Source organism: Myodes glareolus, chromosome 5 (assembly GCF_982192425.1).
Source record: "Myodes glareolus chromosome 5, mMyoGla1.1, whole genome shotgun sequence".
Taxonomy (NCBI): domain Eukaryota; kingdom Metazoa; phylum Chordata; class Mammalia; order Rodentia; family Cricetidae; genus Myodes; species Myodes glareolus.
Window position 1 is genome coordinate 38493701 of NC_142030.1, and position 144179 is coordinate 38637879.

Consider the following 144179-nt stretch of genomic DNA (forward strand, 5'->3'; position numbering starts at 1 on the left):
CGACGTCTTAATGGAAGGCATCATAATAAATTTGTGGCCATTCTTAATTCACCACAGAAATGGATTTAAAAAGTTTAAAACATCCAGAAATATTTATATGGAGAGTATGCTATTGCAGCCCAGGGAAGGCAAGAACCAACTCTACCTGGAGTAATAGCTGAGGAGAGGGGGAGGAGTTTGTCGGGCATCTAAGAAGGAGGAACATGTACCACAGAGGAGCTGGGCATATTTAGTGCATCAGAAGTGGGATATGCTAGAGGGGGGAGTGCATGAGAGGGGAGGAAGGGAGACACATGGTGGTGTCACTGTGGTGAAGACTGATGAGGGTGAAAAGGTGTAGAGATGGTAGTAGAGACACTCACATGTTCTCAAGTTCCTGTCTCAAACTCTTCACTGTGAGGGTCACACCAGAGAGGTGGTCTTCTAGATTCCATCCTGAAAATACACTGTGTAGTTTACACTAAAACAACTAGAGCTATGGGAAGAACATATTTCCATGAAGGTAGGTCTGGCCTACATGGGATCACACAGGAGTTTTAGCCAAAATGTTTAGGAACCATTCAGTAAAAGAATAAGGGTGGATGGGTTACTGTGGTACAGAGCCTATGGGACATTCAAGAAAGTCTAGGATCTGGATCTGGGCAAATGGGTTGGGTTCTGAGAAAGAGTAGAGTGGGGAAGACAGGATAAATGATGGAACATACAGTCATGGCCTTCTAGGCCATAGATAGAGGACAGGAGGGAAGAGGAGTGCCTAATCATTTGATATCAGGGCTACCCCTCTAGAAACTAGATCTGTACTTAGTATAGAAACAAAGGGGAAAGGGGTAGAGGCAGCTCAGCAAGGTTCTAGGGAGAGGGTGGGGTAGACATGTCTTTCTCAGCATCAGAAGGGGTAGGGAATGTAAGTTAAATTCTCTTTCCCACTCGCTTTCTCCCCCTCAAAGTCATCTCAAGTTATCAGGACAATGTTTTGAAAAGGACATCTTCAAAGAAAACCCTGAACAACATTTTTTTTAAACAAGAAGATAAAGCAAATCCAATTTGTTGAGATGTTGCTACTGTTCTCAGAGATAAATCACATTATTGTGTTTTATCAGCAGATTGGTGGACAGTGTAACAATTTAAAACTGAAACTGAAATGGAAAGGGCTTCTGGTGTCTCCGAAGGATCCATTATTTCAGGTGGGTTCCTGGACAGTGTCTCACAGTGTCACACAGGTCTGTGTGAGAAACACAAAGAGATTATATAAATTGGGGCAGCTTTGGGAGGCATGCGAGGAGAGTAGATGGTTTGACAGCGGTGGGTGTGCGGGAGCTTCTCTCATTGAGTGGATACTGTGTAGGATGTAAGGGTTGCATACAATGGGACCCAAAGCCACTATGGAGTCCAAGGTTATAGTGGTGCCTCTCACCAAAGGGTCCCATAGGAGTTCACAGTCCTGGTCTATTACTAGGACACTGAGTAATTTTAGTTATTTGATTATTATCCAAATGAGGATAATAATTACTTGTCTCAACTGATTATTGTGAGTATAAAGGAGGACAATTTATACAAAGAATTTTGGTGAGGCAGGAGGATTGCTGTGAGTTTGATGCCAGTCTGGGTTATATAATATGTTCCTGTTTCAAAAACCAAAACACAAAAACCAAAACAAACCAAGCAAACAAGTACTCAAAAAAGTTTCTGATGTGGAGCATAGACAGTGTTGTAGCTACCAATATTTTATGGTTTTTTTTGTATTAGTATTAAATACAGACATATGCATGAACTCCTACAGTTACATCCCACCCTGACTGCTGTAACGAGACAGAATTAAGCCATAGATTTTTTCACTGCTAAGATTAGGTCATACAGATACACCATGTCAGTGGGAAAAGACATACTGAATTACTAAACAGAAATTCTTGTCATTGAAATAGCCTCAAGGCTGCCTGGGTCTTCACAATTCCTGCAGATGCGAAGGCCAGGTATAGCAAAGTCACTGGGACACTGAAGCCCTTGTGACGGAGTTCCAGCATCATCTCGGCCACAGAATGACTAGTTGTCCTAATTACAGTGTAAAGGACTAGTAGTCCCTTGTCATGGGACATACATGAACCCACAAAGCTTTTGTTGCCTCTACTTTAATGTCCTGTATAGTCTCCAAGGCTACATTCATATTTTATGTGTTTATCTCCTCTATTAGGTGATTAACTCCTCAAATACAAATGGCATTTAATTAGCATTTATTCTTTTCTAGTTATAGAATTAATATTGGTGTCTTTTAGTTCTCACAGTGTATAATGGCACTTAAAAAATATGCTCTCAGCATGAGCAGATAAACCCTGTCTGAACTGAATATGTACTCATCTTGGGAAATTGGAACCATTTTCCTGGCCTCCTCAAGTCTTAACTTGTCTATTATTCCTAGCATATATCAGACCATATTCATGAGACATGATTATTATATTTCTGATTACTCCCAAATCTGTATGCTGGCTTCAGTGCAGCTATATGGATTAAGGTACATCATTTCTGCTTAGATACACAGTGGACATCCAGACACTAATGCTCCGACATGGCAGTTCTTTCTTCTGAACTTTTCTTCCTTGCTTCCCCATCTATTCAAATGGTACTGCCACCCACCCAGTAGCTTAAAACAAAAGTGTGGGAGCTGTCATTCCATGTCTCTTTTGGTCAGTGTGCAGTCCATCAGCAAATGCTCTCATGGCATGGACTGCTCCTCACCCTTTCCACTATCTCACCCAGGCTTAACTCCTTTGCTCATGTTATTTTCCTTTTTTTGCACAAATATTAAACTTCCTAAAGAACTTCTGTGCTTTTACTATCTTTTATTTTATGTCTACAGTGTTTGCCTTCATTTATGCATGTGCATACTATATACCTCCCTGGTACCCAAAAAGAAGAGAAGAGGGCATCAGACTCCCTGGAGCCAGAGTTAGAGATGGTTGTGAATTCCCTGAATGGTTGCTGGGAACCAAGTACAGTTTTTCTTCTCTTCTTTTCTTTTTTACATTAACTATAAACTGATTGGCCCATTAGCTCAGGCTTCTTATTAACTTTTATAACTTATATTAGTGCATTATTCTTGTCTGTGTTAGCCACGTGGCTTGGTATCTTTTTAACGGAACAGTCACATCTTGCTTGCTCTGTGATCGGGTCAGGACTGCAGACCAAGGGGCTGCAGACCAAGCTTTCCTCTTCCCAGAATTCTCCTGTTCTCTTTGACCTGTCTCTACTTCCTGTCTTGTTATCCTGCATATACCTGCCTGGCTATTGGCCAATCAGCATTTGTTTAAAATATAATTGACAGAATACAGACCATTGTCCCACACCACTTCCCCTCTTTTCTCTTTTTAAAACAAGGACTCTGAATCTAATATCCTTTGTTTAGCTTTTCTCCTTACCATTAGCCATAAAAACTTGTAACAAACATTCTAAACAAAGGAAAATATCCAAAGTCTATTTGGATATGGGGGAATGTGGATGTAGTTTTCCAGACTACTTTCTGCTGGTTGGGGGCACTGATAATCTTATGGGGACCTAAAGAAAATTCAGAATTATGATCAAGTCGTGACTGGAGTATCCTTATGAGGCTTGATCATCTCAGGTAACAGTCTTGCATCTGTTCTGGCAAATCCATTTTCTTTACAAGAGCAGCGAGTGCTCTTAAATGTTTTCACTCCTTACCTCTTTGCTTTTGGCCTTCAGGATCTCAGCCACTCTCAGATCCTTCCAGAGAAATGATGGACACACTGGGAGTGGGGTAACTTCTGTAGTAGAAAGCCTGGGGGAAAGGAAAGACAGTGTATGAAGACTATGCATGTATATCTGTGATGGTTAATCTCAGTTTTCAACTTGATGGGAGCTAGAATCACCATGGAAGACTGTTCTCTCAGCATGCTTCTGTGAGAGGAGCCTGGGAGGACCTGCCCACTGTGAGTGGCATCATTCCTTGGGCTGGGTACTTGGACTGTATAAGAAGGAGAAAGTGAGTGCTCATCACTTCAAGATTGCAGATGCAAAGTGACCAGCAGTCTCCTCAGGCTCCTGCTGTGTGATCTGCACCCTTGAACTGTGAGCCAAAATAACCCCTTCCCCCTCCCCCCATAGGTTATTTTTAACAGATATCTTCTTTCTGCTGCAACAGAAAGAATAACAAAGACAATAGGTGTGTGCATATTTCTCTCTTAGAAACTCAGAGTGCTGGGGAAACAAGGAAGTTTAAGAGAGAACACAGAGGTCTTACAACAGGGGATATGAGAAGAAGTTCCTTGTAAAAGGAGCAACCACTTAGTTGGTGAAAAGGAGCTCATCTTGGAGGTGGGCTGGGTAAGGTGATAGCCATGACTGTTTGCCCTGAATCAGCCAGCAGGGCAGTTGGAACAACTTGTCCATTCATTAGGCCTATAATGTGTTACTAAACAACAAACACTGACCATTTCCTTCACGTAAGTTCAACCGTCCTACCCTTTCAGTGGTGTTAAAGATAGGCTAGCAGGTAAAACCATGAGACCTCAAAAAGCAACACGTTCAGGTATCTGACTTATTCTTTCACTCTGCCTGCCTTCCAGAAAACCCCAAATTTCTGGCTGTGGGGGTTGGGGAGAATTTTTTGAATTGCGTTCTTGAGTCTTATAAAGACTGATTACGGAACACCCAAAGGCAGGGCTCTAGTGAGTATTTCAGAGGCTAAAGAGTATCAGAGACAGCTGGCTCTTCTTATACTGAGGATGGGTAGGCTTTGGGATCCTGAGAAGCATCATATTGTCTCTTTATTTGCAGCACCATACCTGCATGATGGAGACTCCTAAATTCCTACAGCTTCTCACTGTGCCCTGTGTACACAGATCCCCAAACCCTTCCAATTGGAGGTAATGTGACAGTCTGATCCTCTTAGAGGAAAGATAAAATGCAGACAGCCTCAGAATTCTTGGCTGCAGCCCTCAGCTTAATGTGGATAAACCCCAGGCCAAACATGAACTTCCTGTTTTCACAGTATATTTAATTGAGAACTGTGGCTTGTTTTGTTCCCTGAGCTAAACTGGCATCGGTACAAGTGAAAATTGTGCAAAACGAGAGCTGCAGGCTTAGGTGAGTGCCGAAAGGAGAGGGTGAAATTGGGTTATGAAACCACAGGATTGAGCTATTTTTCTTTCTTATGATTATTCTCCCATTTCTTGGTCTTTCCTGGTTGCAGCGCCACAGTCAATGAATGCCCTTTCTAAGCCATCTGCATGGAGCTAGGAGACCAGGAACTCATCCCTTCTGGGTGAAATTACCAGCTTTAAGTTGGTGTACACAACGTGTCCTGCGCTATGAAAAAGGTGGTCACTCATCCTTTCTCCTTTAGGTGACAGTTGCACCTGCTATTTCTTTTCTTTGGACCCTTGCTAGAACTTGCAGCTAAACGTGTAATACCTCTTTAACACAAGCATGTGTAACACAGACCAGGCCAAGCTGTTTAGGTGAAAGACTTAAGGATCCACAAATAATTGTAGGCATTAAGTAAAAATATCTTCTAGAATTTTGTGGAGTTGAATCCCAGTCTTAAGACTTTTTTCCTTCCTTCCTTCCTTCCTTCCTTCCTTCCTTCCTTCCTTCCTTCCTTCCTTCCTTCCTTCCTTCCTCCCTCCCTCCCTCCCTCCCTCCCTCCCTTCCTTTTCATTTATATATATATAATTCTGGCAAACCAGATTGCTGGGAAGCTTGAGTTTCAGAAATGGGAGGGGTTTAGAGGTCATCTTTGTTGAATATATCTTTGATAAATGAGTAATATTTTCCCCAGTATTTGTTTACATATCTGTTTCTTTCTTGATTTATTATACAGTCCTGAGGTTCAGATGCAGGGCCTTGTGCATGCTAGGGAGGAGCTCTACAACTGAGCTGCTCCTCAAATCTTTTCACCAGCCTTTTGGCTTGAAAAGTCAAACCCACAACAAGGAAGTTTTCTTGTTGAAAAAGAAAATTGTTAGCACCATAATAAAGGTGGTAAGGGAGATCTGTGAACTTGCTTCTATCTGGGATGCTTAAGATTGCTAGGGAAATCTGCTGGATCCACCCCAGCTGTGCTCTCTTACGTTTTTCAAATTCATCCACGTCTTTGTAGCCATCAGCTTCAAAGGCCAACCGGAAGTCCAGGAGATGAGACCGCACTGTGACAGTCCACCTGCAGAGGGAGGATTCTTTGATATTCATGTGCTGTGACCACTGACAGCCTTTCCCTAGGGGTTCAGGGATGCTTGAATGTGCTGCACGCTTTTGTTCTATAAGCAGACAAGGCACAAGCGAGCCGCTTGCCTGCATCTGAATGACACCGCTTCCTCTGCTTCCTCCCTCCGAGAGTGTACAAGGCTCTGTGACCTCGTGGTGCCTTTTCTGACCAGCAGAGAAAAACCCCTGAGGAAGCCAAGCTAAGACATAGGGAGGAAGTCTGTAGGTCTTGGATAAATGATCTAGCTCTCTTCTTATTTCTCTCCCTCTTTCCCCTCATTCCTCTTCCTAAACTAGAGCAAGAGCACTTGAAAAAATGATGCAGAGAGAAACAGCCACGCTAGACATCTTTGATGCTTGCCCTTTGTAAACCACCACCATCTGTAGTCACAATCCAGGGAGGACACAGGGCACCAGCTTCTGCCTTCTCTCAGAGCTCAGTCTTAGGAGGCTGCAGGCAGAGGCGAGAAGAGGCTCTCTAGAATGCTAGCAAAGGCAGACAAATGGCTGACGGATTTGCTGAGATGTGGACTGAGCCCGGCAGCTGTTCAGGCCTTCAGAGGGTTGTTGAGAAAGTGCTGGACTTTCCCGTCAAGCTGTTCTGCTGCTGCTGCCGCTGGCATTCTGAAAGCTGCCGGAGTGACTTGTGGGTTCTATGGCATTTTCACAGTTCTGGAGGCCTTCTGTACACACGCCTGCATTTCATGCTCATCAGAGCCCATATGAGGTATGGACTATCATTATTCACTGCTTTGTAGGCAGGAAAAAAAAAGCCACAAGAAGGATAAATAGCATGCCCCTAAACAAACCCGGTCAGCAACAGGAGACCACGCCACCCCGTGAGCTTGCCGGCATTTTACTTTAGTCACGCAGCTTGGTGTCTGATGCTTGTCTAGTGCATGGATCAGTAGTTCTCAAACTTGAGTGTGCGTCAGAATCACCGGGAACTCTTGAAGCACCACAGGCAACTGTTTACCACCCGCAGGCTTTCTGAGATCTTGGTGCGCATACAGGCACGCGCGCGGATAATTTATCTCTTCTCCTGGTCTCTCTAAGTCATTGTAAGCCAATGTGTTATTTAGTATTCAGTTTAAAAGAGGAAGGAACACATTCCAAGTCTTGTGAGTACATATGTGAGGGTGAGGGTGTGGGGAGCCGTGATGCCAGTGGGATTCAAAGCAGGCACAGGTCGGGCAGATTACAGAAAGATGGATTCATGGTTGAGACAAATACTGGGGAGGTAAATAAACAACTGCCCTCCAACCTGCCTCATCATTTAGATGAGGTAGGAGCCCTGTGGATTGAGGGAAAGAGCTGTAGGTATGAAGGAGGTTGGCACTAGTGGAACCTGAAGAGATAACAGGAAGTTAGGGCTAGATATGGCCCTGGAATGGTGGACAGACCCTGAGAAGAAATGGCAGTAAGTTACTAGCATTTACTGGCAGCGGATTGTCAGAGCTAGTAGCAGCAGAAACAAGCCTTGAACTTGACTGAAGACCATGGGACAAGGGCGAACGTGCATGAGGCAATAAGGGTACTGGGCGTCTCCACTTATCTAGATGATATCGAGAACCTAGAATTCTCTCTTTGTTGTGACTTTGATACCGTATAAGCCCCTTGGAGTTATTATCTATATTAAGTTAAAACTGAATCATAGGAAGTTAAAGTATTTCAGTTAAATACTGCCCCCCTCCCACAGACTCGTGGAACTTCTTAATCCATAGCACTGTTTTGAAACTTGCGAAACCTTTGTGATGTGGGCCTAACGGATAAAAGCAGGTTTCAAGGGGGAGGCATTTGAAGGTCTCACCTGCCTCTGGTTCTGGCTGTACACTCTGACCCCTGGTTTGTGTCATGTGAAGAAGTCCTGTCAAGTGTTCCAGCCACCATGTGGGCCTCCTCCTGCAGAAGTCCCTCTGCCACCCTGCCCTGCTTCCTCCACTGTGATGGACTCTCCCATCCAAAGCTGTAAGTCGAAACCAATCCTTCCTCCCACAGCTCTTTCTGATAGGTATATCGGACAATATGAAAAGTAACTAATATAGATAGTTGTATTCATTTTGACACCTCAAGCTGATTATACCGATAAATTTCAGTCTAGGGTGTGAGGGCCATGTGGAAATGAAAGCAGAGCAGGTGGTGACGAATTCTCTGCCAAGGTCACCTTGCAGAGGTGTAAGACTTGAGCTAGAAGATGGTAGATAAATGTGTGTTTACCATGTTATAGATAAAAACATTAGATTAACTACATTTCCATTTCAACACATGATCTTGCTAATCCCTTCTTCCAATTACAGGATTTTCAAGGACTATAAGGACTACCGAGAAATTCCAAAATATTCCTTTTGTATATAACACCTTTCTCCTCTTTGAAACAATTTTATGTGTTGCTAGTGCCAAGATCAAGTTTCCTTCTTCCTTTTTTTTCTTTTGGTTTTTCGAGACAGGGTTTTTCTGTACCTTTGAAGCCTGTCTTGGAATTAGCTCTTATAGACCAGGCTGACCTCGAACTCATAGAGATCTGCCTGCCTCTGCCTCCCAAGTGCCGCCGTTAAAGGCGTGCACTGCCACTGCCCAGCTTTAAGTCTCCTTCCTGAACACTGGGACTGGCAAGCCCAGTCCAAACTCTTCCTTCCTTCCCTTCGCATTATTTAGAAAGATTGTCAGACTTGAACATTTTCAATTATCCTTCATGTGAGCAGATCCCCTGACTGGCGTGTTTCAGTTCTGTATACCCTCCTGGATTGATGGTTACTCTGAAGGTTTTGTTGACCAGATGCCCTGGACAGGCCAGGAGCAGGCAGGGTTCCACTACTTTTAAAATTCATGTGCGAGGGTGTTTTATCACATGGATGTCTGGGTGCCACATGTGTGCAGTGCCCGCATAGGACAGAGATGGAATTAGAGTCCAGGTGATTGTGAGCCACCATGTAGGTGCTGGAATCAAACTCAGGTCCTCTGGAAGAGCAGCAAGTGCTCCTAACCACTGAACTACCTTTAAAGCTCCAGACTACTTTCTTATTTTAAATTTACTCAAAGCTTTTAAAAATAATTTGTATATGTTGAAACTGACATTGCTGCAAGCATATACAATAGAAATTAGTTTTATTTCCATTGTGCAGATGAATGCAGTTAGGATGGGTGAATCAAGAGACCATTGAAGAGCATCCCCAGAACTGGAGAAGTGATAAGAGAGGAAAGGCATATAGCAGCACTTGGAGTAGAGTCAATAGTCCTGGTTTCATTTGGCTGAACACCCTTTTGTTTATTTATTTATTTAGTGTGTGTATGCATGTTAATATGTGTGTGGTCGCACATGTCTGTAGCGTGAACGTGGAGGTCAGAAGACATCTTGCAGGCCATTAACTGTTCTGCCTTTCTAAACCGGGTTGTAGAGATTGAACTCGGTTCCTCAGGCTTGGAGGCAAGCACATTTACCCCTGCTATCCCCTGAGCTGTCTTACCTCCTCAACTCCCATTATAAGATTCTCTCTCATCTATAAATATGGGGATGGATATGGGTATGCGTATGGGTGTGGGTATAGTTATAGGTCTGTGTGAAACAAGGTCTCTCATATAGCTCAGCGTGCTGCCTAGTTTTACATCAGATTGACATAGGCCAGAATCATGTGAAAGGAGAAAAATCTCAATTGAGGAAACGCCTCCAAAAGATCCAGTCGTAGGCATTTTCTTCACTAGAAATTGATAAGAGAGAACTCTGTTCACTGTGCCTGGTGCTACTCCTGGGCAGGTTCTTCTGGGTTCTGCAAGAAAGCAGACTGAGCAAGCCATGATGAGCAAGCCAGTAAGCAGCACCCCTCCTTGGACTTTGCATCAGTTACTGCTTCCAGGTTCCTTCCCTGATTGGGTTCCTGTCCTGACTCTCTTCAGTGGTGGATAATGTTGTGGAAATGTAAGCCAGATGAACCTTTCCTCCCCAACTGGCTTTTGATCATGATGTTACATCATAGCAATAGGAACCTTATGTAAGACTCCAAGAATGAGTCCACATTCACTCTATAGTCAAGGATGACTTCGAACTCCTTATTCTCTTGCTTCTGCTTCCTAAGCAGTGGGATTATAGCCTGTATCACCAGGCTCAGCCTTGAAGAGTTGTTTTTGAATAAAGATTGCAAGTTAACATTGAAATCTCAGTGTGGATTTGTTTTCCTTTCTCAGTGTGGGATATTCTGAAGTTAATGGTCTATAAACAATTTGCTGGTTAGACCGTGCCATTCTCAGTGAATCATTGTGAGCATAGCCCCAGCAGGTGGTGTTAAAACTGGGAGGCAGTTTCAACATTGCCTTGCTGCTCTTCCAGTGAAATTTCGTGGGCCTCACAGGCGGTTGGAGGGAGCATTTCCTTGCTGAGAAGGCTCTTAGGGGGCTCTATCCCCATCTGCATAGGTACAGCATTGGTGAGCACAGTCCCTGCTGGCTGATATCTCTACACTGTGTTTGAACAGCTTCCTGTTTACTGCAGGGGAGTTAAAGGAGTGGGTGAACACATGATACCAAACAGTAGAGATACGATCCAAAAGCCATATATTATCAATCACACATTCTGAGAGGCTGAGGGAGGAAGACCCAGTGGCACATGAGGCAAAAGAGGGTTGAACTTGAGAGCAGAGGGAACATCTGGGGTCCTGGAACGTTACAAACCGGGCTTTGTAGTATCAAGGGAATAGGATAGTCCCTGGTTTCCTTGGGGAAACATATTTGAGTTATTTAAATGAGTCCATGCATTGTTACAGAACTGAGCCCTCGACTAGGAATGAAAAGGAACTTGATCTGGTCTACTAGGTAAGGAAGGTTAGGTTGCTTGCCCATTGTTCTTAACCCATGAGGAGAAGGAGAGGACGCTGTGGCTAGGCCTTCAAAGCTTGCCTGGTTTTAGTGAATTTTACTATGAGGTCTTCAGCCGCATGCTGACGGATGACTTACATGAAGGCTTTTACTATGTCAGACTACCTTAAATCATCGCTTCAAGAACATGATCTCCTACCTCTTTGTGACTGGCAGCTCCAGTGCATGAATATTCTTCAGCCCGAAGACAGGATGCCAACTGTATCAGCTGGGCCTTCTGTCTCTGGGACAAAAATGGGAGAAAAACAAGTAAAGGTGGTGATTGATTATGGGTCTATGGTGAGGTAGAACACCCTAGCATTGGGAGTGCACATGGTAGAGGTACAAGCCTCACGCAGGACTGGAAGTAGACTAGGTATAACCTTCAAAGACATGCCCGTAGGAGGTGCCTCCTCCACCTAGGCCTGCCTCTTAAAGTTTCAGCAGCACATGAAATGGGATCACATGTTCAGCACAGGAGCATGTGGGGACATCGCATAATCAAACAATGCTAGGTTCCAGAGTCTTGCTAACGATCTAGTGTGCAACAGTATTCTAGTTTCTTTCCGACTGATGTCAGGTATCACTGGTGCTAGGGAGGGGACACATGAGGACTACGCTCATTAGTTTTCAGCCTTCGATGTCTCCAGGCTCCTGTCATAATTTTCACACTAGGCTGCTAGGACGCTCTGCTTGCTTTAACCAGATTTCCATGAGTAGTTTAGGTCTGTCTGTGGAGAAAGAGTAGGCAGAATTCACCAAGAGCACAGAAAAGGATTTGTGAAAAGCACACGGATTGATTTCAGAGAGCACAGGCCAGAGAGCTGTGTGGTCTTCAGGAGTGGAGAGGGACGCAGAAGCTGGTTGTCACTCACACTCCAGATCTCACCCTCCTCACGTTTGACCAAGGCACCCCATTTCATGGCATTTGTACTCAGGCTTTATCCCTTCCAGGCCACATGGTGGAAACCACAGTAGGTCCATGGCCTGCACCCAAATTGTATTCTCTTCTTTTCCTCAGAGTCCGCTAGACTGGCTTCCTTTAATCTCAGCTTGAGACTTCCTGGGCAGGAACATGTGATTTGTTTATCTTGGATCACTCACACACCAACAGTTTGGAATCAGGAAGCACTAGCATTCTCCAGAGAACCAGAACAAAGAGGCACAGATGTTTACAGAAGTCCTGTTACTGTATCCGAGCAGCAGCTCCTGGCAGCAGAGCTTTGGTCCATGCCTGAAACCTGAAGAACCGCTAGAGCCATTAGCAGAAAGTCTAGTATACAGGCAAGAGATCGATAGTCCAGATCGGGCAGTGGGAGATACACAGGGAGAGAGAGTTCACTGTCCATGCCGTGTTGTCCATGCCTCAGTTGAGTGGGTAAGGTCATTAGGGAAGGCTGCTTTTCCTACTTGGTCTGCTAACTGACATGGCAGCTCTGCAGACAACCTCACAGACACACCTACAAGTAATGTGTAGTCAGATAACCATGACCCAGCCATACTGATGAATAAAATGGGAAGGCTAGATTACCTCAGTCAAAGCTGGTCAGTAGCCCTTGCTGTGTACATGTGGGTTGAGTGAGTCTCATAGGAAGTTCTCATAGGAAGATGAGTTGCCTTATGAACCACATTGCCTTTGTTTTTGAAAACACTTTAATTTTATTTATTGTTCGACTACATTTTATTTAACATCTATGTGTGTTTTCCCTGCGTGCATGCCTGTGCACTGTATAATACTTGGTGCCCACAGAAGCCATTCGAGAGTGTTATATCCCCTGGAATTGGAGTTACAGATAATTATTGGTGCTGGAAATCAAATCTCGGTCCTCTGGAAGAATTGCCAGTGCCCTTAACCACTGAGACATCTTTCTAGCCCATATTCTTGCTTTAAAACAATGTTTTTGATAGTTCTTTGAGAATTCCATACAATGTGTTTTGATCATCTTCTTTCCCCTCCTTCAACTCTTAAGAATAAGTTTTATAAAATAAAAGCTCATTGTTAGGGCACTGGTGGAACGGTCTCCATTGCTCTGCTGTGTGCTGATTTTTGTGGTGGTTACATTTCCCCTGGGGATTTTATTTTTCATGTTCTACACCCTACATAGAATGAGATTCCGTGTAGCTTTGAATTTTATCTGGCAACTAGCCTGAATTAGGGAAGTAATTTAGTCTCTTTCAACTTTCTTCTCATTAATAAAACAGAGATCAGATACAGGAGCTTTCTAAGTATTAAATAACATATTGTATGCAAAGTCCTTGTCGTTTGAAGGCTAACTATTATTACCACTAATTTACTACTAATCATTATGTCATGTTGGCATGTTCTCAGGCTAACGCTGACAAAGGCCATTCAATAAACTGAAGCTTTCCTTTTGACGGATGGTGACAGCAAGATCGCAAACCGTAGGTGTTCTGAAAGGCACGATCTCTGCTTTCCATACACATAAAACACATAATTATGTTTTCATGCTAGCGAGGACTGAGAAGCAATAATCTTTAATTTTTTCATTTGTTTGTGGTGACATCCACTAACCCGGACCAGCGTTCTGTGGTGGGGAGACCACATAGCGACAATCCAGTCTTACAGTAGCTGTAAATCTGTGGGCCAACTGAAGTCTGTCATTTCTGTCACATAAATATAATGGGGGAAATTACCAATTTGAATCTCTTGTGCTTTTTGTTTTTAAAATACAGCTTCAGGAGGATATATGGTTAGAACAAAGGTTGCGTTAGAGTTTGTGATTCAGTAAAGCGAACAAATGGGTGTTTTAATGGAGACCTGAACAAGCTAGTTTTCATTAATTATAAGGACAGTTCTTTAAAGCCAGCAAGATGACTTGGTGAGTAAAGGCACTTACCTGAAGAGGCAAACCTGAGGACCCACGTACAACCCCAGAATCATGTCAAGGTGGAAGGTGAGATTCACTTCACAGAACTGTCCCCTGGCCTCCGCTCTGTAGCACCATAGGCTGGCGTGACTTCAGTGGGCTTGTCAGAACTCTTTCTTCAGGCCTCTGGTTAAATTTAACTGGATGTTTTATTTACTTTTGGATATTTTAAAAGTTCTTTTATAGTCTAAAAATGGTCAGTTTCCTGAGTGTTTTTCTGGCACAGTTTTTAAGATTTCTTGTTCTGTTATGAAGACAGCTTTAGCTTGGATGAGGTTTTTTTTTTTTGGGGGGGGTGTTTTTCTCTCAGTGATTGAATCTACCTTTTCACTGTTTGTGAGCTTGCAGCGTTTGTGCTGGGAGCCTGAAGGCAGGCTCTCGGGGAGTCCCTGGCATAGGAAATATGATGCTTTGGAAGTTACTCTCTGTGACATCTGACGGTTTGATGACATCTTGGTGAAAACTTCACTATGGCCATTTTTTTGTTAATATTTGAGATTTTATGGATCCAGATTTTCAGATCTTCCATAGGATCGCTTTCCCATTCCATCTTCCCCCTTCTGATTTTCTAATTGGACAGCTTCCAAGGGCCTGGCCTTTCATTTGCTGACTTTTCCCGCTGACTGAGCTCTCCATGGACGCCCTCTCTTTAGGTTTTCAGCTCAGACATGGCTTTATTTGGCTACGAGATTTGTTTTGTCCAGTTCTTTGGTGTCTGTGTGTGCTGAACTTCTCACTTTATCTGGCACCTTTTTGCCGATTTTGTTTATTTGTTCACAACTATTTCTTTGTAGCCATCCCAGTTTCTTTAACACAACCGCGATGATTATTTTCAGGCCATTCTTCCATTTCTATTTCTTTGGGGCCAGCCATTGGGGCTTTACTGTATTCCTCTGACTGTGCAATAGTTCCTTGGTTCTTTGTGTTCCTTGAAGACTCTATTGCCTTTTTCTTTTGAACTCAGTCGTTTCTTCCAGTTTTACTGGCTTCAGAATAGAAACCCTTCACTAATGTAGAGTGGGACAGTCCATGGGTCGCTTAGACATTTGACACTTTAGATTTTTTATTGTCCTGATTATTCCGCTCTTATTTCTTTTAGATGGGAAGTCTTACAGTTGCGGGCTGTGTTGCCACAGATAATAATATAATAAGTGACAACCTGGGCTCAGTGAATAGGATTGCTGGTGAATACACAAATACCAAAGTCCAGCATTTCTCAGAAATCTTGTGAGGTGGATTTCTGTTTGTCACAAAAAGCTGTTACCTCTCTAGATTGCACCAGGAGTCAAGGTCTGTCTTCCAGCTTAACTCTCCTGGGAACTCCTCTGAGTGTCACAGAGCGCTGATCACCTTCATTTTATTTTATTGAAACAAATTCTCATTATTATAGGCCTGGGCTCTCCCAGAACTCATAATAAAGACCAGACTGACCTTGAACTCACAGACATCTGCCTGTTTCTGCCTCCCAAGTCGTGGGATCAAAGTCCTATGCCACCACACCGAGCCTGGTGGTCATTTTTTTCAAGCACTTAGCTCATGAGAAAGCAGCGAACTCAGCTTGTGTCTGGGTTAGCTAGAGCATGCATCTGTTAGAGTATGAATTAGTTGAAAGGGAGATCTTAAGACGTTTTTGCTTTCTAAGCCCGAATATTGACAAATGCTCAGCTTAGAATGGGTACCCATGAGATGGTGATCAGGATTAGTTAGGTTGAGTTCCCCCAGCATCATCTTTAGGTGCATTTGCTGCTGGTATGGGGGTGACGAATAAACACGCACAGTGCCGAGCATTTAATGGAACCGCACTGTGCAGCTGTCAGGTCTTCTTGCCTAAGGCATCTAATTCCAGGATGCTGTCGCTAAGGCTTTCCATGGCTTCTCAGTTTGCTTATTATTCTAATAAGAATGTTTACTGCTCTTGGTAGCAGCTGGGAAGCTGTATTTTTCTTGGCCGCCGCTGACCTTTTAACCTCATTTGGGAATGAGGCCTGTGGTTGTGCAGACCGAATAGCTGGGTTATAACCAGGTCAGCCTTTGTCTTGAAATAGCCGTGAAAAGGAAGTACTAAGTAAGCTGACTGTGGAGAACGTTTCAGGGCCCAGAGGAATAAACAAAGGAGAGAAATGAATTCAGAGCGCTAAGCAGAGGAAAAAGAAGGGCAAAGCTGTGTTCTCAGTGGAATGACACTTATGACTTAATTGAAAAGGAGAAGGTTCAGAGTGTGTCAGTGTGCAATCACTGCTAGCCTTTCTGGTGTCCTTCTTGGTGAAATTGGGGTCAATGCATCTCTGTCTAGGGTGAGCCTTTGAGGGTGGCATCGTTGCCTCATACTTCGAGACATCAGGAAGTTTCTTTGTTGGCTTACTTGAAGGTTGCCCTGAGTCAGTTACTTCTCTACCATTGTCTAGTAAATGATATTACTCAGTGTGTTAGAGGAGGTAACTAACACAGTGGTTAGAACCAGGGGCCGCGGAGCCTGAGTGGATGAGTGTTTTGATGTCTGAGTAAACAGATACTTTCATATTAAAGAGAAATCACCAGGCCGCATGAGACATCTTTGTCAGGTGGAAACTTATGTGTTCGATGTCACGACAAACATTGTTCATAAGCAATCTACTTCCTAGGGTCACATTTTAGGTTTGTGAACTTCTGTAAGTTTCTTAGATTTTTGTGTGTACCCACTTCCCAGACCATAAAATAAATAAATTGATGCTGTTCTCTAGGTTATTGTGGGGTCCAATGAGTACTAAGAATCCTTCATACTAGCACCCCAATAAAGAGTTGTGGGGATGAGGGTCTCACAGGCCTTCTAATTATATTTTCAATTTTATCCTTTTCCTTTGGGATGGGTGCTCTGGGACAGATCAGGGTGACAACATGTTTAGACAAGATGAGTAGACAATGTCGCCAGTCTTTTTTGCATCTAGCTTGAACATATTAGTATCTCTGGCTACATGGTGAGCTGAAGGTAATGGGTAGAAAACTTAGAAATGCTTTTTCATTTAATTTTATTTTCATACAACAAAAGCAATATAGCTCACATGTTCTTTGCGTCCTTCTTCCTGTTGCCTGGCCCTCAGAGGTCATGGTTAGTGTACTGGCAGCCATTTTAGCCATGATGGGACTTTACAAATGGAAGACACCATTTCAGAACAACAGACTAGAAAGATAGCTGGACACAGTGGGGCACACCTTTAGTTCTAACACTCAGGAGGTAGAGGCAGGCAGATCTTTGTGAGTTCAAGACCAGTCTAGTCTACATAGCAAGTTCCAGGACAGCCAGAGCTACACAGAAAACCTTGTCTCAAAAACAAAAGAAAAACTCAAAGCCAAACAAATCAAAAGAACCCCAAACCAAACAAAATAAGAGAAAGACAGAGTAACAAAGTAGGTAACTAGATAAAGAATGGAAACTCAGATCTTCATGGTGCAATGCTTCCCCAGCATTTCTTTGAGGTGAGAGAATTATCTTTTTTTTCAACTCATAAAGTATTTTCCTTTTTCTTTTTGAGTGGGAAGGAACTCATTCTGTTGCCTAGGCTGGCATTAAACTAATCTTGACTCCTGGAATAATTGGGACTACATTAATGTTATTTCATCCGGCTATAGGATTAAAAAATGAGTTTTACATAAATTATTAGCTAATTTGGTTTGCGTGTGTGTATAGTGTGCATGTAAGTATATTTACGTTCACATATATGTGACGCCGTGTATACAAATATATATGCGAAGGTCAGAGGTTAATATCAAGTGTTTCCTTTTATTGCTTTCTGCTGTATTTAACTGAGTCAGGGTCCCTCTCTGAACCTAGTGCTTTCAGATTTGACCTGTCTATCTAGCAAGCTTGTCTCCTGGGCATGCCCTTGTCTCCTTGATACTAAGATGGCAGGCATGCTGCCATGCTCATTCAGGTTTTACATGGCTGGTGGGGTCTCTCAGTTCCATTCCTCGTGCTTATGCTGTAAGCATTTTATCCAATGATCACCTCCCCGGCCCCTGGGCTTTTCATTTTACACAGAAACAATGTTTTCTTTTTTTTTTTTTTTTAATGGGAAATGACGTGAGTATTTTGCAAGTGGCAGGTCTTAATTTGAAGAAAATGTCCAAGTGTTACCTTGCTGTGGGTTGATTCCCACCTGGGTCAGTCAGCTAGACCAGTGTGCTAAGGGAGCAGGCTATAATACAAACACCTAAGGGTGGTGCTTGTAAGGATGATGTTGCCGGAAGCAGTCAAGGAAAAGCATCTTCAGGGCAGTATTTATCAGCGGCGCCACCTTGAGCATGTGAAATAGCAGGCAGCTCTGAGTTCAGGCTTTTTATCCCCCAAGGACTGCAGCAGAGATTAAGTGAGATAATTATAAAAGGATCTGGCTCGTTGTAATTATCTAAGTGCTGTTTATTTCTACTGATTTATTAAAATAGGTCCTTGCTAATCTAAAAGTTCATGGGAATTTTTTTCTTCTATACGTTTGCATGGTTTGAAAAGCACAAGATTCACTGTTTCTTAACTAGACTTGTTTCCACACTCCTACTCTGATGTGGTTTGTCGTTCCTGACAGGCCCTGGCTTGCCTGAGCTTGCCGTGAAGGAGGCAGCAAGAGAGAGTGGACAGCAGACCTAACCCCATTTGCTGAGCCCCTGGCCTGTGTTGGTCCATTGCAGACTGGATGACTTTTCTTTTTCCCTGGGGATGTGTGGCTGAACACAATTACATGCAGCATTTGACAACAGAGCTGGTAATTTATGTGCTGCTGAAATGGAGAAGGAAGGGAATTGGGATGAATATCAATGCGCTCTGAGAGGATGGTGCATTTTTTTTCATCACTTTTAGGGACTGGAGCTGGTTATAGAAGGGAGGATGCTAATTGGTCGCTTGGTGAATTGACCGGAACACATTTCCCTTTAGAATGATGTGTAAGGGGGATGCCTTACCCCTCCACAACTGTGTGGTGATTCAGGGAGAGGAGGGAAGGCAGGGTTCAATTGCCATACTTGCAAACATTTGATGAAATTTCTGACTTGCTACTAAAAATCCTTGCTACACCTTTCCTCAGATCTGTTCTGTTATTAGTGAGAGGCAACACTATCTGGTTGCGCTGTTCTGAAGGCCACATGAGATAAATTATATATAACACTTGATAGGTGGCCGACAAATCAAAAAGAATATCCCCTTTGTGGAACACAGAGATGGCTCACTGAGTAAGATGCCTGCTGCCAAGACAGAAGACCTGAGTGCGATTCTGAAGTCTAGGCGGTGGAAGGAGCTGATTCCTTCACGTGGTCCTCTGCTCCCCACATACAAGCCACGGTATAAACACCACACACACACAGACACACACACACACACACACACAGACACACACACACACACACACACACACACATACACAATGTAAAAATGTTTTTTAAAAACTATGTTCCTTTTGTCTCTTATCATCCAAAGGCAGCAATTTATTCTCTTTGTGAAAACAATTTTATTTGAAAACTTTTAGCCAGGAAAGGAATCCTTTGATTGCACTACTGAGCGCTTTTTAGCTTCATTACAAAAGTTCACTTTGAGGAATACATGTTTATATCTATAAATTCAAACATCTTGCAACGTCTGTTTCTGTTTTTTCTGCTTCAATCATTAAAAATACTATTACTATGTAATTTCTTTCAGTGAGGTTCCCTCTTCATCTAAGACTGGGTTTCTTTTTCCACATGTTACCTTAATAGAAACTGAGGCAAAAAAAGAAATCTATATTTAAGTACATATAAAGCCCTGGATTCAATCTTTAAAACTGGGAGAAAAATTCTCATCTCTTAGATAATAGAGAAGTAGAGATCTCAAATTGTCTTCTCCTGAGAAGGAAAAGCATGTCATCACATAGATTCATAGAAACTGATCTTGGCTGTGGCTCATGTCTGGGTGCATGAGCGGTCTTTTCCTGTGGCCTACATGTAAGCGCTCCTTGGGCAGACCCTAAGCTACTCAAAGTCTTCTGGGAATGTGAGGGCATCGTTGGTATCACCAGGATAAACTTAGACCTCTAGGAAAAAGTAATCTTCCCTGTTTTGAAGAAAACCTGTGATGCTTAGTGTTATCAAATAGACATGACCTGAACACGGAGAGGGACTTTCGAGATTGGCTCAATTTAGGGGATTGTTTTGATGACGTTTTTTGGATGTGGGAGGAGCCATCTCAACTAAAGGTTAGACTATTCTTAGGGTATCCCGACAGTGGAGACATGAACGGAGTGCTGGCTTACACTTGTCACTCTGTTTCTGACCCTGGATGCAGTGTGACCACTGATCTCAGGCTCCTGCGACTGTGGCTTCCCTAAGATGGCAGGTTGCAGTCTGGAACCATGAGAGAAATAAAACCTTCCTCTTGTGAGTTGCTTTCATGGGGTCATTTTACCATAGCAACAGGCAAAGCAGCTAGGAAATTCACCTAGAAGAGAGGGTCTTTCCTCCCAGTTGCTTTCTCACCTGCCTCTCAGACCCTGGATCCCTCTCTTGCCATGGCATTGGGATTGGTTCTCCCTTTCTGTCTTTTCTCTCCTTACTCTCCACTGAGGTCCTGCTCAGATCTCCAGCTGATTTCTCCCTGCATCCCAACGTGTAGGGTATTCAGTTTGTCTTTGTGAGGCCACAGTTCTTGGAATTCCCAGAAGAATTTGAACAGATCCAGCCACAACTAAAGCCAAGAAGACCTCCGTTGCACACAGTGATGGAGGGTTTTGTCTTCTTAAACCTGGGCCAGGCCCTGTCTAAAGGAGGTGGCCGGAAGACATAGGCAATTGCTCCTCAGCTTTCTTCCAACCAGAGTAAAGTTGGTGCCCCCTTGCATTTCTTTCTGTGGCTGTTGTGTCCCGGTTCACCCACCGTCGTTGCTTAGTCTCTTTGTTGCAAAATTTAGAGTTGAAAATCCCTGTACTCCATTCCAGTGGCTCCCATCCATGTTTTATCACTGGAACCAAAGCCTCCCCACACTTGCGCTCCAGGGGTTTGGGTTCTAGCCAAGGCATTTGGACCCAGGAGTGTTGCTGGCTCTAACTGCTTTTTCTGGCTTATGTGGTGTGGCTCTCATGCCTCTGTTAGTGCTGATTTTAGTTTTGACAGCTCTGGATCCAGTTCTCGCCTATCCCACTTGTGTGAGTGGGAGAACATCCTACCTCAATCCCTCCGTTGCTCTGGAGGCTCTTCCTGTGACTCCGTATTTCCTGTCATTGTATATCTTACTCCTTTCCCCTTCCCAGCCTCAGCATGATTATTGTTCTAAAGTGTCCTGTGCTATGCCTAGGCAACCATGAAAGTCAGCCTTTAATACATGACTTTCCTCTCCCTTTTGGTCAGACTCACTTTTAAAGCTCCTTACCTGATTTCTGGATATTTCTGGGGCAGGTGGACAGAATGAGAACACTTCTCCAGATTGTGGTACAGTTTTTAAGAAGACACAGTTATTTCCAGATGTAGGATATTGTGCAATTGCAGTGTGCATGCTCACTGCTTAGCTTGCACTTCTTCTAGTCAGCCCAGACCCAATCAATCAACAGGCTTACCAGTCAATCACTTGAGTAACAGACTCGTGGAGCTTTGGTTGTGAGCTCAGCCTCATATTAAGGACCTCGAGGAACAGGTAACAGGAGAAATGCATGACTCCTGGTGTGAGGCAGTTTGTCAGCTGCTTAAGGAAAGTAATGAATGTTTATCCTTCTTAAAGCTCCTCAGCCGATTAGTTGCTGTGTTCCAGACCCCTCGTCTTGTCTTTCTGTAGTGTGTGTGTGTGTGTGTGTGTGTGTGTGTGTGTGTGTATGTTTGTGTTTGATGAGGTATAAATACCTGCCCTGAGGAGAGGTAGAGCAATAACACAATCTAGTTTGATTTTGGGAGCAGAAAGGAACAGACGTCCTCAGTCTGGTTGTGTGGCTGTGAATTCTGAATCCCTAGCAGGGATCATGTCTTGAGAAGCTTTTCAGTGTCTATCCTCAACAGCAGTGGGATTGCAGGGGAAGGCAAGGCTAGCAACCTACTTTCAAGTTGAGACCAAATGGCAGATGGCAGCATCATCCTTATGTGCTGGCCTCGGAATGACTGAAGGGAAATCTATGATTGTGAGCATATGCCTTGCCGGATTGATAGGGGGCTAATACTCCTGGTACGTTGTGTACAATTTGAATTAAAAACTGCCCCCTGGCATATTTCAGGAAGCAAGCCAGGGCCTGTTCTCCAGTGTCTGCTCCAAGGTAGCACCTTCAATCCAATGCCTTGGTAGTTTTTTTTCCTTCATGAGCAGACGTGACTATGCATTGCCATTTTCCAATAAGAAAAATAGCTGTCCAAATAAGGAAAATTAATTGCTCCAGAGAAAATGGTGGTAGGTTTATGAAGCTCAGATGCCAACCCCCTACTGTGCAGGCGTCCTCTGTCAAGTTGCATAGTTTGTCCCTATATTTTCTTCCTGTTTGCAGATTAGACAGTTGAGACCCTACAAAGTGATTTCTAGTGGCCCTGTCTAATGCTGGATCCCAAATCTGATCTGCTAACTCTGAAGTCTAATATGCTTTCCTGTCCACAGTGTCTAGGGGTGAATGCTAAATGTAAAAGAAATGGTCGCTGAGAAAAACCCAGTCTCAGTTAAGATTGGCGGTGCCTCCTGTTGTAAAATGAAGCCTTTGTAGGATCTGGACTAGTGTTTAGATGTGTGTAAGAATCAACTTGGGATCTGGTGAAAATGTAAATTTGAATCCAGTGGGTCTGGAGAAGGAGCCCGAGGCTTCTGATTTTAGTGGACTGATACTATGGGCATCAAGTTCCTCAGTCAGACTTGCTACTTGTACCATACAGTTTTGAGCCAGGTCGTTCTTTGTTGTAGGGATGCTTAGCAGCCTTCCTGGCTTCCTCCCACTAGATGTCAGTAGTACCATCCTGCACCATCCCTCTTCGGGCACCAAAAGTGTCTTTGGATACTGCCAATGTTTCCTAGAGGGGCATAGATCAACCCCTGCTAAGAACCGTGGCTCCAAATCAGAAGTTTTCAAATTTACTAGCACATGGTAATCATCCAGGGAGTTTTCCAAGCCTTGGTACATATGTCCCACTGGGCAGACTGGGGTTTACTTGACCCAGAAAACAGCTGGGGCTTGGGATGCTTAAAAGCTCCCCCAGGAGGTCCTACTGGGCAAGCAACTTTGGCAATGAACAGGCTAAGTTCAGATTCTGGAGAGAGCTTGTGCCTCTCCCTCAGCTTCCTAGAAGCTGCCAAATCTAATATTAAGGGTTGCCCATGACTGACCAGACACCTGGTTCTGAGAAGGGAAAGGAGGCACCGGCCTTCAGTCATCATACCGAGAGCTCAGTCCTGAGCTGGTTCAGATCCTCCAATGAGAAAGAGCTGAAAGAATGTCAGGGCTGGAATATATCCAGCTCTCATCCATCCTGCCATCCAGGTCTGCTGTGCACGCAGAAGCACCGTTTGCTTTAATCTCTTAGAATCCCATGTTGAGCTGTTGATCTCTGATGGGAAGCTTCTGTCTTGTTTTGGCTCCCTTTCCTCTTCCAAATGCTTTCTAAGAGCATCCTTTATTTTTTCACACTTAAGTAACTAGAATAGCAGTGCAGTGATTGTTTGAAGTTCAGACTAAATGGTACTTGGAGGGAGAGAATCCTTGATAGATTTCAATTTATCCAGTGAAGCCTGCAGAAGGTGTCTGTTGGTAGCCTTCATCTTAGCTGGGGTGGAGGTGGGGCAAAATGCTATTATCTATCTATCTATCTATCTATCTATCTATCTATCTATCTATCTATCTATCTATCTATAATAGTACTTGCGGGACCATGTCAGTGTAGACCAAACAACTTGTAGCCTTGGGTAAGAACTGCCCGAAATGATTTGACTATCAGTTAAGAGTCTGCTTTTTGGAAAATGAAGATAGCAGAAAAACAGTCAACTCCTAGGATACTTATTTCCATTACTTATTGCTGATACCTATTTTGATTTCTTTTACTTGGTATAAGAAAGCAAGAATTGAGCTGCAAAGGTTAGAACCCTGGATGAAACAGGAATTTACTCTACTTGGTGGTTGGAGAAGTTGTTCAGCCCTTAAGAGCTCTAACTGCTCTTGCAGAGGACCTGGGTCCAATTCCAAGTACCCGCATGGTGGTTCACAACCATCTGTAACTGCAGTTTTAGAAGCTCTAATACCATCCCCTAGACTCCTTGAGCATCAGGCATGCATGTGGTACACAGATATACCTGCAGGAAAACCACTCACACCAAAAATAAATTTAAAAAACATACACACTCTCCTGAAAGCAGACCGTCCTGCTGCAGGAGTACCTTCCGCTCCTTCAGCCAGTAGCCACTGAAATACCAGCCCACTGGGGCATGGTATATTTCTCTTTAAAAAAGAGCGGCAAGCCTTGGCTCAGCCTCTTGGTTCCGGCCCTTGGTTCTGGCTCCTGCTCCAGCGACTAGGCTCCTTTCCTGACGTTTTGTGTGTATGTAAGTTTTACCCCCCAAAATAAATACCCCTTTTAAAACCTAACTGGTGTGGAATTTATTCGCCATTACCCTCCAGGTTGCACGCTGGTGCCACAATGCAGAGATGTTATAACTGGTTATCTGGACTATGATCCTAGGTCTACTTTCTTCACAGTGACTCCAGGTTACTTAAGTACACTAAGCCTCAAGTTGTTTTTTGTTTTGGTCAGGAAGAAGAAGGAACACATGCAGTATTTTGCACTAGGTAGTAATAAGTCCAGTTTACCAAGCATGGTAAAGTGTTAGGGATGTGTATCAGCTTACTTAATACTCCAGCATAACTCTGGGAGGATGTCTCACTGCATCCTTCCATTTTACAGATGGAAAAATGAAGGTTCAGAGAGGTTGAGTAGTTTCTGAGTTGAGAACTTGAGTACAGCCTTGGGAGATGGCTCAGTGGCTTACACGCTTGCTGCATAAGTGTAAGGCTGCACTTACGATCCCCAGAGGCCATGTAAACTGTCAGGTAGGTACAGAGGCCCACCTGTAATTCTAGCCTCCAAAGATGGCTACAGTGGATCCCCAGAGCAAGCTGGTTATTGGAACTAGACACAATGGTGTGCTCTAGGTTTGACTGAGAGGCCTTGCCTCTGTGAACAAGGTGGAGGGGCAATAGAAGATGATTAACATTAGCCCCAGCCCTCCACATGCATGAGCATACATGTGTACTCACACACATGTGCTTGTATACCTGCAGGCATAACTTACAAATGCACACCATATATACATTAATATGAAAAATGAACAAAAAAGAATTTTAACTCTACTGCTTGCTAATAAATGTAACATGTTGAGGAAAATTGCAGTATCCTCAAAATTCTTTGGTTCCCATTTCTTATTCTGGGTGACATGTTACATTCTCAGTATTATCAGTGACTTCATAAAGATGAAAGAGGAAGATTCAGTGGAAGAAGTGATATTTTTGTATGGTAGATTCAAACACCTACAGATCTGTGGGGCTGCAGTGAAGGGCTGACTCTGGGTTGATGTAGGTAGATGTCAAAGGTCAACTCTTGAAACAGTCAGACAGGGTTCTGTTTTGCTTCCCTCTTATGGATGAATACATAGAGCCCAGAGAATCTATATAATATATTAAAGATAGCCTGCTCAGTAGAAAGATTTAGGATCTAAAACCAGTCCAACTCAGGAAGCATTTCATGAAGAAATGGCTAACTGAGGACCTTGAATAGCTCTTGCAGAGTTGTTAATGGGTTGCTTGCCACCCATGGCCAAGGCCCTAAGGACTGTTTTACAGAGTGGTTCTGACTGGGTCTCAGTAGATCTTGGCATGTTCATCACTGCTTGGAGATAGATTTTCCAGCCCCAAATATGATAGCTTCTCTCAAGTGTAACTGTCATTGGCCCCATGATGAAAAGTACAATTTCCAGAGTTTTCCCAGCATGTAGAAGATGAACTGGTGTCACATATAATAAAATTCTGAAAGACCATAATCCTCTGAGGTTCTGCCTTATCATTCTTCAGCTATCTAAGCAAGTCCAGATCTGCTTCCATTTTGCATCCATCACAACATGGTGTGGAGGTGAAAATTTGGCAGCTGTAGTTCAGCAGGCGGTTTTACATCTTGTCAATAGCATTTAAGGACACTGGCGAGTCTCAGCATCCTGGGTCTTTCCCTGTTTACTCAAATATTAAAGTCATTTTTTTTCTCTGATCAGACCATAAAAGTAGTACATTCTTTACTCTGTTCAGTGACACTTGCCTGTGATCTCAGTACTGGGAGGCTGAGGGAGTAGAGCCACACATTTGAATGCCTTAGCTGCATGGTGAGATATTGGCATTCCCTACTCCCCTGTATGTTGTTGGAGCCCCCTTGTTGGTTTCCCAGCCTCACAGATTCCTGAAATACGCGAAAACTGTATTAATTAAGTTGCTGCTTGGCCAATTACTTAAGCATATTGCTAGCTAGCTCTTATATCTAGAATTAACCCATCTCTATTATTTTATATTTTACCACAAGGCTTGTGGTCTACCAGCAAAGTTTCAGTATGTCTGTCTCTGGCAGCGGCTCCATGACTTCTCTGCTGACTTCGGCTTCCTTCTCCCAACAGTCAGTTTAGTTTTTCCCACCTATCTTTACTCTACCCTATCAGGCCAAGCCAGTTTTCTTTATTAACCAATGATATTCACAACATACAGAGGGGAATCCCACATCACCTCCCCTTTTCTGTTTAAATAAAAGGAAGGCTTTTACTTTAACATATTAAAATTACATATAATAAAACAGTTATCAAGGAAGAATTATAGTTACAATATTTATATCTACTATAACTTTAATCATAACTAATGAAAACTATATTAAAACTTAATGCTGGAAGGAAGGAGGTGGAGTCGATGAGAAGCCATGGAGTGGTCACCAGGACAGTCGTGCTGAAACTTTGTTGGTAGGTCACAACCTTGGGGTGATGCACAGATTAGTGGAGATGGGTTAAATTAAGATGTAAGAGTTAGCAAATAAGAAGCTAGAGATAATGGGCTAAGCAGTGATTTAAATAATACAGTTCTGTGTGATTATTTCGGGGGTCTGGGCAGCCGAGAAATGAACAAGTGACCTCCATTAATAGCAGTATGTTTTTGTTCTGAGTTCTGAGGCGTTTGTGTAGTTTTTCTTTTTCAATGTGAGTTTTTGGTAGCAGGAACCCCCCTTCCCATTCTGGGGAATCTGAGGGTGCACTCTGACCCTGCCTGGTTCATAAGTGGGCAAGTAGGGATTCATTCACACCAGTCCTTCATTACACAGGGCTCTGCCTCACCAGGGCTGAGTGAAGGGCTGTGTGGGGGCTCTGCTGAGAGCAGAGAGAGAAAAACGTCTCCGGTACGGCACGGGCCTTGGTTTCCTACTCTGCAGCAAACATTTGCCTGCTACTTATTTACCTAGAGAGTAGGATTTACTGTCTTTCACCATTTGCCATTCCACCCCTACGCAAACTCCTAGTTTAAGAGAAAATAAAGCTAAGAGCCGGAAACAATGCTGCATATGAAGGTATGGACTGTGCTCTGAATGAAAGCCTTTAGAATCTTAGTTTGTCAGGCTACAAGGCTTTACTGAGCTCCACAGCTGTTGGCAGACATGGCCAAGCATTTGCTTCATTTAATTGTGCAGTCCAGGTTACTTACTGCCCATTGACAGCCCATTAAAGGAAGTTGTACCTGCACTTATTGAAAGAGACAGAAGGAAAATTCCAGGTTCCAGTGCCTTAGCAGCCACGTGGAGGGGCTAGACTCTCAGCAACAATTGAGGAAGATAGGCTGACAGACAGAAGTGCTCACAAACTCATGAGCGGAGGACTGTGAACAGGGAGGGATTTTACCAAATGCCTCCAAGAGATGTAGAAGTTGTGGTATTTCTATACATCCTTCCTTTGGCTGTTTTAATCATCGCAGCCACAACTGAAGATGGACATAGCCAGTAATGTTTTGCAGATCTCAAATAAAGATGCAAAGTATAGGGTGAGCTGCCTTTGGAAACATTGCTTTAGAGCCCACATTCCAAGGTCAATGTGACGTCACCATGGCGCACCTCACATAAATACAGAGGGAAACAGTTGTAGTTCAAGATTTCAGAGATTTCAACTCATGGTGCTTGGTTTTGTTGAGTTTGGTTCTATGGTGGTAGGTGCTGTAATTTATAAAACACCGTGAAGAGAAGTCAGGCCATACAACAGGACTCACGGGGGAGGTTTTATTGAAAGAGTAGAGAGAAGGGCCAGAGAAAGGGGCAGAGAGGGAGGCAGAGAATGGTCCTTGGGGACAAGAGTGATGAAAGAGAAAAATAGAGAGAATGAGAAAAAGGGAGGGAGGGAGGGAGAGAGAGAGAGAGAGAGAGAGAGAGAGAGAGAGAGAGAGAGAGGAAGAGAGAAGATGGGAGGTGGGCAAGGTCTACCTTTTAAAAGGGAACATAGTGAATGTGCACAGGAAGTGCTGTTAGTGGCTGCAACTGAGGATGTGTCCTGTCAGGACCCTAAGGGCAGGCCAGTACAGATGTATGAATACTAACAGTAGGAACATGTGGAGGAGGAGGCTGTTTCCCCGTGGTGGACAGGAGGTAGTGAATAAAGAAAGGATATGGAGACCAGGTCTATATTAGTTAAGATTCTCTAGGGTAACAGAACTTTTTGACTGAGTATCTCTCTATATATAGAAAGTGAATCCATTGGAATGACTTACAAGCTGCAGTCCAGCTAATCCAACAATGACTAGCTGTGAGAAGAAAGTCCAAGAATCCAACAGTTGCTTAGTGCACAAGGCTGGATGTCTCAGCTGCTCTTCAGTATACAATAGCATCCTGGAGAAGTAGGCTCTAACGCCAGTGAGGGCATACACTTGCATAGCAAGGCAAGGACAAACAGGCAAAGAGCAAAAGCTTTCTTCTTCCATTTCGATATATAGCAGTGGTTCTCAATTTTCCTAATACTGAGACTCTTTAATACAATTCCTCATGTTGTGATGACTCCAAACTATGAAATTATTTTTGTTGCTACTTCATAACTGATGTTGCTACTGCTGTGAATCATATTGTAATTTCTTTGTTTTTTAGTTGTCTTAGGTGACCCCCGTGTAAAGGTCATTTGACTCCCAAAGGGCTAGCGACCCATAGGTTGAGAACCACTGTTATAAAAACTTCTAGCAGAAGGTATGGTTCAGATTAAAAGTGTGTCCTCCCACAACAATATCCAGATAAAAGGCATATGTCTCTTCCTACTTCAAAGATCTTGGTTGGAAGTTTATCTACCCACTTCAAATTAAGCAAAAATCTCTCACAGGTGTGTCCTCTATTTTTGGATTTTACTTAATTACAGATGAAGTCAAGTTGACAATCAAGAAGAGCAATTATAAGGCCTAAACTTGAAATTCTTTTCCTCTGGGACCCACTTACTCCAGACTGAATCTCCCAAAGTTTCTAAAACATTCTAAAATAGCACATGAACTGGGGACCAAGTATTGAACACATGAGCCTATGGGGACATTTCATATTCAAATTACTTCAGCTGGCTTGTACAATTCCAAGCCCAGTATCTCCTATGTGTAGACTGTGTACTGTGTGTGGGTATAGGAAGATCAGAGACCCTTTCCTGGCCTCTGGGATTTCCAGACTAGAGAAAACAATCCCAGGATTCAGAGGGGCATTATGTTGTGGGGTTTGGTTTTGTAGGGAGATGAAAATTTAAAGACCCACAGCTGGCTGCTGAGTAGATATGTATCTGTCAATGTTCACCACCAGAAAGGTAATGGAAGTTTCAGATCTATAGGCAAGGTTATAGAGGCATGTAACTTAATGTGGCTTTGGTGGGGATCATATTCAGAATTCATGGAGCATAGAAAGAGCTAATATACACACAGTGCTTCTAATCGCAGGTTCTTCTTTTCCCAGAGTTGTTCCCTGAAGCCTCACAGGTACCTCTTCTCCTTTGTACTCATGGTGATGAGGAGCAGAAAAACTTCATTTTGAGAAAGAACTCCATTTTAGACACAACAGAACTGGGGAGGAGGGTGTATACAGCCCAACAAAGTCATAAACATTCCCAAGAAACTGTGCCTGCCTTCATCAAAGTGACCCACCAGGGTGTCTATAACCAAGTCTGCTAGCTTCAAACATCCTTGTGGGTATCTGATTAACTGCTGTTTTAAAATTCTTGTCTGCTGACAGTAACTGTTTTGAAATTCCCCTATACCCCAACCAATGAATTCCCATACCCAATTCCCAAATGCCACAGCTTGTGCCACCCTGCTTGCAAGTTTTGCCTTTAAAAACCCCTTACCCTGAAGCCTTGGGGCTGTTCTTCTCCTCCTGCTGTGTCCGAGTGTGGGAGTTATGGCTCAAGTTAGCTAGTTTGTAATCAGTAAACCCCAGTGTGTTTGCATCGGATACCAGCTCTGTGGTGGTCTTGTTTGGGAGTTCTGTGGAATGCAGGCACAGCAGGGACATTCAGGTAGGGAGATGATATCATATTATTTTTGGTGACACTGTTAGGAATAGGGGGAGTCATACTTGATGGCCAATGGTGTGCTGGCGGCTAAGTATGCTTCACCCCATGCAGAGTGGAGGAACAGAGCCAGGCATAGGAAGCTGACCTGGGCTGGCCATGGGCTTTACTTCTGCTCTTGGTCACCCATTGTTAACTCACCGATCATTGTCCAATCTCATGTGATGAATCTGTACAAAGGGAAGTAAGTTAAAAATACTATATTTTCTAGAGCAGCGATCATGTGAGAAAGACTCCCAGAGTTTCATTTCTAGCCCGAGAGGGCTGGAGGAAGCATTTTCTTAGGTCTTTGCATACATTAGAATTCCTTTTTGTCTTTTAGTGGGGCACAGGGGCAAGGCAGGGTCTCACTCGGTGTTGAAAACTGGCTTTAAAATCCTGATTCTCCTGCCACAGCTTCCTGATTGCTGGTTTCTTCACTCCCAATTCCTGATATGTTCCATTTATAACTCTTTGCCTTTTTAACAGAATTCTATGCTTCTATTCTTCAAAGCTTGATATAATGCTTGATGCCAGAACAGTTCTTAATAATATATCCTTCATGGGCACCTCTTTTTCATGAAAGTTATTTTATTTTATAAAATTCACAAAAAGGGGAAACCCACTCCTCTATGACCCCTGTTCTAATTTCTATTACCGTCTGCTGAGTCAAACAAACTGGCCAGCTCCCTTTCACACGACATTTCTTCAGAAATGTGGAGAAGCACCATTCTGTCTGGCTACTCTACAGTGAACAGAATTTTCTTCCCTTGCAGTGTGACTTGATCTCATCTGCGGAGCCCAATCCCTTTTTAAATGTTTTCTTTTTATCTCTTTTGGCCACTCCATCTAGTCTCTTTGACTGACTTGTTTGCTTCTCCTTAGCCCCCTCCTTCTACCGTGTGGATTGGGGAGATTGAACTCAGGTCGCCAGGCTCAGTGGCAACAGTGGCAAAACTGCATTCTGTTGCTGAACCCTCTTGCCAACTCTATATGAATATTCTTTAGAATCCTTCCCTTTTTCCTGTAGGCATTATGCCCATTTAACAACGATACAAGCAAACAAAGGAAGACAGTAATACACTTCCCCCAGTGCCTGTAACCTCCCCAGCTTTTGACTCCCAAACAACCCCATGTATACTTCACATTGAAGAATATATTTGTCATTTGAAAAGCCACAATGAGTTAAGTACACAGTGAAAAGCTTGATATTTTCCTTAGAATTACAGTTTCTTATATGTCCTCCCAAAGATGACTGTTCATTATTCAGGACATGCATAGATAGTGAATGACTCTCAGTTAAAAAAATATGAATACACTTCTTCTAAAAATACACTGTCTTAGCTTTCTATTGCTGTGACAAACTCCATGACTCCAATATGGGGAAGAGAGGATTAATTTCAGCTTACAGTTGTCTATGAAGGGAAGTTAGGGCAGGAACCCAAGGCAGGAACCTTGAGCAAGGAATTCTGAAGTAGGAAATGAAGAAGAAGTCATGGCTTCTACTTATCGGCTTGCTTTCCATGGCTTGCTGAGCCTGCTTTCCTCTATAACACAGGATCACAAGCCCAGGGGATGCACACCCCACAATTTTCTGGGCCATCCCACATCAATCATTAATCAGGTCAATCTAGGAGGAACATTTCTCAATCGATGTTCCATCTTCCCAGATGACCCTAACTTCTGCCAAATTAGTAAGAACTAACAAGCACACATCTCTACTTATTATTTAATTTTTCAATGTATTGAATCTAAAATCTTAGGTATGATGGGTAAGTGTTTTACTACTGAGCTATATCTTCAGTTCTAAGAGTACTTCAGATGTGCCTACACTGGCTGGAGATAGAACTCATTGGAAGTACTCTCAGAGCATGTGCAAGGTTCTGGGTTCAAGTACCACTGACCAACCAAAAACAATACAAACAAACAACCCACAAGGCACTTTTACCTTTGTAACACTGAATGCATGATAATGCTCACACCCTTTACAAACATCATATGGCCCCTTGTCCTTTGCTTTTCTTAGATGTCAGAGCTTGTTGCATACTATGTCCTAGGCTTATGACCCCTCTTTTGTTTAGTAAGACACTCTCACCTGTTGCAGTAACTTTGTACATGATTTTCTCTCTGTCTGGAATATTCCTTTCCTTGTCCCATCTTTTGCTACATACTTTAGGCAGAGAACATTTGACTTCCCGTGTCTAAATCTGCTTGGGTTCCTTATAACAAAACTCCATAGCCTGCATGGCCTCAAAACAGAGCAGTTATTTCTGAGGGTTTTGAGGCTGGAAGTCAGGAATAAAGGTGCTAGAAATAAAGGTGTGATAGTTAAAGACTATATATTTGATTAGATTGAAAGATATCTAGGTGGTTAGCAAATCTCAGCCTGGGTGTGTTTGTGGGGGTATTTGCTGAGAAAATTAGATCAGGAAGGTTTTGCTCTAATCAGGAGTATAGCCCATTGATGGATCCAAATTTTGAATGCCCTTTTAGACAACGCTGGAAGCGGTGACTTGGGTAGAGCAGGTGGGTCACACGTGGCATCTCTTTGAAGGGCATATCTTTTCTTAAAATAATTTTTATTTATGTAATTTATGTATATGAGTGCTCTGTCTGCATGTATGCCTGCACTCCAGAGGATGGCATCAAATCACATTTATAGGTGATTGTGAGCCACCATGTGGTTATTGGGAATTGAAGTCAGAACCTCTGGAAGAGAAGCCACTACACTTACCTGTTGAGCCATCTCTCCAGCCCTGAAGGCCATAACTTTCCATGGCTTCTTTATGGTTCTTCTCTGCTTTTAGTCAGGCATGATGTGAGATTTGCTTCTCTATAGTGCTTTCTTTACCTGTGAATGAAAACCTTTGAGACCATAAGCAAAATGAATCATGCATCTTTTTATGTTGTTCTGTCAGTCACAAGAAGGCTGGCACCAGAGGTAGATACCTCTTTTCCATGTCGCAGCTCTTGTCCTGTAGGGTGCAGGACGAAGACTAGAAAGCTCTAATTTTCCTTTAGTACCAGCATCATTCATGAAGACTTTACCTCTCACGACCTAATCACCTGAAAGTCCATCTTTGTATAGCACCACACTGAGGGTAAATATTTCAATTTACAATTCTTGGGGAGAGGCACTCATTCAAGCCATAACATGTCCTTTGTAAGTACATTCCCAAGGAGGCTTGAACTCTTTTCCCATTCCTTGAACCTGGTTGACTTTCAAAGCTTCAGTCACCATGGTGACTTTTGGCTCCTCAAAGGTGCCTGCTATTTTTACTGTTACTGACTTTTGTTGGCTGGTTCACCTGATTTTGGGAGTCCTTCCTGTGCCCTGTTTGCTGGTGTTACTGAGATTTCAATTGAACTGTCTCAGAGAGACCTTTCAATGCCGTGTTATCCAAAGTGGCCACACAATCTCTTTGTCTCAGAGCTCTCTGGAAGAGTTTCCTCTGATTGATCTCACTCACTCTAAGACATAAGTGGAGAGCAGGGAGAAAATCATCTCCTTCATCCGACATGCCTCGTGCTCCTGGCATGTGTGTGGGAATGTCTGGAGGCGAGTAAAGGCATTATGTATCCATAAGCAGGGAAGCATGAGATGAGAGAGGCGCTTTTGAAGGACTCCCGGATCAATAGCATTTGAGGATTGAGGGGTGCCTGGATGTGGAAATGATAGCAAAAGGAAGCAAATGAGAGATGATGCTTCTGCTGGCTACATCCCTCCAGCAGCTGAGCCCCCCCACAACACGTGTGCTACACAAGGGCCTCAGGAGTTTTTGAGGTAAAACAGGAGAATCAGACTGACCGTAAGACTCCATCAGCTCAACTGGAATACCAGCCTCAATATAATTTTACTTTCTATTCTTTTCAATAAGAATATCAAAATGACAGAAAAAAATCAGTTTTATTATTTCCTCTAACCTGCTATAGTAAAACTATTACTCCAGTATATTACAAATACAAAACTAAAAAAACCCAAAAAACAAAAAACAAAACCCAACTTGTCTTGTTGTTTTTGTTTGAGATTGTTTTTGTGAGATAAGGTCTTAATGTGTACCCCAGGTTGGCCTCAAGGTCCTATCTCTGCCTCCCAAGTGTTAGGATTATAGACAAATGCCACTATGTCAGGCCTCAAACTAATGTCTCCAAAACCACTGCGGAGCTTAAATTGGCAAACCCTGGAATCTTGGCTAGCTCCACTATAGGAACTCAGAATCCATGTATGGCTAGGGACCTACACCACATGGCACAGACCACAGCCCCCTTCTGGCCCGGTCTTCAGACAGCTGCACACTAAGAGCAGACCACAGCCATTCTGAAACCCAGAGCAACCCGTCCTGAGGATTGCATTTCTTTCCTGTCTGATGAACATCTGTGTCCTGCTTTTTCTTGGCTCTGGATTCCTTTCCTCCAGCTGTCTTTAGAGACCTGAAGCCCCTGCCTGGATCAAAGTTATTGTGTGAGCCTTCTTTTCTTTAGGAAGACTGGCACTGGGTCTGAGCTGGTGTCACTGTTTACACAAGGAGGGTCCTTGGAGGAGGCAGAGGAATCTCAGGAAGAAGGCAAAGACAGCAGTCAGTGGTGCCCCTCCCTCTCTTAGTATTTCTCATATAATTTGGAGGAATGTCAGGTTTTTAAGAAATGAACTGCCAGAGAGCAGCGGGATGAGTGATCCGTGCCATCTGCAGAATTCATTGGTCTTAGAGAGTTGAAGTTCCACTAATAAAAGGCATCATCTAAAATTAAAAGACAATTGCCAAAACATTTTACTGTGGCAAAAAGTATTCCTGAATTTCTGTTTTTAAAAAAAACACCTTTTGACTCGGGGTAGCTCAGCAGTCCAGTGCTTCTGTGGCTTGCACAAAGTTCTGGGTTCAAGTTCCAGTAACACACACACTACTCTAAAGCTTAGGTCACGAATAGTCTGCATCTGAGTCTGTCTCACTACTGTGCTTAAAAAGTAACTGCAGTAACATTTGTTTTGCAGGAGATTTGATATCAGCAATAGGATTTCTGGTTTCACCTGTGATATGAGAACATGGAGGCCTTAAATCCACCAAAACCACATCTGAATGAGACTTGGGACCCTTCCTCACGAACTTTCTTCTCATCTCATCAGTTCATGTCACCCACTCATGGTGACAGATCAATTAATCTCTATTGGCATTTATCCTTTTGGCCTCCATTTCTTGGAGTCAACGTGTGCACTGAAGCACAGACCACTTTTGTGAACATCCAGAGGATGGGGGACTTGGAAGGACAATCAGCAGAAACTGCTTCTGTAAGGGAGCTCTCCAGCTTTGACTGGGGGTCTGGAGTTACTATTAACTCTAGGTCAGATAAAGTCCCAAAGGTAGCAATAGTGGAGAATATGGAAAGAGAATTGTTAGGGTCGTAGAATCTTTGACACCATTGTTAGGGCATGGGATAGAGACTGACCCTAGTGACCCCTTCTGATTGTTACCCCAAGTGAGCTTATCATAAGTTGTGGCTCTACCTTCACCTTAATCTAAGATGGCTGTCTTAGGGTTGCTATTTCTATGAAGAGACACCATGACCACGGCATCTCTTATAAAGGAACGTCATTCAGTTGGGAGGCTTACAGTTCAGAGGTTTAGTCCATTGTCATCACGGAGGGACATGGCAGCATGCAGGCAGACATGGATCTGGAGAAAGGACTGAGAATTCTACATCTTGACCTGCAAGCAATAGGAAGCAGTCTGAGGGAAACCTGAGCAGAAAAGGCCCACCCCCACAGCGACACACTTCCTCCACCAGTGCCACACCAACACTAACAAAGCCTCAACTCCTAATACTGCGAGTTCCTTTAGGGGTCATTTTCTTTCAAACCACAATAGTGGTATTAGTGGTTGGATATGGAATGCCCCCAAAAGACTCACACATTGAAGACTTGGTCTTTGTTGGTGGTTCCATGGAGATGTGATTGGATTATGGGATGTGGAAAACTCTTTATGGATTAAAGAGCTACTAGTAGGTAGAGCCAGGCTGGAGGAAATGGATTACTGAGGTGTCACTGAAGGGTACACCTCTTTGTGGCCTTTCCCTGCTCCTCTCTTTCCTTCCCGGTTTCCTTGAGGCAAGAAGCTTCTTTGGCCACCATCCCACCATGATATTTCTGTTCACCATGGCCGAGAATTCTTGGAGCTAGATGGCCATGCCCTCCTGACAAGTCATGATAAATTTCTCCTGTTTAATTATCTGAGAATTCATTTTGTTTCAAGAAAATCTCAGGTTCTCTCATACAGTTTCTGTGGCCCCACTCTGAGATCCTCTGTCTAAGGTTTCAAGGCCAAAGTGAAATTACTTAGAAAGAACTGCGTGGGCATAATGACACACTGAAAATAAGCCCATGAGTTCTGCTCCAGGGAAAGTGCATGGCAGAAGAGTCGACATATTTCACACATTGTGGAGAAGGTCCTGGCTTTTTCCTTATCGCCGTGTAAGACACTTCTCAAGAAAAAGGACAAAATACCATGGGGTGACCTGTAACTCTGGAACTGGTTTTCTGTCAGTGGAGAAGTGACCTTTTTCTTTACTCCTTCTGACAGCAGTGTGCAGAGAGGCATGAGAGGAGCTTGGCAACAGGGGGAGTTGACATTTACTGAGCTCCTACTGTCTAGCAGGAGCTGAATCGTCCAGTTGCCTATGACACCCCCAATCCATTCTCAAGTTACTCTAGGAGCTGCTGCCTTGTGTGTTCATATTTTATAGTTAAGGGGAACCACACAGAACTGGTAAATCACTTCCCTACAGCCACACAGTCGAGCACACTGGATTCCAGCTCGGTTCGTCTGAATCTACATCTGGAGCTGCTAGTCACTGCTTCTCAAACTAAGAGGGGTGTGAAGTGTGGGAGTGTCACTAAGAAGCTGTGGACAAAATAAGTTATGTTGCTTGCGTCTGGAGCTTCTGCCACAAAATGGAAACAGTAATTTCACTTGCTGCATTGTCCCAAGAATTAATATGATGAAGTCATCAAAGCATGGACTAGTAAAAACACAAGCTGATCTATTTCCATCTCTATCAATGTTCACAAACTTCTTCCTTACCACCCAGAACCTCTTAGGTGACTTTCCATATGTCCTAAAGCCTTAATTTATGCAGCATTTGTAGGGAGCTTATTCTGTGGTCCTTGTAGTGCAGCGGTGGGAAGGGGCTACAGTGATTGGTAAGCCAGATACCAACTCTACATCCCCAAATCCAACCCTGAATCCAGCTTGCCTCATTGGCTGTGACTCTTCTGGGATGCTTCTACTCTCTGTCACTCACCATTGTCATGTGCTTTGGAGTCAACAGTCTGACTGATCTCCTCCTCGTACCTCTTCTAAATATCCAAGTCCTTATAGAAGCATGCTCTAGGTTCTGGGGATTCTGCATGCAAAATCTCTTGTATCCCTATGAAGCTTGTTTAACTTAGTTCGGTAGCACCTCTGTCTCACAAAGGGGTTTTCTTTTTTACTAATCTTGATTTTTCCAACACAGTCTCTATCTGACTTCCGGATTGAGTATTTGAATACTCTTCTGAGTCTGTGACCACAACCTTCATGTCCTGTGGTGGACCTTCCTGGCCTTCAAGTCAATGCCTTGCCTCCAAGATGTTCAACCACTAGGACATCCAGAATACTTCCTGCTATCTTGGATGCTGTCATCCTATCATCATTTCCCAGTAACCTTTGCTTCTTAGCATCTGCTTCCTCTAATGACTCACATTTCTAGGGAAGTGTTCAGGATACCCTTCCTTCCTTCCTCCCTCCCTCCCTCCCTCCCTCCCTCCCTCCCTTCCTTCCTTCCTTCCTTCCTTCCTTTCTTCCTTTTTTCCTTCCTTCCTTCCTTCCTTCTTTCCTTCCTTTCTTTCTGTCAGAAACACCCACTACCCTCCATTTGGTTGGCTCCTACTCATCCTTCCCCACTCAACTCTAAAAAGAGTCTTGTCAGAAAGCTTTTTCTGCTCCCTAGTGTGAGACAAGGCTGCCTCCTGTGATTTGCCTTTTTTTTTTTTAAAAATTACTTCATCAGTTTTGATAGCAAGCAGCCCTTCTACGCTAGTCACATTAGATAGGCCAGGAAAGGAGTGGCTGGGTAGAGGCCTCTGGGCTCTGAGGAGGTCCAAGGCTTTCAGAGATATTGTCTCACGTGAGCACAAAGCCCAGTAGGCAAAAGCCTCTGGAGTGATCTTTGGAGCCTTAGGGCTCAGGGCCTTCAATAGCTATGATAATTCAGCACCTTTTCAAGACTTTTCCCTCTGACATTTTTCCCCTGGAATGACACTTCTTCTGAGTCATAAGGAAACATATGTCCAAAGGGGCTTGACCTATTCAAAACTTGATCAGAAACAGTTGAGCTTCTCATGAATCCCAGTTGAGGGCTTCTGGATAGACAACAGCAAATGTCACCGCCTGTCCCAGTCTGACCCACCCTGCCTCTTCCTGTCTGTTTGCTGGCCTTTCCTTTGTCCCAGAATTCTCTGCTGTGCAGATACAAGCTGTTAATTAAACCAGAACTACAAGTGAGGCTCTTGATTCAAATCTTAAAAGGAAAAAAAGAAAAGAAAAGAAAAGAGTTCCTAAGTTTCCTGAGCCCTTCCTTGCCTGTCCTCTACCAGGCGTGTGAGTCCTCCCTCTAGAGCTCCAGGAGGGCTCTGGTAAGGGTACCAGACAGAGCTGACACCAAGGATGGGGTGTCATGTAATGGGTCCTAAGCAGGATCTCTTAAGTCCTTACTGATGTTGTGGGTTCTGAGAAAGAGAGAGAGAGAGAGAGAGAGAGAGAGAGAGAGAGAGAGAGAGAGAGAGAGAAAAGCCAAAGAGGCAGAGAGAGAGAGAGAGAGAGACAGAGAGAGAGAGACAGAGAGAGACAGAGAGACAGAGAGAGAAACACAGAGAGACAGAGACACACAAAACAAGCTGAGGGTTTTCTTATTTGTTGATGCTTGGGAACTAGAATTAGTAGGAGGAAGCTGGAGATGAGCATGGAAGTAACTGCCTTGACAGTCTGAGAAGGGAAGTTCTCCTCCCAATGCCATTCCCCACTGGTTTGTATTCTGTTAACAGAAGGAAAACGATGCCACTGGTGGAGTAGAGCAGCTTATAACCCGTTTCCAGTCTTTCCTGTAATCTGATTTGGTACCAACCCTGGGAAGATAAGCAGTACAGTCCTTGCTTCGTAGATGAGGAAACAGGCATAGAACAGCATGTAAGTTATTATGTTTGATTGATTTTTGTTTCTTTGCTTTTTCTTCAGGAGCAGGTGTAACATGAGGGGCCTGCTTGTTTGTGTTTTCTGTCCTGCCCGGTTCCCACAGCTGTTTAGCCTCAAAGAAAATCACACAGAGATCTCTATAAGTTATAAAGCTAATTGGCCCATTTGGTCAGGCTTATTAGTTCTTGTAACTTATATTAACCCATTATTCTGATCTATTTTAGCCATGTGGTTCAGTACTTTTTTCAGTAGCGCAGATCACATCCTGCTGCTTCAGTGGTCTGGGCAGAAGTGGGAGGAATCAACTTCCTCCTTCCCAGAATTGTCCTGTTCTCATTGCATCATTTCTTCCTCCTGTCTGGTTTTCCCACCTATACATCCTGCCAGGCCAATCAGTGTTTATTTAAAACATGATTGACAGATTACAGACAATTCTTCCCATCAAGCAGGAAAGAAAAGCCAGGGTCTGAACTGCTAGCTGAGGCTCTCCCACAAAGCTGCATCCCTAGCCATTGGTTTATCTGCTCCAGCTGCACTGGCCTGGTTAACTCCAAAGTCACATTTTTTTCTGTCTCAACTTTCAAGTACTGGGGTTCAGTTCTGTGCCACCATATTAAGGGCTGATTCTTATAACACCAATAACATTTAAATGAGAGATATGTAAATAAAAACTTTCTTTTTTTAAAACAAAACTCTTTTATTGTGTGTTTGTGTGAGTTGCAGTACTGAGATAATGTAATTATCTTGGGCAATTGTAGGAAGCATTCTCCCAGCTTTTTTTCTAGACTTGAGTCTTAAATAAGAAAGAGAAAATATTCTCTGTCTGTGACACGGTCAGTTTCAGAAAAGAGACAATGACGGTCTTCAGCATAGAGTTCTACACTACCGCTACCAGGCTGTGTGTCCAGCCCCTATTTACAACCCTCCCTGGAGTGTTCTTGCCCTCTGAACATGAGCTTGACTCTGTTACTGAAGCAGATGGATCCTCATACCTATGGCAGGCAGGGAAGAAGGCAGGTTGATGACCTTGGGTGAGAGACTTTGTGTCCACTCCTGTGTGGGAAGATGTCAGTCCTGGGCACACTTCTTAAAGCAGCAGCTGACCATTGGCTACCAACTGTTTTGTTCTGGGGAAGACTTTATTTTTCTCCCAGAACATTTTTGCTTCTGATCTATTTCCAGGAATTAATAATTTGCTAAGCACTTAAGCCCATCCTGTTTATAGAGGCAGTTTCACTTAGTTTTAACTCAAGTTTCAGAATTTCCCACCGAGACCTATAATATTATCCGAAATTTATAAATGAAGACTTTTGTAGAGGAGGTGAAGAACATTTGTTCCAGTCTCACAATATCTTAAGTCTGTAACTGGCATGGCAGGGATTTGAGTCCCAGCCTGGTTGTCCCCAAAGCTCTCCAAATTTTCTAGTTTAGTATCTTATGGAGAAGCTGAAAACCCCAAAAGGTTATCCCATACAGTGTCATTGAGTATACTGGGGGCATCCTTGGGCAAGAAATAAGGAAAAGGTACAAATTCTTGGTGGATCAAGCCTGGTGAGAGCAGAGCTGCCCTGCTCAGGGTGAGAGAACCGAGAGTCACTTCGCAGCGTGTGCCTTCGTGCACCGCACTGCCTGTGTGCTTGGGATCCATCTGGAGCACAAACTTGTGATGGGCAGATGGACACTGCTTCTGAGTGGGCTGGTCTCACATATGAGTGACCAGGGTTGCTGATCAAGCAGAGGAATCCAAGTACTATGTCACTGGATCGCCTGGGTTTGAACTCTTGGCTCTTGTCCTTTAAAAGCCTTGTAGTTGGAATAAGCTAGGAGTATTAGTTAGTTTTACTTCACTGCAGCAAAAGACCTGAAGCACTTAATTTTGAAAGATAAAAAGGTTATTTTGGCTATTGGTTCTGAGGATTCCGGTTCAAGACAAGGTGGTCACATAGACTTGGACCCCTGGCTAGAGATGGGCATTGTGGGCCAGAGAAACCCATTTACAACACAAGGTATGAAGCAGAGTGAAAGAGGAAGACACCAGTTTCTTGTCACCCAAACTCCCAGTGGCATACCCCCAATGACCCAAAGGCCTTCCAATAGTCTCTTGAAGGTCCCCAACTGCCTCCTGATAATTCCTCCCCAGAAACTAAGCTTTCAACCCATAGGCCATGGGAGATCAGCTGCTCAAACATGGAATTACCTGACCCCCATGCTTATTTCTTTCCAAAATTCTTACATGGATTTAATATGGAAGGCCTTGTCATGTGAATAGAGAGTACTGGTCTGTGTGGCTCTCAGGACCGTGTTACCATAGAGAGTGCTGCCTGGGGCTCCTCTTTAGCTAGCTCTAAAGGAGAGCCCGCTTTCCACTCTTCCCATCAGCTGCTTTGCTATGGCAGTTAGCGGCCCATGAGGATCCAATTAGAGGTGGGTAAACAGCAGGAAGAGAACAAGATATTTCTCATTGCTGAGTGAACTCAAGGGAAAGTCATCACAAGTTCAGCTTTTCTCTACAGGTACAGCAAATAGGCAGACATGTAGACAGAAGTGAGTTCTGTTGTCTCTTATGCCCATAGGAAGTTCCTATTCATCTTTCAAAGCCCTAACTTGGATGTTCTATCCTCTATCTTTTTTTAATTGATTCTTTGGGAATTTCACATCAAGCTCTCTAATCCCACTCATCTCCCAGTCCCTCCGTATCCACCTCTACCTCTTGTAGTGCCCCCCCCAAGAAAGCAAAAAAAAAAAACCCAATAAGATAAAACCAACCAAACAAAACACTCTGCTCCTCCATCTTTCTGCCTCTCAATCGCCTCTTCATTCATGTCAGTGGCACCGGGAGCTTCTGTGCGTCATACAGTCTACCCCTTTGTCCCAATAGTTCTACTTGGAAATGTTCATTGTGCAATGAACTGTTGGCCAGGTTCAAGGCCTCTGGCTTCCAGGATAGCATCAACGCTGGAGCCGTACCCAAATTCCTCCCAGGAAGCCTACTGTTGCACCGAGTCATGGAGATCCTGCAGCTATGGCTCCCCAGTACCAGATCCATCACATGCTCCAGCAGGTTATAGATGGGGTATATTTTGGGGTGTGTCAACTCAAAGCCCTGGGTGTGTGCCTAGGTGGCAGTTGAGTTGGTTGGTTGGGCTCAGGTGAGGGGTGGAGCCAGCTCTCCTAGGCCTGTGGTGAAGGGTAGGGCAAGTTTTCCTGTTCTGGGGTCATCAGCATCAATTATGTTTTCCGAGCATAAGGAACCTGAGGAGGTTCAGGGTCAGCTCTCCTGTGTGTGTATGTGTGGGCGGGGGGGGGGGGAAGCAAATAGGGGACAGGTCACTCCCAGTCAGTGAAGGGTACGGACAGCTCAGCATGATTCTCCTGCTTCTACACATGGTTTGCAAGGGCCCTGTGATAACACAAGCAATCGACATTCACACAGACCCTAGCTACTTCAGGACCCAGGACAGTTGTGGTCATCAGCAGCAGTTTTGGGTGTGAATGTCTCCATGGCTTTGAGTGACAGCACAGGCTTTTCAGATCTGGGTGGGCCCAGTAGCAGCATGGTCTCCGGACTCTAACCTGACCAGTGTGGCTGTTCAGAACCTAGGCAGTTGCATGGTTCCTGGTGGCAACCAGTGCCACAGACCTCAACATAGACTGGCTGTGGCAAGGCCGCATATCCAGAAATGACTTCTGGCCACAGTCTGGGCCCAGGCATAAATATGGCCCCAGGTGTCAGTGCAGGGCACTCTGATCTATGTGATCCCTGTGGCAACATGACCCTCAGGCCCCAAGATGGTGTCAGGTGTTGGTTCAGACATTGGGCATCTGCATTGCCTTAGGCAGTAACTAGAGCCTCAGACATCAATGCGAACCCTGCCTGTGGTTGGGCCATCAACCCAGAAAGAAGCAGTTCAGGTCAATGGTATCATAGCCACAGATAGCAGTGCAGGCCACTGAGTTTAGCATGGTCCCATCAGCGACACATCCCTCAGACTCCAACATGGCTACAGGGTGGCAGCTCAGAGGCTGGGGGTTCTTGTAGTTTTGGGTGGCAATCACCACAGAGTCAGGTTGCTGTAGAACCATGAATCAGATATGGTCCTTGGTGGCATCCTGGGCTTGGATGTCAACAAGGCCCCAGGTGATTGCATAGGCTATTCAGATTGTCATTGCCCTGGGCTGCAAGATGGCCCTTGGACTACAGCCTGAGCCCAGGTTGTGGCCTAGATTTTTGGCATACGATCAGCCTTTCATGGTACAAAGGGCCATGGATATCAACACAGACTACAGCTGTAGCAGAACAATGGATTCATATATGGCCCCAGTCTGCAGTTCAGGCCCCGGTATCACCATAATTCTGGATATCATCATGGCTCTGGGTTGTGCCCAGGGTACTCATATCTGTAAGGCAGCTGCATGCTTTGGACGCCAACATGGTTTCAGGTTTCAGTCCAGATCCTGGGTTTCTGTGCTGCCTTCAGTGGTAACAGGAGCTACATATGTTAACACAGTCCCCGCCTGTGGTAGGACCATAGACCTGGATGTGGCCTTCGACTGAAGCCCAGGATGAATACCTGCAGGGCCGTGGGTGGCAACACAGTCTCCCCCATTTCATCTTTTCTTACTCAGATTAAATTTCTACTTCATTTGGTCATTTACTTGCTACTTACTTAACTGAATTCTTCATGCAACCAGTAGTACTCATTAAGTGCAAACCATGGTAACAGAACATTTGTGGCTAGGGCTTTGTTCTGTTTTATTTTCGTATCATTTTGGGTCCTTGCCAGTTTTAGAAGGACCATTCAATTTCTACACCATCTCAAACCTGAGCTCCATCGCCCTGTGTTTCTCCCCACAATAGCTCCTGCGACCTGACTGAGGATAGCCAAAAGGAACCCTGCAGGGAGAGTGACCACTCACTAGCTGAATTCACGTGTCGGAAGCAGCAGAGGCCTCACGGTAAGATGGTGGGTGGCAGTGACTGAGCTGCGATTGGAGAACTGGGAGAGCAAGGAATGGCCCCAGAGCTGAGTCTTTCCGGATTGGTAGGTGTGAGTAGAAAGCACATGGCTGACACACACATACCGTAAATATTCATACTCAGTCTGGCTGGAGCGGCGTTAGTGAGCTGCTCTTCAGTTCTGCATGCAGGTGTCTGGGTGAGGAGAAAAGGGCAGATCCTCACAAAAAACGGAAGTGGCCATCTCAGCCATAAGGGCATCTTGGCGTGATGTCAATAGATTTGACCTATAAGCAGCATTGAGCCGTCTTGACAGTAATCACTCTGTACCACAGACTACTGAGATTCCTTAGAGTAGTGGTTCTCAACCTATGGCTTTCTGGGGGCCAAATCACAGGGACCGCGTATTAGATATCCTCCACGCCAGATATTTACATTATGATTCACAACTGAACCAAAATTGCAGTTGTATAATAGCAACAAAAATAATTTTATCATAGAGGGGGGGTCACCATAGCATGAGGAACTGTATTAAAGGGTTGCGGCATTAGGAAGGTTGAGAACCACTGGGCTAGACAGATGGAGAGGGTGGGGAAACCATCAGGGTTTTTGAGCTCAAGTACCAAGAATAGAAGCAGGTGGAGAAAAGCCTTCCAAAACAGCAGGAGAGTGTGGGAACATGAACCCCCACTTTTTTTGCATGCAAAGTTCCTGAAACTTTTCTCTTGTTCATAGGAAAGCACAGTGACATGGGGTTAGGACCCTAAGTTCATGGCAAGGGAGGGGGCTTGATTTGGGGCCATCAGGGGATACCCAATCTGTGGATACTGCAGTAGGTCAAATGGCATGGTATTAGCGTATAATCTACCCACATCTTTCTATGTACTTTAACTAATCTCATGATTATTTAGAATCCCCAAGGCAGTCTGAAGGCTAGAACAATGGCTATCACAGTATAGTGTTGAGGTAATAATGATAAGAAGTCTATATGTATTCAATACAGATGCAACTTTTGAAATATTTACATCTGTTGCTGGTTAAATCTGTGGTGTTCTGGATCTGAGGATGTGGCCATCACTGCTATGGATGGCTGAATATATTTAATCTTCCTAGGCTTTTAGTTTCTACATCTGCATAATGAGTTTCTTGATAGCTGTGGGAGTTTAGAAACAATGCATACAAAACAGTTTGCGCAGTGCCCGGCAAGGAGTAGCTGTGGCTAACGAAAATGTAGTTATCATAATTTTAGGGAGAGCTTAGTGCCTTTTCTGGAATTGAGTAATGATACTGCAGGTATCAGAACAGTGAAATCCCAGAGTTTCAGCTGCACGAGAGTCCGTTTTAGTATATGTAATCATCCAATGCAGGGGGGGGAGGTCTCAGGGCGATTTTCTCCCATATGCTGCCTCCGAGGCCCGCATTACTCCCATCTGTTCTGCCATCCGCTGGGATCTTAGAGTCGGCAGCCGGCAGAGGGAAGAGTGAAGATGCCCTGCATCCAGAAAGTACTGATTTGGACGTGTGCCCACAAAGATGAGGACCAGTTGCACGGCCACTCTAGGAGATGGATGAGGGGCGGATAGTTGGGTGGGATTCTTTCATGGTGACTGAATGGGAGCTCTTTCCTTGAAACCAGTACAGAGGGTTAAAGGAGGTAAGTATCTTTGGTGGCCTGTTGGCAGGCTCTGCTCCAATGTTCTCGGGAACTGAGCTCATTTAGCCAGGCTGGTCCTCCGCATGGGCACGTGGAGGTGCTAACCAGGGCAGCAGAGCCTGACCGCTATAAGCCTGCTCTATGGTCCAGCTGCACCAGTGTCATTCCGTAGCCGGTTATAAACCCACCATTCCAGACCCAGGAGGCCTGACATGAAGAATCTCTGTGCAGATTCTGATTGTGGAGGGTTGAAATAGACCTGGAATTTTCTGTAGTTTGCAGCAGCTTCTCCAGTTGTTGGGATGAGGCTGGTCCACAAACCACACTTTAAATAGGAAGCATGAAAAGATTCCGTTAAAAACTCATTTTTTCCCTGAATGACCTTAGATTCTGCAGTATGTATGAGGAACTGGGGTGGGGTCCTCATTTTTGCTTCCTTCATTTACCTGGCAAGGGTGGACGACATTTCATTTGGAAGAGGATCCCTCCCCAGCCCTCCTTTCATCTGGGGAAGGCCGGACTCTGGAGATCATCCAGAGAAGCCCGCAGATAGGTCTTCCCTGACAGCAGGTGGCTGAGCACACTTTTCACATTTCCGGACTCGGTCCAGCTGAGATTCACATGCAGCTGTCTGCAGTGGGCAATGCTAATAAAGCCTGTGCTTTATTGACATAGGAACACATGTAGAAACTCATCCTGGTTCATCTTCTCAGTCCCCCTCCCCCACTCTGCTTCAGTCTTTTGTAACCAAGAGCAACACCTTCCAATGATGGCCGTTCCAAACCAAAGCATGCTGGTGTTCCTGGTTTTTCACAGACAATTCTCTCAGCTTCTGTGAAGCACATACATTAAAAACAAAATACACCTTGGCTTTGGAACAGTGGCCCCCCTCCCACCCCGTGAAAGCTACTGAGACATGTTCTACTCCTCATTAACAAGGTGATCGCACAGAATTCACAGAAGTTAAATGGCTGGGACGAGGGATTGTGCATTTAAAACACGCTGAGTCCCTTTTCTGCAGTTGGAGCCCTACCACTCCTTAATTTTCTATACCTTTTTGGTAAGAAGAGGAATGGACCCAATTTGGCTGAAATTTGCTAATTGCTCTTCTTTGAACTCTTCTGTCTTTGTCACCTTGGCCTTGGACCTGTTTGAAACCTGAGGACTGTCGCTCTTGCCTGTGTGCCCCGGCACTACAGTTGAAGAAGGCGAGGGTTGTATGAAGCGTAAGCAAACTGTGCAGGCCGAGTTTAAACCCAAATAGGAATTCACCGATGCTCACAGCTTCATTGCAATGCTCCGAGAAATGAGGACCAATCAGCTGACTTCACTCTGAGTGAGGTAACACTTCACAGTTTGCAGACCTATGAGAGGGTGTCAAGGAGAAGGTGAATACGGCAGCTGAGAGGACAGACTCAGGGGCAGCCCATTTCTGCAGTACTACTGCTTCAGCTGGTAGTTCAGAGCCTCAGCTTCCTTGACAGAAAAGCATGGGCCACAGTAGTACTGTTGCCGTGGGCCTAATTCAAGAAATAAAGAGACCTAAATGGGAGAGTTTTAGTATAATGCCAGATACAAAATTAGTGTTGGTCAGTATTGATCATTACTGATAACGTTAATACAATTGACTCAAGACCATTTTGGCTGGCTGGATAGACAGCAGTCAACTTAGGTCACATGCATTGGTTAGGGTCGTTGCAAAGTTGGGAGGGGCAGTCTGCATGCCCAGCAAAGCATCGAGCTCCTCTTCTCGCCTCCCCAGGTTCCACACGCTATCCTCACACCTGCTTCTCGTGCCGGATCTTTGACAAGCTACTGTTCCTGAGTAGTGTCCTAGGTTTACTTCCCAGTGTCAGGTCCAATGTGATCGCCTCCTGCATGAGTCCCACACCCTTGTATCCCCCGGGTTTAATTCAAAATTAGGGAAAAGGCACCTGCTTAGCTCAGTTAGCCAGTGAGCAGACCTTTTGGTTTGGGATCCTTTGACTGGTTCTGGATGGGGGTTACTCTGGACTGTAGGAATCAGCCATGGCCGGAAGAGCTAAGGGCGAGGCAAGCAATAAAGTATCTGTAACAAGGATAAGGGCTCTTTCTTTCAGCGTGTTTCTGAACCTCCTATTTCTGTCTTACGGTCTCCGATTCATTCTTCAATTGGGCACAAGTAATTAATCATGCTATTGAGGGATAAGGATTTCAGATAGTGTCTGGGTTGATGAAAACTAGTTCCCCGAAATGGTAGATCTGTGAAAACAAGATATGTTTGGACCCTTGCTAGAGTGGCTGCACCTGAAGCCTTAATCAACCTCTTAGGGACTTTTGACTTCGCACTGCTGTCGAGGCAGACCTTGATAGGCGTTTCTTTGTATTTGTCTGTCTCTCCTGCCTTTAGACATAATTGCTGCTATTTTTCATTAAAGAAGAGTTTTCTTGGAGAAAATTACTTTCTCAACCTTTTGCCTTCTCATGGCCCAAAAGTTACCGCAAGTTCTGTGGCCAGAGCTTTATAGTTTTGTTTCTGGATCTAATTCCGTGATCGAACTTGGATGGCAGGACATCAGAGGACACACCAGGGAAGTTAGCTGGTGTCGCCAAAATCCAGGGGTGGCTGATTGAGAAGTTCTGGTTCTCATTTAAGGAGAGGAGTCAATCACTCATCTATGTTGGATCTTAAAATGGGGTTTCTTAGTTTTTTCCACAGCAGGACACTAGGATATTATAAAATGGTTATAAGAATCCATATCTTTAGGATTCTGCTCTTTCAGGATATTGAAATCTCCCAATCATCTTCAGTTGTTTAGCTTGCTCCACACAGTGGTCAAGGGACTGGATTTTTCAGACTGGGTGTGGAAGATTGCAAACCCTGTAATTGCTAGCTCTGCTTCTTGGGGTAGCACTGTGTCTTCGGTGTGTCTTGTTTTTCTTACTTGTGGCAGCAGAGTGGCAATAGGCCGTTGGTACTTGGTATCATGCATATGGCACATTCTCAAGGCGTAGCTCCTGCCCGGCATGAAGGAAGTGGTCAGCCATGAGCTACTCTTTGTTATTCTGAGCAGTGCTGACTACTTGGAATGAGTACCAACCCAATGAGTTTGCACTGCTGTTGAAGATGGTCTGTTATTTCATTCGTTCTCACATCTGTGGCTTTGGGTGCAAGAGGGCACCTGCTGTCTACCCTCCTGTCCCCACTTCATCCTAGCATCGGGGTGCAGAGTACTGTGGTCTCTGAGGAACTTCCTTCAGAGTTAAGGAAAGCATCCTCTAGTGTCCCTTCCCGGTATTTGTTACTCCCTGAAAATAGGAGGCCAAAATGTATTCTCTCCCATGCGGTTTTGATTGCTGATTTCAAACTCTGCTACAGCAACTAATTAGTACATAGAGTCAATTTGCTTTGTCCTTTTTTTCTTCCAATTGAGTGTTCCTTGTTTATTTTTCATTAAACTTTATTTAAGAAAAACAGGCATATGAGTAGCTAACATTTACTGAACATTTGCTATGAACCAGTCACTGGGGTAAGTGTGTGTGGGGTCTTATCTCATTTAATTATCACCAGAACATTGCACCAGGAATTAGGATCATCCTGCTTCAGAAGTGCAGAAACTAAAGCTCGGAGTGATTTAGTATCAGATGATTTGGATCTTGGTCAAAGTAAACAATGCACGTTTTAGCTGCAGTCAATACTCCATCCTAATGGCATACCGGCCCCTTCTGTGCATTTGCCCTTTTGGGAAAATAGTAACTTAAAAAAAGCTTTTCACCATAATAACCGAAAACATTCATTGATTTTACTATCTCTGCTTCTCTCAGCTTCTCTGCTCTTTCTCTTTTTTCCTTATTTACTTTCTTCTCTTTCTTTATACTTTCTCTTACTCTGGGGTCTTGGAAGGAAGTTTTCCACAACACAGGCATGGAAGAAAGCACACTGTTTCCTCCTTTCCTGTCCTCCCCTCTCCCCACTACTCTCTGACAACTTGGGGACTTGTGTTGTTCCACCCTTAGGCTCCTCACAGAAGTCTTTAGCCAGTGTGCTCCAACAAGCCCAGTTGCCTGGAAAAGTAGAAGCCATAGTATTTATACAGTCCTATGAGGGGAAGTGTGGAAAGACTTAAAAGTCAAGGAGAGATGAGAAGTCATCATTAAAGTTTGCCATGTTTGGAGGCCATGTGGACACTCAAATCAACCAGAGTTTAACCCAGGGAGTTCCTAGCTTCCTTGCTGTGGACCAAGATTCTTCCTTTGAGCGATGGGGATGGAGGAAGCCTGTCTGAAGCCTTGGGGAGTTGCAATGAGATGATGGTCTGCAGAGCCCAGGACAGGGCCTGGTTGTTAGTAATCACAAATATACTGTCCTCTGCACCCTTGATGTGCTGAGACACATGTTTTCTGGTCAGCAAAATTCAGCTCTCTCTTTGTTGTGAGAATTCGGACATTAAATGAAAGGTGCTTGGTCAAGCAGAGCTCCAGCATTGCCAACTGCATGAACCTGGTCAAATTACTTTGTGCATTGAGCTTTTGTTTCTTCATCTATTGTGTCTGGGATAAAATATTGCATAGCTTGCTCGGACGAGGTATTTTGAAAAGTCTTTTGGACTTGGTCAAAATGTAATATTTCTCTTTTGTGCTACCAACCGTGTTTTTCTATCACTTCTTCTCATCATTCATCCTGTCTTAGACTTTTATGTGTACTGCTGGGAAGAAAAGTAAAGGTAACAGCCTATGAAATAAGGCAGAGGAACACAGAGAAAATGCCTATTTTCACACAATTTGATAATTAAACAAAATTTCGCAGCAAAGAGCTTTTCAGTTTCATGTGGTCCCACTTATCTGATTTTACTTTTCATATTTGTACTTTTGGCACCAACCAAGAAATCATTGCCAAGGCCAATGCAGAGTAAATCATCATCAGAGCAAAACAAAATTACAGAATGAACGAAGTCTTTGCACACCAAATATTTGACAAGGGGTTAATATCTAAAATACAAAAGAAACAAACTCTTACAACTTGATGTCAAATTCCCAAATAATCCAACTTAAAAATTGGCAAAGTACTTGAATAGGTTTTTCTCTCTAGCAGATGTACAAGTGACCAATGTGTATATGAAAATAAACACCAGTTATCAGAGGAATGCAAATGAAGGGCACAATGAGATGTCATCTCGTATCTGTTAGGATCGCTATTATGATTGAAACGTGTGTTGAGAAGAAAAGGGGACCATTATACACAGATGAGGGAGTTGTAAATTGGGATACTCAATAATAAAATAACATATATACTCTTCAGAAAAATTCACTACGATATACTCCAGCCCATCCTACTTTTGAGTATCGCAAAGGAAATAAAATCAGGTTCTCGCAGACAGTGCTGCCCTTCTGTTATTGTGGCATGTTGATGACAGCAAAGGCACTGAAGTAACTCACATGCCTACTGGTACGTGAATGGAGAAAGAAAATATGGTATGTATATGCAATGGAACACTACAGATCCTTGAAAATGTGGAAATCTTGTTATTCGCATCAATATGGATGCATGTGGTGAGTGTATTATTTGGTGAAATACATCATAAGTTTGAGGGTAAATAGTGTGGGCTTCCATAGAATCTACAATTTTAGGGTGAGATGGCTCAGCAGTTAAGAGCTGGTATTGTTCTTATGGAGTTGTGTTCCCAGCTCCACCTCCAGACATTCACAGCTGCCTATAATTCTAGCTTCAGTGTTTCCTGACTGCCACAGGTACCTGCTCCTGCTTTCTCTCTCTCTCTCTCTCTCTCTCTCTCTCTCTCTCTCTCTCTCTCACACACACACACACACACACACACACACACTTTAAAAAAAATCTTTGGAAAGGAATGTACAGTACTTTAACTCCTAGAAACAGAATAGAATGATAATTGCCAGGGACTGGAAGGGAGTTAAATATACAGATATTCAGTTAATGTGAAGCTGTATATTGGCAAGACAAATAAATCCTGTACTACACAATGTTCATATACAACAACAGAGTATTGTGTACTTAGAAGTTAGTTGAGAGGGTAGTTTCTATGTTAAATGCTTTGCCACAATAAAAAATAATGAAAGCATGTGGATACTAGTAATTTGTGCAGAAAACATTTATATACACACTTCCTTATTAAGACGGTGCCTTTGAAGATGCCACCATCCAGGTCATAATATGTGTTGCAGTCACAGAGTGTCTCATAGGTTACATTAGCATAAGGAGGAAGGACAAAACTTTGCTGCGTATGTGCCGAGTGATTTTGATGGAAGCATACAGCATGTGGGACAGCTGTGCACTATCCCAACCTTTCTAACTTACCCAGCACATTGATTCTGTAAGGAAGGCCTGACAAAGCATTGGGAAAGTTATTATTCTGATGAGCATGGCTTCGGCCAGGTATCCAGCTAGTCATCCCTATCCACTTGCTATCCACTTGCAGATCCGAGCATGCCAAGTGTTTAGTGAGCTGGAGGTGAGACCTGGCAAGCTGGTGACAGGGCCCAGGAGTCAGATCCATGAACTCTTCCGGGCTGACAGGGATGTCTTTTACTTTTTATGAGAGAATAGGAATGAACTCTATTAGCTCAGCTATGCGGGAAGAGCTCTTCTTGAAATATCAATTCCAATGCTGTCAGCAGGCAACTGAGATGTTTGAAGCTGAGGCACAGCCAGCCTCGCTTCCTCTCCCCTCCTCGCCTCAACCGTTTTAGTCAGGAGTGGAAGGAGTCGCCCTTCCATAAATCACCAACCTGGCCACACCCACTTGGGGGAGAAGGCAGCTTTATCTCCTTCCGTTGTCCCGTAAGCTACTCACACTATCATGCTCTGTAAGCACCCTTAGGTTTCAGTGAGTAAGTCATTAATATCCAATTTGAGGAAGCCAGTGGTACGTAACTGCAGCATTGGCAAAGCAAATGGAAAGTAGAAGGCTTATGAACATGGCATTAATTACCCCGTGCTGCAGACAGAACATGGGCATGTGTTTATGGGTTTCATTTTGCTGGCTGCCCTGGTTGTTATCAGAGAGAGTCATACCCAGGGTGCATCTTCCTGTTCCACGCTGAGCAGCCCTATAGCCTAAGTAATATTCTTGCTTTGAATTAAAAATATAATATCTGTCAATAATGTTATATGAGGGAGATAGTGTCGTATGTTATATGAGGTGGATAGCCTCATCTATTCCCCCAGGCAAGTTTTGATAGAATAATAATTTTGAAGACCCTTCAAACACACACTTAAGGGAAAATGAGAATGGATCGCACCTTATGGAATTAAAGCATATGGCTCTGGGATGTAAGTCTCTCTCACTTATGTGACGATTGAAAAATGTAACCTTGAGATAAATATTAATCTGTATATGAAATGATATGTTAAACACATCAACCACAAGGCAGTTATTCTCATACTTTTCCTCCTGTCTGTCTGTCTGTCTGTCTGTCTCTCTCTCTCTCTTTCTTTAACACATCTTTTGTCCACTAGGCGCCACACGACCCTCTATCTGCTTCCCTTCTTTCATTTACTTCCCCAGAAGTCTCCATTATCGTTTCAAACAGTTGCCACTGTTTTAAGGGTGCTGGATGTAGCTCTAATCTGCTACTATCTGAAAGGCCTCTTTACTGAAAGTCCTCTTCCCCCCATGATGGAGTGAGAGCAGACTTGGCCCAGGGCAGCTGAGGTGAGCTTGCCATTCTGTGTGTGTGTCTTGGGCTGAGGGAGGGGAAGCCATGGAATCCTTCTCAGGGCTGGTGCTAAGGCTGGCTCTGAGGCTCATGCTGAGGCTGATGCTGAGGCTGGTGTGCTACTGGGTGAGTGGAATATGAGCAGAATTCTGTGTAAGATACCCCATGTGTGGGCTGGAGTGATAGCTCAGAGGTTAAGAGCACTGACTGCTGTTTTAGAGGTCCTGAGTTCAATTTCCAGCAACCACATGGTGCCTCAGAAACATCTATAATGAGATCCCGGGCCCTCTTTGGCTTACAGGAATACATGCAGGCAGAATGTTGCATACATAAAAAAAAATGATACCCCATGTCTACATGTCCTGACTCTTGTCTTACCTTACCTTGAAGGAAGAGCTTTCAGGCTTGGGGTGTGGAGACGGGGACCAGCTCTTATTTTAACGGGGTCTGCTCTGTTTTGGGATAAGTGCTCTAAAATTACAAAGCCCATTCCTGTTTGCTGTGTAGGTGGGCGACCATGTAGACATGCGTGTTCACAGGCTGCCTCATTGTACCACTCATGGTGACTCCATGCAGATAGAAAAACAAATCAAACAAAACAAGAATTTCTTGGCCAAATAGAATGTACGCTGTGTTGCTCTTTGAATCTACAATATCCCCACAGGCTTCTAGTACCAAATGCTGAGTCTATAGGTGGTGGTGCTATTGTACCAGGTTCTCAGAAGCTGCATCTGCCTGAAATCAGGAGATCACTAAGGCTGGGTTCTTTGTCTTGTTAACTTCTTCTCTTGCTCCTGGTTAGTTGTGTAATTTAAGGTAAAGAAATTCCTCTGCCACATGCCACTGTGACATGCAACCATAGACTCGACTATTTAAAAACAGTCAAAATACATCTTTCCCCTCAATGGGTTCAAAGCCAGTTGGGTCCATAGGGTACATTACAGGATAGGTTCCAAAGCTACCCAGAGAAAACCAACCAACCAATCAACCAACCAACCAAATAAACAAACGGAATTACATATTTCCTTCTTTAGGCTTTATCAGATACTTGTTAGACTTACCAATTTAAGTCTAACTAGTACATACTTCTAGAATAAGGACCATACTCTTAAACAAAACAAGATATACATGCATGCATACCTGACATGTTGGTTACTAAAGTTGTGACAGAATACCTGAGTAACCTGAACCTGCAAGAATAAGGATCCCAAATGGCAAGGTGTTGAGCGAGAGAACCAGGGATGAGAAATAGAGGGTCCTGGGGTCTCGCATAAGCTGATGACTTATGCCAAGCATGTTTATTAAGAAGTACAGCATCGTATATACTAATTGCAGGGAGAAGCAGTCAATCAGCAGAGAGTTAAGTTAGACAAGTTGGCAAAGAGAATTCAGGATACCTGAGACATAGTTGCCTAAGAACTGATAACCACAGCTTGGGGGCAGGAGGGAAGGGAAGAAGTCACAACTTCAACTCCTATAAGGCACCGGCTCCAGTGCTGAACCAGTCTTGTCAAATCTGCTTCTGGATGCAACATAACAAAAGTTCCCTTTACTGTTTTCTCAGGGTCCCAGAGAAAGTCTTGAGTCAGTCTGGCTCCCCACACCTGAGAAACAGCTTAAAGGGAAAATGACTTATTTAGGCTCATCGTGTAGGAGCATACTGTTCACCATGACAATAATCGTGGAGGATTTCATGGCTGAAAGAGTATGTGGCTAGGACACACGTTTTGGAGATCAGAAGTCAAAGGAGCCCAGGCTGGAAGTGGAGTCAGTCTATAATGTTGCACCATGCCAGCTGGGGACCAAGCGATCAAACACATGAGCCTGTAGGGGCTATTTCACAATCAAATCACATGCACACCAATACGACATCTACTGTTAGCTTCAAGAATGAAGCAATATTTTTCTTCATCTGATATAGGATAAATTTTAATAAGATTTTTAATTCCTCCCTTCACATATTTTCCTTCCATCCTTTGTACACCATATTTCCTTAACTTTGTTCATGTGATGTGGTGGTTTTCATGAACACGGCTTCCTTAGGTTTGTATGTTTGACTGCTTGATCTTATTGTTCTTTTAAAAGAATATGATGTTGGGATGATGGGAGCAGCTTCTAGTTCAACAAGGATGGCTGTGGGTCCCTGTAAGATCTCCAGGATGGCAGCACCATGTGGCCGGCTGGGGGAGTCAGGTGGGCGGTTACAGCGGATAAAAGGCTCACAGGACATAGTATTATTTAAAAAAGAGGGAGACATTTATTGCTTAAAGAAGAGAAAAACAGAGAGACATAAGAAAAACATAGAGAGAACAAAGACACACGTACACACAACACAAGACAAACACACAAGAGAGAGAAAGATGGCGGTGAGGGAGGTCAGAGGTGGCTGGGGTGGGCGTGGTTAGTTCTTAAAGTGATCGCAAAAGAATAACAGATCTCCCAGTAGGTGGAACTGTTTGGGGGAGATTAGGAGGCATGGCCATGTTTGATGAAGTGTGTCATGGGGGCCAGTTTTGCGGTTTCTCTGCTGCTGTGGGAGTTCCTTCAGCTCCTTCAGCCAACCGCCGCTGAGTTACCAGCCCATTGGGGCGTGGTCTCTCCCTTTAAAAAAAGCAGCGGCTGTCCTCCACTCTCCTTTTGTCTTCCGGCTCCGTTTCCGGCCCCTGGACTCCTTTCCTGTTCGCGCGGAGGGGCTGTTGTCTGGGACGGTAATCTGTAAGTTTTTTCCCCTTTGAATAAATAACCATTCTATTAATCATAATTCCAAACTGGTGTGGGATTGTCTGTGACTTACGCCTTCATCTGGCGCCCCACGTTTGGTTGTAGAACCCCCCCTTCCCCCCCACTCAACTGCTTGCTACCAGCTCGGCTAGTCACGAGACCTCCCTCAGCTGCGGCCTGTGCCCTGTGTGTGGAGCCAGCAGTTCAGTTAAACCCCACGCCTCCCAAACTCCACAGGCTCGGGACAGTCTCTGCCTGCCTGGTTTGCTCTTTTCTGAGTTGTTTTAAATTTCCCTTGTAAGTGCGGTGCTTTAGTGGCGTGAATCAGAACGACTCAGTCACGTGGAGGCATACGCGGCTTCCGGGTTGCTCTTTTCTACCCCTGGATTCTGGGTTTCTGGTTCCGTGTATGGAATTGATTTAATTAAACTTTCTTTCTTGAGCAACTTATATTTCCTAGTTTTTAACAAATACTAAGGCAGACACTGAAACAGGACCTGTTTAAGTCACCTTTGCAGTGGTTCTAGTCGCAACTTGGCAACAGCGCCGCCAACTAGACAAGAGGTAATATGGCAGTTTTTGTTTCCAACGCCAATTTTACTGTTTTCTTTATTAATACAATGGATTATGTCATGCAAGGTTTATATGACTATGGGAATATATTAATTTACTTGTTGCTAGGTTTCAGTTTTCTTTTCAATATTTTATCATTAAGAAAGATACGATTTTTACGGACTAATATTGAACAACTAGTTGAAAGGATTAAAATTATTGAAAATCAGGGGTTATCTGAACAAGTGGATACTATGAGAGACAAAATTGACTCCATGTCCAAGGGTACTAGGAAGTTACCTGAAAGGGTACAGGCTGTTGAATTTGACGTTCAGATGTTACCACAAAGTTTTGATAAGGTAACAGATAGAATGAACCTCCAGAATGGGAACCAAAAAACTGATACCTTAGTGAAATTACTAGAAACACGGGTAGGTCAGGAGATTCAGGATTTAAGGGATACAATGATAAAAAGATTAGAAATGATTGAAGAAACTATTGGAGCTGGTGAACAGAGTAAGAAGGCACAAGGACAGGATACAATGCCACCACCAGCTGTTAGAACTGGCTTACCCAGGGTCCTAACAACATACCCTGTAATTTATTCTGACAAAGGGTTAACTTCCAAAGGCTCAAAGGGAGTTAAAGAAGCTAGATGGACACCAATAGCAATGAATGATTTAAAAGAAATTAAGCAAGCTGTCGTTAACTTTGGCTTGCACTCTGCATTTGTTAAGGAAATGATAAGGACTTGGGCTTCTAATGTCAGAGCTACCCCCCATGATTTCTCTCAGCTAGTGTCTGCAGTTTTAGATGATGGGCCTTCCTTGATGTTTGGAATTTATTTCAGAGAAGAATCCAAACATATGGAACAGCAAGGAAGAGCAAAAGGTGTGGAGGTTTCCCAAGATCAAATTCTTGGTGTAGGAGCATATGCTGATCCACAGGTCCAAGCTCTTTATGATGAAGAAGTGCTGTCCTTATGTCACAAAGCAGCCTTGAATGCTTTGAATAGAATACAAGATCCAGCAAAAAGGGTCGAATCATATACCAGGGTTAGGCAGGGACAGAGAGAACCCTTTACTGACTTTGTGCAAAGATTAATTAAGGCTCTGGACATAGGGGTAACAGACCCAGAAGCTAGACGAATACTTCTTGAATCTCTAGCTTTTGAAAATGCAAATACTGAATGTAAAAAGATAATTGGGCCTTTAAGATCTAGATCAGCACCAATGGAAGAATGGATACAGCATACAATGAATGTTGAGATGTTTAGCTATAACGATGAATCCTGGGTAGGAGAAGCGATTTCCAAAGCTATGAGGAGACATCAAACTACCAGGTGTTTTAATTGTGGTAAATTAGGACATCTGAAAAGGGATTGCAGGCAAAGAAATCCTAGGAATAATATCTCCTCTGGGAATGACAAAAGTAGGAGATCTCAGCCTTCAGGTATATGCAGAAGATGCGGTAAAGGCCGACATTGGTCCAACGAATGCAGGTCAACAACAGACAGACAAGGCAACCCGATACCATCGGGAAACTCCTTGAGGGGCCTCTCGCAGGCCCCCAAGCCAAAAGTGGCCCAGTCACTCCCAGTTACAGTCGAAAATGTGTCTCACCAAGAAAATTAAAAACTCCAATGTCTGCCGTAAAAAGTAATACTGGTCTAAATGATGAATTACATGTGGAGAATGAGTCAAAAAATTCAGGAGGACAGAGTAAACGTATATTTTGGCAAACGTATATTAACGATCAAAGACCAAAGCTAAGAGTCTGTATAAATGGCATTTTTATTGAAGGCTTATTAGACACAGGTGCGGATGTAAGTATAATTACTCCAGAATCCTGGCATCCGAATTGGCCTCTTCATGAGGTAGATGTTCAGTTCCTGGGAATTGGAACCCTATCTCGTGTAAAACAAAGCACAAGATGGGTGGAATGCATAGGGCCTGAAGGGCAAATAGGAAGATTAAGGCCATATATAGCAAATATTGCAATAAATTTATGGGGCCGTGACCTGCTACAGCAATGGAATACCCAGATTAACATTCCTGTAGTTCCAGGAACTCACAATTCTGGGAAGGATATAATGAGGTATTATGGAAAAAGGTCACCAGCCATTCAGGCTGTACAAGAACACACAGCCAATAGCAAACCTTTAGAGGTACCAACAGCCCTACCTTTAAAATGGCTAACTGAGAAGCCAATATGGATCAAGCAGTGGCCTCTAGCTGAAGATAAGTTACAGGCTTTGGAACAGCTGGTACAAGAGCAACTAGATGCTAACCATATTGAAGAATCAACCAGCCCTTGGAATTCTCCTGTGTTTGTTGTAAAAAAGAAATCTGGTAAATGGAGAATGGTGACAGATCTAAGAGCTGTCAACAAGGTAATTCAGCCTATGGGTCCGCTACAATCTGGAATTCCTTTGCCTTCTCTATTACCAAGAGGATGGCCTCTTATAGTTATTGATTTGAAAGATTGTTTTTTCACTATACCTTTGCAAAAAAAGGATAGAGAAAAATTTGCCTTCACAGTGCCTACTTATAATAATTCTCAGCCTACTAGGAGATATCAATGGACTGTCCTCCCACAGGGGATGCTCAATAGTCCCACATTGTGTCAATATTTTGTTAATAAGCCACTGGAAATAATTCGTAAGCAATTTCCCAAGTCCATAATTTATCATTACATGGATGACATTTTATTATCTGATTCAAATAAAGATATTTTGGAAAGTATGTTTGAAGAAGTAAAGAAAGTTTTGCCTAGGTGGGGATTACAAATTGCCCCTGAAAAGATTCAAAGAGGAGATTCTATTAATTACCTAGGCTACAGAATAGGGTTAGAGAAAATTCGAACACAAAAGGCACAAATTAGGAGAGACCGGTTACGGACTCTTAATGACTTCCAAAGATTGTTAGGAGATATTTCCAGTCTACGACCAGCTGTTGGGATAACACCTGATCTAATAGTTCATTTAAACAAAACCTTAGATGGTGATAAGGATTTGAATAGTCCCAGAAAATTGACAGTTGAAGCAGAAAAGGAACTGACAATGATTGAGGAAAAATTACAGGAGGCACATGTGGATAGGGTCAACCCGAATCTTAGTTCCATCCTAGTCATACTGCCTTCCAGAATTTCTCCTACAGGGATTTTAATGCAGAGGGAAGATATTATTTTAGAGTGGATATTTATACCTCATAAACCAAGTAAAAAATTAAAAACTTATGTAGAAAAGGTTTCAGAATTAATTATAAAAGGTAAACTGAGACTTCGTCAACTAGCAGGTATAGACCCAGCAGAAATTATAGTGCCTTTTACTACTGAGGAAATAAGAAAGTTATGGGAAGATAATGAACCATGGCAAAGAGCTTGTGCTAATTTTTTGGGAGAAATTAGCAGCAACTATCCCAAAAGTGATAGACTTAACCTCATAAAGAGAACTTCTTGGATTCTTCCTAGAATTGTACGTGATGCTCCAATAACTGGAGCTCGGACATTTTATACCGATGCAAATAAATCAGGGAAAGCAGGTTATAAATCAGAAGAATTGAGTAAGGTGGAACAAAGCCCTTATAATTCTGTCCAGAAGGCAGAATTATATGCCATTCTTATGGTGCTAAGGGATTTTAAAGAACCTCTTAATATAGTTACAGATTCACAATATGCAGAAAGAGTTATCTTGCATATTGAAACCGCTGAATTCATACCAGATGACACAGAGTTGACTTCATTGTTTATCGAGGTACAGGACATAATTAGGAATAGGCTTTGTCCAATGTACATAACACACATCCGGTCCCATACCGGTCTGCCTGGGCCTCTAGCACAAGGTAACGCTGAAATTGACCAATTATTGATTGGAAGCGTTCTGCAGGCCTCAGAATTTCATAAAAAACATCATGTCAATAGTAAAGGCTTAAAGAAAGAGTTTTCCATTACATGGCAACAAGCTAAGGACATTATAAAGAGATGTCCTACTTGTTCTTTCTATAATCAAACACCATTGCCTGCAGGGAGTAACCCAAAGGGTACTCAAAGGAATGAAATCTGGCAGATGGATGTGTTCCACTTTATGGAATTTGGTAAATTAAAATATGTACACCACACCATAGACACGTATTCAGGTTTTCAATGGGCAACTGCCCTGAGCTCAGAAAAGGCTGATTCGGTAATCACACATTTATTGGAAGTTATGGCCATCATGGGTATACCTGCACAAATAAAGACAGACAATGGTCCAGCATATGTATCTAAGAAAATGAAACGCTTCTTTGCTTATTATAATATAAAACACGTTACAGGTATACCAAATAATCCTACAGGTCAGGCAGTTATAGAAAGATCAAATCGTACTATAAAGGATATGCTAAACAAACAGAAAGGGATGAAAGATACCCCCAGAAATAGATTGCATAATGCTTTATTAACCTTGAATTTTCTTAATGCTAATGAGAAAGGAACAACAGCAGCAGAGAGGCATTGGATAATGGAAAAAACTTCTGAACTAAACCAACCTGTTTATTTCAAAGACGTGCTGACCTCTCAATGGAAGCCAGGAGATGTGCTACGTTGGGGAAGGGGTTTTGCTCTTGTTTCCACAGGAGAAGAAAAATTGTGGATACCATCAAAATTAATAAAGGTTCGATTTGAAGAGGAGAAACCTCTTGGAAAGGAGAAATGACAGCATCTACAATGATGATAACCATACAGGTGGTAAGAAAAGCATATAGAATGGGGGCAGGGTTCTGTTCTTATCTCCACAGGAAAACACTGATCTTTGAAAAGTTCAAGGGACCCTGGATATTTGAATACTGACAGATGGAAAATAACGGCCCAATAGGGACTATCAAGAAAACTGAATAGGTTCTGTAAGTACCATATACTAAATCATATTTCTAAATTTATAGAGCTGGTTTTAGAGTTGGACTCTGGCTCAGTCCCTCTCTAATTCCAAGCCTGTTGTTTAAAGAAAAACCCAGAGTTTCTGGAGTTTCTGTCTCATGTCAAGAGCCATGATATGGGACAGAAAGAAATATGAGTTTAGAAAACATCTTTACTTTTCTTCATATCTATCATACCTTCATTAAATATATCTATCATGTCTCTCATTGAATATAGGTATTCATGTATATGTCTATATAATTAATGTTTAAGTTTTCCACAATGAACAATGAGTTTTTCCTACAGTGACATTTGAAGTTTCCAGGAAGAAGATGGGGCCCCATAACAACAACTCCACCTGGTTGATATGACGTCATGATACTGATAGCGCTACTACAAGACCTGTTTTGGGTACCAGCTGCACAAGACGGTTCCAACGTGCTGAAATGGTGCACATCTTGTACAACATTCTGGCCAGACCTCCACAAAATACTCAGAGACTATTTGCAATTTTAAAAGACATTGATCTTGAAATTTAACCATCATTTTACTTTCACAGGATCCCCCAGAAAGAACGTCGCCCCCATGACAGCTGGAAGTAATTCTAGAGAACGACGTCCCCTCTCCCAATAAAGTTTGTCCTTGGGTTTAGGGACATCATTTAGGGGTTGGTTATAATTAGTATACGGTTGAGGGTTGGGGGAGGAATTTTATAAGCACAGGAATCTTAAAAAAAAAAAAAAAAAAAAAAGGAGGGATAATTGGATTATGGGATAAATAGATTTGTACTTGTGAGTTATTGCTTTTAGACAAACATATTGGTATCGATTCTTATATATTGATACAAAGTTAAATTATGTTGACTATTTTATGCATGCATGCTTCATGCTTCTACTTCTGTTTAAAACATTTTTATGTATTTGTATATATATATTGTATTGATATATGTATATTTACCATATTGCATTGTACACTTCTACCTCTGATTAAGATACTTATATATTGTTTATGTATTGATATATATTTACCATATTGCAATGTATACTTGCACATTGTTTATATTTGGAGGTCTCATTGTCCTCATTTATTGCACACTTGTTTATTATCTCAGTCTTTAAGTTAGATAGATATTGAGAATTATATAGATCAACAGTCATCTAAGTTTGTCATTTATAATTAGACTAATCAGGTTCTTTAGATATATAGAGATTATATTCAGTATAGATAGATAATCTTCAACCTCTTCAAAGAGCTGTAGAAAATGGCCTTTAATCTAATTCAGAGTTCTATGGTAGGGAGACACAATCACTCCTGGCAACACTGATCTATGCCCGAGAGAATGTTGAGCACCAAAGACACTCCACCTGGAGCCTTTCTTCTTGGCAGAACTGGCCTTTGGGTAAAGAAATGCTCATACCTCAACTACTGACAGAGTTACAGAATATCCGTAAATGGATAAAACAAGACTGTCATATCCTGCCAAGACAGGGTAAGATAGTTTTGAAGTTTCTTGCCTTTGAAAATGGTATGTCAGTTACATCAGGCCTTAGCCAAAGTTGGTTGCTTCAACGCTGCAAATGTGACTTTGGGTGTTTGTCCAGGTAGCCAGTTGTCTCTGCGATTTGGTACATGTTCTGGAAGTTGTTTGATTGCACTTCCTAATTACTCAGATAACATTATTTCCCTTCTCAGATCTTCGATGGGATTGAAGATTATATAAATGTAGTTACTTTCCTTTCATGACTTGGCCAAGTTATTTGTTATATAAGACTTAAGCTAGTTAGAATAGGATATTTGTATTTATTGTATATAATTTTGTAGGTTTGTACTTATTGTATATAATTGCGTAGTAGGCTTAGAACTCTCTTACTTAAACAAAAGGGGGAGATGCTGTGGGAGTTCCTTCAGCTCCTTCAGCCAACCGCCGCTGAGTTACCAGCCCATTGGGGCGTGGTCTCTCCCTTTAAAAAAAGCAGCGGCTGTCCTCCACTCTCCTTTTGTCTTCCGGCTCCGTTTCCGGCCCCTGGACTCCTTTCCTGTTCGCGCGGAGGGGCTGTTGTCTGGGACGGTAATCTGTAAGTTTTTTCCCCTTTGAATAAATAACCATTCTATTAATCATAATTCCAAACTGGTGTGGGATTGTCTGTGACTTACGCCTTCACTCTGCCTTCCTGGTTAGCTCTCTGCCTTATGCCCATGAATCAAGACGTGAGGTCTCAGCTACTGCTCCAACCTGTTACACTTTTGCTGCCATGATGTTCAGACTCTAACTATCAGGAACCATAAGCCCCAAATTAAACACTTTCTTCTATAAGTTGCCTTGGTCCTAGTGTTTGGTCACAGCAATTAAAAGGTAACTATGAACCATAGTTTGGGACTTTATACATGAACTTTAACTCAATGCTTGTTGTTAATATTGGCATAAACTTCATAGCAATGGTGACAGTAATTCTTTGGAAAACGTGTTTTACTAATTTTAGTTTTCCTGTATGCTATGATTTCCTCCTTCTGATTTTTTTCATCTTTTGCAATGTGGGATGTCTATATTTTTATGAAGTACTATGCACATGGTGAGTAGAGTTGGAACAGACCTGAGATTCTCATATATATGAGCTGAAATTTGTTGGGGTGAGTTCTGAGGTCATAACATTTACTCTAAAAAGCCTTGGCTAACTAATTATTTGCTTTCAGATTTGAAGAAATCATTTATACTGCTGTTTGTAAATTTGAGGTGGTTGGTATGTTTTCTCTTGTGGGATGGTCACAATTTCTTTTCATTGGCATTGAAGTAAAGCAAAACAAAACAAGATGAAACTGTTCAGAATTTTTCCTAGTACAAGCTCTCTGCCGACACAAAAATCCCAATCAAGCCAAATCCCAACAAGCCAAATTAAAAAGATATCCAGGTTTAATGGGATTCCTGAAGCAGTTTAAGTAGACTGGGGGAGTGGTCAAGGTTTTGGCAGGCTCGTCTTGACACTCCTCCAGGGAGGGGTCAAGGCTTGGCGGGCACAGGAAAAGTGTCTCCAAAGATGGAGGCCAGAGCCCGGTGCTTGGGATTTACAGAAACCATTAGGGTAAGTGGATATGGGTGTTGTTTGATGACTCTGGCTTCACACAGGGATCCCTTTTGATTTTCTGATTCAGGTTGTCACAAATATGGCAGGTACTAGGGATTCCCCACAGCAGTTTAAAGAGAGAAAGAACATGTGTTCTCTGATGAGGAGTAACAATAATGACCAAATATAGAATATAAATAGACTCAGCAGAAAGCTATAACATAGTGGGAAACAGGGGGAATGGGTAATAATCAAAACATCTGATGTATTCATTTATTTAGACAAAATTTTGCTCTGTAGCTAAGACTTACCTATATTGCATGAACCTCCTTAATCTGTCTTTTTAAAAATGTCATTTGCTAATTTTAATGCAGCTATTATGTCTGTACAGATTCCATCATTTTCAGAGCCACTTGACTTTAATTGCAAATAATTTGTCATTACACAAAGTAAAAGGGTTATAATTGCCTCAACTGCTTAGAACAAAAATGTCAACTTCATTTTTGTCCCCCAACCAAAGATTTGTTTCATTTCCTCAGAGGTGATGCTTGCTATCCATGGACCAATCAATAACCCAAAGATAGTTCAATTATTGACTACCTGATCATCTGATCTACAACAATAAATTCCTGGGGTGGCTGTGTAATTACATGTAATGTGGTCGCTAGGGGTGGATCAGCAGACCCCAAGTTTGAGAGGAATGGACAGCTGTGTAGAATGGCTTCTCGGTGGGATGTGGGATGGACTATTTGGCAGCACCGCTGAGAGATCAAGGAGGTCCCTTGTTGTGTTCCCATCTCATGAGAAAGACCATTGGAACAGGCGTCACTTGGTAAGGCTCCATGGGAGTTAGTGTCTCAGGAAAGGGCAAAGTTAAAGAAGAGGATAGGAAGTTGGGGAGAGGGAAAGGTTTTCTGTCTATGGGTCATGTTCAGCAGGGGTTACAATTCAAGGCAGAACAAAACGGCAATAGGATACATATTTTAATGTGAGGGCTCTTCTAGCTTGCCTTACTGTTGCTGTGGTAAATACCACGATCAAAAGAAATCTGGGGAGAAAGGGCTTATTTGGCTTCTACTTCCGGGTCCTAGTCCATCGCTGAAGCAGAAACCATGAAGGAGCACGGATTGCTGACTAGCTCACTGGCTCATGTTCAGCTGCATTCCATCCGTAGCCTAGGCCCGCCTGCCTAGGGAAGCTTTACCCCCCCACCCCAGTGCCCTAGGCCCTCCCCCATTAATCATCTCTCATGACACTCTCTCACAGACATGGCCACAGGACAGTCTGATCTGGATAATTCCTCAGCTAAAGCTCTCTTTTCCCCAGGTGACTCAAGATTGTGGCAAGCTGAAAATCAAAACAATTGTCCAGAGCGGATGAACAGGTTGTCCTTGGATGCTGAAGAAAGTGTGCCCTTGAGCCGTCCCTGAGGCCGAACAGCTGGGAAGACACAGGGCCACTTTTATCAGCATTTGATTTATGCAGTTATATGGAACTCCAGGGTCAAGAGGGCTCCGGCATTGGTTTAATGCTTTTCTGTTGTCATCTTGACTGCTTAGTACTGTTTTAACAAGGATTTTTCTATTTCTGTTTTCATTTGAACCCTAGGATTCATGTAGTTGGCTTTGGTAAGGGGTCAGGTGTAATCACGGGTAGCAGGACAATTGTGTCTCTGCACTGGCCCATGCCTGGACTTTACCCGATGCCGTCTGCTTCCCCATAGCCCCCATCAAACTTCATCGGTCAATTGGTTCATCGGTCGATTGGTCGTTCTGAGACTCAGCCTGATTTCCCTCCCACACACCTTCCAGGCGTGATATTGACAAATTCTGCTCAGACTTCTTGTCTCAGCTTTGTCAGTAGTTGATAGGAAGGAAGAGACCACAGCAGTGTTGTGGAGGAAAAGGCTATTAAATAGGAAGCCTTTTAAAAGCTGCTTAGGTCGGCTATGAATGGCGGAGGGAGGGGCAGTAAGAGGGGCTGGGCAGATGGTGGAGTAGAGATATGGGAAGGGCAACATAGGAGCAAGATAAGTATGAAAATATTTTGAAACTCATTACTTTGTATACTAACTGTAAAAAACAAATAAACATTTCCTATATTTCTAATATCAGAGTATTATTGTTTTTTTATTTCACCACTGATAAGAGGTTCTCCAGTTTTATAGAATCTGGACACTTAACAATAATTAGAGTGCAACAAAGAAGAAGAAATATTGCCATATATGTTCAAATTGCTGTTATAAGAGAACACATTTTATTTCTTTTTCTTAACATATTTTCTCTAGATCGTTTAAGGGATTGTGACACAAATCTTTGTTTTCTAACTTCTTTGTTCTTTAAGAGATGATTGTACCATTAGACACAGCTCATGGCTAGGTATATAATGTAATTGTGGTAAGTTACCAGTATTTGCTGTTACCAACTATTAATGCAAAGAGAAAGAACAATTGGTTACAGGAAAATCAATTCAGGGTTGACCATCTAGAAACTGATCTGATGATACCAAGTCACTTCTGTTTGAAAAGAAATTGTTTCTCTTTCTTTTATTTCTTTGTAACCTGTTGTGTCTATTGATGAATACATTCAGGTATCAACAGCATTGATGTAACGTTGTGCTTAGTGTGTGAGGGAAAAAAAAACACCTCGACATAGCAAAGATTAGTTTCCATGCATTCAAAATGAGATCTTAATAAGCAAACCCTGCCAGGGAAATGACCCATTTATCTTGTTCATTCTTCACATTTTATCTCACTTAAGGGGGATGAAAATCAAATCTTTTTGCCTTCCGACACACAACATAGCCTGCGTCACCCATGACAGTTATGTATGTGGAGAGGAAAATGTGGAGGGGGGGCTTCTGAATGTCATAAACTCATCCAAATACCAGAGCTCTCTGTATATTTATTCAGAGAGTAGATATGCTTAATAACTAAGCTAACGAAATATTACACAAATGAGCCTGCCATCAGCAGAGAGTATGTGTCTGGGTCACTGCAATTTATTACCCGTGCACTGTGCTTGAGCTGTCAGCTGGCTCCTTCCATTTGTCATCTGAGCAGATGGAAGGACAACCCCAAGCGAGTCATTTCCCATGTCTTAGACAACAAAACCGAGACAGGGAGATTAAAGATATTAGTTTGGTGTTGTAAGTCAGGCCAGAGCTGAAGCAGCCCAAGAAATAAAGCACAGGCTAGTTTCCCCCCAAACTCACGTCTATTGTATTCTGGATCTGATATGTAGGACTATAAAAATCTAATTGCACAGTAAAAATGGACATGGAAACAAGTTGTTAGTAGAAAGACATCTGGCTGTTTGGGACAAGGGGCATGCTCAGACACTAGAATGGGGAGACTTGGTGTAGTGAAAGGAATCGTGTTGTATAGTCCACTTGGCTAGGCTTTTCTCATATGTCTTTCACCTTAGTTCTCGCATAGTTCTGATGCTTTAAGCTATGCTTTCACTCCAATAATGATGGATGTCCATGTGAGTGTATACATGTGTATGTGTTTATGTATGTACATGTTTGGAAAGCTCCAAACTGGTGTGGTGGAACACTCCTTGCATCCTAGCACTTGGAGGAAGAGACAGATGAATCTCTAAGTTCGAGGCCAGCCCTGGTCTCTGGAAAGAGTTATAGGATAGCGAGGGCTACACAGAGAAACCCTGTCTCAAAAATCAACAAACAAAGCAAAACAACAACAAAGGAAATAAAAGATCTCTACCTTCTGAATGGATCTAAGACACAAACTCTGGGGTTTTCCTATGTTTTTCAAAGGATACAGTGTCATACTTTTTCCTACTTCCTTTTCTCCCTATATATTAATGACAAAAGAATATACACCTGGACTATGAGAATGCTGACAAAGGGAATCCAATAGGACTTTAGGTAGTTGGCATGTCAAACACTGACTATAAAAAATATTGCTCATAGAAGGCATTCTTAAGAGCCTTACAAATGATTTCTTTGAGTAGACACGAAAGGGCTGGGGACAAATTGTCCATTCTGAGAATGATCAAGCGTGTGTCCGGTAGAACAGGGACAGGAGTGGTCGTGGTAAAGTAGGCAAATATTACACAAGGGAGAAGAGCAGCAGATAATGGCAGGGCAGAACTGAGACAGGCTACTAACCCCACACAGCACACACAGCATGGAAAGAAGCCCCAGGCTGTGCTGCAGAGATGAGAGGCCATGGGAGACCAGAGGGCTAACACGACAGACTAGTTCAAGTGTTATGATAACCCTTATCTAATTTGTTGTCTTAATTTCTATTTTGGCGCTAATAGTGAAATACCCAAGTATTATAAAGAAAAAAAGATCATTATGTATAATGATCCTATTCAAGATTAGGGGATTACATCTGGTCAGCCCCTGGTGAGAGCCTTGTGCTAAATCCTGTCATGAAAGAGAAGCCCAAAGCCCAAAGCCAGTGTTTTGGAAGGAGCACATGGTCAAGAGAGACCAAGTAGCAGGGGTCATGCTCACCTTATAACAATCACAAGAGTGGTACCCTATGTCCTAAACACCTTTTAAAGGTCTCACACTCTGATATTGATGTTTTGAGTGATTAAGTGGTTACATGCATTTCGTTGGAACAAGGCATACATATCTGCATCACAGCATCTGCAATGGAAGGACTTGGCTGGATGAGTTGGGTAGGAGGTAGGGGTATAGTCCAGAAGACCACAGCTCAGGTTACTTTACTAGTTTAGCTAAGTAGTTAGCTAACTGGGTGAGAAAATTCCTGGTGGCACCGGGAGACCCGATGGACTGGTTAGACTAGGGTTTGGGGTAATGAGATAGAAGGAAGGACTAAGAATGCACAACTCAGCTTGCACAATTGAGTGGATGGTAGGATCCCTTACTACAGTGAAGCACAGATGAAGACGAGTGTGAGTCTGGAGGAGTTGGTGGAAAGATGCTATTTGAGTTTCAGCCATTGACCTGCTTTTCTTTTTTTATATTTATTTATTTATTTATTTATTTATTTATTATGTATACAATATTCTGTCTGTGTGTATGTCTGCAGGCCAGAAGAGGGCACCAGACCTCATTACAGATGGTTGTGAGGAATTGAACTCAGGACCTTTGAAAGAACAGGCAATGCTCTTAACCACTGAGCCATCTCTCCAGCCCCCTTTTTTATATTTATTTATTTTGATCTGTTTTTCTTTATCAAACTATACACTTTTGTTCGCTTTCTTCCCTTCCTCCCCTCTGCCCTGTTACCCTCTCCCGTGACCCCTACACTTCCAATTTACTCAGGAGATCTTGTCTTTTTCTCCTTCCTATGTAGATCCATAGACCTCGACTTTTTAAGTCTCTGGTAATGTTTGATGAAGAACCAAGCTGTTCCAGGAAAATGGTTATACAATTCCTGCTCAGATGCCATAGACCTTGAAGACTCATCTGTACATGGCCATATGGAAAACCATGGTGTCCTGTCTTCTTCTTCTCAGTGGAGGAAGCAATCTCATAGATCTTTGCAAAGCAGCAAGGAGGTGTCTGAAGCTCAGGTTGAATGGCCAAAGCAAGTCAGAGGGTCTACTGTTAATGCATTTCAGCATTGTCCCCAGGTCACAACCACTCAGTACTCAAAAAAGCTACCCACAGCAGTATGTATGTCCATGACAAATGTCCAGAGTCACTCTGTACATTCTCCCCTGATACCAATCTTCATTCTTCAGTGTCTGGCATTGCTACTGCTGATTACAACACACTGATGATGTTCAGGCTATAATGTTCTCTTAGAGAGTCATTCTATACCTGTATGCATGAATAGATAGGTAAGCATGGAAGACAGATACCTACTTCCCAGCCAATTACCAGCTAATAGAAGGAAAACCACAAAACCTTGTTGAACCAGAACATGGCATGAAGAGAAAGTCATTTACTACTAATGACTAACTCTTGTTTCATGTAACTCATCCCAACATAACATGTTCTTCTCAGGCAATATTTCTAAGATTATTAATTGCATATATAAAAGGCAAAGTCCTTGGGTTGGTAAAATTTCTTGATGTTATCAGCAGGTATTTTTTGGGGGTAGGGAATATAGTAGGTAGTTATCTTCTACCTTCATTAGGCATCAATGAGAAAACTTCCAGAGAAGCATCCTCTAGTTGAGAGGCCTGTAGACCCTGTCAACAAAATCCACGGAAGAAACTAAATGGAAATCATAAATGATAAATTAGGCAAGAGTCATTACCACACTTTGGAACACGGAGCCCTACTAGCTCCCCTGATCTGTGATATCCTCTGTGCTCATCGTCATCAAGGCAGAGAACTTGGCAGTTGTCCGGCCCAGGGCCAGCGCGGCCCATCAAATTTTATCTGTGTTCTCTCTGTAAGTAGAAAATTACCAACCACAAATCCAACGAATGCAGAAGCAATTAATGCGGAACATGCACAGCTAAATAAGCTATTTAAATGTATGGCTACAAATTCCCAGGTCTTCCCATTTGGAGGGGGACCAGCAGCAGCGCCTCCAATACACATTTCATTCGTGGCTGCTAAGCAGATATCTAAGGACAAAACTCCAGAGGGTCTGCTAGGCGCTGTCTGTGGAAGATCTTTGTGAAGACAGTGGTAGTGGCCTCCATAAATATGCTGGGTGGAGAGACAGAATTTTGGAACACAGGATAAAGCTTTTAGCATGTATTTAAGATGCAAGTAAGTTTGGCCAGAGAAACACTTCAGTGAACATGAGCATCACCTGAGCCTGGGGGCTTGATGCTTTGATTGCCTGCGTAGTTTCTGAAAGGCTCAATTGTCCTTCATCTTGTAAGTCATGGGAAGGGAGGATAGAGTGGACTCAGAAGTGCAATACTCTTCTTTTTCAAAACATTTTAAGATCATTTTCTTCTGGTGCAGGACTCACATAGGGATGTTCAACTCCAAACAAAAACTGGAAGTAGACTAGACCATCAGATTAACTAGTCTAGTTGAGATCACAGTTAAATTGTTGACTTAGAAATACACCTAGATACACAGAGATGAAGTAAATCACATTGCTAGCTTCCTTCAGGGAATCCTGTGAGGCCCATAAATTTTGATTCTTTTTTTTTTCCAGACTAAGAATTTTTATTTGTTTAAGGACATTGTCCTTCAGCTGTGGCCTTCTAGAGAATTCAATGTATTAAATATTGTTGAAAATATAGGAAGTTTGTTGGTCTGATGAATTCAACTCTACTGCTTCCTGGAAATGTGCACAGTTCAGCAGGGATGGGTTATGGGATTACTGTGAAATTAATATAAAAGAAGAAATTTTGAGTTGGGAATATTATACTACAATACACGATAAAGATTCTGTTTCTGTCCTCCCCTACATTCTCCCAAATCAAAGTTAACAAAACAAAGACTTCTCTTCAGCTATCAATTATTTTTAAATATAATCCATACAGAGAGATAAAGTACGGTGGAAAGAGAGTCATGAGATTTTATCACTAACACAACCTTGCAAACATCCTGCCCATCCTCCCTCGCCTCATCTGTGGCATTGAGTTGGAGAGAATTCTGGGTAATAGAGCCTGGTTTCCATGCTGAACTTATCACCACCCAGTTGTAATGACTAAGGATGCACAGCCTTGATATTCAGATGCTCAGCTGTGACCAATAGCAAGTGTCTCTGTTCCTGGGTAGTAGTGGGAAGTGCAATATCTTAGTCTGCATTGCAAACTCTTGAACTGGAATCTTTTTTTTTGAACTGGAATCTTGATGTGAACAAGACCCCAGGTGATGCACACATACACGGACTTTGGCCTTCCACAACTTGATAGCTCCTCCGTGTTGTGCCCAGCGCTCCTGTTAGCTCTACCAGCTTCCGTGTTCCTGTTGTGTTGCTTAGCTTGCCCATTGTCTGCATCCTTTCACTCGTCCTCTTTCTGCCATATGCATTTTGAGCTTGTGCTTCAAACAGACTGAGCTCCTGGAAGAAGGTACTGCTGTGGGACTCTTTGGTGCCATTCTGCTCGTGTCTACAGTATGCTATTCAAACCTTAGGCAACTATGTTGTCTCAGAAGTCCTCTTAGGATTTTCACACATGAATAATTACTGGACTGACTCCTGTACACAGCTGTCATCCTCCTATACTTCTCTGAGCATGGTTCTAGGACTTCCCCTGCTCTGAGGATACCAAAATGGTCGCCCCTCACGTCTCTCAAATAAATGACGCCAGACTTTCATATGACCTATGTTTGTCCTGTTTACTTTCTAATATTTCTAGGCACCCTAGAATAACCAATACAGTGCAAATACCGCATAAATAGTGATTGTATATTGTTTAGGGGACACAGGTAAGGAGACCAAGCCTGTATTTTAGTACAGGTACACTTTTCTCTAAGTATCTTTAGGAGTTTATGATCTATTGACTCCGCGGACACAGAACCTGGGGATATGGCGGATTTATATTACTGAATTAGGTGAATTAATTTGGTGTCTACACTTCAAAAACCTAGAGTCCTGTTTTGAATTCTACCTCAGCAGTCTTACGCTTGTCAGCAAATGCTGCGTGTGGCAGATGCATCCGACGCTCATCTTCGTTTCCCTCCACTGGAAAACTTCTTTGGCCTGAATACACCAGATACCTTGGTAACGTACAACATATTCATTCCAAATTGACTCAGGAACATAGATTTGCTGTGTTGAGCTTTTTCATGGGGCTAAGACTAATTACTATGTGAATCCCAGCTCAGAACTGATCCCAGTGTTCTAGTTTCGAGGACGGGCTTTCCCAGGCAATTATGCTCTGATTATATGGTAGCTGATTTTCCGTTTTCAAGGTCAGAATTAATAGAATAAACACAGTGCAAACAGAACATTGGTGTTTTAGAACTCCTTTTTTTTTTCTGCTGAAAAAGAAAATAATTCTCTCTGGGGCTTGCTAAGCTAGCTCTGTGTGTGGAGGAAAGTTCTCTCTTATTACCTGTCATTGCCGGAAACAGAAGTGCTGATAGACCGTAATCCGCTTGGCTTCCATCAGACCTGAACCTATTAGCCTCGCAACAGCTCTCTTTTACTTGATGAATTCAGATTAATAGCTTGAAGAACTCGTCTAGCTTGGGAGAGAAGTGGACTAGGAGTCCATAGACAGCGACGGTTGGGGATGACACACATCACTGCATTCTTTCTTAGGAGAGATGACTCCTAATTCTCTTTGAGGGCAGCTCTGAGATCTGTGAGATTTTTCACTCACCTTACACCACAGGCCTGCAGACCACTGTGTGTGGGCTACCACCTGTTTTTATCAACAGCGTCTTATCAGTCTTATCAATGGCCACACTGTGTCTAACCGAGACCAGGTATTCTTCAACGCCTAAGCTACTTCCAATCTTCTACAGAGAAACCTTTCTGGCTCCTAGTATTCAGTACTATTCCTCAGTTTTAAGTATTATGGGAATTAATGCTGATGGTTTCAATTATGACTGGCCTTGTTGATGAAACAACATCCTACCCTAATGGAGACTTTGTCCCAGAAAAGTAGCTGAAGTTTACAACCCTTGAACTTTACCATAAGTTGGCCTGGCTGCAGTCATGAAACACCAAGAGATCTGTCCTTCTAACAAATTAGCTTCTTTAGAAAACACCGAAATACCTCAGAACTTGATTCTCTGGAGTTCAAGCAGCTTAGAGCCATTTCCCCTGCTCAGCATCACCCCCCTCTACCCAGTCCCCAGTACCAAGTTCCTGCTCAGTACCATTTTGTCATCTTGCTTAGTCTGCTCTGACTCCTACTGAATATGTTTGGGGCAACATATGCATAAGGTAAATGTCAGGAGCAGGGCTTTGGGGCTCCACATTCACAGGGTCAATGTGCCATAGTGAGGACCTGGAAAATCTATCCAAGATCATCAGTTGCTATGATACTAATGTTTCTTTCTCCCGCAAAGTCATATGTTGAAACTAGAATTCCCATCTCTACAGATGCGGGGCCCTTTGGGAGGTGAAGGAGGTTATTGTTCATATACAAGAGGCCCGGGCAAGCTGTTGCTCTGCTCCTACCAGACGAGGCAGAAATAAGAAGACACCGTCTCTGAGAAATGAACACTTACTGGATCTTAGATTTGCTACAGCCTTGATTTTAGACTCAAGAACCATAGGCAACAAATTTTATTGGTTTTTGAGTGACTTATTTCATGGCGTCTTTTTCTACCAGCCCAATAGACTAAAGGACGCGAGAGTCCTGGAAAGGTGTGTTGCGGGGTGGAACTTCTCTGAATTATTCTATGGTTACTCGAGTCCCAAGCACAGTAGTCAGCTGACTTATGGATGTAGGCTCTAACTGAAGATAGTTTGTATCAGTAAGACACCCAGTAGCATCAAGATATTAACGATGGAAACTACATAACTCCTTTTAAAAATTGTTTTGCTAATTATAGAAGATGACATTTATAAAGAATCTTTAAAATTTTAATAGCCCCAAATTCAGGATTGTTGCCTCATGATGGTTTTATTTGTTGCAATTCAATGAAGATTTTAGAAATTCTCTGACAGATGTTTCTACATTTTTGACCAGAGCATTCTGAGTCAAGCCCTGGAAGAGATGCAGTGAGGTCTCGGGTTCCCCCTTCACGGAGCTGTAGCTTAGAGAGAGGGGGAGACAGTGTGAAGATGCCCCAGGTGAGGTCATGGTTGGCAGAAATTACGCTCGTTATTTCACCCAGATGAGTCCCGAGTCTCAAAAACCTTCAGTATGTCCTTGCTACACGGTGAGGCAATTAAGAGTGGAAATCAAGCTTTCAATCATGGCTTGTGGGATTCCAGATTGTGCTTCACTGCTGTGTAGTTAAAAGTTAGTAATTACATTATGATAAAGCTCAGATTCAGAGTTCTCAACGAAACTCTGGGAAGTGCTAGGGACAAAGTCAAAACAAAGTCAACCTAGCTAAACACAATTTTGGTTTATTTAAAAGATAATGTAAGTAGTTTGTTTGTTTCCTCTGTAAGGTCTAGATTATCCCTCGTCTAAAAAGTAATCAAAGGATAAATGATTCCACTGAATTGGGAAAGAAAAACTTTTCTGAGTAAAAATAAATTTTGTTTTCTATTTCTATGGCTGGTATAGTAACCTAGTCATCTGTAGACACGTTCATTGATTTGGATCCCTCTCTCCTCATTTGTAAATCAAGTTTAGCAGTAGTAACTTGATGTGTGAATGGATGTGGAATGATGGATCGTGGTAGTTCTCCCTTATCCTAATTGAGTCTCCATAAAACCTTCCACAGAAAAGCTCAGAAATACTGCATATGTTTTAAATTATGTGCTATTTTACAGTGATGAAACCTTGAACCATTTTCTCCATCACTCCTTTTATGTGACTCATTCCTCAGTGCTCAGATCTCTTTTGTATGTGCTGTAATTAATCAATTAATTAGTATGTGTATGGGTGTTTTGCTGGCACGTACATCTGTGTACCAAGTAAATGCCTGATACCATGAAGTTCAGAAGAGGGAACTTGATCCCGTGGAACTGGAGTCCTAGACAGCTGTTCATTGCCATACAGGTGCTGGAAATCAAATGCCAGTACTTGGCAAGAGCAGTCAATGTTCTTAACTGCTGCACCATCTTTCCAGCCCCAAGCATCCTTATTTTGTTTAATAATAGCCCCAAATTCAAGAGTAATGATGCTAGCAGTTTTGTTACAGTCTTCCATTATAACTATTCTGTTCTTTGTCTTATTTATTATTCTAGTGTTGCTAAGATGAATCATGGCCAAGGCAACTTATAACAGAAAGCATATAATTGGGAGCTTTCTTAGAGTTTCAGAGAATTGTTCCATGAACACCATGGTGGGTAGCATGGTGGCAGTCAGGTAGCTGAGTGCTTACCTCTCATCCACAGAGAGAGAGGCAGGAAGAGAGAGACAGAGAGAGAAGACTTGTATGGACTTTTGAAACCTCCTATTCTTTGCCAAGCATTTCTACCAACTGGGAACAGACATTCAAATATGTTACCTTATGGGAGCCATTATCATTCATACCACTGCAGTTTTAATAATAGCTCTAGTGTTTGTGTTGATCAGAGTTCTCTAAGCAACAAAACTGAAAGAATGAACCTATATATATGAACCTATAGACACTTATTATATATTAAAAGAAAATTTATTGGAGTGGCTTTCAGGCTATAGTGTGGCTAGCTCAGCAATGGTTATCTCTCAACAAGAACGTGGGTAATCCAGTAATTATTTAGTCCATGAGATTGAATGTCTCAGCTCATCTTTGGTAGATGTTAGAGTACTGAAGAAGTGGGTTCTGATACTATAAGTGGACTGATTCAACAGCAGGATAGATGAACTTACCAGTAAGTGGGAGGGCAATGGGTGAAAAGCTCCCTTCGTTTTATGTGGGCTGCTGCTAGAAGGTGTGACCCAGTTTTAGGGTGGGTCTATCCACCTTAAATGATTCAGTTTCTGGATGTGCTCAAGTTGACAACCAAGGTTAGTCACCAGAGTGATCTTGTATTATGGGGAATGTATGAATTAAACCTTATAGGAATATCTGTGAAACATGTTCTCCTGGGCTGACATTGGCTCCTTGAGCTATCAGCATCTGTGATCAGTTAAAGGAGACCTGCACAATTTTTTTTCCATTAACGTTCCATACTGGTGGGGGCCTCTATGTCCACCCCCCCCACCACCACAGGACATAGAGCAGCTAACAGTTACTGAATCAAGATTTTTTTTTGTTCCTTCAATGGTTTGGTCACCCATAGGGGTTACCCATGTTTTTCTAAGTAACTGTGCATCCATGCTCCTATAAATAACCCAGATTAAACTCATTGACCCACCAAGCTAGATTCGAATACAATTGTTTTTTGGCCCAACATTAGTATCCTAAGTGGAACGCATATACTTTTGTTCATTTCCCCAGGAAAATTTTAGCACGTGTGTGTGTGTGTGTGTGTGTGTGTGTGTGTGTGTGTATACTGAAGATCTTACTCATAAGATCTGCGGGTAGGTATTTATTGATGGTAGGGGGTATATCTCAGAATACTTCCATTACACATAATGGGAATTATTATAATGCCTCCATTACTTCAAATACTATCCTTCACATTAATATGATAGAAAATTACTAATAAGTGTTATATTAATTGGTTAGCAAAGAGGTTAATAAAATTTAAATTCCCTTTTTACTTTAATACTTGAAGGAGGATTCTATCAAACATTTTCTTTTGTTTTGAGTGTGAGTAGCAAAATCAGCTGCCATCTTCATCGGAGGGACTTATTTTTAAAGCTGGATGTGTGTTTTCAAACCTAAACTACTAGAGGATTGGGATAATGAGAAGCTAAATCACAATTTAATTACTCCCTGCTGGATGCAGTTTATACCCCTCCCTGATCCAGGCAAGCCTGCTTGCCTCCCGCGCTTAGGCTGACATCCTGGAAAGCCTGTTTCCTGACAGCTTCCGTTGTTTATGCTCCCCCAGGAGGCCAAGATGGCCTTCAACATTTCTCTATTGCTCTAGATGCTCCAATGCTCAGTTCATCTTGACCAGAGCAGAGATTTCCCATTCCCTAGAATCCAGTCAGATACATATGGGTGTCAGATGAACATGGGAATGGCGGTAGTTATGGTGTTAGCAGCCCCTAGTGGTAACTTTAATGTGTAAGGCAATTGCACAGGAGATGGCAAGGAGCAGAGGATGAATGGTTTATTATTCTCCTGTAGTAGAAAGGATGTTTGAAGGCACAGTGAGCCAACACAGGCTCTTTAGAGAAGAGAGCATGGTGAACGACGCGCTGGCATTCTTACAGTGCTGTATCAAACTTTGTATTTGCTTCATGTCTTCACTTCTTCACCTTCCATTCTCCTCACTCCCACTTCCCAGAGATGGCTGGGCCTGGAAAAGAAGAGGTACAGAAACCGTATCAGGGACAGTGTTGTGGGACCAAGAGTGGTGCCCGTGGTGGCTGGGCACCCAGACATGATTTTGAGGCTGGATTTTCTTGTTGTCTGAAGTCTGTGGGAAGCATAGTGCTGCATGAAAGATGTTTTACATCTTTACGTGAGAAGCAGTGTAGGAGGAAAGAGTGGCTGATGTGCTTGGTCAATGTGAGCAAGGATGATGATGGGTGTCCGGGTGTCACTTCTCTGGTTATAGTAGAAGTAGAGACCTTCAGAGAAGAAAATGAAGAAAAATTTAAAGTTTAATTTAATAGGACAGGTAACTGCCCCCTACAGGTAGCAGTTAATTGGTCTCCATGGTGTTTTACAGGAGACACACTTATCCGGAAGCTGAGATGTCAACAATTCCGGACATCTAGTTATAGCAGCAGAGGGGGGATGCAAGGGACATTGTATGTACTATAACTAGATGTCCAGTGCACTCCTGACAGTTAGCAAAATCAGACATGGTACAGCTCTCTTACTTGCTTATAAGCATCTGCATGTCTTTATTTAAAGCACAGTGAGGCATGACACTTGCTGCCCTTCTATAGGTACTGTGAGGAGGAGATGCCAAACTTGAAGCAAAGAGGGCATCAGCGTATGAGATTCCCGCCTCAGCTGTGGAATGACAGCATATTAGCAGTCAACGGCCGGAGACTGCTGTTCTCTAGCAAAGGAGAAGAGGCTGCTCCTGCCAACCCAGATGGTTCTAGAATATTAGCAGTATAGATTCATTCAAACAAATAAGCCTCATCTTCAACTGCCTACGGTCTCATTTAACCGCAATAAACTAGTATGGTGCCTTCCTCTCATTCCCAAGAATTAGTCATTTATCAGTGTGTGCAGGATCAGTTGGTCCCTGACAGATGTCTGCTTTCTTCATCTGCCCAGGGGCTACAGTCATCCTGTTTTCTCAAGATGGAGTCAAAAGATGCTTAGAAAATGGAGTCTCCTGGGGTAAGCACAATCTGAAAGACCACTGTAGAAATGGCATGGAATAACTTAAAGTAGGGTATAGCCCAATCTCAGCACCAGTTATATTGAGAGAAAGCAGACACTGATGAAAGCAGGCTTTACATGCAAGAGGTAGGGGAGGGAGATGGGCTGTGCGAAGCAGGAGAGAGTGTGTTGGCATGGAGTTCCTCATCAGTTCTGTGAAAGACGTTGATTTTCAAGCATGTCTATCCCTATGAAGACACACCATGACCACAGCAACTCTGATAAAGGAAAACATTTCATTGGGATGGCTTACAGTTTCAGAGGTTCAGTCCATTATTGTCATAGTGAGAAGCGTGGCGGCATACAGGCAGACATGGTGCTGGAGAAGGAGCTGACTGTTCTATATTTTGACCTGCAGGCAGCAGAAGGAGACTCTGTGCCACACTGGGCTTAGCTTGAGCATATGAAACCTCCACAGTGACACACTTCCTCTAACAAAGCCACACCTACTCGAACAAGGCCGCACCTCCTAATATTGCAACTCCTGACGGGCCAAACATTCAAACACATGAGTTCATGGGGGTGGGGTCATACCTAGTCAAACTACCACAGATGTCTTGCTGAAGCTTGAATGTAATATGGTTTATGGAGAATGAGGCCAAATGCAAGAATTTCCTCGGCCTATTAAGGAAGGAACCAGAAGATTCATGGAGACCATTTGGCATTTGATGGTGTTCTCAGGGAGATCCCAGGAAGTCAGAGAGTGGCTAACCTCTCTGAGAGGCTTCACAGTGACTGGTGGCCAGTGCTGATGAGAGCAAAGTCTGCCATGTAACTGGGGCACTTGCTGGTGACAGGGAAATTTATATAGTGTGAAATTATGAAACAGGAAGTGGGACTGGTAACATATCCCAGGCAACTCTTGGCATCTGTCGGCTTTCTCTTGTGTGAGAGAGTCCACTGATGAAGAGAAGACGTTTAATTTTGGCTCACAGCTTTGGAACTCCAGTGTCTCAGAACTTGGTCCTGTGGTCCTAGGCCTGTGAATGACGAGACACCACACATTATGGCAGGAGTGAGTGTCAGATCCACACTGCTCATTGCCGTAACCGAAGAGTGAAGGGAAAACAAGAAAAAAGAGCCACAGTTCGTTGGTTTTCTTTGGGAGCATGACCAATGGCCTGTGGGCATCTCATTAGTCCCCACCTTCTAAGGGCTCTACCTCCTTACCACAGCACCACCGCGAGGAACAAGCCTTCATTACTAGGCCTTTGGCCAAACTACAGCCCTTGCTTAGAGAAGGGAAGGCTGTATTGTTGAGGACAGTACTTCACCTTTCTTCATAATATTTTGTTTTACACACTTAAGTAACACATTCACAAGTTCACAAGCTCAAAGGACTAAACTTCAATATGTTTCCATCAACTCTTTTATCTGGGATGTATAAGAAAGTTACCTAAGAGTGAGCCCGGCAGTGACCCAATAATCACCCTGCTTCCGTGGTTTCTGCTCTAGGTTTTTGCCTTGGGTTTCTTCGCAAGTTATTAGTTATGGACTGTGACCTGGAAGTATTCGCTAAAATAAGTCCCTTCCTCCACCAAGAAGTTTTTGGTGAGAGAGTCTTATCATAACAACAGAGTTCAAACTACAAGAGTAAGACAGGATCTACTAAAAAGGTACACTTGATTAAATCACGTGTATGTATGTGTATGGATGGATTCCTCACAGAAGCCAGAAGGTGTCAGATTCCCTGGAGCTGGCGTTACAGGTGGTTGTGGTCTGCCTGATATGGGTGCTGGGAACTAAACTCGTATCCACAGAAAGAGTAGCAAACACTCCTAACCACTGACTGAGCCATCTTTCTAACCCTAAGAAAGGACAAAGTTTCCAATGGCAATGAAGAGGTTTCAGGTGATAGATGAAGTGACATAGGACTGATAAACTTACAAGAGCAGTACAGGGTCTTGCAGGAGGACTAAGTCTCAGGCCACAGTCTCCTTTGCAGGACAGTAGTACTCTCCACCTTCATTCTGGACAAGGTGACCATCAACATACTTTCATAAGGCTGACGCTGCCCTTTTCCTTTTCTGTGGATGGTTAGTTAGTAAACATTTTTAGCTCTGAAAATCAAATAGCATGTCACTAAAACACACCTTGACACCTTGGTGGCAGCAGTCATACACATAAATAAATGAGCAGGTGTAGTGTGGTCAAGAATGACTAAGGATAGGGTGGAGAGAGTGTAAAATGAAAACACAGGCCCTCTTTTATTATTAAGAACTTGAGATCGGCTTGATAGCCCAGGTTTGCAATCCCAGCTATTTAAGAGGTTGTTATTGAGTTTGGAAACTCGAGTCTTTTCTGCAGTGATTTGAGGAAAATGGTACCCATCATCCCACAGAGAGGGGCACTATTAGGAGCTGTGGACTTGTTGGAGTAGGTGTGGCTTTCTTAGAAGCGGTATTTGATAGGGGGTGGGCTTGAGATCTCACAAGTCAATTCATTTCCTGCTACCTGCAGATCAAGGCATAGAACTTTCAGGTTCTGCTCCAGCAACATGTCTACCTGAATGTTGCCATGACAATAATGGACTAAACCTCTGAAACTGTAAACTAATCCCAGTTAAATGTTTTTTTTTTTTTTTTTTTTTTTGTAAGGGTTACTGTGGTCATGGTGTGTCTCTCACTTCACAGCAATAGAAACCCTAGCTAAGACACAGAACAAGTTCAGGGCTTGAACTGGACAATTTAGTGAGAGTTTGTCTAAAACTTAAAAGTGAAAAAAAAAAAAAGGCCGAGCAAATAACTCAGAGGCTGAGCCTGTGTGAAGCTCCAGATCCAATGCCCAGGACTGAAGAAAATGCTACCAGCAGCGCATTAGACCGATTGACCAGTTGTGGATCTTTCTCAGTGTGGGCCCTCTGTGACACAGGGGCCATGTGTTCCTGAAGCTAATCCTCACTGTGTTCCTTCAGAACTGCTTTATTCTCAAAAGGTCAAAGGATGGATGCAACCCAGAGGCGTGCGTTCTGACCCCTGCTGCCAAAGATCAAAGCCAGAGTGTGTGCGCTTTGATGAAGTAAGAGGAGCCCGAGCAGGCCCACTTTGGGATTCTACTGCTCAGCCATCTCTCAGTTTTCTCACATTTGTAAGTCTTGGAGCAAAGTCCGTTGGCTCAACCTTGACCTAGAATTATTCCTCGGGAAAGGCGTCCCTTGCTCCGGAGGTTAACAGGATGACAGGGTGGCTTCTTCCTGCAGCATGTCTCTTGCAACTCCTGCTGCTTCCCTCTGGGAAGGCCAAGGAGGTTTTTGAGTCGCTGTTCTTTTTTTTTCACTCTGACTAACTTTGCGGTTGACTGCCACTGGAAGTGTCCTTGACTTCTAAAACACCTTCAAAGACAGCTTTTGAAACAAGCGCACAGTGATCTTTTCAGAGCCCACCAGCCTTTGATTAGTCCTTGCGGACTGCTTAAGAACATGTCTTGTTGCTTCTCGTGAGTTTCCAGGGGGCCCTTTGTAGTGTCTGAATTTATTTTTATTTTTATTTTTTTTATGTGTGTCACGTTTTCAAGTCACAATGCCCCCTGAAGCCCTGACCTTAGCCAGGGGTCTCTACGTCAGCACGCTTTGATCTTTCAGACTGTCCTTATGCCTCAGGAGCCTCAGCCTTTACAAGATGCTGGCTTTTTCCAGGTTGCTGCAAAATACAAAGACCCATGGTGGCCCTAATCAGTGGCACCTATGAAAAGCACTTGTGGGTATTGGATTTTCCTCTCCATGTCTTTGGAATTGCAAGCAAGAAAGGGCTCATGTGACAGATTCAACTGGATTTGAAAACTTTAAATAAAACCTGTATTTATATGAAACACAAGGTCATGCATGCTGGATGGATGCTTAAAGGCAGCTTGTCTTCTTCCAGCCAAATTCCCTTAGAGACTGCGGAGCTAGGGCACATGGGGGGTGCGGTTTCTGCTTGCTCTGCCAGGGGCGCGTGCTCTGGCTGGGGAGCTGGATCAGCATGCAGTTCTCAGGTCCATGTGACTGGAGCAGGTGCGGCCCTGAGCCCGCAGGTTTTCTGCATGTAGCCGTCTCTCACATAGTTCGGTGCTGGTTCAGGTAGCGGTACCTGTGTCTCTTAAGTGTGAGCGTGAACGTGGGCTTCCTGGGAAGTCGAGATGAGCAACTTGTTCAGAAGCTTTTATTGTATCTCACTTATGCCTCTGGAATCTTATTGCCACTTTGAATCCTTAACAACCACTGGGGCAGGGACTCGGTGTCTTCTCTGAACCCAGCCTAGAATGGTGAATAGATGCTTGGACTTCTAGTCTGATAACCATCATTATCTTAAGTCTTTTGCTGTGGTAATGAAGAGCCGAGTAACACACTAGCTAACACACTTCTTTCTATGACAACTGTCTTGTTTCAGTCTTAACTTTTGGTGGGGTATCTGTTTGGGTGTTAGATTCATCTCAGAACATTTCTCGCCTCTTGATTACAGTTGTTTCGAAACAGAACTTTTTGATTGTGTAGTCTTCTTGTTTACTTGTGTTTCTTGGTGGTAATTTTGCACATCATCAGGACAGGGGTGAAAGAAGCATTGGTTCCAAGGGCCATTCCCTGGTCTTGGACAAACAGCAGCATATTAGAGTGAGTCTCTGCACAGGTGTGTCTGGACTGGAGGCTGAGAGATGCACTATTGGACAGGGGTTCTACAGTTTGCAACAATTACCCAAACCCTTCACTGGAAGCTGTCCTTTCTCTGTAGAGTTTATATGCAAGAGAATGATCCAATTCTATCCCACCTTAGTTATGCAGGCCAGGCAGTCAGATGTCAGTTTGGGGGCGTCTCATTCAGGCAAGGGTTACAAATTGGCTCTCAGGTTAGAAGGTCACTATAAGAAAAACGCAAATAGCTGTAGGCTTGTTGGCCTGTTTTGCTTTCTGATGAGGCAGTAAAGCTTCAGCAAAGCTCCCTGGGTTTGAGTGGAAATCTGGGAGAACAGAGCCAATATCTGAGCTAACTTGCATCAAGAGTGAAAAATTAAAAGACTCCGAATTCTGGGGAAAGCATGCCTTGCCTTCACAAGGCTCTTTTGCAAGTCAGTCTGTGAGTCGGTTAGGGATGTTACTGCATTTGTATTCCCAAGATCAGTGGTTTCCAACCTGTGACTCCTGACCCCTTTGGGGGTTGAACAACCCTTTCACAGGGATCTACTAAGACCATTGGAAAAACACAGATATTTACATTACGATTCAACACAGTAGCACAATTACAATTATGAAGTAGCAATGAAATTTATTTTAAGGTAGGGGGTCACCAACATGAAGAACTGTAATAAAGGGCCACAGCATTAGAAGGATGGAGAAGCACTGCTCTAGATGCTCTGGACACAGAGGAGGCAGATGTTTGGTAGCTCTGGCTGCTTCCACAGTGGGCAGCCACTTGCTGTCTTTGAGGTTTGGTAAACTTGAGAACAGATTGGGCAGACAGTGGAGAGACAGGACTCAGGATATTTGAAAGTATGGATGGAGCTCATTTGACTGACTGTAATTGCAGGCCTGTGTCACAAAGGCAGCAGGTCAGGTCATATTTTTGAATTTGCCTATCTATCTAAGGTGTGTAAAGATGTGGGGGGGTATTGGAGTCCCTTGGAGGAAATAGGTTCATTTGAGCCAGTACATGCCAGCTTCCCATCCTTCAATTGTTTATATCCATGTGCTGCTGGAAGACAGTAAGCACCAGGTATATCAGCGATCCAGAGGGTGAGTGCCTTAGTGTTGTCTGGAATCTCATTCTACCAACAACAGATTATCTGGTAGGACAGTAGGAACGTTGATGGAAAATTTCAACATGGCACCAGTACATCAGGGTCTATAGGAGGGAGATAAAATGCTCTGAGAAATTGATGGCCATCTGTGATTAGCTTCTCTTTGAGAAGGAGGGGCTGTTTGCCCAAGACAGATGTTAAACCCTTACTGGCACACATGGAAGAGAAATCATGCCAGAATGACTTGGGAGACAATGTCCTAAAGACCAGGAAGCAGTAGAGAAAGGAAGAGGAGCAATGATGTTACTAAGGAAATGCGCACAAGGACCAGAAAGGCTTCTCTTCCTATTCTGATGAGCTGAAGGTGACAAAGAACGACACTACTATCATCATTTAAGTCACACCAGTGTCCCAGTATCCTGCAGAGTCCTTTAGTACTCAACTTCGAGGTATGGACATAAGATTTCAAGCAGACATAACAAAAGAGTTTTGCTGTCTTTATAGGTCTGCTTCCTGTGACAAAGAAAGCTCATGACAAATGGAACTAGAAAGATGGCTGGAGATACTAGCAATGGAATCAGTAGTTAGAAACAGTACACACATGAACGTGTTTTATTATGGAGAATGTATTTTAGAGATGAAAGATGTAATAATTAGCAAAACTTGTTTGGTGGCGGCTCATCTTTTGGGACAGTAAGTGTTCTCTCTGGATGGTCAGTGGGACAGGAAGTGCTCTCTCTGGATGGTCAGTGGGACAGGAAGTGCTCTCTCTGGATGGTCAGTGGGACAGGAAGTGCTCTCTCTGGATGGTCAGTGGGACAGGAAGTGCTCTCTCTGGATGGTCAGTGGGACAGGAAGTGCTCTCTCTGGATGGTCAGTGGGACAGGAAGTGCTCTCTCTGGATGGTCAGTGGGACAGGAAGTGCTCTCTCTGGATGGTCAGTGGGACAGGAAGATGTGCCCTTCTTCACTCTCTGGATTTGAACTTTCCTGTTAACCTTGTCCAATGTTTCATAGACATCTTCCTTGCTCATCTGTGACATTTGTATCTTACTGCTACAGTGTTCCAAATTTACTTGCTTTATTTTAGGTAGTGACACTCTTCTTTAACTTTGCAATTCCCTTCTGCATTCTCTCCTGTTCTCTTTTTCCTTACTGAAGAACAGATACTGTACATTGGGAAGCATAAAGTATGGGGTTTTTTTTTGCCTCTATCTTTCTTTCCCAAGAGGTGTTTTGCTAAGTCTTTGTGATTTAAGTAATCACATTTTAATTATATTTAGCAAATATTTGTTGACTGGCTCAATTAATGTGTGAGAGTTTATTGGCTGGGCTTAATGAAGTCTTATTGCAAGCATCTGTGCTGAGAATACTTTGGGAGGTCACCCAGATTAGTGACTCTTAAACTGTTCAAAATCCATTCAGGGTTTTCTTACAGTGACTGCGAAAAGCCTTGATTTCTTAATATTTTCCTGATGATCTTCTCTAGTGCACATTTCTGTGGTCCCACCCCTGTCTGCAGTTGCTTCCTCATCAGTCCTGAAGCAACCATTAGTTAGCTCTTCAGAGTGCCCATCACTCATAATTCTGGCCCTGTGTATGTGGAGATGTCTACTCTGAAGATTTCACTCTCTTAAGCACATATTTGATGACATCTTAGGAACAACAACCACAACTCCCCACTTTGCCAAAACTGGGATAAAACTTCTGATGAGTTCAGAGTCTATCATGCTGCACTGCCTTTGTATGTGATAACTGTAACTTATAGGAAATCTCAATACCTAGGCCACAGTATTGATAGGCATACCTGCCTGCTATCAAGGTTAATTCAGGGTAGTCACACTTGGATTACACTCCTATTAAGTGACTACAATAATGTGCTTCAGGAGAAATTCATAAAACAGAGAATTGGTTATTCCATTAACACTATGATAGTAGCTTGGAGAAGGCCAAACTCTAGTAGGTTTCAATGGCATTGTTCTGCATACATTGTAATTTTGTTATCATGCTTTATAGTTGAGGAAATTAAACTGACAGAGTGATGGGAAATGTTCAAAGTCAGATCCAGAGAGTAAAGGATGGAGCCAGGAAGAACAGAGTACCTCATTTACTCTCTTGGGAGGCACTGTAGAGAAGTTTAACCAGCACCAACCCTTACCCTGGTGAGAAACAAACCACAACACAAGACAGCAATGCAAAGCTAATGCACTCATTTCCGGAGAAAGGTGTTAAGGTCTTTCCAGACCTTTGATCCACAGCAAGGTACATTGTGGGCACTGTGCTGTGCCCGCATGGTGACTCCTCTGTAGAACACAACTGAATTTCCTAGCTGAAGTCCTGGTTACTGATGTTACCTGCCACTGTCCTTCCCAGGAACCTCCTTTTGCAGGTGGGGCATTCATGTCCCTTCCTGGGTTGACCTGAATCCAGGGCTGGCCTTTCTCTGGAAAGGAACAACACGGCCTGAGACTTCGATGGCCTCTTTACCAGCCAAGAGGTGCCACTGCCTCTGTAGATTCCACCCAAATCTCCCCTTTCTTTCCTGGGGTTCTTCTGGACTGACCCCTCTAATAAACTTTCTGTTTCAAAGTTCTGCTTCAGAGCCTGTTTCAACCCATCTGCGGTTAGTGAGCTGAGCGCTGTCTTTGTGTGGCTGAGCAGAAAGTTCTCCCTTGCTACTCATTGAGAGGGAGGGGCTCCCTGTGTGAAGAGGGCATGGACTTGTTAATAAGGATCAGTGGGATGGAGGGTGGAACTTCATTAACTGCTCCAACAGAACCTGTAATGTTGGCATCCTGGGTTTACCTCAGGTGGTTATATAGTCAGTTGGTGTGGGTCTTTAGTATAAGGTAAGCTCTGGGCTTCCTGGGAGAGTCCTCACCTAAGACCCTGGCCTTGAGTAGTAAGAGGTCCCCAGCCCAATGTTGACTGCTAGTTATCAGGGGTTAATGGCCCAGTCATATCACCCAGCTGAAAAAGGCAATGTCATCTTTGACACTAGGGATCTTTGAAGAAGTCCTAAGTGTGCTTCCACAGAGCAATTGTCTCCATGTTTCAATGGTTGCCATGACTGGGAACCATCATTAAAGGAAGAGACATTTAGAGAGAACAGAAAGCAGCTAAGATACCCCGAAACTCTCCCTATTTAGTTTTAATTTTTAAAATTTTGTATTTGCATAGAATTTTTTCTCATTCTTTGAGAAATCCAAACTCTTACACATGAAATATGATTCAGTTCGATTCCACATTTCTCTCTAACTTCTCTCATGTCTTCCAATACTTCCAGTGCTATTCTTGCAAGGGCTTCTTTCCCAAGCCTTGGTACCATCTTTCCCTCACCTGATACTCTTCCTGGAGCATCCTCTTATGTTCTGTAGTTTAAGACTACATTGGGGTGGGTGGAGTGCCTTAAGACCCATCTAGGCATAGGTGAGGCTAGAGGCAACACTTGGTCAGGGGTGGATATCCCTGGGGACGGCACCATGTGTCACTGCAACATGGGACACTGAGGAAAATGTATGACACAACCTGGAAAATTTTTTTCACAATTCAATTTATTACTTCCTCAATCTCATGAGTCTAACTTTTGTCCTTGCTATATAGAAATATAGAAGTCCTATAGATATGTAGTAAATCCTCCATGGAAAGCAAATGAGGACACAGAACATTCGATTGCATTATCGTGCTTGTGGCTGATGTTTCAACTAGTTGGGGAAATTATCCTGGAAAGCCTGGTGCTCCTGAATGTACCGCAGAGCACTTTCCAGTGATTCTTGCCCGGCACTTCCCTGACCCTACCACATGGTGTCTCACCTTGGAGCTCTAAGTTCCTGGAGACTGAGGGTACAGTGGCAAGGGGTGGGGTAGAGGGGAGCTGAGAGCAGAAAGAGGATGGGAGAACCTGATGTGATTCCGATGGGCTGACAACAAGCCAGCAAGCATCTCGACAGAACAGAGCGCCTACAAAGCAGGCAACAGCCTCAGATTTCATTTCAAAAACAGATCCGTCATCTCTAGAGACTTCCGCGAGGAAGGCTGTGACCCCAGATTTCTGTGTTCAGCTAAATTGTTGTTGATGTGTGAAGCCATAAAAAAAAAGACGCTTTCAGAAATGCAACGGTTTAGAAAGTCTGCCTCTTTCTTATGCTGCCTGGAAACTGAGCTAAAATGTTTTTTGGTTGACTGAAAGATAAATCAAATCAAGGATTCGAAAGCTGATGATATTGTGAACTGCAGAGAAAAATCTCAGTCTGTTCTGAAGGATATAAATGGCACAAGTCATATTTTCTTACTAGATACAATTGGGGAGGCTCCAGAAAACCTGCAACAAATGTCATACAAAATAGTTGTAAGTGATCCTTGAAAGAAAAATGAAATAGAAAGGCGATTACTAAATATTTTAAAAATAAAGAATTTGGTACAAATGAGATAATTGGAAAATTGAATAGCAATCATTTCATTTGTAAAGGAGAAGCTCTTGAAGGTGATTCTTGTCAGAAGTAGAAGGAGAAGGGTCAGCAAAGGGTCCCCTCATTCCTCTGAGACGAAAGTGGTGGGGAGAAGAGCAACCCAGTTGTGAGAAGTTCTGGTCACCGAAAGGACACACAGCAAAGAAGTCTTCGGCAAAAGGAGCTGTGCTCAGTGCCTAGGACCTGGCTGAAGGTGAAACAATGGCTATCAGGAATGGGTGTCTCCTTTTACCGGCAAAAAATGGAAGATAGAACCAAAATCAGGAGTAAGATAGCATCAGGGAGACACCAGTGGGCCTAGGGCTTCTGAGGGGTTGGTCCTGCCAAGGCTCTCACAAGTTTGGCTTGGACTTGCCAGTGCTTTTTCTTGAGACAGACCCACTTCCTGCAGCAGTTGCACAGGCAAGGCGGGGCCAGAATGGCCTAGGGCAGGGTCCTGCTGGCATGCAGAGCCTGCTGTATCTTCCGTTTCTGCTTGAGGAGATGGCCCATGCCTGCCCGAAGCTTGGACCATTTGCATCTCCTCAGACCCAAGCCTGTGTCTGGGTGTCAGGGAGCTCTGGGGGAGGAAATAGGTGTTGTTCCCAAGGCCATAGATCCTCCAGTCCCCTACAGCTGCACCAACAGTCTTGCTTACTCCAACCAGTGTATTTTCCCAAAAGCTGGCCAGCAGGGGGCGCTATTCTGCCTTTTCTTCACCTGTGACTAAGGACATGAACCAATGAGGCTTCTGTGCAGCCGCTAAGCAAGCAACCCCACGTGGTAGATTAAGCAGCTTTCGAAGATGACCATGAATTTTGCTTCCACACAAAGCAGCTTCAGCAAATACCCTGGGCCACAAATGTTCGAAATCTGGCCGTGCTCCCAGGGATGTTCTGATGACCTCAGGGACTCCTGGGAGGAGTAGGTTGTGCTCCTGACAGACATACATGGAGGACTCCTGTTTGCAAGCGTTGTGTGCGCTGTAGGTGCACAAGTCCTGAGGAGATTGGGGAAGTCCCTGTCCTGCGTGGTTCTGTTTGACTGCAGCAGACGGGACTCCGTGCTAGGACTTGACCTCTGGGTGTCGGGGACAGTCCTGTCAGCTGTGTCTGTTAGGGCCCTTTCCTCGAGTAGATGGCACTTCTTCAGGCCTGCTTTCATTTTTGTTTCTATTGCCTTTAGCCTCGCAGCCTCTCCTTGACCTTCCAAATGCCAGCCAGAACGATCCTTCTACAGCAGCAGCTTGACCATGCCTTCGTTCTTGAAATTCCCCAGAGCTGGTGTGCATTTCTCTTGGGGAACAAGCATTTGCTTTCAGGCAACTCCAGGATTCTGCATCTTTGAGGACAGATTTCATTGCCTTCCCCTCTCTAACTTCATGCCCAGCAGCCCGCCATGGCAGACTATTTTCACTTTGGGTTATTATCCTTATATTTCTGATGTCTGTCTGATCAGACTCCTTTATCCATTTTCATCTTAGAACTGGTTCCCACCCTACAGGTCTCTCTGTTCAGACACCACTTTCTGGAAAGCCATCTCTGGTACCCAGAGCCTGGCTCAGGTATCCCTTCTGATCTCTGGATGTGTGCCTTGTTTCACCACATAGCAAGTGCCGCATTAAATTATAATGACTTGCGTTTTGACACAGCCTTGATCGATCATACATCCTAAGGAGTCAGAACCTTGTTTCTAATTGCTTTTATTTGCTTAAGCATCAGTTTATTAAGGATTGGGTTGTGAGCTGGTGAGTGGCTCAGTAGAGTAGAGGCACTTGTGCATAGACTTGGTGGCTTGAGTGTGACCTCTGGCTCCTGCCATGTGTCAGGATAGAACTGACTCCCTGAGCGCAGTCCTCTGACCTGCACATCTGACACTTTGGCATACATGGGGGTGTGCTCACCTGTACTTGTGTAGATGGAGACTGCTTGTTCCTTTCCTGACTGCTCAGACCCAAATAATCACACAGCAACTATCACACAGCAACTATACTAATTACAACACTGTTTGGTCAATGACTCTAGTGTATTCCTAGCTAGCTCTTACATCTTTAATTAATACATTTCTATCAATCTGTATATCACCATGAGGCTGTGGCCTACTGGCAAGGTTCCTAAGGTTTCAGCATGTCCTTCTCCTTTGGTAACTACATGGAGTCTCCTTGACTCCATCTACTTTCTCTCTATATCTCTGTTTGGATTTCCTGCCTGGCTTTGCTCTGCTAAGCCATTGGCTGAAACAGCTTTATTCATTAACCAATGATAATAAAACAGTTTTACATCATACGGAGAGGAAACCTACATCATACTTCTGGCGTCAGAAGATGGTGTCAGTCCCCTACAAGCTAGAGTTACAGGCCTTTGTAGAATGTTTATCTTGTTACATAAGTGCTAGGATCCTGACTTTGGTCCTGATGACTTCACGGAAGAGCTTTGACCTGCCAATGGGCTCAGTGCTGAGAAAGCTATTGTGTCAGGAACTCCACAGTTTGTACTGTGTATACCAAGTTATCTGCTCTGACAGAGCATGGTGTCTCCATTAAGGAAAGCAGAAAACCTTACTGGGCCTCATCATCCTCCAGCATGTAGGAATCTGTGGGTTGTGTTGTGTTTGGATGTTCGATTTTAAAATTTGCTGTTTGAGTTGCTGAATTCAGTTTCATAAAAACAAAATCATTAAATGAGCTTTGGCTTGGTGTTAGTATAGAATCTTCAACAGTATCTAAAATGCCCCTAAGCTTAATTTTGTCATTTTGTACTGTATAATTATGACAAGTGGCATTTTCAGCATTGGTGATTATAAAATAAAAGTATTGATCAACTCTAAAATAAACCGATGCTGTTCTGCATCTTACAGCATCAAATACTCAGCCAAGATTAATTCTTCATGCAAAAATAGAAAGTATACCATACAATTAACATGCAAATTTGCTTTACATGTCGATACAGGCTAACATTTTATTTCTATGCCATCTCCTGGGGGTTGGCCATTGTCTTCTGTACTGGTCAGTATACTGAGAGGCTTTGGGTTTTACAGTATATGCCAGGAACACTTGGGCATCAAAGCTACTGCTACAGCTGAAACTTCATTCCCTTTATATTTATATTGTGTCCGTATTTGGAGGCAATGCTTTTATAGACATTTTAAAGGTTTAGTGATGTCATAGGGTGGTGTTTGACCCAATAGTATCAATGTTCCTATAATCTTATAGGAAGAGAGGCTTGAACTCTCTCCACAAATACATGACCTGAAGAAAGACCACAGAGAAAATCTGGCCATTTGTAAGCCAGGAGGCGTACTCTTTACCTGCAACAAGGATGTAACATTTGCAATGGGTGAGCTCTGTGGTCAACTGTCCATTTGCCTGACCATAATTGTTTATATCCCAGTTTCTTGGTTCTAGGCATGCCAAGGACCTCTCCACTGTCACGAGCCCTTTAGATAAGCCTGGGCCATCTGCTTTGATGCTTACCCACTTCCGTACTCATAGGCTCTGCACCTTCTGAGGCAGCCCTATCTCCACTGCTATGACCAAAGACAGAATCTGAAATCCCACTGCACTAATAACATTTCGGCCTCTTCTAATTCCATCCACCACATTATGGTTGAAGATTTGCTGTGCAGACAGTGTTGTAAGTCCTAACAAGTTAGCGATGTACAAGAGAGGTGAAGCCTCTGGTTCCATAGAACCGAGGTCCCGGCAGTAGAGAAACAGGAAATGTATGAAAATAAGGTGAGGAATGGTTGGATAGAGCTAAGAGGAAAACCAAAATGTTATGGTCCCATAGAGTGGCTGAGGGTGTTGTATTTCAGGTGATCTGGGAAGACTTTCTCTGAAGATGTGACATTGGAGTTGTGATGTTAGCAGAAAAGAGATGGCTGGTTGACCCAGGGTCTGGACAAAATGAGTTTGGGAAAGGGAAGAGTACGTGCTGATCATTTATAAGGCTGCCCTCAGCCAACCATATGCAGGGAATCCCTTGCTGGTGCAGGACCTGGGGCTGAGGACTTTATTGCTAAGCCCCTGATGTTGCCACCAACTCCTCTTGGACACTGAGGAATGATAGCTTCTTCTAAACCCAAGAACTGAGTAGGGTCTGAGGGACTGCGAATCCAGGTGCAAGGCTGATAGTCTCCAGCCAGTCAGTCACTGGGTCCGAGTATATGACCTCAGAAAGGTACAGTATTCTTTCTGTATAGCACCCGGTATAAAAGATAATTGATCAAAGAAAGAAAAAGCAGATAATAGTAATAATACTTAATAATAATAATAACGATAATAAACAGAAGTAGAAGAAGAAAAAGAAGGAAGGAAGAAAATAAGATGTCAGCCAGTTTCATTTCTGAGGAAGCTGTCAGTTTTCATTGGTGTCTGTTACTATCACAGGGTACCTAGGGATAAAGGTAAGAGAGGAGGAGACCGCATCCTTGAAGATTCATGGAAGCTGAAGTGAGAGGGTTGATGCACTCCAGAATTTGGCTGTATTTAGAAGACTTACTATGGGGGGCATCTCTGAGAAGAGAAGGGCCACCCCTCATCTTGAAGCACCTTAATGGGAGGGAACAGCTGGCAGGGTGTGCTTACCTCATGTTTGTGTTAGCGAGGACCTGCAGGGGTCAGGCTGGCTCCTTAGCTTATCTCCTGCAGTCAGGTTTCCTCCTACACAGCTCCTGGATTCCCATCTGTGGTGTGTAAACCATGTGACACCACGCCTAGCACAGAGCAGATGACTTTCTTGCTCTTCCAGTATAGTCAGCAGCAGACCATTGTCCCACAAGTGACCCATCCTGCAGATTCCCCCACCCTGGGGCTGTCTCCAGTTTCCTGTAAAAAAGCCACCAGCCTGATGGGAAACTGCAGCATGTACATCCCATGGATTGAGAACCCAGGCTCCAGGGCCACCTGCCTGTTTCCTTCACACGTGAGAAGATACACCCCCTCATTCTTTCGCACCTGCAGCTTCCTGCTTCCTGCTGGAGCTGGTTCTGTTGTCAGACCAGTTGGATTACTTGCCAGTTCAGTCTGTTGACTTAAGGTCAGGAACTATGAATCCTCTCTTTCTAAACTTGGTGGCGCTAGGACTGGAAAATTAATGGGGCCAGAACCCAACATCCCGCTGCTCTCACTGGTTTCCAGGGCGGGTCCGGAGGTGTGTGGAGAACTCGCCGCTGTCCATTGTCTGAGAAGTTCAGAGCAAGCCCGCTGCCTGTAGTGACATTCAGGGCTGGCAATTACACAACACAATGCCTATCCACCTTCAGAATTTAATACAGAAGTCAGGTGTGTTGTGAGAGGGCTCAAAGAGGCTTTCATTTTCTCAAGTGTCTAAGGCTCCGTGCTGGCTGGAGTGTCCCTGGCACAAAAGCCCTACCCATTATGCGGTTTGCCGAATACAACACTTAGCCCAGCTGTGCAATCTTCCCAGACAGCTCCACAATGGGGCTCAATCAAGGCTCAGAGGCTCTCCTTCCATCCCTTGGACCTGCTGCTTTCTTCTACCCAGAAGAAGGAGGGAGCCCATTGTCGGGTGCTTCTCTGATGCTCAGCTTTGGCCAATAGAAAGTACCTCCTGCCACCTGTGCCCCTTGCTGGTTCTGCTCCTGAACGTTGAAGCCCACATTTCCTTTTCTCTCATTGTTTTTGTGCGGAAGAGTCAATAGATGACCACGATCCTGTTTTGTCCTCCTGTCTAGCAACAGAAACTACGAAAACAGTATCTTTGCAAATTTGGAAATTTCTGCTTACACTGCCAACCAGGGAGACTTTGAGGTCATTTACGTCTTTCCTATGGTCACAGAGCTGAGTAAGCTGGGCCTGAGCTCCACAGGTATAAACTGACAATCTGGAAAGAAATGCACCACTTATACAAACAGCTCCGCAGAGCAAGGCTCACTTTTAGTCGAGTAAATCTAAGAAGAATGAGCTGGTGTGTATCTTTCACCTTCCTTAGTGGTGTTTGGAGAATCATAGGAGGAAGTACTTAGAAAAAAAAGAGGCTTCATGTGGGATACAGCTTGGGGTGGTGCTTGGGCTGTTGTGGGAATGTGGCACTTTCTACAAGAGCTGTTGCTACACAAAAGGCATTGCTGCTAGGTGAATGGGGCCACTGTAAAGTAAAATATTCTGGCACTGGGGTCCGTAGGACTAATAGAGCCTCAGGACAATTCTGCAATGTGAGAGAGCCAGTAGTCTTTTTCACAGATAGCCTAAAGGGTAGGAGCTCTTGGGCCCCATCCAGTGTAGGTATCTGAGCCAAGTGGTATGTCTAATGTATGCAGGATGGCAGTTAGGAGCTCAAGGGGATTGAGTCCTGAACAAACAGGTAAAGGACCTGAGCACCGTGCTGAGGTCCAACAAATAAACTCATGTCCAGAGTGGCATTACTAGAAAAGGTATCAGATAGATTGAGCCCTCAAGGTGGGGATAGTTCTGGGCAGTAGGAGATCACAAGAAACCGGTCCCTCATATCCCAAAGGCAAGTGGATTCTAGCTTTCTGATAAGCAGGCATCTTGTAGTGCACTCACCAGGGGGCTGGGTAGGTTATGTCTGGCAAAAGATTAAACTGTGTCACTTGTGTAGAAGGCAAAAAAATGAAAAGGCCATTGGCATTTCCCTGGAGAATAATCTCATGCTGATTAATGTGATTATAATGATTAATGTGATTATAACACTTTATATGTGTTGTTGGCACTGAGAATTGGTTTTGCAGCATAGACTAATAGTTCTTAGAAGCTAATGTTTCTTTCCATTGATTTTATTTTTTACAGTTTGCCTGCATTCTTAGGTCATGCTTGACTCTCCTTCCTGTACTGGCTCTGTAATAAATGTGTCTCATTCTCCTCCATTTGCTTTTATTTTCTTCCTCTGAGGACTCATGCACAACAAATCACTACAAACTTAGGGACATAAAAGTGACAATTGTGAGAAGCCTCAGAGGGTGTTTCGGTTTGCTTTCTCTTGCTGTGATGAACACCATGACCAAAGCAACCTGGGGAGGAAAGGGTTTGTTTATTCCAACTTACAGTGTCTGTTCAGTCATTAGCTGAAGTCAAAGCAGGAACCTTAAAGCAGGAACTGAAGACCACAGAGGGATGCTGCTTACTAGCTTGCTCTTGGTGGCTTGCTCAGATTGTTTTTTCATATAGTCCAGCATCATATGCCCAGGGGTGACAGTGCCTCCATTATCAATTGTTGATCAAAAATTTAAAAAAGGAGCAGACTGGCCTATAGGCCAGTCTGATGGTGACCATCCCTCATTTCAGGTCCCTCTACTTTGGTAACTCAAGCTTGTGTCAAGTTGACATAAAACTATCCAGAACAGAGAGTAAGGGGGTCTGCTGCCAGGGCTGAGGACCTGGGTTCAATCCCTTGAACTTACACGGTAGAATGAGAGAACTGTTTCCTGCAAGTTGCCTTCTGACCTCCACACCAGTACTCTGACACACAAGCACCCTTTCACACACAGATAAATAATTTAAAAGGACAGGAATTAAATACATGTGGTATAGTGTAGTATATTGTAGAGTAGTGTACTGTAGCATAATGTAGTGCATAGTAGTGTTGTAGAGTAGTGTAGTATGATATAGTGGACTGTAGTATAGTGTTGTAAAGCAGTGTAGTATACTATAGTGGACTGTAGTATAATACAGTGTTTTGTAGTATAGTATATTGTAGTGTCATATAGTATAGTGTAGTGTACAATAGTGTAGAGTAATGTGGTATAGTATAGTGTACTATAGAATAATGCAGTGTCATATAATATAGTGTAGTATAGTATAGTCTAATGTAATGAGTATAGTATGGAGTAGTGTAGTATAGTACAGAGTAATGTAGTATCCAGTAATGTAGTACAGTGTAGTTTAGTATAATGTAGTGTACTGTAATATGGAATAGTGTAGTTTAGTATAGTGTAGTGTACTGTAGTATGGAATAGTGTAGTTTACTTTAGTGTAGTGTACTGTAGTATGAAATAGTGTAGTTTACTTTAGTGTAGAAGAGTGTAATGTAATATAGTATTGTGTAGTTTACTATAGTGCAGAGTAGTGTAGCATAGTATAGCTAGTATAATAGAGTACAAGAGATGTCCCATGGCTACATGATAGATGATAACCTGATGGCCCACTTGAGAATTTCAGGATCAATACCTACAGCTTGGACTGGAGATTTCCATGAGAGCAGCTACCTTGGCACAGAGATAAGACTCATACCTTAAGACCTTACCCTTACAAGAATGCCTTCGGTTCTTTCTTGAAAGAAACAGCTGATGATTGAGCGGGATAGGAATGCAATGGGGGAAGAATGATGTCTAGAAGGATGACTTCCTGTCAGGTGGTGTCTGATGCCTGACTGTATCTGGCTCTTGTCACTGGTTCAGCTGCCATATTCTTTTTGGAATCAAACTTGATACATGGTGTGCTATGAAGCTGCTACTATGTCCATTTTATAAGAGCACGGTCACAATAGGCCACTTGAACCTCAGATAATGTCCAAGATTCACCATTGTCATAAGCCAGACTTGCAGCAAAAGTCATTCAGGAACCACTGCTTGCCTATACTTATGAGTCCCATGCAACTGTATGCCATTGGGGTCTACAACCTCTCCAACAATAAGCTTCTCTCCCTAAGCTGATTCTTCTCAGGCATGTCACAGCAACAATAAAATCAACAAATGCAAATCCCATCCTTCTAGAAGTTAGAGAGGTGGAGTTTGCATGGGTCCTTTGTACTCCCTCATGTCTGAAGTCTCAGCAGTGAAACATTTAGTAACCGAGAGTGGGTTAAAATGGTTGGTATCTGGATATATCAGGAAACTTCTTCATCCCTACATCTGGGAGTCACTTCTGGAATTCTCAACATGGCAACTAAAGATTGTAGGAATAAGAGCCGGGAGCCTAACTGTGGAGAGTCACAAAGTCCATCTTCCTTCTAATGTAGTTCCTGGCCTTCTATCTTCAAGGGAAACAAGTGTGGGGTGAATATCCCAGAATCTGTGGCCATGGTTCTGTGTGGTCGGCAATGTTTGCCTGGTGCTGTGGCTTCAACATTTCCTATGCTGTCTCTCCTTTCATTTAGGGGAAGGAAGCCACCTCCCTGCTTGGGCCGTCCATTTCTTTGTCTGGCTGAGCCTTTCTGTTCTTTCTTATTTGTTCTTACTGTGTGTCTGCAGGGAAGGGATTGCTTGTTATCTCCCCGCTGGGAAACCCTGTCATTTGCTCAGGTTTGTGGCAACAGCATTGGGAAGATCACACCTAAGGAAGCCTTATTTATGTCACTTCTGAGGTTCGCTCTCTCCTCTCAGTAGGGTTGTCAGAGGTAACACTTTTATAGGCAGCAGAGACTACAGAATAGATCATGGAATATCAAGTGACTCAAACTTTATTGTTATTTCAATAGCTCCTCTCCGTATGAACCCACACTAAGATTCTTGCCGTGTATGGTGACATATTTTCTTTATATTCTTAGCTGTTTGAAAGTCTGCTAGTGTGCACTTCTAGCCCATGTTTAGAGTTTGTATGGTAGGAGAACGTGCACCAACCTCAGTGACAGTAAAACAATTTACCTCAAGCTCAATAGGTAGTGACTGGAAAGGTCATAGCCAGATTTTTCTCAGGGTGATTTGCATCTTTGTTTGGATTTTATGTTCAATTGGATTGACAGTGTACTCAACAAGGGTGGCAGTGAATGACAGCTGGCGGAGTCCATGAGAATCTTTTGATAAAAGGACTTTCACGTGCTAAGGAAATGAGGCATTAGAGGTTGTTGTATTGCTGTGGAGTGTCTCTGACCTTGTCTGCTGCAAGAGAGACCTCAGACATCAGGGAGTACAAAGAATCTGTGAAGCTCCAGCCTCTCTAGCTTCTAGAAGGATGGAACCTGCATCAGTTGCTTTTATTGTTGCTATGACAAAATGCCCGAGAAGAAGCAACTTAGGGATGGAAGGTTTACTGGATTCAGCAAGAAAAATGCCAGAAGTTACCCCAACTCTTCCTTAGATAGTCTGTGACCTTGGACCTCTCTCTCTTTCAAAGTTAGTCTCCTGGGCTTTCAAACAGGGCCAATATCACCTGTTCTTTAGAGTTACGATTAAATGGTGCCAGCTTTTAGTGGTGAGGAGAAAATAAAGGAATTTGCAGGAAAGTGTTTGTATAGTGCAGAGATTAGGTTGGTGGTTGTTCATTATTGAGCGACGCCAGGGTTTCTTCACTCAAGACAGAGTAATGATTTCAGTGGCTGGAGAATCTGGGCCTAAAGAAAAGGAGAGTGTTGTGTGTGTGTTGTCACAACAGAGTTGTGTGTCCTAATCTGTGAGATGACTGGGGTCTCTGTTACACTATCATCGAGTAGAGTAGCCTATTAAACCTACAACAGTGTAGCCTACAAACCAGAGACCTCAAGTCAGTCCAATGGCTCTTTGCAATGAGCACTCGAAAGTAAAGCTTTATGGATAAAAGGGTTTACTGTGAGTCACTCACTGTGTCAGTGCCATTGCCATGATGAGACTGAGTTTTCCGTTTTTTCTTTAAAACTTTATTTTATTTTTTGGAGGAGGGGGAGGTTGCAGCAGCAGCGGGCAAATATATGAAGGGCCGGGGAAATGAAGCCTAGCTTCTTGTGCTGAGGGTGTATGAATTTAATGATAGAACTAAACACAGCAGGGCAAGACACAGCAGATGAGTGGATAATGTCAGCGTAGATATATTGATTGTGATCATTTGCTGTAATTTTTGCATGATATTTCCACCGAAGGAAACTGAGTAAACAGGGGGTATAACCAGTATTTCTTGCTAGTGTGTACAAGTCTATAATCATCTCAAAACAAAAAGGTTTAACTGAAAAAAAAAGAATGTTGATTTAAGATAAATGGTTTCCTTTGTTCATTTTCCAATATTTCTGTAAATTTATATGGACCTATAATCAAAAGCTAAACATTCATAAAAAGGTAATCAAATTATGGTAAGTTTAAAAATTGCCTTTGAAAGAAGACTTAACTATGATCTTTGCCCTGACTCAAGTTTTGCAGCCATTTAAGTACATTTTCTGTGCTGCTGGGAGACCAAATAATTTCCCTCCCCTTTTCATTTCTCACGAGCCAGTTCAGCAACCCTTTTTATAGAGCCTGTAAGATAGACTCTATTTCTGAAAAGCAAATTATACATTGTGGTTGCCTATCTTCTCAAGATACATTGGTTTGGACAAATTATGGCAGTGAGTCCCTTTCTGTTTGAATGCCAGAAACCATTCAGTGAGGGGTGGGAGGGAGGAAGAAACTCCTCCACCAAATGTTTATTAAAGAAATGGCTTTTTCTCTTCTGTCCCTGCCAAAGGCAGCAATAGGGTTTCAGCTTGGCACGACAAAGTCAAAGCAATTCATGGATTGCTGTGTGGGATAGCCCTAAGGTAGACTGGATCATCTGTGGACCATAGATGCTGTATTTCAGCTATACTTTATAGAAAATGCTACTCCATCTCAGCATATATTTAAAATTGTGTATACATTTCTGTTTCTTTGTTTGTCATATGACTTTCTGATCAGAGAGAATTGTTGGAGGCCCTAACTGAGTGATGGGAGAGAAATGAGCGTGAATCAGTAACAAAAACTTCAAGAGCTGGATTTAACGTAACTTTATTTGGAAAGTTCAGGCATTATTCAAAGCCTCTGAGAGCTATAAGGAAAGACTTTGCAGTATTTATTGAGAGCTTACTATGTGCTAAGGTTGGGTGCATTTGTGAAGGAGACCAGAAGGATTGGAAGCAAATCCTCTGGAGATGTGGCTTATAGATTACACAATGGATTGAACTCCACTGCTTCACCTGGCTCTCACAGTATCCCACCAGGGAGGAATTACTACTTGTCCTCATTTTATGTGAAAGAAAACAAAATCTTTGACATTAAAACTCTTGTCAGTGTAGAGCTTGAACTCTGTAATTTATAGCCATCTCTTTCAGTCTTCAGGGATTTATTTTAATCTCTCTCCTGGATGATTGCCACTTCTGAGAGTATCAAGCCTTTTGTATCCAATGCTTTTCCCTGTTTATAAAGCCTTAATTTATAAGTCAGATACATAAAGAGATTAGAAGTGGCTAAATGATACATTTGATTGATTATAATAATATATTGTAATAAAACTTATATGAATGTGGTTTCTTTCAAAATATCTTATTGTACTGCCAGTCTTAACAACCACATATTATAATTATTTTCTCTCCACATAAGGGGAGAAATTTAACCTCTTAATTGGAAGCAGGCATTTTATGGTTTCTCTTCATAATACATAAATTGCCAGCATCACTACTCTTGTGTTTTGGGATCTTTATTGATTAAAATAAATGTTTCTTGAACATAAGCCCACGGCACAACAATAACACACTGTAACTGAGAAGGTTATTAAGTGATCAGTGGGTACTATGCGCAGTGTGGATGCCTTGGACAGGAAGAAGATTTACATCTTGGGTTGGGCAGAGTGGGATAGCACAACTTCATCATGCTGCTCACAATGATGCATAATTTAAAACTCAGAAATTATTTTATTTTGGAGCATCCTGCTTAATATTTTTGAACCATGTTTGACAACAGGTAATTGAAATCAGAAGTAATGATGTGGAGAATTAGAGAGAACTTCTAAGTCCATTACGAATGTAACACAGGTCGAATCTCCCAAAGAATGAATGCATGTGAAAACACGCATTTTTCTCTAACAGTGTCCTCCTACTTTCTTTTCCTCTTTCTTATAGACACACATGACAGACATTTAAACAATAGAGATTTATAGAATTATGTAATTATGGCAATGCATTCCAGATAGCAACATTAGGGTCTAGAGACTCTCTTGTTTCTATGGAAATTGTTCTATTCATTAACAGATGCGACTTACCCAGATATCCGTGGGTAGTGGAATGGGCTTTGGGAGTAGATTCCAGGGAGAGGAAGAACTCTCTTTTTAACAGAGGGGTCTCATGTATTTCAGGCTGGTCTCAGATTTTCTTTGTAGCTGAAGAGATGTCGAACTTTTAGTCCTCTCTCCTCCACCACCAAGGAGCTGGGATTTATGCGCTACCACAACTGGCTTGTGAGGTGCTGAGGATCAAACTCAGGGGTTTGAGCACGATAGTCAAGCATTCTACTGATGGAGCTACAACCTCAGCCCTCAAAAGAAGAAACTTAAAAAATATTTATATTCAAATATCCGCATTTTTTGCAATAATGTCATATTTATCACAAAAATATTAGGCTATTTACATCACCATGAAGGGTGGCAAAGCTCTTCCTAACACACCCCAGCCAACAATAAAAACATAAATCTCCCTTAGCATTAAACAGCTTAATCTTAGAGATATTTCTAGACTTCATTGTTCTTTATTCTTCTTTCACATATTATTTCCATCCTTTCTGATCTAATAAAAAGATATAATAGAGACATTCCTAAAATTCCTGTTATTTAATAGCATCTGGATATGTCATTGACGCACATTTGTAAATTTTTAAATCCTCAAGTATTTGAAGTCTGTTGTTGTGAATTTGTTATTATAGATGACATGGGTTAAAGTGATAGCAACTATTTATGTATTTACTTACTTACATATTTCAAGCTTTTATTTATTTATTTTTAACTTTTACTTATTTCTTTATTAAATTTATTTTACATCTTGACTGCAGCTCCCCCTCCTTCCTCTCTGCCCATTCCCTCCCCCACCTCCCCTCTCCCCACAATCCACTCCACCTCTGTTCAGAAAAGAGCAGGAGTCCCATGGATATCAACAAAGCATGGTATATCAAGTTGTGGTAGGACTAAGTGCCTCCCTTTGCGTTAAGACTGGACAAGGAAACCCAGCACGAAAAATAAGTTTCCAGAAGTTTTCCAAAGTGTTAGGGACAGCTCCTACTCCCACTGTTAGGAGTCCTGAAAGAGACGGAGCCACACAACTGTCACATATATGTAGAGGACCTTGATCAGTCCCACACCAGCTCCTTGACTGTCAGTTCAGACTCTGTGAGCTTCTGTGATCCCAGATTAGTCGTTTCTGTGTTTTTTTTTTTGTTGTTGTTCTTGACCCCTCTAACTCCTTCCTTTCTTTCTTCAGCAGGATCCCCTGAGCTCAACCTAATAGTTGGCTGATTCTCCTTTGCCCCACCACGTACCTATTCATCACAGTGGTGCCCACTTGTCCAGGCTGCAACAGGTGGGTTGGTGAATGACTTTTATTAATCACCCAGCTTAGGAAGTCAAATCCTGACCTGACTCACAGAGCAGGCAGCAGTCTGAGAAGTAGAAATTGGGTTTCAAGGAGTCATGTTCTTCATTTCTCACCTCCTGTGTGGCCAAGGAGGACATATAGGGGTCAGAGATAAGGGCTATGAGATGAAGAACAAGAGAACTCCTTTCAGACGGAGCGAGGAGAGGGCCCCAGGATTTCAGGAACACTTTTCCCTGAGAATGCCCATTGGGCTGTCGATAAAGACCACTACAGACCAGGGATTTAGTATCTTCCACCCTGATAGAACACAACTACTTCTTTCAAATTTGCCATTTTAGTTAAGGTTTTCTTGGAGACAAGGTCACTGGAATTATAGAAATTTCTATAGCTTAATTTAAATATTCTTATCGCTCAGCGGGTCATGACAGAGCAGCGGTTTGAGGGTCTGTGTTTTAAGTTGGATTTCAATTGTTGTGATAAACACTATTTGTTTGGCTTCCACTTCCATGTCACAGTGCATCACTGAGGGAAATCAGGGCAGGAGCCAAAGGCAGGAACCTGGTGGCAGGAGTCATGAACGAGCTCTGCTTGCTGGCTTACTTCTCATGGCTTGTTCCATGGAAGGCATCACTCACCATAGGCCAGGACCTCCAACTTCAATCCTCCATCAAGAAAATGCCTCACAGACTTTCCCTCAAGCAAATTAAGAAGATATCATTTTTACAATTGAGTTTAACTCTTCTCAGATGATTCCAGCTTTCTTCAAGTTGAAGAAAGTCAACAAACACCTCGTCAGTACAATTTGGAATCTGGATTTGATTGGCATTGTAGTATGTGGTCAGTGTAAAACTAACTTAGTCATAGATAATTGACTGCATTGTTCTGAATAACACTTAAAAGTTCCATCAACTTGAGTGTCTACCAAGATTGGATTGAGGTAATGGACTATTATATACAGCAGAACAATATGCTACCATTATAGCCATAGCAGCACCTCCGTGTTTATTTTCTGGGAGACATGCTGTAGGTAGTCTGTAAGAAAGATATGTGCAAAGCAGCATGTACCAGATCATCTACCAGATGCACAGAGGTACGTTACAACAGGGACATGTCTGAAAAGGGTTTTGAATGCCAGGAATAAATACTTGCATATGATCACATTCTACAAGATTTAAACTTTTGCTTTTAGCTTCTCCAATCCATTTTTATATTGAAATATTTACATGAATTATTTTTATTAAAAAGTCATTTTACTCTGTAAATCACAATGTAAATTATTCTTCAACTTACACGTTAAATTATATCAGATATATTTGTATTCTGTGTGCCAAATATAAATGTTTTGTAAATAATTGTGCTTATATCTTGAAGGTTAGTTTACATTTTCAGTTGCCTCCCTTATAATTCTTGCTTATAAGTTTGTTTAAATTTGTAGTTCTTAGGGCTGAAGAGATGGCACAGTGGTTAAGAAAGCTTGTTGTTTTCCAGGGGATCCAAATTTGATTTCCAGACTCACAAGGCAGTTCACAGACATATATGCATACAAATATTCATACATAAAGAATTAAAGAAAAATGTTTTCTGTTCTCCTAAGGTTTTGTTTTGCTTTGAAGTGGTCATTTTTTAAAATGTCCTTTCTTTTTTTAAAAAAATTTATTTATTTACTTATTATGTGTACAATATTCTGTCTGCAGACCAGAAGAGGGCACTAGACCTCATTACAGATGGTTGTGAGCCACCATGTGGTTGCCGGGAATTGAATTCAGGACATTTGGAAGAGCAGGCAATGCTCTTAACCGCTGAGTCATCTCTCCAGCCCCTGAAGTGGTCATTTTTATGTGCTTTATTGCTTTGTTTTAATTTTCAATGACATTTGTTGTCTATGATATCATCAAGTCAATGGCATCATCAAGTAGTTCATGATGTCACCAAGTAACAGCTGCCCAGCTGGTTTATAGAAATCACTTGTGTGTGAGTGCATGTGTGTGTGCATCTAAATAAAATCAACTGCTCTACTAAAAACTTTTGCTTTATCAATTTTTGTGTTAATTCCTAGGTTTTCAGTGTGCATTTGTAATTTCTGTAAGCACCTACAGTTTCCTGTCAATGCATATACACACATTCTGTTTACTTTTTATTCTGTCTAATTGCATTCACTAACAATTCTGATATGTGATTATAATTAACACAGTTGATCTTGTTTGTCATTTATCATAATAAAAGTTCTTTCCTAGTTTTGCCATAGAGTACAGTGCTGGCTTTCAGTTTCAGAGATACACTGGTTTTATTAGGATGAAAAAGTAGTTTCTAATTTTTTTTATTATAGTCTTGTTAAAATGTGAAAATATCATCATTAATTTCATTAAAATAGCAACAGCTACCGAGTGTTTATACATTTTTTTCATCAAACAAAAAAGCAAATTGATTAAGTAGGGAGTGAAGTTTGCATTTTTTTCTTTCAGATTATTGTGATATATATATCATCAATATATATAATGAAATTTAAGTTTTAACAACATTAAGTATACAGTTCTGTGGCACTAAGCATATTCATGTTTCTCATCACTAAGTCCACTTTTGTGAGAAACAGACTCCATTTTTCCTGGTTATTACTTTTAAAGTTTCATGTGTGATTTGGTAAAAATTTAAATTTATTTCAATATCTTTATATTCACTGCTTTAGATATTCTATGTCTATTTCGATGGAGATGGTTCTGTGCTGCCTCTTTGAGGCTTTATATTCACTCGGTTTAGATATTTTATGTCTATTTCAATAGGAAGACTGTTCTGCATTGCCTCTTTGAGGTTTTATTGCAGCATTTTGCTTTATGGAAAGAATTTGTATCATTTTTACCCTGGAATGGGCTCAAAAGAGTAGAAAAGATCTAAACATTAAATTATTGCATAGAATTTTCCTCAGATAATTTAGAGGAGGCCCATACATAATTTATAGATAATTGTTTCATTCAGTGTTCTTGACAGTGTAGTTTCTTCATGTAATACTTAGTGATTGTAAATCATATTTATAAGGAATGTCTTATACCATGTTTCACATTTATATACTGATACCTTCATTTTTATATTCATGTAAAATATTCATATTTAATACTATGTTTGTCACTTCCCATTCCTGATATTATATATTTGTACTCCATGAACATTTGAATAGAAATCTTTGTTCTCCAAAAATTTTGTTTAATGTTACATAAAGAGGCTTATGTCATAAATCCTCCATTGAATTTACAGTGTCTCATTGGCAAGCTCTAAAGGAATCCTGGTCTCAATTTCTAAGCCCCAGTCTCTGTGAATCCTGGTCAATCTTCATTTCTCTTACCCAGGGTGCCTCACCTTCCTCAAGGCTCAGGGTGTTTGCTCAAGCTAGATTCTAGTTGGGTCCCAGGGTTTCTTGAGCTTTAGCGTTAATAAGGAGGGTTGAAATGGAAGGCAAGCTATGTGGGGCAGAGATATATAGATTTCTTGTAACATTAACAGCATGGCTAAGGGGAAGCTACTATGTCACTGGACCTCCTTGAAGCAAAAATATTGGTTGTATCAATATTCAAACTCCCTGCTAATGAGAAAAAGCACAATATTGGTCGAGGTTTCTATCCTATCTGCTCCTGCAGCATTTATCAGTGAGGCATTCTCATCTTGCTTCCTCTGTGGGTGGGTGACAACTGCAGACTGAGCCTTTCCTTTTCTCAGAATTCTTCTGTTCTGGTCACCCCACCTATACTTCCTGCCTGGCTACTGGCCAATCAGCCTTTTATTAAACCAGCAAAAGTGACAAATCTTTATAGAGTACAAGACCATTGTCCCACAGCAGCAGAAGGAATGCCTGTAACTATGTTGACTAAAGAGACGGGTAGAGGTTTCTTAGGCTCTACCTAAGAAAATTCAGCGAAATTTTAGATGAACATTAAAAAAAAAATTCAAAATGTTTACTTCACAGCTCTTCTTTCATTGCTCTGATTTATTGATATTCTCTCTCATACTTACACCCATAGTTACTTAGAAACTAATGTAAAGTCAACTAACTTCATTTTTGTTTGGTGTTGTGACATCAAACATGTGACAAAACCATAGGAAGAATTTGTCATAACTTTAATGGTCTTCTACACACTTTTGAAGGCTGAAATCTTTTTTCAGAAAAGATTTATAACTATATTATGTATATCTATATATCCTGGCATTGGGCAGATAGTCATGTAGAATGATGATTCTTGAGAGAAGGGAAACAAGCAGCCAAGATTGGGTCCCAGTGGAGCAGCATCCTTCCTGAGCCAAGAATTCAGACTAGAGTTCCAGGTGGCTGTGATAGTTGTCTCTTCAGGAGACCATAGAAAAGCAGAGAAAGTTGCAAAGACTGAGTTGTGAGTGCTACACACTGATGTGGACATTTTACAATGTAGTTCCTTGTGTGGGGACTAGGTCTGCATAGATCCTTGTGAGATGGATTGCTCAACTATAGTGAAAGGCACCAAGAGTTCAGCACAGGCTTCACACTGTGAGTTAAAAGCCAAATAGTGACATCAAAGAACAGGATAAGAGGTACTGAAGTTTCCCACAGCCTGAGGAAAGAGACCCTTAAGTACCTCAGACTTCCAGTTAAGAGTCAAAAATATTGTGTGTCTGGAGAAAAGACAACATACTTCCGGATTAAGGGTAAAAAAATGTCACTGCTAGCAAAGCTTCAGCTCATGACTAATTTAAAGACAGATTAACAAATACAACAAAGTGAAGAGAACCCCAGGGGAATATAGGACATCCAAAACCTGTTAAAAGTTTCTGCAAAAGTCATAGGAAAGGAATGGAACAAAACACACTTGAAGAAATAAGGACAGAAAAGTCCCACATTTTGTTATATATGCAACCTGAGAGATTTAAGGAACTCATTCAGTTTCATACAGGGAAATGACAAGGAGCATTAAAGTGCATACAATATAAAAACTGCTTAAAGTTAAATGTAAAGAAAAATTCAGAAAGAACTGCATGAAAAAATGTGTTGTTTACAAGAGAGCAACAATACAAAAGGGAGACCATCTTTCACTAGGGACAGTGGGGACAGTGGAACCATAAACAGCATATTTACTGATCAAAGAAAATTTAATAAAGAATTTTTATTACCTTTCAAATTTGAGAGAGTAGTTGATGTTTTCAGATCAAAAGGTATAGGGACCTCATTGCTAGCAGAGCCATATTATAATAATGTTATTAAAATTATTTGGATCTATAAGAAAATATACAGAGCAAAAAAACAATAAATGGAAAAATACAACATACTTTATTTGAATTTCGTTTAAATCATATGGCTCTTCAAAATAAAAAACCACATGTGCTGTGTAGTATACTAAATATTTATGTATTAAGAAGCATAAGTAAATGTAATATGGATAATGTTAATGCTAAAATGTTTGAGTATGTGCAACAATATTGAAAAATTTTTAGTTTCTTTAAAATACAAGGGCCTAACATTATTATTGGACGTTTTAGGGTACATAAAGATGATCATTGACTAATGAAAATATGTGACAAATCCATAAGAAAAATTTGATATTAAAATGAGAGTAAAAAGGTCAAAATAGATTCTAACGTATCAAACAGATAGATATAATTAATGATATGATTGATTTAAATGAAATCATAGTACAATAAGTATAAATGGGTCAAACATTACGATGAAACTTTGAAGATTGTGAGATTTCATTGAAAAAAATCTCAGTTAAACTATTTACAGGAAATACAAATATAAGGTCCCAGATAAATTGATAGAAAAATAATGGAATAAAATACATCAGGTAAGGGATAATTACAGAAAAGCTGAAGCAACTAAAAATTTCTGTTAAATAGACATAGACAAGGATGACTATCAGAGCTAGGTAAAGACTAATTAGTGAGGAAGATTCAGTAATGATGAAAGTATAAAATAACAGAGCTTCTAAGAACACAAGCAATTTATGATGGGGAGAGATAGACAAATCAACAATTACTCTTGGAATAGTGAATATCTTTAATTCATAATTGATGAAGTAGAGAAAAAATTAAAAAGATACAGGAAATATAGGTCAAGAAGGTGAAGAAGGTTCAGAACCCAGAATATCTGTCCAGGATAACAGAAAATGATGTCCTGAAGTTGATAATGTCAGAAGTTCTTGAAAGGGTGGGTAGCAATAGAATTGAAAGGTTTAGAATGAAAATCCAGAGAGATTTTCCATTGAGATTATGGGGAAAAGAATTGATTCATGTACATTTAAGGAAAAAGTGGAGGAAAAACCTAAGAATGGTGTTCTAAGGTCATTTTTCAGAAGGGATTGAAAGGGAACAGAACAAAAGGGCTGGTGTCTTAAGGGGGAACTAGATTTGTGGGAGGGATGCTTGCAAGAATAGAAGGTTTCTTTTAGGCAACAAAAAACATGTAGTAGATTTTGGAATACATGAAGAATCTCTTCTGATGGCTGTGGTTTTCATCATGAAGTGAGGACCAAAGACATTAGCTGAGGGAAGAGGATAAGAGATGTGGGGGTTGAAGATTTGAGAAGATATGGATTTTTTTAAAATTGATAATTGGTTTCCATAAGTTTACTTTGTGGTCACCCTTTAGTTCAGCTTTGATTTAAGCTTAATCATATGGCAGCCTATGTAAGATGCTGTTCATTTAATGGTTCAGGGCTTAGAGTGTCAATTGTTGGGTGACTTTTTTAATGGCAGCGGATACATTTGATATAGAAGGCTGGAGGGAAGCACCCACACAGGAGGGACTTTCCTTCTTCCATCTTTTGATGACATGTTCACCCGAGTTGCTCATGGTGGAGTTACAAGTTAAGGGCTCAGGAGTGTAGATAAGGCTGGAATCCATTGTCTTCCTACTTCTTCCCTTTCTAGTCTCTACATCGTATTCCAGCAATTTCTTAAGTCTTTTTGCTCAAGCCTAAATTTTCTGTCTGTAGAAGTATGTTAAAGAAAAACATTGTGTTTCTACCATGATACATTTCCTTCTTTAACAGGGATAAACATAATACATTCCCTTCTTCATTGAAATCTACATCCTAGCAAAATCTGGCAGGAAACAGTAGAAAGAAAATCCCACATTTGGTTAGAAAAATTATACTTATTTTGGTGTGGAAATATTGAATGTCACTAGACCCTCTTACTCACACATTTTCCCTCCAGAGGAATCCATTGCCAGGCAACTGGAAGATTTGGAGCCCAACATGAATAACCTTTGCTTCTTCAGTAACCTTCACTGGTTCCTTCTCTGCAGAGCTGGTGGAAGATGAGAGATTTTTCAAGACTTGCTTTGCATGCTCGGATCTTAGCAATTAAAATGCATTTGGTTAAATAATTGAGATGTTCATTCCTGGATGCAAACCTTCAAAGGGCTTCGTGTTAAGTCATGTTTATTCCTTAAGAATGGGCTCTGAGCCTCTCATCTGTCTGGGATCGTCCAATAATGCACTTCCTTCAAGAAGGATTTCGCTCACAACTATTATATCACCCTCTTCAGTTTTGGAGCAAAGTGACAAGACAGGAGGAAACACTTTAGTATGCATTTGGATTTGTCCTCTTCCTAATTAAAGAATAGGAAAACAGAGTGTGGTACTTCCAACCCTTTACCACTGTGCTCACAATTCTTGTGACAGCTATAAAAGCTACATTTATAACTTGAGCGCTAAGGTTTTCTTTCTCAGTTTTTATCCATTTCATGAATAAAAATACTCCTGATCCACTTGGCAAGGTGGAAAGCAGGCTTGACTTGTATCTAGAGTGGGATGGAACTTCACCAATATTGATGCTGCTGAGGACCACACGGATTTCACCTTGTGCTTGACATTCTCTACAATTTCTTCATTGCTCAGATATTGGGCTTCTGATCGAGGACATCTTGTCCCTCAATTGCGCTAGAGTGAACAGTTTCTGGATAAGATCTAGCCACTTCACCAACAGCTTCTTGTCATTGCACCAATTACACAGACTCAAGCGGAGTCTGTTTGGAGCCATTTTCTGAGGAAATGACTATTTTGAGGCAATCTTAGTGTTTTCACAAAGCTGAAGGAACGACCTCACTGCTTTTGGAAGCTCTTATCTTTTCATTCCTTCAGTGGTCATTTCTTGTTTACCTTTGCTGTGTGCTATTTTCTTCAATACCTTTTCCTTCGTTGTTTTTTCTTTAGCTTGCTGTCATTTGCAGTTGGTTTAAATTCATTTTGTGAAAATCTATTTGCATCAAAGTCTGAATTCTTCCTCCCTGTAGTTCTTTATAAATAACCCTGCATGTCTATCAAGTCTGTGCCTTGCTTGGTGAAGCCCTGCGGATATTCCTGGGCTTGAAGTCTTTTGGTGTTTGTTTCCTCATATCCCAGAATGCTGTTTCCATTGGAGTCAGTATAGTCCTTCTCTAATACCTGACACACATAGGGTTCAAGATTGCTGTTGTTTCAACAGAAGAAATGCTTTATAAAATTGCTCAACAGTCTTTAAAATTCAATGTTGTAGTTATAACAAAGAAAGGAAAATTGGCACATGCGAGAAATTAAAAGGTTTCTGAAAACCAGACTGGTAAGGATGAAGATTCATTCTGTCCTGCCTGTAGTGGGTAGGAAGAGATGGCAGAGCTCAGAAAATGGAGGTGTGAGGTTGCACATGAGAAGGAAGAGAGTCATGCTGATGCAAATGGTAGAGATGTAACTGAGACTGTTGCATAGAACAGTAAATGCAGGATAACAAATGAGGCCAGAAAGTATGGAGCCAGGCAGATGGCAGAAAGATGGTCTTCTGTTCTGGGCTCTGTGAGTTTGCCCACAGCTCTTACATTCTAGGGTTTTTATTTTACTACAATATTCAGGAATTTTAAGATAACATTGTATAAAGGGAGTCATGAGTACCTTCCCGTTGGTTTAATTGAAAGATTGGGTTAAAAAAACAAAAACAAAAGAGTTCTAGAAAAGTTTAATCTAACAAATTGATTCATAAAACAATAAATTCTCAGAAAAGTCAATCTGTTGTTAAAAATTTATTCTATCCCTAAATAAGGATTGATTCACACTGTCTCCAGAAACTTTCTATGCCACCGAGGAATTGATAATGTTTATGCAAAGATTTTAAGGTAATCAGAAGAGAAGCATCCCAATTAATTTTATCTGGCTATTATAATCTTGATTTTAAAGTCAGGCAAAAGAAGCATAAAGAAAAACATGCATGCCAATTATGATTAGATAGGGTAAAATACCAAAATGAACACAACCTGACCCTAGAAATACATGAATATGAACATATGGGGAGGGAAAAGAGGACAGGGAGAGGGAGTGGGAAGGATGGGGGAGAGGAGTGGAGAGCGAGAGCGAGGGGAGACGGAAAGGGCAGGAAATGTTAAGACACAGAGATAAAGGAGCCTATTTGTACTATGTAGGTTTATCCCAAGAATATAAAGATTATTTTAATTTAAAAACTATAACTAAAAATCTTTTTAATAAATATGTGCTATCAACTTAGAAATATTTATTGCTGAGAGAGAGAGAGAGAGAGAGAGAGAGAGGGAGAGAGAGAGAGAGAGAGTCAGAGTCATAGGACAACTCATGCCAGTTGGCCGCTTCTCTGTTTCCATCTTTTGGGTTCCAGAGATTAAACTCTGGTTTGCAACTTTAGTGGCGAGTGCCTTAACCTGTTAAGTCATCTTTCCAACTCTTGAAAAACCTTTAAGTTAGAAATGGAAGCAGATGTCTTCTAACCAAAAATGCTATTTACTTAATGCCTACAGGTTTCATCATACTTGATGGTGGAACAGCAGAAGGGCCACCTTGGAAGTCAACAATAAATCAAAAATACCCTCAACTATAACTTATATTTGGCATTGTCTTGGAGGTTTGAGGAAATATGCTAATAACCATTTGACTCACATAAAATTTATACTACTCAGTTATTTTTGACCAACAGCATTACAAAAGAGATGAAATTCAAATTTAAAATGAAAACTGAAACTAGCATTTCTAAAAAGTATTCTTTCTTAAAAAGTATTGCATAGACTAGTAAAAAGATAGTACAGATAAATGATTTCAACATGATTTTAAACATATAACTAGAATTTCAAATTAATTGCATGTCCATATTGAACAAAATATGAATAAAACGTTAGAATATTTAGAAAATGAAAATGCAAGTATGGAAACAAATCTGTGGCATTAGAATTAAAATAATAAAACTCAAAAGATTTAGCAGAAATCCACGGTGATAGTAGGAATCCACACTACAAAGATAGTTATTATCTCAGAGCTATAAACACTGATATTCTAATCAAAATTTTAGTAATGTATTATAGAAATTAGTGTGTTGATCTAAAATTCTTTTCTCTGCACATTGACTGGTTGTAGGTCTCTGCTTTAATTGCCCTCTACTGTAAAAAGAAGCTTCACTGATAAAGGTTGAGCGATGTGCTAGTGTATGTGTATAAAGGTAAGAACTTAGGGACATTTTATTTCTTTACTTTATTTGAGACAGGGTCTTTCTACATAGCTTGATTGTTCTGAAACTCACTGTGTAGAACAGGCTGACCTTGAATTTTCAGAGATTTACCTGTCTCTGCCTTCTGAGTGCTGAGCTTAAAGGCCAGTGCGCCATGCCTGGCTTTCAGTCCATTAATCAGAATAATAGTATTACATTCTTCCCTATAGCCTATAACCTGGCTAGTTATAAGTATGTGCCCTAATTAGCAATATTAGGCATGAGTTTCATTATGTGGAGTTGCTTTTAAATGCAAATGGTTTGTTTCTCCCATAACATCCTTGTCACTATTGCACTACTGGAACTATCTTGCCACGCCATTTGTTATTGTAGCTTGCAGTGTTCACAGCTGGGTAAGACTGATGATTACCCCCTCCAAGCACACATAGAACTTTCCAGTACTGCTACAACTAGCCAGTAGCAATGAAGCTTCCAGGTTGTTACCACTATGATTTCTTCATGTCCTACGACTCCATTAGGGGTCTCTTAAGCAACAGGATTATTTATTTATTGTTTCAGGTGGTTTCATTTCTATTGATTTAGTTATATTTTAGTGTGTTCAAATATTTTTTCTGAAAGTATGTATGCCTACCATGTTCATGCCTAGTACCTGCATAGGCCATCAGAGAATGTTGTATTTCCTGGAACTGGATTTATAGACATTTGTGTACTGCCACATGGTTGTTGGGAACTGAATATGGGTCTCCTGAAAGAATGAGTGCTCCTAAGCACCGAGTCATCTCTCCAGCCCCAAGTGATATGAGTTTTCCATGAAATCCTGGAGTATAACCAAGAGAAGTGGCAATAGCCTATAATGTCTTTGGGGGCAGGATGGTCTATGGGATTTTCGCTGACCAGCAATTAAAAAAGAAATAACCCATCCCTGGTGCTAGATTTTTAATTTAATAGACCTTGTTCTGGGAGAGGCTCTGTATTTCTGTTAAGGGATAACCATATCTAAGTTCTTATATATATATATATTTACACACATATCACTATATATGCATCTGTATAATTTAGAAAGTTTTTCTGGTAGTATGTCTCCACATATCATTTGCAAGGTTCAGAGGGCTAGAAAGGGGGTTCAGCAGTGAAGGAAGCCTGCTGTTTCCATAGAGGACTTGAGTTTGTTTTCCCCGCACTCATGCCCAGTTATTTACAACCCTCTTAACTACAGTTTCAGGGGTTTGGACGTTCTCTTCTGGCCTCTGTGGGCACCTGTGCTCACTTGCATATTCTCCCCATATACATAATTAGAAACATAAAAATACGTTAATAATAAAATTCTAAGAGAAATGTAGGCAGCTAAGATAATTTTGAAAGGAAAGACTAAGTTAAAATCCACACAGCTAACTTTTAAGAAGTCATGATAATGAAGAGTGATGTTTGCAGGGAGTTAAACAGAATATCACATAAGAACGCATGGAAACAGATCTTTACATTAATCTTGACACAAGATGGATGAAAGGCACTAAACAGAATGCAGGTGACTCATCAATTAATCTTCCTAGGACTAGCTTAATCTGCTGATCATGTATGATCTACAGACAAAGGGAAAGATAAGCTGTGTCCTGTTTTCACAATTGTTTCAAAACAAAGACAAGAAAAAGTAACCAGCATGAAAGGAAAAACAAGACTTTAAAACACAATAAACAAGAATGTTATCATGGGCTGAACACATGCCTTTAATACCAGCATTTGGGAGCAGGTGGATTTCTGTGAGTTCAGGGTCAGTGTAGTCTCTATAGTAAGCTTCAGGGCAGCTAGAGAGAGACCCTGGACATTGAGTAGGGTTATACTTTTAAAACATGGGATACAACTTTCTCTAAAATTAAAACACATTTTTTTCAAATCAAGAGAAATCATGAAAGGATTTTTAGGCAGAGTTTGTTTATTAACCCAGGAAAAGATGAAGCAGTAGAAAAAGTAGACCAAAATACTTTACAAAGGAATAAATCAAAATAACAAGAGGGATGAAAACTAAAATACCCTCAAACAGCTGCTGCATAACCTCAGAGAAAATCAAGGGAACACATGTATTGAAAAAAAATGCAATGTTGTGGGACTGGGCTGCTCTTCCAGAGGACTTGATCAATACTCAGCAACCACATGGTGGCTCACAACCACCTACAGTGGGATCAGACGCCCCTTCCAGCATAAAGGTGTGTACGAAGAGAGAGTAGATAAAATAAATAAGCAGCCTTAAGAAAAAAGATTTAAAAAATTCAGTGTTATACCAGGCAAGGCCTCACGTATAGTGACTGGGCACCAACCCAGCCACAAAATCTTTGACCTACAGTGTGTCCTGGCTGCAGAATGTTCTGGGTCTGGAGCCTAGCAGAATCATTCATCATCAAAGAGACCAGAGAGACTTCTTCCAGACTGATGGAAGCAGATGCGTGGTCCATGGCCAAGCATGTGATGGAGCTTTGGGAGTCTGGGGAGAAGGGGGAGGAAGGATTGGAGGAAGCAGTGGGGTGGGTCAGGGACACCACAAGAACATGGACCACAGCATCACTCACCAGGACTAATGGGGGCTTACAGAGTTCTGACCTAGGTCCTCTGCATAAATGCTATGGTGAGTAGCTTGGTATTCTTGTGGGGTCCCTACAAGTGGGAGCAGGGGCAATCTCTGACTTTTTTGCCTGCTTGTGAGATCCCTTCCTCCTGCTGGGTTGTCTCGTCCAGCCGCGATATGATGACATGTACCTGGGCTTATTATAGTATGTTATGCCTATTTTGGTTGAGTTCCTGGGAGGCCTGCTCTTTTCTGATGGAAGGGAGGTGGATCTGGGGGACAGAGAAGATTGGAGGGAGAAACTGGGTTGGGGGGAGGAGAGGGATGGGAAAATGCGGTAGGGATGTAATATATAAGGGAAGGATAAAAAATGCAATGTTATTTCCTATCTGTAGAAGTAAAAATTGGCTGGTAACACATTTGATTAACACTCAGAGTAGACGAATTCTGTGTGGCTAGTGGGAATGCAGATTAGTACAAGCAATTTAGAAAACAATTTTCTAATTCCTAAGGAAGTTGAAAATATATGTAAGCTATGAGCCAGCAATCTTACTTCTTTCCCAGGACTCTTTTGCGGGAATAAACAAGTGACACAGACATGCATGTTCATTTTAGCACTGTAATTATCAAAGGAGGAAAATGGACGGATAGTAGTAAATCCATTCAGGGGCATTTTATCACTGCAAATCACCGACGTTCATAAGCAATACTGCAGGGGACCTGGTCAAAGGTTTGAAACTGAGCAACAGAGAGTTCAGTCACCTAAAGTGGGAATCATGACATGCCAAGAAATCAATACTGAATATTAGTGGTGTGTGTGTGTGCGCGCGTGAGCGCATGTTTGTGTTTCCTGTGGCAAGCAGTACTGCTGCTTTAGGGATTTCAAAGAATAAGATGAAAAAAACCGAGATGAAACAACTTCAAGAGTAGCTTGGAATTTAACAATTGACTTGACCAATTTCTTGTAAGCCACATTTCATATTTGCTGGTCATATCCATTGCCTCTTTTTTTTTTTTTTGTAGGAGGAATAGGAGGAAGCCAATAAGAGATAATGAGTCTGTTAACTGAGATCCCTTCTCAGAAGCATTAGTTAGAAAGTCCTACACGCATACCAGGAGAATTTTGTCTTTTAATGTGAGTAATTAGCCAGAATTTTCTACTCAGAGAGGACAGGATATTGGCAAACTTCCCCTTAGCTCCTGCTCCATGGACCCTGTGGAAAAGCACCATAAGCCAGCAGGTTGGACAAGATTAACAATGTCAGTGGCTCTATCAGAAGCCTAGCAAGCAAGTGTTGCTTTCTCCACTACATCATTAATTGTCTGGGTAAAAGAATAAGGCCACTCTAGGTCCCCAGTTCAGCCAGTGAGCCTCGAGGCTTTGCAAGAGAGGCAAATGGCAGGGATTTCAATTTCATAGGCTTGAAGCTGGCTCCCTGCTCACCACTGTTAACCGAAGGCAAGTGTCCCAAACCAGATTAATTAACATGGTCCTGGGAGAGCTTGGGGGTGGTTAATGATTTTATTTCTTGCACGGAAAAGAAAAAAAAAACAATCTGAAGAAACAAGGCAGTTTCTGAAGCAAAAGAATAAGAGTAGAATCTGGCTTCATTTTTTCTTCCTTGTGCTGTGGGTGTAGATTCATCCTGGGAGACATTCACAAGGCCAATTTCCAACTCACCTGCATTTGGTAAATATGTAGGAAGAATTATGATGTTCTCATTTTGATTGACTGTTTTTTTTTTTTTTCGTTTTTGTTTTTTGTTTTTTTGACGTAGCTTAAAAAGTCTCAGTCCTGGCTAGTTATCCCGGGGAACAGTGACAGTGACTGGAACAGTTACCTGGCTTAAAATAGAACAGTTCTCTTGAAAGTTCTCTTGAACAATATAGGGGCTTTGCTGTGGGCCTCAGAGGTACTCTCCTGAAAGAACACGGCTGGTGCACTGGTGGATCTTAGTGGAAAAGTTAAGTGCTAATGCCATTGCTGTGCTGTTAGTGCTGGTCTGTGCTCACACTAAGTAACCCAATCCTTGCTGTTTTTTATCTACCCCTTCTTGACAACTTAGAGCCCCGCATGTTATTCTTTGCCGCTGACAGTCGTTATGAAGACAGCTAAGATCGGAGCTTTGGAGTAAGGCTGTATTTCTTATTTATGTTTCCACAGAAATGGTAATAGGTACTGTCTTTGGGGCCCACATAAGGGCATCTTCAGGCCTAGGTACATCAAATCTAGAAAATACTGAGTGAAAGGGAGCTACGGAGTCCACCCCTGAGTCTCGTGAGGCTGTAGACACCTGTTGTAAGGGTGACATTGAAAAGGAAAAAAAAGAAAAGAATACCACCCTGGATGCTGAAATGTAAGGCCTTAGAGACTAACAAGTCAAGCCTTTGCTGTAAGATAAGGGGGAGGAGGCTTTTTTGTCCTATGGCAGGATATGAGTCAGGGTATTTACAGCCAACCATTGGGTCTCCAGCTAGGAAAGGAGGAAGAGATAAGAAAAACAGGAGGCCCCTGAGCAATCCCCCCTCCTTGGTATCTAGGTGAAAGTTCAAGAATTTGCCACCCAGCGCACGCTCTTAGCCTTGTTTGAATGGACCAATAGAATGAATCCCCGTAACCAAGCATCTCGCTTCTGTTCCCACGCTTTTGCTCTCCTATAAAAACCCCTCACCCCTGCCTGGCGGTGCGCAAGTCTTCCGAGAGACCTTGTCGCCCCAGGTACCTGTGTATTTGAATAAACCTCTTGCTGTTTGCATCCGTAAGTGTGGTTTCGTCTGATTCGTGGGTCCGGGGCCTCTCTCGAAAGGAAGACATCCCTCGGGGGTCTTTCAACATATGTATAGTGAGATCTACTTAGCTGGATTTGCTGGGTTTGTGAAATTCTTAAAATGAGAAAAGGAGACGAAGTCATAGGCAATTATGACTGGGCTTCTTCATGGGATTTTCAATGTGTTTGTAAATAAGGTAAGAGGAAATATAACATGGTGAAGGGACTGGTCATTTGGGAGGATCTATAATATTTTAACTATCATTATGGGTACACTACTTTGTGATCTCACTTGGCTCTCTATGTTTTACAATATATACTGTGCAGGCTAGGAAACTGAAGAAAAGTGATGTTTCCAAAGTTATCCAGGAGGAAGTATAGTGAAGGCCAGCATTAGAAGTCAGAGCTTGCTGTGTTGAATCCTTTGTACTCCCATCTTCGGGTATAATCAGACACACACTAGTGTCCTTACATCTTTTATCAACGATCCACCAAACAATGTCCTGAATGAGTTCCAAACAGAGTGTATACAGTTGTGACCTTGTGAGAACTGGTAATCCAGGAAAAGGGTAGGTGGACATTGGGTGTAAGTCTGAGGAGTAAGGAGAGGCAGTTCTACTAGACAGCCACAGACTTCTCTCTAGGTTCTTGCTAGCATAAATCAGGAGGACAGGGCCATGACTCAGGATTTCAGGAAGGGCATGAAGACCAGAGAGATTAGGAGCCTTGTGAATGCAGAGCTGAGTGATGCAGGTCTTAGGGAGGCAGTAGAAGAGGTTTCCCAAAGAGAAAGGTGGGGGCCTGAGGAAAATAAGCAAAATGGAGAGGTTCTAACAGTCACCCTGACCACACCTGACAAAACAGAAGGAGAGGATTGAAAGAGGAAAGAGAGAGAAACAGTCTACAGTCACTGGAACTCATGCTTCTGAGTGATAGGGTGCATCCTGCCTGCTGGCCGTGGCATCCTCCTTTGCTGGCAAATGGGAAAGCATAATTTCTGTTGGCGTCTATAAGCCTTTCATATCGGAAACTCCTGGATGCAAGAGTGAATGTAATTTCCTGTTGAAATTAACCCCCTCCAGGGAAATGCACAGTAAAGTCCTTGTTTTACTAGAGGAGGAGACAGGTGCCAGGTAGCCTCTCTTGAAGGTCCATTCTTTCTCAACTGAGGCCCGCGCTCCCCCTTGCCAGGTACAGGATCCATGGGCTCCGTGTTGACTCAGCAGCCTAGAGCATGGTAGTGCTCCCATTTGTCCACATCTTAGCCTCTGTGAGATGTTATGCTTGAACCTTGCTGAGCTTCCTACCTATATGCCTGGCCTGAGTAGCAGCCCATTTGATAGGTAGGGTTCTTCCCTGTTGTTTGATGCTCCCTAGTTCTCATCCCTGGCTGAGATCATCACAGAAACTTGTGTTTGCCTGGGGCCGAGAACCCTCCTGTTAGGAAACACCTGGGATTGTCCATATTCTATCTGTTCATGCTGTGGTTCGCCCAAAGTCAGTGCCCAGCAGATGCATATTCAATGAGCCAAGGCCAGAGCCAGGTTCTTCTCTGTGGGTGGACACTGGGACTGAGAAGCCACATATCTCTTTAACGTTGCTTCTGAGTGAAAACCCACCAGTAACTTTGTAATTGCTAAGAGTTATAATGTAAATATCTGTGTTTTCTGATGGTCTTAGGTGACCCTTGTGAAAAGATTATTTGACCCTGATATGGGGCCTTGACCCATAGGTTGAGAACCACTACTCTAGAGGAAGCTGGTCACAGGACATAAAGGCAGGCTTGAGAAGGACACCGTGTAAGTTCCAAAGAGCTTTGGGACTTGAATCACACACAACCAACTATCTTTAGTTAAAGTGGGCTTCATCTCAGCAGTCAAGTATTCAGTTACACACTACTGACTGCCCTGAAGGTAGAGCAGAACCCTACAACCCTGCTAGCTGGTATAGATGCTCACAAAGACACACTGTATGGGGACTGGGCTCTGGGGCACAGAACACAGTAGACACAATAGCCTAATATCATAGAGATTAAGTTTTAAAAGAACACACTCTCTCCCTCTCACTTCCCTTTCTCCCTATCCATCTCTGTCGAGTTCCATTGTTGTTCCTGGACTCATGCGCTGTGGAACCAGCAGGGTTACTGCCCCAGAAGTAAAATTCATTATTTTCACATTTGTTTGAGCACAGCGTCAGGGATGGAAACGTCCTGCCAAAGCCCCGTGTAGCGCTCCATAACATACTCTCACGGTTCAGACTGCCAGCTTCTGCCTCTCTGACTGAATATGGAACAGTTCCCCCAGACCCGACTGAACAAGAAGCTCCTACTGTTCTTCCCTCGACTGCCTTCTTTTTGAGTTGCCTCTTCCAATCCTATCATGATCCAGTCCACCCCCACAAGCCCCATCTCCTGAAGGCATTTGTATGGTAGTGAAAAAAGTTTTATAAATGAAGATCATTTTGCTTTCTCTGTTTGGGTAGATGATCGTTTATCTTGTCTGGGCTTGAACAGAGAAAGGCATCAGCAGGGCTCTTGTTGAAAAAAAAAGTTGTCTTTTTTGCTGGTGCCTCCCTGTAAGAAGTAATTAGCCCAGCTGCTGGTGTTGCTCAAACGACAGCAGCAGAATCAGAAACATCCCTTCCCCTCTCTCCGGTTTTCTTTCTGTGTCCTTTGAGCAGCCGTTCATGAGACTGCTATGATTTATAGTTGTTGAAACAGACTTCATGGATGACATGTAACACCCCTCCCATCTAGTGCAGTGAAGCATCACTCCCAAGATGTCAGAAGATGCAGTCCCCGGTTTCAATCTGCTGTTTGTTGAGGTTTCTTTGGCCATTCGGTCCCACCTATCACCTTTTCTGCCATGAATTGCTACCCTAGGTATTCTTGCAGCATTTTTCCTCGTCTATAGCCATATAGAGAATATTAAATTGGTATCCAGTTTTCCCTGCCCATGATAAATCATTCCAGACTCAAGGGAATGAGAAAATGACAACTTCAAGTAACATTTTCCATTGAGCTCTAGTGGAAATCATACGTTACAAGAGATGTGCCTGGGCTTCATCAGACGCTTCCACTATAAAAAACCACCTGCAGCAAGCAACCAAATTAATATTGTCATAATGCACCTTGGGTACCTGTAGATGAACACATGTTGCATTGTCATTCTGTGTCGCTTCAAATAAACAAGACTCACAAACCTGGCATTATTTGAGAGAGAAGCTTGTTTCTCTTTCTCAGCTTTATCCAGAATCCTGAACATGGCACCTGGTAGACAGAAAATATGGTTATGCGCTCTGAAAACCTTGAATGTGTGTCTTTTTGTTTGTCATGGTTTGACCCTCACTTTCCTTAAGACTGCCATCTTGGAATATTTACTTTTTCTTTTCTCAGTGGGGGTTCTGTGTGTGACAGCCTTGGGAAGTAGCTTGAATAAGTAATGAGTTTATTTTTAAGAAAAGGAAAACAAAAACAAGTAGAAGATACCAAGATAAAGCTATTTATGCTTCATTTTGTGCTATTAATATTTATGTGCCATCTTGGGGATGAATGAGAAAAGAACGATTCTAATTAAAAAGTGATGTGTTTGTGTGCTAAGTTAACGGGGTCAGTCATGCTGGCTAGTCTTACGTCAACTTGACACAACTAGAGTCATCAGAGAGGAAGAAGCCTCAATTTAGAAAATGGCTCCCTAAGATTGAACTGTAAGCCTGGAGGGCATTTTCTTAATTACTGCCTGATATGGGCGGGCCCAACACTGATGTAGGTGATGCCATCCTTGAGCTGGTGGTCCTGGGGGTTCTGTAAGAAAGCAGGCTGAGCAAGCCACGGGGGAGCAAATCAGTAAGCACCACCCCTCCATGGACTCTACATAGGTCCCTGCCTCCAGCTTTCTGCCCTGCTTGAGTTTCTGTCCTGACTTGCTCTGATGAGGAAGGGTGATGTGGAAATGTAAACCAAATTCACCCTTTTATCCCCAACTTGCTTTTGGCCATTGTGTTTAATCATAGCAATAGCGACCATAACTAGGAGAGGAAGCGTTTGGTTGTTTCCAAAAAGCGAGATATTCTATACTTCTCCCCTTGGAGTCTAATATTTTAATATGAAGAAAAGCATTTTTAGTAGATATTAGTTAGTTATAAATTATTGGAAATAGTTATCTGAAATTTCACTTAATTTCCAAAGAGCCTGAATAGAAGACCTCAATTTAAGATGCCTGAGATGAAACTTAAGACATTTCCTTATGTACCAGATCGACCTGGCATCAGAAACAACGCAGCCCTTGGACACCAGCATGATCACAGCTTGTGGCTGAGACCCTGAGCATCCATGTGGGTCCTCGCGGCAACATGGGCCAGGGGCATTACCATAGACCACAGCTGCTGCAGGACCATGGACCCAGATGTGGTCCTAAGCAGCAGCCCATATCATGTGGTCACTAGGGCCCCAGGTGGCCATGTAGGCCACCCAGATTGGCATGGTGCCCCAGGCAGCACGGCCCTCAGACTGTGAGGACCTGATTTTGCAAGCACCATTTTAAAGAGAGGGCTTTGTCTTAAGCCATATAATGGGGCGGGGGGGGGGGTCAATATCAGGTCCAGAAATGTGCTGTGACAGCAGAATTTGGACGGATACCTTGAAAATCAGCAATTAAGTAGCTAGGGAGCAGGGCCATAAAATTTAACGAGGTCCAGATGTTCCTAGGTGGCATCTTGTCTTTGAAGATACCTTGGCAGTTATTAATAGCTCTTTGTTAGGGTTTTCGCACCTAAAAACTGACCAATGATTTCAGAAACTCTCTTACCCTATGCCCTCCCTACCCAATCCCAAGACAAGACATGAACTCCCCTGATTGTAGTTTTTCCCCTTTAATAGCTCACCCCTTCCCCTTGCTCAGCGCTGCTCTTCCCTTAACCACTGCACTGGTGTGGTAGAGGTGTGGTCCAAACTCGAGATTGAATATTAAGAACCCTCTCGTGCTTTACATCGGAATCTGGTTCCGTGGCATTCCTTTTTGGGCATAATTAACTTGGGCCAAACAAGACACCAGTGTGGCCCCTCCACAGGTCCCTACATGTGCCTCAGTATCCACGGTAGCCACAGATATTAACTCAGCCCCCCTTGGTTGATCCAGTCCCTGGCTTAAGACCTGGGCTGTGGTCACAACCCAGGCCCACACATCTTCCTGGTCTTGGATGGCTAACTGGTCATTCAGGTTAGCCTGTTCCTCACACCTCTTTGGATCTGCTTCTCTCTCCAGCCAAAAAACCATTCTGCCTCTCCCTCTCTTTTACCTCCCCAGTTTGCACTCGCTCATCACAATGGTGCCAAACTGCCCAGCACCAGGGCTCTTGGTTCACAGGTAGCACTTGGTTGAGTAGTGCCCATCCCAGCCATAAGGGATAACACAGACCTGTTGCTTGTCCTCTCTCCTGTGCCCAGTCCTAGAGACCTCGGTCATTGCTTTGTATGGTGGCACCTGGTGCCAGAGGTGTTGACTGTGCTCCTGGCTGATTGTGGCCCCCTACAGATCCATGAGTATGGAGTGGGTGGTGCCAACTCTGTCCACTGTAGATTAGGTAGCTGAGAGTTGTGTATCTGGATCTGCAGGCAGAAGGAAGAGAGAGACCCTGGTCTTAGATTTGGGCTTTTTGGAATCTCAAAGCCCAACCCTAGCTACACACTTCCTGCATCAAGACTGAACCTGTTAATCCTTTCAAATAGTTACACTCCCTATTGACATTCAAATCTATGAGCCCATGGGGTGGGCATGCTCATTCAAACCACGACCAGTACTAAAGCTGGTGAAGATCTGCTTCCCTGAGCAGTATAGCCTGTGAATTCCCAGGGACTGCCTGCTGGAACTGGGGAGGACAAAGGAAATGTTTTGGGGAAGGGAGGCTAGGAAGGGAAAATCGGTGGGATCCACAGAAGATGGGGTGAAAGGGGGATGGGATTCCTCAGCATGTGGTCTGCTGCAGAGGTAGGGATGAGACTGGGGGACTGGATTTGGAGGAGCTGAGGGAGAGGTGAAGATCTGGAGTAAGCCTACCTGGTTCCTTGGTCAAGTTACATAAAGAACTTTAAAAGTCCCGCAGACTTTACAAATTCAAACACTAAAATTCAGTCTTTTTAACGATCCAAAGTCTCTTCAGGAGAGGAACTGCAACAACTCAACCACAAACCCTTCCACCTACAATTTGTCCTGCGTACAAGATGTTCTGGAGTAAAGATGGTGCAGAAATTGTGGGAGTGACCAATTAATGCTTGGCCCTGCTGAAGACCCAGAGAGAGAGAGAGAGAGAGAGAGAGAGAGAGAGAAAGAAAAAGAAGAAGAAGAAGAAGGAGGAGGAGGAGGAGGAGGAGGAGGAGGAAGAGAGAGAGAGAGAGAGAGAGAGAGAGAGAGAGAGAGAGCTCACCCTGAGGGCCAGATGGCCCAGAGACCTAGGATAGAACCAAACATGATTGTCAAACACACACACACACACACACACACACATACACACACAAAACCAACAGGAACAAAAAAGTCAATGAAATGATTCCTAATGATATTCTGCTATATTCATAGATTGGCTCCTAGCCCAGTTGTCATTAGAGAGGCCTCACCTAGCAACCCATGGAAACAGATGCAGAGACCCACAGTCAAATATTAGGCAGAGCTTGGGGAATCCTGCAGAAGAGGGGAGAAAAGATTGTACGAGTCAATGGGGTCAGGGTCAACCCAAGGAAACCTACAGAACCTACTACTGTGGGCTCATAGGTGCTCACAGAGACTGAACCTACCACTAGAGAGCGTGCTTGGGACTGACCTAGGTCTGCGGCATATATGTTCCAGTTGTGTAACTTGGTCTTCCTGTGAGACTCCTAACAGTGAGAGCAGGGGAAGTCTCTAACTCTGTTACTTGCTGTGGGGACCCATTCCTCCTACCAGATTGCTCATCCAGCCTTTAAAAAAAATGGAAGAGGGGGTGTCTAGACTCACTGCGGCTTGATATACCATGACTGGCTGATATCCATGGGAGACCCACCTGTATCTGAAGAGAAACAGAGGAGGGGGAGAGAAGCAGAGGAAGGGAGAGAGTTTGAGGAAAGATGCAGGGGGGGGGGGAGGGGAGTAACCGGGAAGAGGTGAGGGAAGAGAAACATCGGTTGGGATATAAAAACAAGAAGTAAATAAAACAAAAAAGAAAATGAACAAACAACCCCCCAAATCCAAAGTCTCTCTTAAAACTAAAATCTCTTTAAAAATTCAACCTCTAACTATGGACTTCTGTAAAATCAAAAATAAATTAAATATTTTCTTACTTTAAGAGGGAAGAAGAACCAGAGCGCAGTTGAAATCAAATTAAAGAAAAACGAAAGCCTAACTGCGTAAAAAGCACAATTTCTAATGTCTGGGACCCACTCTCAATCTTGTGGGTTCCTCTAAAGTCCTGGGTCATTTCTCTGTAGCACCCACAGCTTGTCTTCCAGGCTCCAGCCAGCTCCACTCCACCATTGCTGCTGTTGCCATCTCCAAAATGCTGGGGTCTTCTGCCGTAACTGGGCTGTGCTTTTGCCAATACCCTCTCCTAGGCTCTCTTCATGTTGCCAAGCCTCAACCTTCTGCCTGACCCTTTTAATCCTGGTCATCAATGACCTGTGTCCTTCGCCTCAGTGCCAAGACTCATCTGCTCTCCATGATCTCTTCACACCTTCAAATCCAGTACCTTCTGGATAATTCTTACACCAAATTCAGCCACCAGAGCAAGATACAACCTTAGCTGCCTCTGGAACACAGTTTCTGTGTAGTAACTCTAGGAAGAGAGTTCTCAGAAGACTTCACCTCAATAATGCTGCTCTCTTAATCAGGACTGATATTTCAGTACTAGCTAGCCAGCAAAGCGGCATCAATTGTCACGGTAATGCTAAGGTTCACTGCAATGATGCGGTGTCTTGTTAATCACGACTCTTCAGCTCCAGCTGACCGGATACCACGGATTCTTCACACTAACGTCCTGGTAGATTTTGCTTCCCTCTGAAACTTCACAAACCAGGCTTTTATCCTCTGCACTACCTTCTGCATTCTTATATTTCAAATTCCTGCAGGGCTTCCTGCTGAACTCTCAACACACCATGGCTGTTTTAGCCCAAAGTTCCCGAGTCCTTTCACACTCCTCCCGCCAACCCGGTCAGATCTGACATAACAAAACCTTATTATCCTGGTCCCAATTTTTGCTTTAGGGTTTCTATTGCTGTGATGAAATTTTAGTTACTAAAGTAACTTGGGGAGGGAAGGGTGCATTCAGCTTACATTTCCACATCACAGTTCAAAGGAAGTCAAGACAGGAACTCAAACAGGGCAGGATCCTGGGAAGCAGGAGTTGATGCAGACAGAAGCTTCTTATTGGCCTGCTTCCCATGGCTTTCTCAGCCTGCTTTCTTCTAGAACCCACAGCCCACATTCCAGCCCAGGGATGGAACCATCCTCAATTATCTGGGCCATTCCCCATCAGTCACTAAGAAAATGCTCTATAGCCAGATTTTATATAAGCATGTTTTTCAATTAAGGCTCCCTCCTTTCAGATAACCCTAGACTGTGTCAAGTTGACATAAAACTAGCCAGCGCAGCATGGAAGTTCTGCTACCCCAGCAGTACACTGAGATGCGTAGCACCTGGCAGAACATTGAGTCCAGCCCAGCTTTGGCAGATGAACACAGCTACAGCCTGTGACACCTAGTGCAGGTGTGAGGTCATCACATCACCATTTGCTCTTCTGCTGCGGAGAGAAGCCCCGTTTGTCTGCTGCTTACAATGTCACCTGTGCCATGTCGTGAGTGTCCCTGAAAAGGCCTGGAGATGTGTCAGGCGTATGGGGTCATGGCATTTCTTAGGCTCCTTGAGGTGTTGCTGAGGAGTGACATTCGGGGGGGGGTACCATGATCTCTCCCCCCTCAAGTTGAATTTTAAAAAACTGTAATTTAAAGGACATAAAGTAAAAACTTAAATACGGCAATATGAAAATAACCTAATGGTATTTACTCTGAAAAGGCAGACATGCTTCTTGTCAAACAAAAAAAAAATAAGAATTTGATGTCAAGTGGGAGACATTTCAGATTTAAATTTCATGGCAGGCAATGAACACTGAAACAGTAGGGGCTATTCTTGGTTGTCAACTTGATTACACCTGGAATTAGAAACCCAAGTAGCTGGCTACACCTGGGAGGGATTTTTCTTAATTAGTTCATTTGAAGTGGGAAAGCCTGCCTCAAATCTGGATCTTCTGAGGTGGGAAGATGCAGATGAAATCTGAGCCCCACCTTTTGATGGAAGGACATGTCCTACAGAAGGACATGGAAGAAGATAGTGCTTGCCTTTGGCTTGCTTGCTCTCTTTCACCGGCAAGTCCGTTCCTTCACTGGCATTAGAAGCAGATTCTTTGGGATTCTGGTGTTTACTGGAGGTCTGCTGAGACAGCCAGCCTCGTGGACTGAACAACTACTGGATTCTTGGACTTTGCATTGGTCAAGAGCCATTGTTGAACTTGCTGGACCACAGCCTGTGAGTCATTCTAATAAATCCCCCGTGTATATATACACCACCACACACATATATATTTCTGGGTGATTTCTTCTTTTCTCTGGAACTCTAGGGAGCTCCTCAAATGTTCTAGAGATGTGAACATTGAGAGTCAGAGAGAACAAAGTGTGGTGTGTTAGCTCAGTAGACTCGGGGATTCTCTGGCTGTTCTTACCATGCATGCTTGTGCTTCTCCAGGCTCCCACTTTCCTTGGCTTTCTCTTCTACAGAGTTGTGTTTGTGACCTTGACTTTGCTACCATCTCTGCTGCAGGCTTATTGTGACTGCTCTTTCTACCCCGTGTGGCTTTTCCACCCATTAACATCAGAGAGTTTACCTCTGATCAATCATCAATCTGATCTCATCAATGGGGAGTTTACCTGCTTCCGGTGCTGAAGCCACTTAATCCCTTATTTTGGAGACAGGGACAGCACCAATCTGTCTCATGGTGGTTCAGATCATTTGTTATTTCTTGTAAACTAGATGGTCACAGCATGGTCTCAACTCTGTTCTCCACCCCCTGGTCCTTAAGATGCTCCACAAGGGACAGATTCTGGGGGTGTGGTTCAGTTTAAAGAAATGTGCTCGGCAGATCTAGAGTTTTGTTCTATATGGAATTTCAGGCTTATTTCTCTTTCTGACTCTTGGTGACTTTGGGATTTTGCTATTAAGTTGCAAAAACTTATAAACATTACTTTCTGTGTATATTGAGAGTCAGCTTCACAGAAAATGTGAGCACTAGGTGGTAGAAAGGTCACGTCTCAGCAGGCCTGGACAAAGAGGGAACACTTAGTTTGGATTTCAGCCTAGTTCCTAACTAGCTTGGCCAAATTGGTTTGCACTCTTTAAATTTACTTATTAAATGAGGGTGTCAACTTCTTAAGCAAAGCACTGATCTACATTTCATAAAGGGTCATGTCGGGTGCTAAATGAAATGTGTCTGGATCGTAGCAAATGCTGCAAAAAAAAAAAAACCCACATTTTCTTCCTTCCTAAGCATACAGTAGTGCTTTCACGTGTTTGGATAGAAATATCTAATAATGGATAATGTCAGATTAATGACATCAGTTAAAAACCCTGGAAGAGAAATGACAGAGACCTCACTTGGAACTAGAGAAGTCAGTTCTGCTGACAGAGGATGTTAGCAGCATTCAAGTTCATACATCCATCTCTGTTTGGACAAGAATCCTGCCAGCTGTGTCTGGGGTGATAACACGGTCCTACAGTGACACATGAGAAGCAGCGAGCAGAGATTATGGCAAACAGGAGAGGCCCAGTGAATTGTAGTTCTTTTTCTTTTTGTTTTGCGGACGTGGGGCCAGCTAGGCCTACAGGCGTAACTGACCTGGAAAGTACCAGGCTTGCATGAGGGCTCTGTGTGCCTGCCTGCTCTGTGGCAGGGTGACAGGATGGCTGTGACAGGCAGTTGTGGTGTGAGGCCAGTTCCAGCAGATGTCTCCCTGACACAAGCATCCTTCAACACACACACAGGCTTTCAGATTGCCCTGTGCATTCAGGAGGCGGCAAGGCTAGCTGTGACATTTGGGCACATTGTCTGCCTGGGGATGTTTATAGAAGCTAGGATAGGCTTTAGTAAATCAGTAATGGAGCTTGAGTTATAGTAAAGGACAATGAATAAAGAAAGGAAAGGGGCCTTTTTTTCCCCAGGAAATAAAGGAAATCTGTACCTCCAAACAAGAGTATGTGGCTATAATAGGATACTTTTAGATAGAAGAGGTCATACCTGGCTCAGGGTCTAGGACCATGGGAAATGTTCAAATGAACAGAGTTATTGACAATAAACTTTGTTGTGGGATTTTGATCCCTTTAGCCAATGGTGTTTGGGGTTTATGAATCCTAGGGTATGGTCTTGTCTGTGGACCTGACAATTAAAAACTTAGGGAGAGGGTCTTGGTCTCTCTTTCTTCCATTTTCTCTTGTCTAGTTGGAGTGAAGCAGGCTGCTTACTCTTAAACCCTGGACAGATCAACTGGATGATAGAAGCTGGATCAGCAGTGGCATCTAAACTGTTCTGTATCAATGCGTGTTTACCCATACTTTATACCTAAATAGATTCTTGAGAATCCTTAACAGATTCTCGTGGCTTCTTGCTACAAAACTTCACCTGTGTTAGAAGTTTTATTGTCATTTTATTGCCACTGGACAATCATACTATATGGTTTGGTGTCTTTTCTTGGCTGTTTAAAAAGAATTAAGTACAGCAGAGCTCAAATACTCTCTAAACGAGGGCGTTCTCCATATGTGTTTGAAGTTTGGAAAAGCTGCAGATAGTTCTGAGATCAATTTAAACCTTAAACAGATACTGGCCCCTAGACAGATGATTGGAAGTTTTGGATGCTGAAGTTAGTGCACTCACAGGTCAAGACCACTATGGGATGCCACTGGGGCCGAGACCTATAACTGAAACTGTGAAGCTAAACATGGAGATTCTCCTTCAGAGACCACGGGATTCTTTTCCTGTTTGTTCCAGGGATTTGAAGGCTGTGGGTCTGTGCAGTTTGCTTCTAACAGGGCAACTTGCCTGGTCCTTTATCACCCCCGACCAATCATTGAATATTGGTGACTTGATGTCACAGGCTCAGAGCTGTGCAAGTCTGGGAAAGATATAAAGGAAAGTGAGGCAGACTTCCTATACTTAATGTGTTACCACTTTATTGGCTTCTTGAAGTAATTAGTAAATGGGTTGGCATGTGGTTAAAAACCCACTGAGGAGATCTAAGCTTGCGCTAAATTAGCTGTAAGACTCACCCGTGCACTAGGAAGCTGGGGATGACCTGAAAAAAGTTTGAAATGTCTGAAAACAAAGCAGAGCAAGGGTTAGGTTTTGAGGAATCTTTGGATTTGTAGGTGGGAAATAAGGGTGCAAGTTTTCACAGGTGGAGACAGATTGTATGAAAGAAGCTGGAAGCAGCATGGTGTGGGTGAACAGTTCCTGACACAGTCGAGTCAGAGCCACTGGGTGTGGACCGGAGAATGCAGTTTACGCCAGAGGTGACTTAAATGAAGTCCTGAATGCCAGATTAAAGAATAAAACACAGGCCCAAGAATTATGTTTTCAGGAAGCATGATGTCACTGGGGAAAATAATGCTTTCCACATTTGTTCCTTTATGTTCCCAGCACATTTAAGGAAGTCCCACCAATACAGGACCAATGAGGAACTTAGATCCTAAGTCATTCTTCTCTCACCACCTTCATCTATATCAGTGACCAAATCGTGACTCCAAGTGATACCAGGCAATGTGGACAGGACACAGGACAGATAATAGGGATTGAAGTGGAAATGGTGGAAGCAGAAATGCTAGCAACAAGCTAGCTACAGTATGATTGAGAATGACTGTAAAGAAGACTAATCTCTTCCAGCAATACTGTTAAAGGAAAATGGGAGGCTTTAGACCAGCTGTGTACAGAGAATATTGAGAAGAGAAGGATCAGTGGTAACTTCTAGACAATGTTTCCAGATTTGGTGCGTGCGATCACCAGTAGGCTCCTAAGAGATATGAAGACTGTGAAGAGGAGCCAATTTAGAACTGAAAATGTAGCCTACTTGGAAAGACTATGACTGAAGCTTGAATCCTGGTGACATTGAAACAATGATCAATACTCCTTTGCACATTCATCAGCATTTGAAACAATGAACCTGAGTTTCTAGGTGACAATGCTCTACATGCCTGAGATATGGCAAAGAGAAGTGGCAGAGAACAATTCAAGGGCTTGGTTTTGAAGTAAAGGCTGTGCAAGAAAAATGTGCCCAAGGCCATAAGAAGCTGATGAAGAGACCCCTCTTCCTTCAAGAAGTGATAGTAATTTTTTTTTCCTTTCCTTCCATGGTATCTTGAATATTGATTGTCAGGAGAAGTGGTTTAGAAACAAAATAGAAGAGATAGCTTGGCAAGTACTTTGTTGTTTCCTAAAGAGGATTCTAGTAGATTCTGGAAGCTTATATCCAGAGTCCACCTTTCTCTATTTCATAAGTAGCAAAAAAATTAAAGCCTTGGGGAGCCTCAGACTACAGCTGTTCATTCAATGAGAACAAATAAGATTCTAGTCAGATCAAGCATGCTATACTTACTGCTAGAGCTTGTTCCTCCTGCTAAAATCATGTGAAAAATTGTCCTAGAGTCCGTTTACCAGCATCAGGCAGGCCTGAGACTTACTCATGACATTATGGCCTTCTAGGTCTGCCCCTGGAGGAGCTTCATTCATATGTCTGAGACTTTGTTTCTTCACATCTGAAATAGAAATGAGATTACCAACTCCAGTTTGGTCCATGTATGACTTACCTAATGGACTATAACCAGGATGCTGAGCATGTAGGACCACAGCAATACTCAAGGTGTAAGCAAGAAATAGTTATAGCAGTCCTCTTTGATCTTCAGGAAGATTGCCGTGAGATCAACAGTGTGTGCCTGAAAACACAGGTAGTATGACCTCTAAATATATTATGTTTTTCCTGCATATAGAATAAAGTTTAATGTATAAGTTATTCACAATTAGAGATCAGCAGCAATAATAATTAATAATGGAATAAGTATCATAATATATTGTAATAAAACTATCACTACAGCTACACTTCTGGGGCATTGTTAAATAAAATAAAGATGATTTGGACATAAACACTGTGGTATACAGACAGCTGATCTGATAAGGAGATGGCTACTGAGTGATGAACATGTGAATAATGTATTCAGTGTGGATATCTTGGATAAAGGGATGATTAATGTTTCCTAGGAGGATGAAGCAGGGTGATGTAGGATTACACCTGATTAGAGTGCCATACAATTTATAACTCACGAATTTCTTTGATCTGGAATTTTCCAGTAATTATTTGGTGATTAAGTTTGTGGGTAACAGATATCAGAAATCAGAATGATGTATAAGAAAAATGACAGTATGATACAGCAAATGTGCTCCCATAGTCAGAAACAGTACTGCCTCTGTTTATGGATCTTCTGGTCAAGAACAGAGAGTTGTTCAAGGACGTCAACAAATGACTGTCATGAGGACTAGCGAGGGAAAGGAAGGGTTGTCTAAGACCAATGAAAGCGACCTGGTCTGGGGCTTACTAAACAACTGGAATTGAAGGGCTTCCAGGAGTCCTTCAGGTGGGAAGGAAGGTACTGTGAAAACATTTGAGGTAGGGAACATGTCTGATCAAGGCTATGAGAGAGGAGTGAGCCCCCAGTGTGGCTGGATTGAGGGGAGTGCACTAACTCTAGGTGCATTCTCTAAGTAGTTAAGGCATTCATTCGCTTTCCTCCAGGCTCATCCAAGACTCAATTGATTGTTTCCAGCCCAAGAAGATCCCACTTCTGCTTTGAGAATGGGAAAAAATAAAATGACTATATGCTTGGCTGTTTCAGTGTCTTGGGGAAGATCTGGGTAGACCCAAAAGTGCTCCAGTTTATACTTTGTTTGACACTGGACATCGGTTTGTCCTTCCCTTCCCTCCTAAGTTAGAATCTTGCCAAAACTTCGTTTCCACATTCATCACTGTACATGGGGTCAGATGTACATATATCCTCCAATCCCCAGCTGGGAATGATCATCCAGCATCCAGAAATCACCTAGTAACTAGCTTCATGAAAGCAGGCCTTTTGAGGGTAAGGCTTGCTTTAAGGTATGGGTGTTCTTTTCAGTAAACTGAAAGACCACTTCCCAAAAGACAGACAGCATTCTAATAAAAAAAAGTAGCCATGGTGTATTTGGTAGGAACAAAGTGGATGGAAAGAGCAGAGTGACCACAGGTTGACTAAGCTAGAAAAGATGAATAGGTTTGCTTATGTTGCTTCCAGAACCAGACCCAAGACAGATACATGACTGATTGACCTTCTTGTCCTTTTCCTGACCCTGCTACTTGATGGGGAAGTCCTGAATATTGCTTGTTCAGCATGGAGAACTCTGTTGCATGACATCACTCAGACAGGATGATGCCTGGGCAGATTTGTATATACTACACCTTTCAGGACCTGCTCTATTGCCAACTGTGCACTTGCAGTGCACTGTGTACTTTTTTCTATATTCTTAGCTCCCTGAGGTCCCTGGTACTTAAACTCATATCAACTTCTGTTTATATTTCTCTCTGAGCTTTTCAAATTTTAGGTGAAGGATTAAGGTACCAAAAGTTCTGTTAATGAGGAAGCTGTTGTCATTGCTTTTAGTTTATAGTCAATGTAGGTCCGTCCTTAAAGGAGTCTTAAAGAAGTGAATCCATGCCATACTCTTCATGTCATCCGCGTGTCTCTCCCTCATCTTGTTTTCTTCCTCTCTTCCTCCCTTTCCATCCCTTCACCATCGCTAATCCTCCTTTTCATTCTTCATTTTTTTTTTAAGATAGGGTCTCTCTATGTGGCACTGGTTGACATGAAATTTGCTATGTAGACCAGTCTGGTATTAAACCCCCAGAGGTCTTCCTGCCTCTGTTTTCTGAATGCTGGAGCTGAAGGTGTGCACTATCATGCCTGACCCAGCTTCATTATTTTACTTTTTTATTCTGTCTATCTATCCATCTATCTATCTATCTGTCTGCCCATCCATCCATTTGTCTGTGTGTGTGTCTGTGTAGTAAAAACATGATACAGGAGGGTAGGGGTGCTTCCTAGAGCAGGAAAAGGGGTATGTAGTCACTGAATACAAAATAAGTGCTCAGCTGAGAATGAGACATAGCTCATTGATTTTTCAATGATTCTTGTTACTTTGTGGGCAACAGGATGAGGTCTCAATTTTACAACCTTTCCCTACACTTCCTCACTAAGTAGTAGAGCATAGCCATATCAGCTAATCCAAGGCTATGCTTCTCCCAATAAATCAAATTACCTCATATTTATTTATTTATACACAGGTAATAAAATCAGAAAGTATTTTTCACAGGTATTGTCTCCTAGAATTAAAAAATTACACCCAAGTGTCACACACTTCAAGCCCTGGGTTCTTTTCATAAACATTTCTCAGTGATAGCCTGTGGTACCTGCCATTCTCCTACCTTGAAGATAGAGAAGATGGAAATTTCTAGAAACAGTATATAAATTTAGAGACTGGGATCAAAGAAACAATCCAAGTTCAAGTCCTAATCCTTCGATTCTTTGTGACAATAAACTCCCTAGGTCCACTTCCTAGCCACACTGACTACACTGACTTGTTTCTTGAGTTCACACACAGTTCCCTGCATCTTTCAGTCCACATTTTTTGTCCTCTTTTTAGCTGGCTCTGTGAGAGGCACTGAGTATTCAGGAGAAGGTAGGGGCCAGGCAGCAGGAATAAAAGTACAACTGAGTTCTAAAGGGCAGGATGATATGCATCTCAATCTACTCTCAATGAAGAGGGGGTCATTGAGTGCTTTGGGTAGAAGCTAGTTGGGGGATGAATCAGGTTCAATGTAATAAATCATGGGTCCATAGAGGTCCTTAGGAATGATATACAGAACCAGATCTTACAGGGCTCTGTGTGGCAGGTTAGGGAGTCTATGATTCATCATTTAACAGTAGAGAAACACTGAAGGTCTGCCTTTGCCCCAACCTCCATGTCCTTTATCCTCACATCTCTTTCTTACCCATAGGCTCTGACATGAAGAGGATTATCACTCAGTTCAATCCATTGACTCTCATTGTAGCCTTGCTATTTGTTTTACTTGACCAGGTGTCTCCACCGGCTGCAATCAGACTGATTTCTTGCTGTGCATCTCCTGCTGTGATCTACCTAGGAAGAGTTCTCAACTCTTAAGGCCTACAGCATTGGTTCTCAATCTTCCTGATGCTATGAACCTTTAATACAGTTCCTCACAGTGTGGTGACCCCCCAACTATAAGATTATTTTTGTTGCTATTTCATAACTGTAATTTTCATAACTGTAATAACTGTTACTGTATGAATCATAATGTAAATACTTGATATGCAAGATATATGATATGTGACCTTTGGGTCGGTGGGTCATGACACTCAGTTTTAGAATTACTGACCAAGAGGCTGGGTCCTAAATATCAACCACCTAAGAGACTTTTCTTATTAGTGCTGCCATTTTAAAACTCAGTATCACGTGTCCTGAATTTTTGATTACTGTCTCATTAGGAAAAGGTATGGGAAGGAGATATAAAAATGTAATTAGATAGAAATATTAAGTTCTAGTTTTCCATAATATAGGAGGGTGACTGAAGTTGACAATAATTTACTATATATGTCAAAATAGCTAGAAGACAGGGTTTTGAATGTTTTTATCACAAAGGTTTGATGAGTGTATGAGGTGATGGATATGCTAATTGCACTGATTGGATCATTCCACATCATATGCATGTATCAAAATACCATACTTTTCTATGAATAGGTATAATTATCGTGTGCTAACTGGAAATCAAAAGGAAGGAGCAAAGGAAAACAAGCAGCTAATACAGTAGAGTCTGGCAGAAGCTAGACTAAAAGTAAAATAAAGCAAAGAGGAAGGGAAAATGAGCAGAACCGGGGCACTAGAGACAGTCTTTCATGCATCTACTCATGACTCTGGGCAGCGGAAGTGAAGGCTTGCAGGTCTGTTTTCTTCAATTTTGATGGGTGGTGGATATAAAGAGAGGGAACAGCATCCATGCTGCATCAGAATGCGGATACCTTGCAGTCAGAAAGCTTCTCTATTTTCTAGTGATAGCATCCTTACCCTCCAAGGTCTGGGAGACCCATCGTGTATAAGAGAGGTCATTGTACCTGTCTCCAAACAGAGCAGGTGAACCTTTGAGTCCAGTCTCCTCAGTTTTATGCCTGTCATTCTCCTCTTCTAGCAATTGGGTAGCTTTAAAATTTATTCTTTGTGGCTTTATTTTGCATTTTTATGTTCTGAGGCTGTTCATAGGCACTTTTATGTACTGTTGGGAAAGGCTGAGTCAGGGGTCCCTTGCCAGACAACATCTTAAACCACATCCAATCGACATCAGGCCAAAGCAAGTCCAGGTCTGTATAGTACTTTCAGTGTTGGCTGCTGGTTTCATTGACACCCAGTCCAGCGTGACTTTGAACCTCAGTTGTGCTTGCTTTTAGTTTCCTCTCCTTCCCCAGCATGAACTTGAGTTCATTAAGTCCAAAAACCCTGGCTAGATGAAGCCAAAATTATTTTAATGTTTTTCAGACCATGGATCCTCTCCAATCTTTTTGAATTCTTAAATCATCTCTGCTCTCCTCTGTTGTTTCCCCTGGTACCCAGATGATGTTTTTATTATTATTATTTGAAAATACTCAGTCTTTAGTAATCAGTATTTAATTATTGGTGGAACATTTGACTTTTAAAACTAACATATTTGAAGGTACTCCTTAGGCTTCAAGTATTGTTTTTCCTTTTGACCATAAACTGATAAGACAGACTGGTTTTGGACTGCAGCATCCTCATTAGGCAAGTCACGGTATGTATTCTCACTGTCAAGGTGGAAGCCTGGCAGGCCCCCTTGCCTTTGTTCTGGAGAATATGCCAAGACTGGGGTGTATATAATTGCTTCAAATGCTCAGAGCCAAATCTGCCATCTCCATGACTTCCTGATAGCTAGTGATGTGCACCTGCCAAATAGTCAGTGCCAGCAGGTGCACCTGATCTGGGCTCCAGTGCCAAGACCCAGAGAAAATGTAAACCAGCAGAACATCCAGGTAGGATGTATTTGAAGGGGCTTGGGTTAGGTGATTGGAAAACTGAAAAATTCTCATTTTTAAAGTTTTCTGTGGAGGTTCACAAAATGATAATTTATTCCTATGACTTTAAAAACCTTCTGTGTACTGACAGTTTCAAATTTCTATTCTCAATTCAGACCTGTTTTAAATTTCAGACCAGCACATTCAATTTATTACTTGATGATTCCATCTAAATGTCCAGACACAGGTTTTCTGACCTTTGTCTTCTCCCTCACAATTTCCTCATTATCACCCCTTCCCTGTCTTAGATAGAGCAATCCTTCCATCTTATGTTTCCCTTTACATTCATTGAGGTTATCTTGACTTTCATCTTTAGCTCACATCTATATCAAAACATCAGGAAATTTCATTGACCCAACCTTTAAAGTATATTCCTGATCCAACTAGTCACTGGTTCTGCTTTTGAAATTCTGAGTTCACCATCCTTGCTTCCCTGGACTACCAAAACTATCCTCACGTAGTCTTGTCTACCTTCAATCCATTTTTTTAACTCATCACCTTGATGTGGCTTCTGAGAAATAATCTATTTCCTAGGTCCATTGTTGAAACCTCATAAAACTGTTAGTCTTGCCAAGAATAAAAGCCCCAACTCCCTACGATTTGATGTGGGATGTCCTTCTGTGTATGTGCTGCTTTTATTGGTTAGTGAATAAAGCTGTTTTGGCCAATGGTTTAGCAAAATAAAGCAAGGCAGGAAATCTGAACAGAGATAGAGAGAGAGACTAGGTGGAGTCTGAGAGGCGCCATGTAGCTGCTGAAGGAGGAAGATGCTGCTGGAACATTTACCGGTGAGCCACAGTCTTGTGACAATACACGGATTAATGAAAATGGGTTGATTTAAGAGGTAAGAGTTAGCTAGGAATATGCCTGAGTCATTGGTCAAGCAGTGTTGTAGTTAATATGGTTTCTGTGTGATAATTTGGGTCTGAGCAACTGGGAAATGAACAAGCAGTCTCTGTTTACAGTGATTCTTTTTTGTCTAGTTATCTGTCACCTGTCCTTCGAGTCTCCACACTACTCACTCCCTTTGCCCTGTTGCTTCAGAATCTGTAATTTTGCAAACATTTTCATCAGACATCCTCTTAAAGTATTACTACAGCTGACTTCAACATCTCCAAGGTCTTATTCCATTTTAACCTTTATCTTGAGATTGTTTCTATTTACAGTTAGTTACAACCCACAGTTTTCCATTGCTCTTTATTTGCTTCTTTTGCTGTTTTAGTCAAACCAATCACTGCCTTCTAAATGGTTATTAGTGCAGTTATTGGTTGTGTCTTTGGTTTTATTTATGTCCCTTCCTCTCAGTAAGGCTTCATGATGGCAAGGAGTCCTGCATTTATCTGCTAATAATATCAATTATGTAACTACAGTATACACAATAGGTACTCAAATATATATTTTTTTTGGTATTTTTTTATTAAATTATAAAAGTTTCCATTTCAGCCCCTCCTCCCAACACCCTCCCACTCCCCCCACTCCCTCTCCTCCTCCCTCTCCATCCCCTAGAGCAGTCAGGGTTTCCTGCCCTGTGGGAAGTTCAAGTTCCTCCCCCGTCCCTCCAGGTCCAGGGAGGGTGAGAGTCCAAACAGACTGGAGCGCCAAAATCCAGTATATGCAGAGGAAGCAAGTCCCAGTGTCATTGTCAATGGCTTTTCAAAAAGGCTCCGGGCCAGCCACATTCATAGAATCTGGTTGGATCACGTCCTCGTTCAGTCCCAGTCCAACAGGCCTTGGTGAACTCTCATTATATCAGTCCCCTTGTATCAGTGGGTGCTCTCATCCCTCGCAGTCCTGATTACTTTTTGTATTTTCTTCATCCTTCTGCTCCTCATTTGGACCGTGGAGTGCTCAGTTCGGTGTTCCAATATGGGTCTCCATCTGTATCGCCATCCAACGTCGGATGAAGGTTTCCTCTGCCCTTGCCTTCTTTGCTCACGTTCTCTTTCCTTCTACTTCTCATTTGGACCTAGGGAGCTAGGTCCAGTGTTCCAACGTGGTTCTCCGCCTCCATCTCCATCCATCACCAGATGAGGGTTCTATGGGGACATGCAAAATATTCATCAGTATGGTTGTGGGCCACGGCTGGTTCAGGTACCCTCTCCTCTGTCCAGAGAACCATCTGGGGATCTCTCCTTGGACCGGGGATCCCCTTTATAATCAAGTCTCTTGTAAACCCTAAAATGATTCCCTTAGTTGGGGTATATACTTGCCTGACCCCATATCCATCTTTCTTCCCTCCCCCCCATCCCAGTCCCCCATCTTTCCCCAATCCTCCCCTACTCCCTTCTCTCTAACCCTCTCCCTTTCCGACAACCCTCCCACCCCCCCATGCACCCGAGGTTACCTGGGACTCTTGTCTATTTCCTACCTCCTGGCGGATAGTTAAATAATCTTCATCAGGTTCATCTTCTTATTTAGCTTCTCTAGGACCACGAATAATAGGCTCAAAGACCTTTAATTATGGTTAGAATCCACTTATGAGTGAATACATACCATGTTCCTCTTTTTGGGTCTGGCTTACCTCACTCAGTAAAGCGTTTTCTATTTCCATCCATTTGCATGCAAAATTCAAGATGTCATTGTTTTTTACCGCTGAGTAAAACTCTAATGTGTATATGTTCCACACCTTTTTTAAACCATTCTTCTATTGAGGGGCACCTAGGCTGTTTCCAGGTTCTGGCTATTACAAATAGTGCTGCTATGAACATAGTAGAACAAATGCTTTTGTAGTATGTTAGGGAATCTCTAGGGTATATTCCCAAGAGTGGAATTGCTGGGTCCTGAGGGAGGTTGACTCCCAGTTTCCTGAGAAACCGCCACACTGATTTCCACAGTGGCTGCACAAGTTTGCATTCCCACCAACAATGGATGAGTGTTCCCCTCATTCCACATCCTCTCCAGCATAGGCTATCATTGGTGTTTGTGAGTTTGGCTATTCTGACAGGTGTAAGATGATATCTCAAAGTTGTTTTGATTTGCATTTCCCTGATCGCTAAGGAGGTTGAGCATGACCTTAAGTGCTTTTTAGCCATTCGAAGTTCATCTGTTGTGAATTCTCTGTTCAGTTCAGTACCCCATTTTTTAATTGGGTTAATTAGAGTTTTAGTGCCTAGTTTCCTGAGTTCTTTGTATTTTTTGGAGATCAGACCTTTATCTGTTGAAGGGTTTGTGAAGATCTTTTCCCAGTCCGAAGGTAGCCTTTTTGTCTTACTAACAGTGTCCTTTGCTTTACAGAAGCTTCTCAGTTTCAGTAGGTCCCATTTATTTATTGTTTCTCTTATTGTCTGCGCTCCTGGGGTTCTGCTTAGGAAGTTGTCTCCTGTGCCTATATCTTGTAGACTACTTCCCACTTTCTCTTCTATCAGGTTCAAAGTGGTCGGATTAATGTTGATGTCTTTTATCCATTTGGACCTGAGTTTTGTGCATGGTGATAGATATGGATCTATTTTCATTCTTCTACAGGTTGACATCCAGTTATGCCAGCACCATTTGTTAAAGATGCTATCCTTCTTCCATTGTATAGCTTTAGCTCCCTTGTCAAAAATCAGGTGTTCATAAGTTTGTGGGTTAATACCCGGGTCTTCTATTCGATTCCATAGGTCGACTTCTCTGTTGTTATGCCAATACCAAGCTGTTTTCAATACTGTTGCTCTGTAGTAGAGTTTGGAGTCAGGGATGGTAATGCCTCCAGAGGTTCCTTTATTGTATAAGATTGTTTTGGCTATCCTGGGTTTTTTGTTTTGCCATATAAACTTGATTATTGTTCTCTCAAGGTCTGTGAAGAAGTTTGATGGGATTTTGATGGGGATTGCATTGAATCTATAGATTGCTTTTGGTAGAAATGCCATTTTTACTATGTTGATTCTCCCAATCCAAGAGCAGGGAAGGTCTTTCCATTTTCTGGTATCCTCCTCAATTTCTTTCTTCAAAGACTTAAAGTTCTTGTCAAATAGGTCTTTCACTTCCTTGGTTAGAGTTACCCCAAGATATTTTATGCTATTTGTGGCTATCATGAATGGTGATGTTTCTCTGATTTCCCTCTCTGCTTCTTTGTCCTTTGTGTATAGGAGGGCTACCGATTTTTTGGAGTTGATCTTGTATCCTGCCACATTACTAAAGGTGTTTATCAACTGTAGGAGTTCTTTGGTAGAGTTTTTGGGGTCGCTGATGTACACTATCATATCGTCTGCAAATAACGTAAGTTTAACTTCATCTTTTCCAATTCGAATCCCCTTGATCCCCTTATGTTGTCTTATTGCTATTGCTAGAACTTCAAGCACTATATTGAAGAGGAATGGAGAGAGTGGACAGCCTTGTCGTGTTCCTGATTTTAGTGGAAAGGCTTTGAGTTTCTCTCCATTCAATTTGATGTTAGCTGACGGCTTGCTGTATATTGCTTTTATTATATTTAGGTATGATCCTTGTATCCCTAGTCTCTCCAACACCTTTATCATAAATGGGTGTTGAATTTTGTCAAATGCTTTTTCAGCATCCAATGAAATGATCATATGGTTTTTATCTTTCAGCTTATTTATATGATGGATTACATTGATAGATTTGCGTATGTTGAACCAACCCTGCATCTCTGGGATGAAGTCCACTTGATCATAATGGATAATTTTTCTAATGTATTCTTGGATTCGGTTTGCCAGTATTTTATTGAGTATTTTTGCGTCAATGTTCATGAGTGATATTGGTCTGTAATTCTCTTTCCTGGTTGTGTCTTTGTGTGGTTTTGGT

The 144179-nt window shown here is 42.5% G+C and overlaps 1 protein-coding gene across 1 annotated transcript; it reads left to right on the forward strand.

Moving 5' to 3' along the window:
- The first annotated feature begins 6430 nt into the window (after positions 1-6430).
- Positions 6431-67146, forward strand: LOC146894885 (uncharacterized). Its single transcript, XM_087905985.1, has 3 exons — positions 6431-6943; positions 44536-44633; positions 66511-67146. The coding sequence occupies exons 1-3, from the start codon at positions 6720-6722 to the stop codon at positions 66612-66614; spliced, it is 426 nt and encodes a 141-aa protein (XP_087762111.1). The 5' UTR covers positions 6431-6719; the 3' UTR covers positions 66615-67146.
- Positions 67147-144179: the final 77033 nt, after the last annotated feature.

Bases quoted from the DNA above. Each gene is read 5' to 3' on its own strand.
- LOC146894885 (XM_087905985.1), top strand. From the start codon at position 6,720: ATGGCTGACGGATTTGCTGAGATGTGGACTGAGCCCGGCAGCTGTTCA. The intron at 6,944-44,535 runs GTATGGACTATC...TCCCCACAATAG, and splicing joins CTCATCAGAGCCCATATGAG to CTCCTGCGACCTGACTGAGG. The intron at 44,634-66,510 runs GTAAGATGGTGG...TCTTTTCCCCAG, and splicing joins GAAGCAGCAGAGGCCTCACG to GTGACTCAAGATTGTGGCAA.